The following is a 121896-nucleotide window of genomic DNA, read 5'->3' as shown; positions in this document are numbered from 1 at the left end:
CACCATGGCGACCGACTGTGCCGATGTTGACGTCGCATCACCCCACCACCCGGAGCGCCCGGCGATTGGCCGGCCGGCGTCTCGTGTTCGCGTCCAAGACCAACGGCCGCCGCTCGCGCCACCGCTCGAGCAACACGCGCGCAGGAATGGGCGGGGCCAGAGGCACCTGGGAGGGCAGGGCCGGGAAGTGAGGGGCGGGGCTAAAGCGCCTGACAACATGGGGGCCAAGATGGCGGCGGCGTGGGTGAGGAAATGACAGTGAAAGCAACAAATGCTGGGTTAAAGGAACAGGATCGTTAACTGAAATAGGGGAAAGCACGACTACCTTATTATAATCTCCCTGTTATAGCAATTCCAATCCATGGACTTTTTAAGCAATGGAGAGCGAGGATATATCGTTTGAGAACATGGACCCCTCACTGAGTGATTTCAGTGAGGGTCTCAATTTTGGGGATATTGACGGTGAGTTAATGTCTTTCCTCCAAAAATGTACATTAAGATAATTAAAACCAATCTAAACCACTAAGTTAAGCATTCAGAATGTGGAATATGGATCTTTGGGGGTGGGTGGGACGGAAATATGTGTATAATTGTTTCCTTTGTCTACTGTCAGTAACCAGCTCACTACTGATCTGATGTTTAGATTGTCAACCTTTCAATTCTATACTGATAGTAAAATGTGGTACTGAGTGTAATTTTACAGATTAGGTGGTCTGAGTGTAAAATCTTCTGAAAGCCACAGTTCGGTAATATGTTGATTTGCAAAATATTGCAGCATTTTCAATTTTTTTTTTTGCAACTGTGCATTTTATATAGTACCTTTAACCTAATAAAATGCCCCCTGGTGCTTCACAGGAACGTTATCCGCCAATATTTGCCATGTTGCTTTCCCAACATCCGGCATTGTATGAACAGCAATCTCCTCCAATTAAATATTACGAACACCGAAGCCATTGTCATTAGATCCTGCTACAAATTCCAATCTCTAGTCATCGACTTCCTCTCCCACCGCATCAACTCTCTGACATTTCACCAGACTGTCCTCAGCCTTAATATCTTATTTGACCTCAAGATCAGCTTCCGACCACAAATCGGGCATCACCAAGTCCGCATACTTCCTCCTCCACCACATCGCCTGACTCCGAACTTGCCTCAACTTAGCTGCTGTTGAAACCCTCATCCACACTTTCGTTACGTCTATATTTGACTATTCCAGAGAACTCCTGGCCAGTCTCCCATCTTCTGCTCTCCATATACTTAAACTCATTTGAAACTCTGCTACCCATGTCCTAACTTGCACCAAATCCGGTTCACCCATCACACCTGTATTTGCTAGTGTACATTGGTTCCTGGTCCGGCAATGACATGATTTTAAAATTGCCTTGCTTGTTTTCAAATTCCTGCATGACCTTGTCCCTCCCTCTCTCTGTAACATCCTCCAGGTCTCCCAATTCTGGCCTCTTGTCCAATCCCGCTTCCTTCACCCCATCGTTGGTGGCTGTGGCTTCAATAGACCTTAAGCTCTGGAATTTCTTCCTTACCACTGTCCCCTTTTCCGATCCTCCTTAAAACCTACATTTTTCACCAAGCTTTTGTCCTAATATCTGCTTCTTTGACTTGGTGTCAATATTTTGTCTGAAAATGCTCTTGTGGAATGTGTAACTATGTTAAAGGTACTATATAAATGCAAATTGTTGCTGTTGACACTGTTGATGGCTCAGGAGTAATTTAAGCAGTTAAATTGTTATCATCTTGCCAGGTGCTGATTGAAAGAATGGATTTTGGCGAATGTGCAACATTTCAAAGCAATTGATATTGTGTTTATCAAAGGCAATATAAATGATTAAGCAACTGGCATTTAACAAATGACTTCCACCCTCAGTGATTACATTTTTGATATCTTTATTTTGTTAAGTTCATACTTCTCCTTGCGTCAGATAAATTGTACAACTCAATATTAAACAATGTTTTGATATAATAAAACTCTTATGTTATGACTTTTGCCCATTTTTGGGATGCCTCATGGATGTGAAAGGCACTATATAAATGCAAGTTTTTATGGAGAGAAGTCTTTCTTCACTTTAGAAGAATATGCTGAGGGGGTGAGTTGAATTAGAGTGCGAGGAGGCTCCTGTAGACACTGTCACAGACCAAGGGGCAAACATCTGTGAGGGATCTCTGTCTTTGAATCAGAGCACTCGACCCATTTACTTTTGGGCAATGCTTGTAATACAGCCATCAAGGATTGCGATCCCTGGTTAACTATTTATTCTAGACAAAAGCAAAGTACTGTGGGTACTGAAAATCTGAGGTAGAAACAGAAAACGTCGGAAATATTCAGCAGGCCAGGCAGCATATGTGGGGAGAGAAACAGAGTTAATGTTTCAAGTTGCTCACCTTTCATCAGATCAGAGGTCACAGATCTGAAATGTTAGCCCTGTTTCTTTCTCCACAGATGCTGCCAGGCCGGCTAAATATTTCCAGCATTTCCTGTATTTATTCTTGACTCAAGCCTTGGATGCTAAACATGATTGGATGTGTTTTCTGTCCCAGTTGGGACTAGCTAACGCAGAACAAGGCACAAATTGAACCTGGGACTTTTTGATCTGTATGACTTGCTACTAACTGGCAAGGTGTTTACCAACTGGGCATCCAGGAAGCTGGATTGTCTGTTGTTATTCTTTCTGATGAATGTTAACAAACCCAGGGGTACTACCTGTGCTAAACTGCAATGAGAGAATCCATTCAGTTCAAATAACAATTGTTGAACATTAGCAACAATCACTTAAACTTCTGACAACGAAACTTTAGGCCACAGTGCGTGCTTGGTGCAAGGGTTAATACACAGTTGACTGCTTTCTTGGACTTGTAATTTTTCTGGCTAAGATTCTGTGTGGTAATGGGACGTGTTGCCACCTGGAGCAGTGCTGAATCCATGTCCGTGTTTTTTGGTGACTCGGGAATCTCTTGCCGCAGGATAAGATGAAACCTGGAGTTTGTGAGAAAAAGGTTAGCTGCTCTGCAGTGTTTGGTGAACTAGTTCATGCTTTAAGTCAACCTCATTCCATGGCTTTTGTACATTAGCACGTCCAGATGTGTTATTCCATCTAACACCATCATGTTCAGTTATCCACACGGGCACAAGTGAGCCTGTGTCAGCATAGTTCGGTTTCCAGACTGGAGTTTATAAGCAAACATACAGCTTGTCATCCTCTCAGCCTTTGCTGAGTGATAGCAGTGGCATTTGTGAGTCAGAGGGTTTTGGGTTCAAGTCCCATTCCACAGATTGAAGCTCAGAGTCTGGGCTGGTGCTGCAGTGCAGGACTGAGGGAGGACTGCACTGTCAGATGCCATCTTCTGGTTGAGCTGATAAAACTAGCTCCGGTCCTCCCTACTCAAGTGGAGGTAAAAGATCCCAGGGCTGGAACAAGAGAGGAAGATATCTCTCTGGTGCCCTGGCCAATGTTTATTCCTCCATCAAAAGATGGAGGAATTAGCTGGTGGGAGTTAGCTGTTCTCAAATTAGCTGTGTTTTCTATGTTATCAGACATTACAATTATAAAATACTTTATTAGCTGGGATGTCCTGAAGTGCTTTTTTATTTATTAATTTTCAGGATGTGGGGGCGCCGTTGGCTAGGCCAGCATATGTTGCCCAACCCTAATTGCCCTTGAGAAGGTGGGGGTGAGCTGCCGCCTTGAACCGCTGCAGTCCATGTGGTGTAGGTACACCCACAGTGCTGTTAGGGAGGGAGTTCCAGGATTTTGACCCAGCGACAGTGAAGGAACAGCTATATATTTCTAAGTCAGGATGGTGAAAAGCTTGGAGGGGAACTTCCAGGTGGTAGTGTTCCCATCTGTCTGCTGCCCTTATCCTTCTAGATGGTAGTGGTTGTGGAAGGTGCTACCTAAGGAACCTTGGTGAGTTTGTGCAGTGCATCTTGTAGATGGTACGCACTGTTGCCACTGTTTGTTGGCAGAGGAGGGAGTGAATGTCTGTGGAAGGGGTGCCAATCAATTGGGCTGCTTTATCCTGGATTGTGTCAAGCTTCTTGAGTGCTGTTAGAGCAGCACTCATCCATCCAGGCAAGTGGAGAGTATTTCATCAAACTCCTGACTTGTGCCTTGTAGATGGTGGAAGACTTTGGGGAGTCAGGAGGTGAGTTACTCGCTGCAGGATTCCTAGTCTCTGACCTGCTTTTGTAGCCACAGTATTTATATGGCTAGTCCAGTTCAGTTTGTGGTCAATGGTAACCCCAAGGATGTTGACAGTGGGGGATTCAGCGATGGTAATGCCATTGAATGCCTAGGGGCAATGGTTAGATTCTCTCTTGTTGGAGATGGTCTTTGCCTGGCACTTGTGTGGCACGAATGTTACTTGCCACTTGTCAGCCCAAGCCTGGATATTGTCCAGGTCTTGTTGCATTTGGAAATGGACTGCTTCAGTATCTGAGGAGTTGCGAATGCTGCTGAAGATTGTGCAATCATCAGCGAACATCTCCACTTCTATCCTATGATGGAAGGAAGATCATTGATGAAGTAGCTGAAGATGGTTGGGCTGAGGAACTCCTGCAGTGATGTCCTGGAACTGAGATGATTGGCTTCCTACAACCACAACCATCTTCCTTTTGTGCCAGGTATAACTCCAATTGACTCCAGTTTTGCTAGGGCTCCTTGATGCCACACTCGATCAAATGCTGCTTTGGTGTCAAGGGCAGTCACTCTCACTTCACTCCTGGAGTTCAGCTCTTTTGTCCATGTTTGAGTCAAGGATGTAATGAGGTCAGAAGGTGAATGACCCTGGTGGAACCCAAACTGAGCATCTGAGCAGGTTATTGCTAAGCAAGTGCCGCTTGATAGCACTGTTGATGACCCCATCCATCGCTTTACTGTTGATGGAGAGTAGACTGATGGGGCGGTAATTAGCCGGATTCGATTTGTCCTGCTTTTATGTACAGGATATACCTGGGCAATTTTCCACATTGCCAGATAGATGCCAGTGTTGTAGCTGTACTGGAGCAGCTTGGCTAGGGGTGCAGCAAGTTCTGGAGCACAAGTCTTTAGTACTGTTGCCGGAATTTTATCAGGGCCCATAGCCTTTGCAGTATCCAGTGCCTTCAGCCGTTTCTTGATATCACGTGGAGTAAATCGAATTGGCCGAAGTCTGGCATCTATGATGTTGGGGACCTCCATAGGAGTCTGAGATGGATCGTCTACTTGGCATCTCTGTTGCGAATGCTTCAGCCTTATCTTTTGCACTGATGTGCTGGGCTCCCCTGTCATTGAGGATGGGGATATTTGTGGAGCATCATCCTCCGTTGAGTTGTTTAATCGCCCACCACCATTCACGACTGGATGTGGCAGGACTGCAGAGGTTAGATCTGATCCGTTGGTTGTGGAATTGTTTAGCTCTGTCTATCACTTGCTGCTTATGCTGTTTGGCATGCAAGTAATCCTGTGTTGTAGCTTCACCAGGTTGACACCTCATTTTTAGGTATGCCTGATGCTGCTCCTGGCATGCCCTCCTGCACTCTTCATTGAACCAGGGTTGATTCCTGGCTTGATGGTAATGGTAGAGTGGGGACATGCCGGGCCATGAGGTTAAAGATTGTGGATGAGTACAATTCTGCTGCTGCTGATGGCCCACAGCGCCTCATGGATGCCCAGCCTTGAGTTGCTAGATCTGTTCGAAATCTACCCCATTTAGCACAGTGGTGGTACCACACAACATAATAGAGGGTATCCTCAACCTGAAGACGGACTTCGTCTCCACAACGACTATGCGGTGGTCACTCCTACCGATACTGTCATGGACAGGTGCATCTGCAGCAGGCAGGCTGGTGAGGATGAGATCAAGTATGCTTTTCCTTCATGTTGGTTCTCTTGCCACCTGCTGCAGACACAGTCTAGCAGCTATGTCCTTTAGGACTCAGCCAGCCCGGTCTGTGGTGGTACGACCGAGCCATTCTTGGTGATGGACACTGAAGTCCTTCACCCAGACTACACTCTATACCCTTGCCATCCTCAGTGTTTCCTCTGAGTTGTGTTCAACAAGGAAGAGCACTGATTCAACAACTGGGCGGGGGGTGCAGTACGTGGTAATCGGTAGGAGGGTTCCTTGCCCATGTTTGACCTGATGCCATGAGACTTCATGGGGCCCGGAATCAATGGTGAAGACTCCCAGGGCAACTCCCTGCTGACTACAACACTGCCACCTCTGGTGGACCTGTCCTGCGGGTGATACAGGACGTACCCAGGGATGATGATCATGATATGATGAGACATGATCTGTAAGGTACGATTCCGTGAGTGTTACAATGTCAGGCTGTTGCTTGACTAGCCTGTGAGACAGCTCTTTTGGCACAATCCCCCAGATGTTAGTAAGCAGGACTTTGCAGGATCGACAGGGCTGGATTTGCCGTTGTCATTTCCGGTGCCTAGGTCGATGTCGGGTGGTCCATCGAGTTTCATTCCTTTTTTGCTGACTTTTTAGCGGTTTGATACAACTGAGTGGCTTGCTCGGGCATTTAGGAGTCGACCATGTTACTGCACACCTGGAGTCACATGTAGACCAGACCAGGAAAGGATGCCAGATTTCCTTCCCTAAAGGACATTAGAGGACCAGATGGGTTTTTGTGACAATTGACAGTGGTTTCATGATGATTGTAAGACTTTTAATTCCAGATTTTCATTGAATTCAAATTCTACCATCTGCTGTGGGTCCCCAGAGCATTACCCTGGGTCTCTGGATCACTAGTCCAGTGACAATTCCACTACGCCACCCTTGTGAAAGGTATATTAATGCCGTTCTTTCTTGTGTTTTTCCATGCTTGGTATGCTATCCCCCCCTTGTTAAATTGAAGAAAGTATTCATTTCTCTGTCATTTTTTTCTAAGAATTGTTTTAAATTAATCCATAACCCTTAGCCCAACAATAATGATAGAACCCTGCTCCAAGAACACCACACGTTTTGGCTGAAAGTTGTAATTATAGTATTTAGATTGTGTAATCTGGGCAATTTTGCCTAGAAACAACTGAAATAGGAGCATAAGTAGGCCATTCGGCCCCTCGAGCCTACTCTGTCATTCAATAAGATCATGGCTGATCTGTTTGTGTTTCGAATTTCCATATAACCCTGATAACCTTTGATTCCCTTTCCTAACAAGAATCTACCTACCTCCGCCTTAAAAATATTCAGTGACCCCACCTCCACTGCCTTCTGAGACAGAGAGTTCCAAAGTTGCATGATCCTCTGGGAGAAAGAATTTCTCCTCATCTCTTCTAAAAGGGCGACCCCTAATTTTAAAACAGTGCCCACTACTTCTGGGCTCACCCACAAGAGGAAATATCCTTCTATGTCAACCTTGTCTTGATCGTTCAGGATCTTATAAACCAAGTCACCCCTCCCTCTTCTAAACTCCAGTGGAAACAAGCCCAGTCTGTTCAGCCTTTCCTCATAGACATCCTGCTCATTCCAGATACCAATCTAGTAAATCACCTCTGAACTGCTTCCAATGCATTTACATCCTTCCTTAAATAAGGAGACCAAAACGGGTCATAGTTTTCAAGTTATGGTCTCACCATGCTCTGTCTAATTGCACAACATGCTTACTTTTAAGTTCAATTCCTCTCCGTAATAAAGGTATGTATTCCATTAGCTTTCTTGATTACATGCTGTACCTGCATATTAACTTTTTGTAACTTATGAACGAGAACACCTAGATCCCCCTGCACCTCAGAATTCTGCAGTTGTTCTCCGTTTAAGTAACATTCTGTTTTTTTTAATCCTTCCTGCCAAAGTGAACAACTTCACATTTTCTCACATTATATTCCATCTGCCAGATATTTGCCAACTTACTCAACCTATCTACATCCGTCTGCAACCTCCTTATGTCCTCTTCACAACCTACTTTCCTACCTATCTGTGTATCAGCTGTAAATTTAGCTACCAGGCCTTTGCTCCCCTTATCTATGTCATTGATATAAATTATAAAAAGTTGAGGCCCCAGCCCAGACCCCTGCAGGACTCCACTTGTCACATCCTGCTAATCCGGAAAAGACCCATTTATGCCAGCCAATCAATCTTCTAGCCATGCTAATATGTTACCCCCTACACCATGAGCTTTTATTTTGCACAATAACCTTTGATGTGGCATCTTATCAAATGCCTTCTGGAAATCCAAGTAGTACGCCTACAGGCGTGTTATCCACAGTGCATGTTACTCCTTCGAAGAGCTCCAGTAAATTGGTTAAACATCATTTCCCTTTCATAAAATCATGCTGACTCTTCCCGACTACTTTGAATTTTTCGCAGTGCTCAGCCATAATGTCCTTAATGATCGATTCTAACACCCCCCCCCCACAACAGTCGTCAAGCCAACTGGCCTATACACTGGTCCCAGCCTGGTTCATGTGTAGACCGTCCCAACAGTACAGCCCCACTTTCCCCAGTACTGATGTCAGTGCTCCACAATTTTCACAAAGCATTTTTTTCCACTTTGCTGCTGAATACAAGCTACAGCTAACGTTACTTCATTGAGAACGGATAAACAAAATAAATAACAATAGCTACTGTATCTGTACAGCGCCTTTAATGTAGGGGAGCATCTCCAGGCACTTCACAGGAACATGACCCAAATTGACATTGGGCTGGGACCAATGTTATGGCGAGCCGCATAACTAGGGAAGTAGAGAGGGCTTTAAACTAAACAAGGTGGGATGAGGGATCAAGCTTGGGTAGATATAGCAAATCAAGGGGTAGAGCTAAGGTGAGAGAGCAAAATAGTAATATGGGAAATGAGGGTCAGAGAATAGCAGGAAAGGACTGACAAACAGTGGCAGCAGTGTGTGCCATCTATAAGATACAGTGCAGAAACTCACCAAGCCACCTTAGCACCTTCCAAACCCACTACCATTTAGAAGGACAAGAGTAGCAGACAATGGGAACACTACCACCTGCAAGTTTCCCTCCAAGCCACTCACCATCCTGACTTGGAACTACATCGCTGTTCCTTCACTGTCACTTACTCAAAATCCTGGAAGTCCCTTCCAAACAGCACTGTGGGTGTACCTACACCACGTGGACTGCAGCGGTTCAAGAAGGTAGCTCACCACCACCTTCTCTAGGGCAATTAGGGATGGGCAATATATGCCGGCCTAGCTAGCGAAGCCCACATCCCATGAATTAATTTTTAAAAAGGGACTTGTTGCGAGTTAGGATACGGTCAGCAGAGTTTTGGATGAGATTAGGATATTGTATGGAAGGTGGGAGGCTGCCCTAGACAGCATTGGAATAGGTGGATCTGGAGGAAATAAAAGCCTTGTCGTGGATTTCAGCAGCAGGTAGTTACCATGTTTTGGTGTTGAAATAAGAAAAGGGAATGTTTCAGTATCTCGAGGTTCTTGAAACTAAACCAAATTCTTCAATCAGTATTGCTAAAGACATAATACCTGGTTAACTGTAAAGTTTGATAGCCACAGCAATGAATCTATTACAGGCTAATTGTTTAACAATCTATTCTCAGAAACCTTTCATAAGGATGCAGTTGACTGATAGAAGCAACATAATCAGCTGTAGCTCAGTTGGTAGCACTCTTGCCTGTGAGTCACAACGTTCCAGGTTCAAGCCCCAATTCAGGGCTTGAGCACAAAAATCCAGGCTGGTGTTCGGAGGTGCCACCTCTTGGGTGAAATGTCAAACCAAGGCCCTGTCTGTCCTTCCAGGTGGATGTAAAAGATTGCAAGGCACTATTTTGAAGAAGAGCTGTTATTTATTTTGTGTCCTAGCCAATATTTTCCCCCAGTCAGCATCATAAAAATTATTACAGTACTCCCTCACTTGACTTTGTCATTGTGTTCCTGAAACAACATTAAGCGAATCAGATTTTCCCATTACAACTAATGTAAAAGCGGTAGTTAGGTTCTATAGGACCATTCATTTCAGAAAAAAAAAAATTAAAACATTATACCCCATATGTTGGAAAAACTACATTCCTAAATTCCTATATTCATATATGAAATAACTTTTAAAATAAAAATTAAAAAATACAAAAGAAATATGCTCACTCTTTCTACTTACCTCCCGTTGGCTGGCACTCTCCCGCTGGCTGGCACTCTCCCTCTGGCTGACACTCTCCCGGTTGCTGCTTCCTTGTCCCGAACCTTCGCTGTGAGCACAGGGCGGTGAGAGGGAAGAAGTGAGTGAGTGAATGAGAGGAGTTGCAAGTGGGAGGGTCTTGTGATCAGGAAAGGGTCGGCGATTGGGTAAGAGTCCACAGGCAGGCGAGGCTGCCCCAGAATGGCACTGATTGGGTCTTGCGCTGCTTCACCGGTCCCGGCACGAACGATGTTAAAATGAAATTCCTGATGCTAAGTGTGCGTACCGACCCCGTTATATCTGCGATGTTAAAGTGGAATGAGGCAGCTTAAAACAGGGACTTATTGTATCTGGCCATTAGCACATTGTTATTTGTGGAAGCTTGCAATGTCCAATTTGGCTGTCATGTTTCCTAAATTCAGTAGCTACAGTGCGCTATATAAATGCAAGTCTTTTTTTTATCCATGCAAGTAGCATTGTGAAGGAATTTGGTTAATAGAATGAAACCGTGCGTGAAACTTTTTAAAGGTTATGAGAGCATCTTACCACGTTGAAGAAAAAGAAACACATTCCAAAAGACTGAAATATTATCACTGTCATTTCATGGTTAATGATGTTCATAAGGAGGCTCATCAAGACTAAAAAAATAAACGTGAAAAGATCTGACTGTATATTCCTTCAGAGCTGTGGCAATACAGTAAATCCTTGACTGGCCAGTGCAAATCCCCTATAGGCTAGATATGCTCTGAAATCTAAGTGTTCATAAACCTTTTTATCATATAAAACTTATTTCATACCAGTGAAATTATATGATTATTGGTCTTTGTTTCTGTTTGTTAGAGTTTTGAACTTACTGTTATGTTATGTTATGCCCTAGAGTCCATTCTCTAATCACCAACTCCATCACTCTCCTGTGAACATTCTGAGATTAAACCTGAGTCTGTTTGCAATCTTGGTGTCACATTCAATCCTGAGGTGACCACCCAACCTCATAATCATGGCATCACAAAGACCCCCAATTTCCATCTCTGTAACTTTGCCCCTGTCTAAGCTCATCTGCTAAACCCCTTTCATGCCTTTGTTACCTCTAGACTGGACTATTCCAATGCACTCCTGGCTGGCCTCTCTCATTCTACCCCTCGTAAACTTGAGGTCACCCAAAGCTTTGCTATCTGCATCTTGACTCGCAGCAAGTCCCATTCCCCTGTCACGCTGACCTACATTGGCTTCCGGCCAAGGAAGTTCTTGATTTTAAAATTCTCGCCCTTGTTTTCAAATTCCCCCATGGCCTCACCCCTCCCTATCACTATAATCGTTTCCAACCCCACAACCCTTTGAGATATCTGCACTCCTTCAGTTCTGACCTTTTTGTGCATCCCCAATTTTAATTGCTCCACCATTGGTGGTTGTGCCTTCAGTTGTCTCAATCCCAAGCTCTAGACTATTCCCTCTCCAAACCTCTCCTTTTCTCTACCTCACTTTCCTCCTTTAAGACACACCTTAAAATCTAACTCTTTGACCAAGCTTTTGGCCAACTGACTTAATATCGCTTTATGTGCCTTGGTGTCATACTTTATCCTATAATGCTCCTGTGAAGTACCTTGTGACCTTTCATGAAGTTAAAGGTACTATATAAATATATTTTGTTATGGCAGTTATTGTTGAAAAGTGTGGCTCATAAGTAAGGTGTTCTCATAAACCCTGGATGTACTTTTACCTGCTTGATACTAATTACTGCATTCTTTTACAGAAATGCTGCAGTTTGTCAATGGCCAAGTTGGAGATTTTCCTGACCTATTTGATGAACAATTCAGCAGTGGGCTGACAGGGTGTGACAAGCTTGATCAACCTCCCGTCACCCTGCAGCAACAGCAGCAGCAACTGGTGCAGCAACAAGTCCAACTGCAGCAGCAACAACTACTGCAACAACAGGTTCAGCCCTCCACGTCACCAGCACTGCCCCAGACTCCATCATCTGCTTCCCAAAGGACCACCCCTGCACTTCAGCCTCGTCCGCCGGCACAGACACAACCACCACAGCAAACATTCATGATAACTTCAAATTTTACCTCAACCCCAACACAGACCCGCTTCATCCAGCAACCACTACTAACCTATCAGAACCAAGGTGGATTTTCAGGTATCCCCTAATTAGAGCTTGGGTATTTTTTGCATAGGTAATGTGTCTGTGGTTCTGGGTTGTACCAACACAGGATGCAACAAAAAAAAATTGTGGAAGGCTGTTTTGTACCTAGTATGTAGCATATTCTTTACAGCACAGAAATGGACCATGCGGCCCAACAGGCCTATACCAATTTTGTTTTTTGTATATGCTCCACATGAGCCTCCTTCCATATCTGCGTAAACATCTGTTCCTTTCTCCCTCACGTTTACTAGCTTCTGCTTAAATGTACCTATACTATTTGCCTCAATTATGTCAATGTCTTGTCAGTTACTTTGTTAATGTCAATTACATTTTTAAGGTTAAGAGAAGCAGGTGATGGGTATTAACTTGACTCTTTGAGCACATATAAATAGGTGGGACAGTGGATTGTGTGGGAGGAGAGCTGTGAGACTAAACAAGTCAATAATCTCTCCCAATAAAGAAAAGCTTTGTGCCTTGGTTTTGGCTTCACCAATCAGCTTGGATCCTAATATCAAATCACTCCCCCATGTAGTAGCAAGTTCTACATTCTAACCACACTCTGGGTAATGAAGTTTCTCCTGAATTCCTTATTAGATTTATTTGTAACTATCTTATATTTATGGCCCCTAGCATTCATCCTACCAATCCCCATCATAATTTTAAAGACGTCTATCAGTTCATCTTCAGTTTTCTCTTTTCTAGAGAAAGAAACTGCAGCCTGTTCGGCATCCCTGATGGTTGTAACTGACAGGTATTATTGCCAGGAAGATATCATAATTTTCATAATGTTATTGGAATTTATTGTAAAGTCGGGTAATAGTTGTGTGTGTGACTTGAATTAAAGGCAGCTGGTCTGAAGGCTTTGATGTATCAGAAGATAAGCTAGGTTTGAAATGTTAAATAGGTAAACATGATGAACATTTGCATTTTTAAATAAACTAGACTGGCTTGAATTCAAATGTTTCACCTAGCCTGGGGAAGTTAAGAAACAGTGTGTTTATTTTTCCCAAAGATTACTGGTAATATTGGTACTATGATAGATTTTTATTAATAGAGAGGTAAAGTCCAAAAAGTCAGTGAAACAATGGGAATTTGCATTCAAAGGGAAAATCTGTATAAAGGAGATGAAGTTGTGTGTAGGAAAGAAGGTATTCTAAGATCTAACAAGTGTGAAAGCCTCTAAGCCTCAAACTGCTGTCTGCAAGAACTGAAGTTAAGAAAACTCACTTTGAATTCGAGTATTCAGGGTATCGTGTTACTTTGCCTGGGTCTTTTAAAATATGTGTTTTCACTGTTGCCTTAATGGAGATGTAACTGGGAGTTAGATTAATCAGGGGAGCTAGAAGTTATTATAGTAATAACTTGTAAACCTATGTATGTACTTAAAATCTTTTTTTTTATTTAATAAAGGTTTAATTTAGTTTTTTAAGAAAGCCAAAAGAATTGGTGGCTGCCTTTTTACTGAATTCAAAGCCTGCATCTCGAAATAAGTACAAATTGCAAATTTGTGGCAGCTGCTTCAAATTCAAATCCCTTTGGGATTTGGGCAGCTCGGCATTTACCATCTGCCTAACATTATAAAGAGCACCATTTAAAATTGCCTTTCAGCTCTGGATTGTTGGTCTTTTTATTTAAGACATTTAGCTTAATTTTAAGCTTGTTGATTGAAATATAATCATTTTGGATGTTAGGTTCTCTTTTTTTTCAGTCACCAGAATAAAATTAGCAAGCGGGGGGATGATAAGCTACTGAGCAGGCTCAAGGGCCCGCACAGTCTGTTCCTGTTCCTATTTCTTGTTTTCTTGTGCTGTTATGTGTCTTGAAGCTAATGACAGAGCAGAAATAACAGACCTGAAAATGAGCCACTCACTTGTAATTTAATTTGGAGAATAGTGTCATGATTAAGAGGCGAGGGAATAGCTTTGTGGCTTCACAAATGTAGAACACATTTCCCCATCCAATTTCACCCCTTCTTCCCTGAAAGTATTTGTGTTGGAATAGAGTTATACAGGGAGGAGGGGCACTTCTGTCCGTTGCCCCACACAGTGGCTGTTCTCTTCGCATGCTAGTCCAGAGAAAGAATCCTTGACCAAAGGGAGCATTCCTTCATATATCCAACTGTGCTCACTTTCCAGTGGGACCATGGCTTGGTGAGCTTCCCAGAAGCTGCTTGTGACATTGCTAATGCCACTCCTTCTGAATTCAGCTGATTCTGTACAAACCAGGATCTTTTCTGGTCCATGCCTCAGTTCCATACATCACTGTCGCTGGGACATGGGGAACTGTGGTCTTGACTTCTAAACAAATTTTAACCCTTAACACACATGCAGGATTTTTCAGGGTGGCTGGCTACTTTGCTTATCCATCAGCAGCTCCTTCCAGTTTCACATGGAAAGGCAATTTACTGAGCCATCAAGATGACACGAAACTAATTGGATTCTTTAAACTAACCACTGTGACATGATTCAGGAGTGAGGAGAAACTGTTAACTTTTTTTTTACATAAACTGATCAGCACAGAATTAGGCCATTTGGCCCAACTGGTCGACGCTATGTTTTCCCCATGAGCCTCCGATCAGCATATCCTTCTATTCCTTTCTCCCTCCTGTTTATCTAGCTTCCCCTAAATGCATCTCTGCCATTTATCTCAACTAGTCCCTGTAGTGAGTTCCGCCTTCCCATCACTCTCTGAGAAAGCGATTCCTCTTGAATTCCCTATTTGATTTAATAGTTTTGTATCTTATATTCATTATAGTTATACATCTTTTATTTATGGCCCCTAGTTTTGGTTTCTTCTCTCCGCTGGCCTCATCCTATGGTTGGAAACATCTCTGTATGTCCCCAATTGAAGCCTTTCATCATCTGAAAGTTCTTGATTGTTTCTTTTCTCAGCCTTTTCTTTGCTAGAGAAAAGAGCCCCAGCCTGTTCAGTCTTTCCTGATGGATGTAACCATTCCATTCTGGTATCATCCTTGTAAATCTTCTTTGTACCTTCTGGTGGCTCCATATTCTTTCTATAATATGGAGACCAGAATTTTGCACAGTATTTTAATTGTGGCCTCATCAACGTTCTGTACTTTTAACATATCTTCTTTGCTTTACAATTCTATCCCTACAGAAATGAATCCCCGTGCTTTGGTTCCTTTCTTTAATGGCCTTACTAACCTGCGCTTTTCAATTGCTGCACTTGAGGCACACATTGTGGCAGTGCAGCATTTACTGCCTCGGACGAGAGAGTGGAAGTAGCTCTGCACAAACCTCACCCACTCAAATATGCTCAATGTGCTGGTTGTTCAGCAAACACCAGCTAACATATTAGACATACAAGGTCCTGTGACCTTTTTTTTTTAAGGTTCAGTGCTGCCCTTGCCATTCTGGGGAAGGGGAAGACAAGGAACCCTAAACACAGCCTGCCCTCCCTGCACTTGCCAGTTCACCGCTCCTGGCTGGTCACCAATCACTGCGGTCAAAATATAAAGAAAACTGAAATTCAAATTGCAGTCGAACCTGCAAATCAAGATTTGGCTTAACATCGCGTATGAGACGACACCAGCCCAGATAGTGAGCAGCTGGTCTTCTTGCTGAACACTTATCCGTTGAAGTGACAGGAGAATCCATCATCATTAACCTGTGTTGCTACTTTTAGTGATTTATTCATCTGTACCTCCTTTTGCTCCACTACCACATTTAAACTCTCATTTTCTAAAGGGCATGTGACCTCCTCATTTCCCCCTACCAAAATTCTTCATCATCATCACCTATATTGAATTAATCTGCCCACTAAGCACCCATTTTACAAGTTTATTAAAGTCTGTGTATAGGATAGAGTTTATTTCGAGTACATATGAGTAACATGGAGTGCTGTGATTACTGCTGTTCGTAGCCCAGGTTCACTTATTTTAACCTTGTATTTTACAGTTCTTCAGCCTCAGATACAGAACCTGGTCACTTCCCCGCAGGTCCAGCCAATTACCTTCCAGCAGCAGGTGCAAGGCCTGTCCACTCACAGGATGCTCACTTCAGCCACCACCGTGGGCACCATTCAGACCCTGACCCCAGGCACTACCACTACTGTTCAAACCCTCTCGCCACAGGTACAGCAGGTACCTGTAAGTATACATTTTCTTTAAATCAGCCTCTTAACTTATTTTTTTCACATACTTTGACAAATTAAAATTATTTTATCTCCTATCACTTAAGATGGATGAATTGGAAATACTCTTGTCGAAAGGGTGGAGATAACTGAATGCTATGTGGAGCATGACGGTTTCTGAGCTGATGCAACTGTGGAAATACAGTGTCAAGGAAGGCAACTGGCCTAGGATGTTTGATCTAAATTTACACAGGTCCAGTGGCTTCAGAGATGAGACATTGGCTTCTGGAGCCAACGTAATGGTCCCACCTGGAATAAACTAGGCTATAAGCAAGTTTAATTCTGAAAACACCAAGTCTTTGTCTTCAGTGTCAAAAAGTGCCTTTTATGGAATGGGAATCAGCAATTGAATGGCGACCAGCAGCCAAACATCATGCTTTGGAAATAATTGTAACTTGTTGCAATTGTGCAGAAGTAAAACAGGCTAGTTTGCTTTTCACAAGCAATGAAGTCTTTTGGTAGGAGGTAGCCAAGATCATGTAGCAGATACCAATGTACATAAATGACTTGGAGGTGGATTCGGAAGCAAAATTGTCACAATTTTGCAAGTGATACCACACTTGGATGGACTGCAAACAATGAGGTTGTGGGGTGGGGAACAGATTCATTAAATTGGGCAATTGGGTTGACGAGTGATAGCTGACATTTAACATGGACAAATGCCAAATCATGAGATTGAGAAAAGGCAATAAAATGGGCTATACAAGTTAAACGGTAATACGAGGACATAACACAGCAGAGGGATTAAGGGGGACTGGTGGATAGATCTTGGATTTATCAGCATAATGATGGCTGAACAAGAGCAAAAAGGATTTTGGATGTACAGCTGGAGGAACAGAGCATAGTTCTTCGTAACTGATTCTGTGTTTGTGATGAAAACTGATCCAGCCCCTCCTGGGGCTGAGGTAGAATTATTTTTAAAATTTATCTTGGATTGGCATTTTACCTACGTGCATAGAACGTATAGCACAGGCCAGTTGGCCGAACCAGTCCATGCTGATGTTTATGCTCTACACGAGCCTCCACCCACCTTACTCCATCTAATCTTTTTTTTCATTCATTCATGGGATAAGGGTGTCGCTGGCAAGGCTAGTATTTATTGTTCATCCCTAATTGCCCTTGAGAAGGTGGTGGTGAGCTGCCTTCTTGAACTGCTGTGGCCCATGTGGTGTAGGTACACCCACAGTGCTGTTAGGGAGGGAGTTCCAGGATTTTGATCCAGTGACAGTGAAAAATGGCGATATGGTTCCAAGTCAAGTTGGTGCGTGACTTGGAGGGGAACTTGCAGGTGGTGGTGTTCCCAGGCATCTGCTGCCCTTGTCCTGCTAGGTGGTAGAGGTCACAGGTTTGGAAGGTGCTGTCGAAGGAGCCTTGGCGAGTTGCTGCAATGCATCTTGTAGATTGTACACACTGCTGCCACTGTGCGCCAGTGATGGAAATGTCACAATAAAGGAGGGGGGGACAGTTTGAAAAATTGTTTAGGGTAAAAATAAATAGAGGAAGTATTTCAGAAGTTAGCAGAATTAAAAAGTAGAAAAGTCACTTAGCCTGGATTGGATAATTCTAGATCGCTGAGGTGGAACTTTAGCCAATTGACCTAACGATGGTCGAACCATAATCCAAATTAATTTTCACATGGGAAAATATGGGTTAATTAATGACAACACCAATTTGTCAGTGGCAAATAGAGCCTGACAAACATGATTGTGTCCCTCGAAAGAATAAAGGGCCTTAGTGAGACTGCATCTAGAATACTGTGTACAGTTTTGGTCCCTTACTGAAGAAAGGATATAATTGCATTAGAAGCAGTTCAGGGAAGGTTCACTCGACTTATTTGAGGAAAGGTTGAGCAGTTTGGGCCTGTACCCATTGGAGTTTACAAGAATGAGAGGTGATCTTATTGAAATATAGAAGATCCTGAGGGGACTAGATAGGGTGGATGCTGAGAAGATGTTTCCCCTTCTGGGGGAGTCTAGAATGAGGGGACACAATTTAAAAATTAGGGCCCTCCCATTTAAAACTGAGATGAGAATTTTTTTCTGTCAAAGAGTAGTTAATCTGTGGAATTCTCTACCCAGGGAGCAGCGGAGGCTGGGTCATTGAATATATTCAAGGCTGAGTTAGATAGATTTTTGATCAAAAAGGGAATCAAAGGTTATGGGGGGGCAGTCAGATAAGAAAGTGGAATTGAGGCCACAGTCAGATCTTATTGAATGGCAAAGCAGGCTTGAGGGGCCGAATGGCCTGCTCCTGCTCCTAATTCTTGTGTTCTCGTCTGGGTAGTGCAGCTGATGTAGCGTATATGGACATTCAAAAGGCGTTTGTTGAAATGATTGGTTTGCAAAATTGAAACCAATGAGGCTAAAAGGTCGATGGCTGCTTGAACAGAGGTCCTGGAGTGGAACTTAAACCCAAGACTGTTTGACTTGAATGTGAGATTGCTGCTAACTGAAACAAATGAACTTTTATTTGTTGCTTTTATCTGCTGCTTTATTATGCCATCGAGAACTTGACACAAGAAACTATATTGAAAGTGCTGCTACACCTTTCCATTTATCACAATGTAAAGTTTTTTTTTTAAATGCTGTTTTTGTACTGTACTGCATGGAAATGTTGAGCTTTTCTTCCAATAAAATTCAACTTTTGGTGCAAAGTTCTTCTCTCCCCTTTTCCAGCAACAACACCACCCCCCTCCCCTGCCACATTGAGTTAGCGACGGCAAGATTCCCGACTTGGAAGAAAATTTTATTTATAAACCACATCCATCTCCTGTAGAATCACTGCTTTGAGCCTCAATTTGCCAAAGCTGAATGTGTTTTTGTTGCTGAATTTGGAATCCAACAAAATTGTGTGTGTGTGTAGTGGTAAGATTCAGAATCTCCCAGAAGTTAGGAGATTTCATAAATAGCTTTTTGTCTAACCAAATAGGTAGCAATTTTTACACTGTAATTCTGCTAACCTCTAGAATTTTTCTAATTTGACAAGATTACTTTTTGGTGTCTTATCATTAATCAGTTGCAGCTTAACATTTTGCTTTTGTATTTTAGATCAAACATTAGACCCTGTTCCCATTTGTGAAATCAGCTCTATTTCCCAATGCTTCTGAAACTAGTATTGCCATCAGTCAATTACCAGGAACGCCATTAGCAGCTTTTCTATGTTACATCTGGTGCTTTTTATTCTATTCCAGGTACTGGTGCAGCCTCAGCTCATAAAGACAGACTCCTTGGTCCTCACAACTTTGAAAGCCGATCGCAGTCCAGTCCTTGCAGCGATGCAGAATCCAACCATTACCACACTGGCCACCCCAGTGCAGACAACAGCTTTACAAGTCCCAGTATGTTCAATTCAAAGAGAAATTTGCGTCGTTAATGCCAGTTCAAGTTGAAGGATTGCTTTTTTTTTAATACGTTGTTTGTTCTGTTATTAAATATATACACTTTCTGACAGGCTTAGGATCTCAATTAAATGTTAAAGGAATTCTACTGAGACAATTCACTTGTTAGAGAAAAGCAATTTGCTACTGGAGCTCACCCAGTGGCTTAGTTAGTTCAAAAGGCAGCCTGTGACTGAACTGATCTGATTTAAAGAGTCAGTCCCCCAATGGAGTAATCTAGCCTCCAACAAACATCTGTTATTATGCAAAGAGCATTTATTAATTTATTTTTAAACACATACATTTAAAAATGGATGTGAGGCTTGGAGCATCAGGAAGAAAAGAAAATCAACAGCTTGGAAATGTGTTTAACAAGGATCCTAAGGATCAAAAGAAGTTTGAGTTAAATGGTCTCAGTTGGGTTAGCAAGGGTACTACAGTTAGTTTAGTAACCATAATCTCTAACAAGGGAAAAATGAACTCATTTCTAATCCCTGTTGCGTGACTGTCGTTTGAGGGCAAGTTGAGGCTTGATTGTGATGCACGCTGGGTTTGAAAAACCAGCTAGTGTTGATTGTCTACACTCAAACACAAAGCCAAAATACCATTTAGAGGGATAGGAAGTGGGGGAAATGTCCATATATCGTCGTTGTCACCATCTAATTGCCACGTCGAGTGTATTAGGTGACCATGGTCTCCCCACTTTCTGATCATAGCAACAGTGGATGACCTTGTTGTTGGAGTTTTGGTTAAACTGATCTTTAATGTTGTCTAGCAGCTCCCTTCATTGTTGGCCTCTCGCTCTTCTTCTGTTAATCCTTCCAGTGGTGTTTAGGCACTCCAACCCTTCTGCACAGATAACATGTCAGAAGAACTCCATTTGGCTTCTTTTTATATTATTTAAGGGTTCCCTTATTCCTCATTCAGTACTTCATTAGTTCTTTTTCCAACCAGCTTACCCTTAGGAACCTTGCTAAGCAGCACATTCCTAAACTGTTGATTTTCTTTTCTTCCACATTCCTGATGCTGCAAGCCTTACATCCATATATAATGTACGTGTTTAAAAAAATAATAAATACTCTTTGCTGTTCTTTGTATAATAACGGATGTTTGTTGGAGGCTACTTGTAGATTACTCCATTAGGATAATCATTTTTTATTCATTCTTGGGATGTGAGTATCGCTGGCAAAACCAGTATCTATTCTCCATCCCTAATTACCTTTGAATAGGTGGTGATGACTAGGTAAAGACAACAGATTTCTTTCCCTAAAAGATATTAGTGAACCACATGGGTTTTTAGACAACTGGGTAGTTTTATGATCACTATTAATGAGACTAGCGTTTCATTCCAGATTTATTAATTAATTGAATTCAAATTCCTCCAGCTGGTGGGATTTGAACCCGTGTCTCCAGAGCATTAATCCTTTGCACTACTAGTCTAACATTGCCGCTACGCTGCTGCCTCCAATCATGTATTAAAGAATGTTAATGTTTACTAGCCCATCAAAATAATGAAATTGGCGTTCTTACTAGTTTGATTTAAGTGTTAACTTCAAATGCATTTTGCCTTGGAAGGAGATAGTGGCGTAGTGGTGTTATCACTGGGCTAGTAACCCAGAGGGTCAGGCTAATGCTCTGGGGTCATGGGTTCAAATCCAACCAAGGCAACTAGTGGGATTTAAATTCAATTAATAAATCTGGAATATAAAGCTAGTCTTGGTAATGGTAATCATGACAAGTATAATCCATTGCTGTAAAAATCCATCTGGTTCACTAATGTCCTTTAGAACCTACATTTGATTTCAGATCCCCAGTAATGTGGTTGACTCTTAACTGCCCTCTGAAATGGCCTAGCAATTGGCCACTCAGTTGAAGGGCAAAGGATTAAAAATAAAGAACCATAGGTGACTGCAGAAGTTATTTTGACAGCTATGCTTGTGGCATAATTTATGAGTTATTAGCTAATGTCTGCCGCATCATGGGCTCAAATTTCAGCCCTCCTGCCTGATGGTAAAATCTTACCAGTCTGTTGCTGTCATCAGCATTTTGCTGGGATCCTCCAAGTAGGCAGTTAATAATACAATTTGACCATTGTGGTGGCCATTTTAATTTTTAAATACAATTAGCTGCAAGCAGTAACAAGGGTGATTGAAGGGGAATTAATAAATAACTTTCAAGAGGGAATTGAGTAAATACTTTGAAGGGAAAATTTGTCGGACTGTGGGGAAAGAGCAGGGGAGTGGAACTAATTGGATAGTTGTTTCAAACAGCTAGCACAGACTCTTCTTGTATTGCATCATTCTATGATTCCAGGGCAATGAGTGCAAAAGATGGATAGTAGTCTGATTTTATGGAGAGCTGATGACTATATCTAATATGTAATATATACCAATCATACAATCTAGTTCTCAGGGTGCGCAGTTCTCTGCTGCTCTCCTCCCTCCACTTTGGAGAACCCTGTTGTACCTCAACCCCACACAGAGTGCATGTGACCATAAAGTTGTCCACCCATTGTTTATCTTGGACTGTAACTTGCGAACTCCAGAGCAATGTAATTGGGGGTGTACCCCAAAGATGCGCTTGGGTACACCCCACCCTTCCCCTCAGAAGTTCTCAGGTAAGGTTTGCATGGCACTTGTCTGGGAAGTGCAAACTTGCCTTGGGCAAGTGCCCTGCACTGGGAACCATCTGAAAACATGATTTAAGTTGCAAACTTTGGATGGGCCTGACTGTGTTACATCAACAACAACCACCACCACCCCCCCACCCCCTCCCCGAAACGCAACAGGACTCCCCCCATACCCCCGAACCCCCACGGGATTCCCCCACCTCCCCAATTACCCTAGTCTCCTCCCCCCTCCATGAAGCCTCATATGAACATACAAATTAGGAGCAGGAGTAGGCCACTTGGCCCCTCAAGCCTGCTCCACCATTCAATAAGATCATGGCTGATCTAATTTTAACCCCAACTTCACATTCCTTCCTACCCCTGTTAACCTTTCAACCCCTTGCTTATCAAGAATCTATCTACTTCTACCTTAAATATATTCAAAGACTCTGCCTCAGCTTCCTTTAGAGGAGAAGAATTCCCAAGTCTCTCAACACTGAGAGAAATTTTTTTTCCTCATCTCTGTCTTAAATGGCAAAACCTTAATTTTGAACAGTGGCCCCTAGTTCTAGATCCTCCCACAAGAGGAAACATCCTTTCCACATCCACCCTGTCAAGTCCCCTCAGGATCTTATATGTTTCAATCAAGTCTTCCTCTTCTAAACTCCAGCGGATACAAGTCAAGCTTGTCCAGTCTTTCCTCATAAGACAACCTGTCCATTCCAGATGTCATCTAGCAAACCTTCTCCGAGCTGCTTTCAATGCATTTATATCTTTCCTTAAATAAGGAGACCAATACTGTACACAGTACTCTAGATGTGGTCTCACCAATGCACTGAATAACTGAAGCATAACCTCCCTACTCTTGTATTCAATTCCCTTGCAGTAAGCGATAGAATGTTATCAACTCTGCAAATTACTTGCTGTACCTACATACTAACCTTTTGCAATTCACGCATCAGGACACTCTGATCCCGCTGTATCTCAGCTCTACAATCTCTCACCATTTAGATAATATGCTGCTTTTTTATTCATCCTGCCAAAATGGACAACTTCACATTTTCCTACATTATACTCCATTTGCCAGGTCTTTGCCCACTCATCTAACCTATCTATATCCTTTTGTAGCCTTCTTATGTTCTTCTCACAACTTACTTTCCTTCCTATCTTTGTGTCATCAGCAAATTTAGCAACCATACCATCGGTCCCTTCATCCAAATTATTTATATAAATTGAGTTGAGGCCCCAGCACTAATCCCTGTGGCACACCACTTGTCATATCCTGCCAACTAGAAAATGACCCATTTATGCCTACTCTGTTTCCTTTTAGATAGCCAACCTTCTATCCATGCCAATATGTTATCCCTTACACCATGAGCTTTTATTTCTCGCAATAACATCTGATGAGGCACCTTATCAAATGCCTTCTCAAAATCTAAGTACAGTACATCCACAGGTTTCCCTTTATCCAGCACCAGGTAGTTCTTCAAAGAACTCCAATAAATTGGTTAAGCATGATTTCCTTTTCACAAAACCATGTTGACTCTGCCTGATTACCTTGGATTTATCTAAGGGCTCTGTTACAACATCTTTAATAATAGCTTCTAACATTTTCCCTATGACAGATGTTAAGCTAACTGGCCTATAATTTCCTGCTTTCTGTTTCCCTCCCTTTTTGAATAAAGGAGTTACATTAGCTATTTTTCAATCCAATGGAACCTTCCCCAAATCTAGTGACTTTTGGAAAATTAAAACCAACACATCAACTATCTCACTAGCCGCTTCTTTTAAGACTCTAGGATGAAATCCATCACGTCCTGTGGACTTGTGAACTTGGGGTTCCAACAATTTGCTAAGTACCACTTCCCTGGTGATTGTAATTTTCTAGAGTTCCTCCCTCCCTCTAATTCCTGACTTACAGCCATTTCTGGGATGTTACTTGTATCCTCTATATTGAAGACTGATGCAAAATACCCGTTCAATTCATCTGCCATCTCCATATTTTCATTATTAACTCCCCAGTCTTACTTTCTATCGGACTAACCCTCACTTAGTTAGCTCTTTTCTTTTTAAAATATCGATAGAAACTCTTATCATCTGTGTTTTATATTTTTAGCTATCTTTCTTTCGTACTCTAATTTTTCCTTCCTTATCAATCTTTTGGACGTTCTTCACTTTTTTATATTCTGTCCAATCTTCTGGCCTGCCACCCATCTTTGTGCAATTATATGCTTTTTCTTTAAGTTTGATGTTATCTTTAACTTTTTTTTAGTTAACCACGAATGGTGGGTCCTCCCCTTGGAATTTTTCTTTCTTGTTGGAATGTATCTATTCTGGGTATTCTGAAATATTCCCTTGAATGCCTGCCACTGCATCTCTATTGACCTATCCCTTAACCTATATTGCCAGTTCACTTTCGCTAGCTCTGCTTTCATGTCCTTATAATTGCCCTTATTCAAATTTAAAATACTAGCCTTAGACCCACTCTTCTCTCTCTCAAACTGAATGTAAAATTCAATCATATTGTGAACACTGCTACCTGGGGGCACCCTCACTATGAGGTCATTAATTAATCCTATCTCATTGCACAATACCAGGTCTACTATAGCCTGCTCCCAGCTTGGCTCCAGAATGCGTTGATCTAAGAAATTATCCCAAAAGCATTCTATGAATTCGTCATCTATGCTACCTTTGCCCATCTGATTATTTCAGTCTCTCTATGGATTAAAATTCCCCATGATAATCACCGTACTTTTCTGACAAACTCAATTTCTTCTTTGACACCCCTTCTCACCGTGTGATTACCATTAGGGGGCCTGTAAACCACTCCCATGAGTGACTTGCCTTTATTATTGCTCATCTCTACCCAACTGCTTCTGTATCATGGTTTCTTGAACTTGGGTCATCCCTTTCCCCCAGGGGATTCCCCACACTCCTTCTCCCTCACCCCCCACACACCCCACCACAGGATTTCCCACCTCCCCATATGGGATTCACCCCCCCCTCCACAGTGCTGTAAAAAGGGGTGTGGCCTCCTTACATCCAACCGAACTGCCTTCGACACTAGGCCCTGGGGACACGTTGCACTGTCTGGATCTCACCCGGCCTGAGTCGGAAGGTCAGGCAAGATAGGATCGAAAAAAATTTCAGGTCAGAGAGTAGGAGCAGAGTGGCAATCCGACTCTGATTGCTACTCCGCGGAAGTTCAGGCTCCTTGTTTGTCCACCCAGACTCTGCTGCACCTTGTTAGGTTCCTCCCTGATTTCCTTCCCCCGCCTCACCAGTAATATCACCAGGCAATCTGGTTGTGCCTTGATCCAAGAATACAGCCCAAAGAGGGTGATAGGCTGACTGCAATTGAGGTCTGAACATATCAATAGGACCCTAAGCCATTTTGTGCTCAATTAACCTGGGCATGGGCACGATCTAATGACTCAGACTTTAGAAGGACAAGCTCCGCTGGTCCGCCAGCATCTGTGGAGAGAGAAACAGAGTTAACGTTTCAAGTCTCAAGGAGAGTCATAGGGACTCGAAACGTTAACTCGGTTTCTCTCTCCACAGATGCTGCCAGACCAGCGGAGCTTTTCCAGCATTTTCTGTTTTTATTTCAGATTTCCAGCATGTGCAGTATTTTGCTTTTATCTTCGGGGAGCTGAATGGACCTAATTTCCATTCCTATCACATTTTTTGAGTTTGGAGTTGAAAATGTGTCATAGGTTTGTTAAATCCTTGATAATGTATTATTTCTGTTTTATTTATTCATGCGCTGTGGATGCCAATGGCAAGGCCAGCATTTATTGCCCCATTGCTAATTGGCTTTGAGTAGGTGAGTCAGCTTCTTGAACTACTATAGTTTGTGCAGTGTGGGTGCACCCACAGTGCTGTCAGGGAGGGAGTTCCACAAATTCTGACCTAGTGGCAATGAACAAATGGGCTATATATGTTCAAGTCCGAATGATGTATGACATGGAGGAGAACTTGGAGGTGATGGTGTTCAGATTCACCCGCTGCCTTTGCCCTTCTAGAGCTTGTGTGTTTGAAGGTGCTGTTGAAGAAGTCCTAGTGTGTTACTGCAGTGCATCTTGTGGATAGTATACACTGCAAGCACTGTATGCTGGTGGTGGAGGTAAACTTTGCTTTCCAGTTTCTCAAATCACTAGAAGAAGGAATCTCACTCCAGTTATCATTTTATTATTTTTTTAATTGTGAAGTTTCAGAGACTACCCAAGTTGAAAAGAGAAGATGGCAAGCTCAGGAGGTAGTGATTACATGATTACACGCTTGGGTTTCTAAGGCTTGAAGGTTCTAGGGATTAGGGAAGATTGAGAGGTAAGGGGTGAGGAATTCCACATTGTTGAGGACCTGGAATGAATGAGTCGCTGTAGGAAACTAAAGACGCAGAATTTCAGCACCAGAAGGAGAAAGGATGCAAACAATGGCGTATTAGGTTAGAAGGAATTAAAGATACTTACAGTAGTATTGATGATTTACAGACAAGAAAGGTCTGAGGAATTGTTAGGCTATTTTAAATGACCACTTAAAATAAATGGCTTAGTTTATAGTTTCAACCCTAGTGGTAGATGGAGTATTGTCCAGAATGCCTTTCTGGCTCAACACAGTTGTGCTCCAAAATCCTTTGTTACAATTTCCCAAAGGTACACTATCTTGGACATGCTGGCAGCAGAGATGCCAGACTGCACCTAGGAAGAAGTTCCAGTTGGGGAGCATATTTCCCCAAGCCACCCCTTTTTCTGTTCTGGCTGTGGTCTGAAGGAAGAGGATTGGGAACAAGTTGCTTGCCCGTCCATTAGGTGGAATGGCATGTCATGTGGGAGGGACCTAAAATGAAGGCCAAAAGTACATCAGTAGTGGTTCTAGGGAAAAAGTAAAAACTGGAAAATGTATTAAACCTTGTATATATGGGTCGGTAGATAATCACTTTCATGTTCTTCATCTCAGACATTGGTCAGCAGTAATGGAACTATTTTGACCACCGTGCCAATGATGGTTGGATCTGACAAGGTTCCAATCAAGCAGATTGTTGGGAATGGAAAAGCCCCAGTAGAGGGGCTGAAGGAAGGTGAGAAGAGAACAACACACAATATCATTGAGAAGCGCTATCGGTCATCCATCAATGATAAAATCATAGAGCTCAAGGATCTTGTGATGGGGACAGAAGCTAAGGTAAGTTACTTATATGAATAATTTTTGTTAATAGAATGTTGCATTGTAATGGTGTGTTATGTTCATGTATGTCACAGCTCATAAGGGTTAAAGGGAGAAAATAGTATACTGTAAGTGGCATCACTACATATGTTCCATGCAATAGTTTGCATTTCATTCATTGTTCAAACTAACTGCATTTATTAAATTATGCTATTTAAGCTATCTTATAGCCTTAGTAGATATGTGTATCACACGATGCTGTATTGATTTATTTGAGATCGGAAGATCTGCGGTTTAATCTCTGACTTTTGGATTTGGATTTAGATTGCTCGGTGTGTTGAAGCAGAAGTAGTATTGTAATTCTTCTCGGCTCCCTCAGGGGAAATGCTGAACCATGATTCAGAACATTATCAAAGTTTATGTGTAAGGGCATTCAGCAAGGACAGTGTCAGTGTTAGCTGTGAAATGTACCTTTTTTAAAATTCGTTTATGGGATATGGGTATCGCTGACTAAGCCAGCATTTACTGTCCATCCCTAATTGCTCTTGAGAAGGTGGAGGTGAGCCACCTTCTTAAACCGCTGCAGTCCATGTGGTGTAGGTACACCCACAGTGCTGTTAGAGAGGGAGTTCCAGGATTTTGACCTGGCGATTATAGTTCCAAGTCAGGATGGTGGGTAGGTTGGAGGGGAACTTTCAGGCATGCATCTGATTTCCCATGCATCTGCTGCCCTTGTCCTTCTAGGTCGTAGATCGTAGATTTGGAAGGTACTGTCGAAGGACTATGGTGAGTTGCTGCAGTGCATCTTGTAAATGGTACACACTGCTGCCACTGTGCATTGGCGGTGGAGGAAGTGAATGTTTAAGGTGGTGCCAATGCATATCTAGAGACAGCAACTTCAGAGCAGGAGGCAAACATTGAAAAAATATTTTTAACGCCCAATTACCGGGCTTGCTCACAGCTTTTCTTGATCTATAATAATGATCTTGATTTGGGTGTACAGAGCACAATTTCAAAATTTGCAGATGACACAAAACTTGGAAGCATTGTGAATTGTGAGGAGAATTTTGAGAGACTTCAAGTGGACATAGATAGCCTGGTGGGATTGGCGGATACATGACAGATGAAATTTAATGCAGAGATGTGTGAAGTGGTTTGTTTTGATAGGAAGGAGAAGCAATATAAACTAAAGATGTAATGCTGGGTGTGACGTGGGGTCGTGTGACCTGATGGCGCCATTTTGGGATAGCCTCTTCTGCTCCCCAACCCTCCCACTTGCGGATTACCTCTGAAACCCTGCAACTCGAAGCTGCTCTCAGTTTGTAGTTTCCAGCCTCTTGCTGTCCATCTCCTGAGCCCTCACTCACAGCGAGAGTTCAGGAGAGGAGAGCAGCAAGCAGGGTGGATCAGGCACGAGAGGGTTGGCAGCGACCGGGAGCAGGAGGGATGGCCAGAGGGAGGGAGGGTCGGGGAGCAGGAGCGGCGAAGAGCAGAAGAGGTTGTGAGCAGGAGGTAAGTAGAAAGAATTAGCATATTTCTTTTATAAATCTAAAAATATTTTATTTTAAAAGTTATTTTTTGTTTACAAATATAGTAATTTAGAAATATAAAGCATCTAAACTTGGGGGATATAATGTTTTAATGGTTTTTTTCTGGTGAGAGGTCACACAGAATCTAACTCAAAGCTTTTGGGCAGAATTTTTAGCTTGGCATGTGGACGTGCGCCTGACCCGCTCGAGCATAAAATAGCGCATGATGACTTCGGGTGAGCATCCTGATGTCATCTCGTGCAAGATTTCGGTCAGCGGGCATGCGCAAAAGTCAGAAGCACGCCCGCTGACAATTGGGAGGGCAATTAATCCCACTAAAGTTCCAGTTGTTTCCTATTTTTCGTGGTCCGTCCAACCTTACGGTTGGCAGACGGGTGAATCTGCCAGGCGGACTTTACATTTTTGATGAAACCTTATCCAAAGGTGGGATGAGGTTTCAGCTGTTAAATTTAGAAAAAATATATATGCAGAATTTTCATCATGTATATGTTCAGGTGACTGATTCTGATGTGTGGATGCTTTTTTCTGGATTTTGAAATCTTTATTTATTGCTTTTAAATTCTTCAGCTCCCTGAGGCAGCTCTCTGCCTTCAGGGAGCCTTCTTTCTGCGCTCCCCTGCACCTGCGCTTATGTCAGTGCCCGCTCTCCTCCCGCCCCCACCCCGGCAGCGCTGTGTGAAATTGTGGTCGGGGGACGATCGTGGGTGGTGTCCGTTCTCCGGCTGCTCCCGGGCCCATTGATCACGCCCACAAGTCAACCTAAAGGGAAAACCTGATTTGCTTAATGTTGTTTCATTTCAAGTTCCTCTTTTCAGGAATGCCAATACTCAGTTAAGCAAGGAATTACTGTAATACTGGTTCAGCCTCAACTGCAGTATTGTGTCCACTTCTGGGCACCATACTTCAGGAAGGATTTACGAGATTGGTTCCAGGGATGACTGGATTCAATCACTTGGATAAATTGAAAAAACTGGGGTTGTTCTCCTTAGAGAAGAGAAAGTTGAGAGATTTGACAGAGGCGTTTAAAATTATGAAGGGTCTAGACAGAGTAAATAAAGAGTAGCTGTTCCCATTGGCGGAAGGATTGAGAACCAAAGGACACCAATTTAAGGTGAATGGCAAAAGAACTAATAGTGACATGAGGAAAAACCTTTATGCAGCATGTGGGTTAGTATCTGGAATGTGTTGCCTGAGGGTGCAATGGAGGCAGATTAACTTGTGGCTTTCAAAAGGTAATTGGATAATTATCTGATGAGAAAAGAATAGGACTGTGGAGAAATTGCAGGGGAGGGGGCCTGGCTGACTTTCTCTTGTAGAGAGCCAGCACTGAAATGGCAGGCTGAATGGCCTCCTGTGCTGTAGCCATTCTACAATTCTAGATTTACAGTTACCAATTTGAGAATTGGAAACTGTAGAATGACAGGGCCTATGAACTGAAAATAAGTTCAGCATCATTGCTGTTCATGGAATCTAGCCTTTTTTAAATTCATTCTTCGGATCTGGGTGTTGCTGTCAAGGCTGGTATTGTCCTTTACTTGAGAAGGTGGTGGCGAGCACCCACCTTGAACTGCTGCAGTGTGTGTACACCAAAAATGCTATTATGGGGTGAGTTCCGAGATTTTGACCCAGTGATGATGAAGGAATGCGGACATATTTTCAAGCCAGGATAATTTGGAGATGATGTTCTTTAACATTTCTCTTTCCTGCGTCCCACATCCCATCTGTATTTGAGCATCAATACAAACTACGTGATCAAGTATTTTAAATTTATTAATATCGCAGTAACATGAAGAGAGAGAGTGCAAATTTCATTGTTAGAAACAAACTGCCAATGAAATGAATGGTCACGGCAACTACACCAGTCTGCAGGGAGGACTCGCAACATGGCAGCTGCATTCTTAGCCTTGAATAAATTCAATATAAAGATTTTAACAAAAGGATTGAGTTTGATAGATCTTTGGTAGACGGGGGAGTTGGGGTTGTGGAGGGCGGACAGAAGGGTGCAGTTGAGATCACAGTCAGTTTGGCCATGATCTTATAGAATGGTGGAGCAGGCTCGAAGGGCCAAATGGCTTACTCCTGATCCTAAGTCACATGCTCCTAAGTTCCTAAATGGAAAAAATACATTTTGGTGCTCTTACTTTTTAATAAATTAGTTTGAGCAGCCACAACTCATGTTTATATAATGACTTTAAAGTAGTAAATTGTCCCGAGGCATTTCACAGGAATGTAATCAAACAAAATTTGATGCTCAGCCATGTGAAGAAATATTTAAATTCAAAATAACCTATCATTTATCGTGTTTGGCCTGCGTGACCTCGCTGTTGATAAATCGATTATCACATTTGTCTGCATAATTACACTTCTTTAAAAAAAAAAGCTGAAAGTATGTGGTCAGCGGTGAAGCTAAGGCACTTACCACTGACCTTGAAGAAAGCTGCCCACAAAGATCCAGCAATCTCTGTAGGGCGTATTTTTCATTCCCAGAGGGCAGTTTAACTCTGGTGTCAGGTCAGGAGGATGTGTTGGAATGCAGCAGCAATGATCAACAAGCAGATAGGCCAACAATTAAATTGAAGTATTCACATAGAGCAGATCAGGAAGTTAAAAACATTTAAAATTCTTCACTTTTAATTTCAGTTTTTGGAAAGCAAAATAAATGTATGACTGTTAAGATAGAGGCTAAAATGAAAACTAGGCATTTCTAAAAAAAAAAAAGGTTCTTAAAAATACATGATATTTATTATCATTGTGGAAAAATTTGACATCCCAGAAATATGCATAATTAACTTTGCAGGGCCAGAAGGGTATTTAGCAGTAATTATGTAGTTAGTACACTGTTAAAACACAGTCGCACTAACTTTAACAATGTACAACGTTTTTACAGTGAGACTAACTTGAATTGATGAGCAGAATTAGGGGAGACGGTGACCTAGCGGTAATGTCACTGGGCTAGTAATCCAGAGTCTCAGGCCAATGCCCTGAATTCAAATCCCACCACGGCAGATGATGGAATTTAACTTCAATTAATAAAATCTGGAATTGAAAGTTGGTCTCCGTAATGGTGACCATGAAATTATCGCTGATTGTTGCTAAAAATGTCCTTCAGTGTCCTTTAGGGAAGAAATTCTGCCTCCTTACCCAGTCTAGACCCACAGCAATGTGGTTGTCTCTTAACTGCTCTCAAGGGCACTTAGAGATGGGCAACAAATGCTGGCCCTGCCAGTGACACCCACATCCCATGAGTGAATTAAAAAAGTAAATTATAGTTTGTGGCAACCACTACCAGGCACCCTATGGAAGGATGTGGTTTCATTAGCAACAACTTCTGAGTTTCCATAACAAAAACAGAATTACCTGGAAAAACTCAGCAGGTCTGGCAGCATCGGTGGAGAAGAAATCAGTCAACGTTTCGAGTCTTCATGACCCTTCGGCAGAATCATGAAGACTCGAAATCGGAATCAGGGTCATGAAGACTCGAAACGTTGACTGATTTCTTCTCCACCGATGCTGCCAGACCTGCTGAGTTTTTCCAGGTAATTCTGTTTTTGTTTTGGATTTCCAGCATCCGCAGTAGCTTTTAGCTTTTTGTTTTTATCTCTGAGTTTCCATGTTGTTCAGCACACATCCAGTCTCATGAAGTTGCTGTCAATTTCAGTGGAGCAATAACAGAGAAAGCTGACCATTTTGCCATCATTACCACAGTAAAACCTGGGCCAATGTACATCATTGGATTTGAAGTTTGGATGTCCTGACAACATGAAAGGCGATATATTTATGTAAATCTTTCTTTCTAAAGAAAATAAGTTCCAGTGTTCCATGTACTGTTAAATTTGAATGAAAATCTAGGCAAACGCTAACATGCTATATTTTGTAGATGAATAAATCTGGAGTGCTGAGGAAAGCCATCGATTACATTAAATACCTGCAACAGACCAACCACAAACTACGACAGGAGAACATGACATTGAAAATAGCCAATCAGAAGAACAGTAAGTAGTGCCAATTTTGCATCACAGGGAGATTCCCACTCTCTACAGTCTTTACCAGTAACTAACATACAAGTAATAGTGCCAAACCTTCAATGCCATCCATTTATATTTAGATTCCTTCCTAACACACATGTAAATTGAATACTGCCAAAGCTTATTCAGAATGATGTTTTCAAGTGTATTCATGAGTACGGACGTTAAGATGCAAAAATTAAGGATAAGTTGATTTCTCTTTTCCCTTTACATAATTGCAGAGGGTCTAAAGGCGACCGAGATTTCCAGCCTTCTGGACGTTGATGTTGACTTGAAGACTGATGACTTCAAATCGCATTTGTTGATAATGTCGCCACCACCTTCAGATTCTGGCTCCCCAGGCACTTTCTCGCCATGTTCCATTGATTCAGAACCAGGAAGCCCTCTCCTTGATGAAGCCATGGTAGTAGCAGTTTAAATTGCTTTCATTTCCATGTGTTTTTACTTCATTAATATCCTGTTGGCAATAATGCTAAATTATGCTAAATTATTGGAGATGGTATATATTACTTCAAAAAAAAATTGTGCAAAAAAAAAAGCCTTAGAACTCCAAAGATTTATGATCTACATTTGCTGTTTGTTTTATTTAAAACGTTCATTAAGAGTCTTGTACACTTGGCTGTCACAATCTTCAGAATCACAGAATTTTAACAGCACAGAAGGAGGCCATTCGGCCCATCGTGTTTGCACCAGCTCTCCAAATGAGCATTATGACCTAGTGCCACGGCCCTGCCTTTTCCCCGTACCCCTGCACATTGTTTCTATTCAAATAATCATCCAATGCCCTTTTGAAAGCCTCGATTGAACCTGCCCACACCACATTTCCAGACAGTGCATTCCAGACCCGAACCACTCGGGTGGGTGAAAAAGTTTTTTCTCAAGTCACATTTGCTTCTTTTGCAAATCACTTTAAATCTGTGCCCTCTCATTCTTGATCCTTTTATGAGTGGGAACAGCTTCTCCCTATCTACTCTGTCCAGCCCCCTCATGATTTTGAACATCTCAATAAAATCTCCTGTTAGCCGCCTTCTCTCCAAGGAGAACAGACCCAACCTCGCCTATTGATCTTCGTCACTGAAGTTTCTCATCCCTGGAACCATTCTTGTAAATTCTCTTCTGCACTCTCTCCAATGTGTTCACATCCTTCCTATAATGTGCCAGAATTGTACACAACACTTCAACTGAGGTCTAATGAGCGTCTTATATAAATTCAGCATAACCTCCTTGCCCTTGTAATCTCTGCCCCTATTAATAAAGCCCAGGGTACTATATACTTTATTAACTGCTCTCTCCACCTGTCCTGTCACTTTCAATGATCTATGCACATATACACCAAAGTCTTTCTGCTCTTGCACCCCCTTCAAAATTTCACCCCTTACTTTATATTGCCTGTCCATGTTCTTCCTACCAAAATGCATCACCTCATACTGCTCCACATTGAACTTCATCTGCCACCTATCTGCCCACTCCACCAACTTGTCTGTGTCCTTTTGAAGTTCTACACTGTTCTCCTTGTAGATTACAACACTCCCAAGCTTCGTATCATCTACAAACTTTGAAATTGTCCCCTGCACACCAAGATCTAGATCATTAATATATATCAGGAAAAGCAAGGGCCCCAATACTGACCCCTGGGGAACTCCACTACAAAACTTCCTCCAGCCCAAAAAGTATCCATTGACCATTGCTCTCTGCTTTCTCTTTTTCAGATAATTTTGTGTCCACGTTGCTGCTGTCCCTTTTATTCCATGAGCAATAACTTTTCTCACAAGTCTGTTGTGAGGCACTGTGTCAAATGCCTTTTGAAAGTCCATGTACACCACATCAACAGCATTGCCCTCATCAATCTTGTCTGTTACCTCTTCAAAAAAACTCCAGCAAGTTAGTCTTGCTCCCCTTCCATTTCTTATTTGAATAATCCAAATGGACATTTTTAAAAACGTGTTATGCTAATAATGTGGTGTGTGTGTTAGTGACGGTAGAGGCTCCAATGTTCTTTCCATCACATGGCTGACTAGGAATCTCTCCCACTCTTACTGCCTACCATTGGCTTGTTTTGGAAGATTTGCAGATTGATATTCAAGCTGTTTGGCTGTGTTATGACCGCACCTTCTTTGCACAACAAGTCCTCGGGTGGGTCTCGAACCCAGAGCTTGTGGCTCAAAGGCAGGGACGCCACCCACTGCACCACGAGAGCTCCGATCAATAATATAGTCCCTTGGCCCCAAAGGCTGTGGATGCTGGGGGGCAATTGGAGCTTTTGAGAAAAAGATTGATTTTGGAATCAGGAATCCTTTGATTCCATGATTTTTGTAACAAGGGTATCAAAGGATATGGAGTTAAGACACAGATCAGCCATGGTCTAACTAAATGATGGAGCAGGCCTGAAGGACTTTATAGGCTCCTCTTGTTTCTAATATTCCTAAATGTAGTGTTTATTTTAACAAAGTTTCTCTGTACAGGTAAAGGAGGAGCCATTGTCACCCCCTACCCTCGGTATGCTGGATAGCTCTCGGATTCTACTGTGTACCATTACCTTTCTCTGTCTCTCCTTCAACCCACTTACATTGCTCTTTGAGCGTCGAGCTCACTCAGCAACAGTTGAAGATTCTGGACACTATGGTAGAAGTATGCTTGGAATTGAGTCTGGTAAGTGTTAATAGACTTCTTGTAGCAGAATGATTGCTGATCCATACTCTAGTGATGGCTTCCTATTTACCTACCATAATTTTCACTTGAAAAAGCTTTATATGTAGAAACACATTGAAATTGCAATACAGAAAGAGGCCATTTGGCTCAACCTGTCTTTGTCCCTCCATATAAACAAATAGTTCCAATCATATTTGTCAGCCTTGTTCCAATATCCCTCCAACCCCCTTTTTCTTTCATCCACCTATTCAATCTAATCTTGAATGTTGATATAGCTTCTGCATCAACCACTGGAAGTGCATACCACAGCCTTCTGGATGTAGAGAGGTTTCTCCTGCTCTTTTTGTGAATTTAGGATCTATAGTCCTTTTGTTCTTGACTTTCAACCATGAGAAAGAGCCTGCTTTCATTTGCCCTGCTGCATCTCTGCATAATTTTTAAACATTTCTATAGTGTTGCCGCATAATCTTCTTACGATAAAAGATCCAGTTTTTCAAGCCTTTGTATTTCCTTGTACCAGGCAGCATTCTACTAAATCTGCATTATACCCTTTCTAATGCCTCAATATGCATCCTATAGTGAGGAGACCAATACTGTACACTGTGCCCTAACTGAGGTCTCTGTAAAGTTTTGTATAGGTTTATCATTACCTCTTCGCTTTTCTAGTCTGTAAAACTTCTTACTATAAAACAGATTTTTATTTGTATTTTTATGACTTTGAAGTGCTGCCTCTGATGTTCTGTGAACCCCTAATCTCAACAATTTCTCAACAAGCTTCCTTTGATCTTTTAAAGAATTAACTACACCTATTTTTTTTTTCGTTCATGGAATGTGGGGGTCGCTGGCTGGGCCAGTATTTATTACCCATCCCTAATTGCCCTTGAGAACTGAGTGGCTTGCTAGGCCATTTCAGAGGGCATTTAAGAGTCAACCACATTGTTGTAGGTCTGGAGTCACATGTAGGGCAGACCAGGTAAGGACGGCAGGTTTCCTTTCCTAAAGAACGTTAGTGAACCAGATGAGTTTTTATAGCAATCTACAATGGTTTCATGGTCATCATTAGACTTTTAATTCCAGATTTTTTATTGAATTCAAATAACACCTCCTACCATGACGGCATTCGAACCCGGGTCCCCAGAGCATTACTCTGAGTATCTGGAGCGCTAGTCCAGTGACAATACCACTATGTCACAGCCTCCCCCTATCATCTGCAAATTTTGGCATCCCTCTAGGCCTACATCCAAATCATTGATGTAGGCAGTGAACACAACATATCCCAGAATGGAACCTTTTGCATACATAAAAACATAAGAGTCAGGAGCAGGAGTAGACCATATGTCCCATCAAGCCTGCACGACCATTCAATACGATCAAGGTTGATCTTCTGTCTCAACTCCACCTTTCTGCCTGTTCCACATATCCCTTGATTTCCTGAGGGAGCAAAAACCTGCATATCCCAGCCTTAAATATAATCAGTGATGGAGCATCCGTAATTCTCTGGGGTAGAGAATTCCAAAGATTCACAACCTTCTGAATGAAGAAACTTCTTCTCCTCCTCAGTCGGAAATGATCAACCCCTTATTTTAAGACTGTGTCCCTATGTTCCAGAATCTCCAGCCAGGGGAAACAACCTCTTAGTGTCTACCCTGCAAAGCGCCTTCAGAATCTTGTATGTTTCAATGAGATCATCTTTCATTCTTCTAAACTCCAGTGAGCATAGGTCCAATTCACTCAGCTTCTCATCATAGGACAAGCCTCACATCCCAGGAGTCAGTCTAGTGAATCTTGGCTGTAACGCCTCCAATGCAAGTATGCTTTCTTAAATATGGAGGTGAAAACTGTACAGTACTCCTCATGATCTCACCAAAACTCTATTATTATAGCAAGACTTCCTTATTTTTGTTTTTTTTTTGCGGAGGGCGGGGAGACTTCATTTAAAAAAGGACGGGGAGACTTCATTTAAAAAAGGACGGGGAGACTTCATTTAAAAAAGGGCGGGGAGACTTCATTTAAAAAAGGGCGGGGAGACTTCATTTAAAAAAGGGCGGGGAGACTTCATTTAAAAAAGGGCGGGGAGACTTCATTTAAAAAAGGGCGGGGAGACTTCATTTAAAAAAGGGCGGGGAGACTTCATTTAAAAAAGGGCGGGGAGACTTCATTTAAAAAAGGGCGGGGAGACTTCATTTAAAAAAGGGCGGGGAGACTTCATTTAAAAAAGGGCGGGGAGACTTCATTTAAAAAAGGGCGGGGAGACTTCATTTAAAAAAGGGCGGGGAGACTTCATTTAAAAAAGGGCGGGGAGACTTCATTTAAAAAAGGGCGGGGAGACTTCATTTAAAAAAGGGCGGGGAGACTTCATTTAAAAAAGGGCGGGGAGACTTCATTTAAAAAAGGGCGGGGAGACTTCATTTAAAAAAGGGCGGGGAGACTTCATGTGAGGCTAGTGGCGGAGTGGCTTCATGAACCACGACTTCACGATGCAAGTGCAGGGAAAGCAGCTAATTGGTGAGTAGGATTGATGAGTGCTTCTAGTTTTTAAAGTAATAGTAAGGTCTTTAGTTTGTGTTTAGGTCTCTAGTTTATTTTTTCTCTTTTTCTTAAAAATAGCTTGTTAAATATCAGATCGACACTGGTGTGTAAAAAAAAAAATGACAATAAAGTATAAAGAGCAGGGGATTCTTCAAGTGTAAAGAGCAGGGATACTAGAGTAATTCATTAATAAATTAAATAAAATACGATAGTGATGGCAGGATGGGTGATGTACCGCTGCTGCAGCATGTGAGAGCTGCTGGATACCAAGGTGATCCAGAGCGAGCACCTCTGTACCAGGTGTTTGCAGCTTGAGAAACTTTGGATCCGAGTTGAGGAACTGGAGTCCAACCTACAGACATTGCGCCACATCAGGGAGGGGAAATGTTACCTGGACAATTTGCTCCAGGAGGTGGTCACACCCCCCCAGATTAGGTCATTCAAATTTGGCCTGTGATCAGAAACAGGAGATTGTGACTGCAGGTGAGGCAGGTATGGGGACCCAAAGGGTAGCATTCGAGGAACCTCGGTCCCTGCAATTGTCCAACAGTTACAAGGTTCTTGCAAACTGTGTGGACGAGAGCAGGCACTGCAGGGAGGCTGAGCGAACTGACCACGGCACCTTGGTACAGTGAGCCATTTAAGTGAGGGGAGAAAATAGGAACATAGTAGTGGTAGGGGACAGCATAATTAGGGGGATAGATGTACTGTTCTTTGAGCCGTGAGTGTGAGTCCCGAAGCTGTGTTGCCTGCCAGGGTTAAGGACATCTCCTCAAGGCTGGAGAGGAACTTGCTGAGTGGGAGGGGAGGGATCCAGTTTTCGTCGCCCACGTTGGTACCAACAATATTGTTAGGACTAGAAAGGAGGTTCTGCTGAAAGAATTTGAACAGTTAGGAGCTAAATTAAAAAGCAGAGCCTCCAAGGTAATAATCTCAGGATTACTACCTGATCCACTTGCAAACTGGCATAGGGTAAATAAAATCAAGGGGCGGAATTTACACGTAAAATGACATGCGGTGATGTCGGGGGGATCTCCTGACGTCACCGCGCCCCATTTAAATTTTCAGGAAGGTGGGAGCTCAGCAAAATCAGCTGCGAGCCCGCTGACCTGTCAATGGCCAATTGAAGCCATTAACAGGGTCAATTAAGTAATTAAAGGACCTGCCCGTCCAAATTTATGGTTGGCGGGCAGGCCAAGAGCTCCAGCGGGAACTAGAAAAAACATGAAACCTCATCCACGGGCGGGATGAGGTTTCATGTAGGTTTTTAAAAGTTTAAATAAAGTTTTTGTGAAAATTCTAGACATGTTCCAACTCATGTTATATGAGGGGACATGTAAGGGAAATTTTATTTTTCTATTTTTGTCTTTTTTGCATTTAGAGCCGATCTCCCTGAGGCAGCACTTAGCCTCAGGGAGATGAGTGCACTCTTTCATGCGCATGCGCGAAAGGGTGCACTCTCGATTTTGGGATTCCTTGCCCACACAGGGCGCAGCGCTTCCGTGCGGACGTCACACTGGGCGGGCCTTAATTGGCCCACCCACGTAAAATGGCAGTGCACCTCTGATCGGGCATGCCGATTGGAAGTGCGCCCGTACACGCCCACCCATCAACCCCCCCTCCCCCCCCCCCATTGACAGGGGGGAGAGTTAAATGCATAGCTCAAAGATTGGTGTGGGAGGAATGGGTTTCAGTTCATGGGGCAGTGGCACCAGTACTGGGGTAGAAGGGAGCTGTTCCAGGATGGGCTTCACTTGAACCGTGCTGGGACCAGTGTCCTGGCGAATCGAATAACTAGGGTTGTAGAGAGGGCTTTAAACTAAATAGAGGTGGGGAGGGTTCTGGGGAGGGGATACGTAGGCTTACAAAGCAAAGGGATATGGCAGCCTTGCAGGACAGCTATTTAGGTAATGATACCCAGAGTGTGACAGGAAGGGACAGAGTGTACAAACATAAAATAACAGCAGCAAATAGGGTCAAAGGTTGAAAAATGGTAAAAAGGCAAAATTAATGGCTCTTTATTTAAATGCATGTAGTACTCGGAACAAAATAAATAAATGAATACAAATAGAGGTTAATGGGTATGATCTTATAGTCATTATGGAGACGTGGTTACTAGGAGATCAAAGCTGGGAACTAAATATTCAGGGGTGTGTGACTTTTCGAAAGGACAGACAGAAAGGAAAGTGTAATGGGGTAGTTTTGTCAGTACGAGATGGAATAAGTACAATAGTAAGAAATGATCTTGGATTTGAAGATGTAGAATCCATATGGGTGTAGGTACGAAATAGCAAGGGGAAGAAGACACTGGTGAGAGTTGTCTATCAGCCCCCTAACAGTAGATATACTGTAGGACCGAGAATAAATCAGGGAATAATGAGGGCATGTAAAAAAAGGCAGTATGTTAATCGTGGGTGACTTTAATCTTCATGTAGATTGGGAAAATCAAATTGGCAGAGGTAGCCACTAGCAAGAATTTATAGTGTGTATTAGGGTCAGTTTCCTAGAACAATATGTTGTGGATCCAACCAGTGATCAGGCTGTTTTGGATCTAGTAATGTGTAATGAGGCAGGTTTAATAAATGATCAGAGTAAAAGATCCCTTAGAAAACAGTGACCATAACATGGTAGAATTTAGCATTCAGTTTGAGAGTGAGAAACTTGGGTTGGAAACAACTGTGCTAAACTTAAATAAGGGTAATTACAAAGGAATGAGGGTAGAGTTGGCTGGAGTGGACTAGGAGAGGAGTTTAGCAGAAAAGATGGTTGATGAACAATGGCAGATGTTTAAGAAAATAGTTCATGACTCATAACAAAGAAAAATCCCACTGAGGAAGAAGGACTCGAGGAAGGGGATAAACCAACCATGGTTAACCACGGAAGTTAAGGACAGTATCAAATTGAAAGAAAAAACATACAATGTGGCAAAGATTAGTGGTAAGCCAGAGGATTGGGAAAATTTAAAAAACTAACAGAAGATGACCCAAAAAATAATAAAGAAGGAGAAAATAAACTTTGTTTTTATAAAAAGGAAGTGAAAGGCCAAAGTGAGCATAGGACTCTTAGAGAATGAGGCTGGGGAAATAATAATGGAGAACCAGGAAATAGCAGAGGAGTTGAATAAATACTTTGCATCAGTCTTCACGGTAGAAGGCACTATTAGCATTCCAAAAATTCTAAATAATCAAGGGGCAAAAGGGGGATGGGGAGGAGGAAATAAATACAATAACTATCACTAGAGAAAGAGTACTAGGGAAACTAATGGTGCGAAAGGCTGATAAGTCCCCTGGATCTGATGGGTTGCATCCTAGGATATTAAAGGAAGTTGTAACAGAGATAGTGGATGCACTGGCAGTAACCTTCCAAGAATCCTTAGATCCTGGAAAAGTCCCAGAGGATTGGAAAACTGCCAATGTAACACCTTTATTCAAAAAGGGACAGAGACAAAAAACGGTGAACTATAGGCTGATTAACTTAACATTTGTCATTGGGAAACTGTTAGAGCCTATTATAAAGGATGTGTTAGCAGAACATTTAGAAATCCATAATATAATCAAGCAGAACCAGCATTGGCTTCATGGAGGGGAAATCATGCCTGACACGTTTATTAGAATTTTTGAGGAGTTATCAAGCAGGAAAGATAAAGGGGAACAAGTAGATGTAGTATATTTGGATTTCCAAAAGGCGTTCGATAAGGCTACTTAATAACATAAGAGCCCATGGTGTTGGGGTAGTACATTAGCATGGATAAAGGATTGGCTAACTAATAGAAGACAGAGAGTTGGGATAAAGGGGGTGTTTTCAGGGTGGCAACCTGTAACTAGTGATGTGCCACAGGGATCAGTGCTGGGGCCACAATTATTTACAATATATACATTAATGACTTGGATGAGGGAGGTGAATGTACTATCACCAATTTTGTGGACGACACAAAAATAGGTGGGAAGGCAAGCAGTGAGGATGACGCAGAGCCTACAAAGGGATATAGACAGATAAGTGAATGGGCAAAAACTTGGCAGATAGAATGTAATGTGGGAGAATGTGAGGTTATGCACTTTGAAGGAAGAATAGAGAAACTGAATATTACTTAAATGGAGAAAGACCACAGAAAGCTACACCACAGAGGGATTTGTTTCCCCTTGTGGGAGAGTCTTGGACCAGAGGGCATAATCAAGGGGTTACCCATTTAAAACAGAGATGAGGAGGGATTTCTTCTCTCAGGGTAGTGAATCTGTGAAATTCTTTACTGCAGAGGGCTATAGAGGCTGATTAACTATATTCAAGGCTGAGATAGAGATTTTTAATCAGTAAGGGAATCAAGGGTTATGGAGAAAAGGCAGAAAAGTGGAATTGAGGATTCAGATCAGCCATGATCTCATTGAACGGCGATGCAGACTCGATGAGCCAAATGGCCTATTTCTGCTCCTACGTCTTATGGTCATTGTATTCCAACCCCCTTGCAACAAAGGCCAGCATGCCTTTACCAGTACCACTCCTCCACCTTTAACTGCTTTGAAGAATCCTATTCTCTTTCTTCCTTCTAATCAATTTTTAAACCTCTTCCAATTCCAAACCCTTTGATCTTCTCTAGAATCTCCCGCGGGTTGCCTGGTTAAAGGCTTTCTTAAAGCCTATGTGCAATATAATCACAGCATTTCCTCAATCTACTTGCCTGCTACCTCATCAAATAATATTTGAAGTTTGTTGTGCATGACCATCTTTTGAAATTGATGCTGGCTACTTTTATTCTCTCTCTCTCCAGTAATTTGGTAACTTTGTCCATAATTAAAGACTCTAAAATTTTCCCCACTACAGACGTTAAGCTAACTGTCTTGTAATTACTTGAATTTACTTAGTCTCCCATTTTAAAAATGGATTCTACATTGATCATTCTCCAGTCCTCCAGCTCATGGCCACACTCATTTGAACCCTGAAATCTCATTTAAACTCTGCAATTTATACCCTCATTTTCCGGAATATACCCTGTTGCCCAAGTACTTTGTCTCCTTTGGCTTAACTAATCTATCTGAAATATTCCTTTAATCCATCACTTTATTGGTCATCTTGGTCTGAACCACTTCAGAGTCCGCACCCCCCCCCACAACTTAATACTTTTCTTATTAGATATAAAAGATCTAATGATGTTTTTTCAAAGAGCAGAGAGTGCTCCCAGTGTCTTGTCCAAATTCATCCCTCAAACAGTGTCACCAAAAACAGATTGGCCCAGATCTTCCGGTCCCAATAGTGGCGAGTGCTGAGGTGTTACCCTGTCCTTATCCATAATTTACACTTGATTTATTTAGCTGCTAGCAGGTATAGAGCGTGCTCAGACACACAGCCCTTGAAATCAGGAGGAATGTTAAAGCACTCCTTTGCCTCCTCACCGTGCATTCCCCTAGCACGCCCGGCACCCATGGCGCACTTTTAAATGTGGCCAGCAGCATATGGCTCCACTTCACTGCCGACCAGAAGATCCGGACCATTAACTCACCATTTCATCTCATCGCTATTGGCAAGAGCTTGCTGTGAACAAGTTGCTGACATATCGACAGTAAGGCCACTTTAAAAGTAAGCCAAAGCCACCGGCTCTGAAGCACTTTGGGACTTCTGGAAAATGGGAAGGAGTTATATAAATGCAAGTTCTTTACTCTGGATTACTTTTAAAAGTTGATGGAAAACTGGAAATATATCTGACAGGAATCTGCAGTGTGTACCTGAGTACAATCTTGGTAATGCTGTAACGTTCCGCTGCATTGAAATCAATGGGTAATACTCCAATGGTAACAGTTTCCTTTTACTTGCACTAGGCGTGGCACTGTAAGCATTTTGGAACCGAGTGAAGCAATACAACACCGCTATAAAGCTGTACCATTCCCTTTGACTAATTGGGCAATGCCATGAGAGATTCAATAGTATATAAACGAATAATAATATCCTAATGGCTCCTCGATATAAAAATACACATTAGCATCAATGTGTTTACATATTCTAACAGGAGTGTTCTAATTTTATAGACCCTTCTGATTATATATTTGTGCAATTGATATAATATAATGCCATGGGGCAATTTTCTCTTGGGTTTTTTAATGTCCCCTTTTTCTTCCGTTCCAGCAGATTCGAAAGGCTGGTTTGATTGGATGCTGCCCACCTTAATCCTCTGGCTGGTGAAAGGAGTCATCGTGCTGAGTGTATTTATTAAACTCTTCATTTATGGCGAGCCCATCACACGCCTCCACTCTCAGTCCTCTGTTACATTCTGGAGACATCGCAAGCAAGCAGATCTTGATCTGTCCAGGGTGCGAATTTCATTTGGTTGGAAATGATGAAAGAGTGTGTAATGATAACCCTGTTGTTCCATGTGTTGCCTTGCAATGATCTTGAGCACCCTTGAGATCAGCGGGTAATTTAAGTTGGTAAAACAATGAACATATTTTTATATTCTATAATAATTAACCAGAGTTTTTAGAAGAATTATGCCAAAACCTCGAAGAGTTGTAGAGATACTTGTATGTGTTTATTTGCTCTATTTCCGCCACTAATTTAGATAGTTGGGGAAGTTTTGTGTTCTGTAATCGTACCTGAGGAACCAGATGGAGTTAGCAGAGGTCAATTATTTGATTCTTGTACTTGTAGTCATTAGTATTACGCAGTATGTGTTGGTCAACAATGAAAGGGCAATGTTCTCAGTCACAGTCCCATGTTCAAAGAGAAGACTGCTAAAAGTCTGGTATATCTCAATATGACATTCTAGTCCTAATATATTTTAGATTAGTTGCTGGAAATAAACATAAAAGCTGATGGATAATCAAAATTATTGGAACCTGGGCAGTGGGTAGCCTCATAACTGGGAGCAGGAATTCTTCTCATTTGACTCTAGATAGCTGTGTAGGTTTATTCTGCTACCCACCACTCCCCCAGCTGAGAGTAGGCAAGTTGTTGAGCCACAAATCGATTGCCGCACTTGGCTGTGTGATTGCCTGCATGGCCGGCTTGGCCCACGGCTGTTTAATGGCCGTTGGGCATTTAATTGGCTTGAGGCAAGACTTCCGCACCCCCTTATGAGAGAAAGTCTTGCCAGTCAAATGGCCAGCAGCTCTCTGGTCCCAGGAGTGCCATTGGGAACGGTTGCCACTGCTGGAACTACAGCGAGTCCCAGAGGAAAGTGTGAGGAGGAAACCTACATGAGATTGGTTTGTGGAGTCTCAAATCAGCTCTCAGCATAAAGCTGCTCCTAAATTGCCAATCTCACTTGGAGCCACTGGGAAAGTGGGTGCTGGAAGTGGAAAACATTTTAATACAAAAGATACGCACCAGAGTTGCGGACACAATGTTTGGCAGAGTAGTTATTTTGCTGTGGATCATGGTGAGCAAAATGGAACCCTGTTTATGGGATTGCAACACCGGACCCTGTACTAACACAAAAACATAAGAAATAGGAGCAGGAGTAGACCACATAGCCTGTCAAGCCTGTCCCATTCAATAGAATCATGACTGATCCTGGGTTCAACTCCATTTTGCTGCCCACTCCTCCTATCCCTTAATTCCCTGAGAGACCAAAAATTTGTCTATCCCAGCCTTAAATGTTTTCAACAATGGAGCACCCACAACCCTCTGGGTTAGAGAATTCCAAAGATTCACAACCCTTTGAGTGAAGTCATTTCTCTTCACCTCAGTCCTACTCCTAATCCTGAACGGCCCCTTATCTTGAGAATGCGCCCCCGTATTTTAGATTCCCCAATCAATGGAAACAATCTCTCAGCATCTACCCTGGCAAGCTACTTCAGAATCTTGTTGGTTTGAATGTGATTGCCCCTCATTCTTCTAAGCTCCAGAGAATATAGACCCAATTTACTCAGCTCCTCATCATGGGACAACCCCCCCCACCCCCATCCCAGGGTCCAATTTAGTGAATCTTTGCTGTACCGATTCCAGTGCAAGTATACCCTTTTACTGAAGCAAATCAGCTGCTTATATTGTTAACATGGGATAAAGGAGCTTTACATATAGTACCAAGGTATCTGTTTTTTGATTTGTTAGAATGTATTTGTTGTTGTAAGGCTTGTTCTTGACCATATTTTGATAAAGTAACCATGGAGACAAAGAATGATCACATCATATGATATGACTGAGATTTCATAATTAAGTCAGGAATTTGTTCTTCGTCATAGGGTGCCTTTACTGCTGCTGCAGGAAACTTGCAGACTTGTTTGTTGGCGCTGGGACGGGCACTACCTGCCTCTCGGTTAGACTTGGCCTGTAGCCTCTGCTGGAATATCATTCGGCACAGCGTCCAGAAGCTCATGTTTACGCGCTGGCTACTGAAGTGGACAAGAGGGTTTCAGCAGGAGGCACAGCTTCAAGAAGAAGCCAAAATGAGTGCACGTGATGCTGCACTAGTTTATCATAAACTACATCAGCTGCAGTTGACAGGTAATATAATATATTTCATCATAGAGCCTTACAGCACAGGAGGAGCCCATTTCGCCATTGCACTTGTTCTGTCTCTTTTAAGGAGCTATCCAATTAAATGCAGCTCTCCTGCTCTTTCCCCGTCACCATAAATTTTTCCCTTTCAAGTATTAATCTAATTTCCTTTTGAAAGTTGCTATTTAATCTGCTTCTACCACCCTTTCAGGCCAAACATTGCAGATCACCACAGCCCATTGCGTTTATACATTGAAAAAAATTCTCTTCATCTGACCTGTGACTTTTTGGCAATTACCTTGCATCTTACAAGTCCCATTATGCATGCTTGGCTGAGAGCCCAGACTCTCATAATAGGATTAACTCTGTTTACACAACTGGAGAGAAGTGTTGTCTTTGCTGGATTGACAGCTTTGAGGTTATAATCTATTTTTTCTGTAATCTCTTGTCAATGGCTCAATGTTTATTTGCTCAAGGTTAAGAGGTGTCAAGAGTTTAAAACTTCTGTTCTTGATACTTCAATGGTCTGGTTGATTGACATTTTTATTGGGTTGTAGGAACACAAGTTTTTTTTTCAAAAAATTATGGACTTTTTTTAGGCAGTTTCAAACATACCATTGTTAGGGTCAGCATAAGGTTCATTGGTTCTGTACAGTGTGTATACTGGGGGATGGGCAAGGAAGGGCCATGAGTTGGCATGTAGGGTATGAGGATCCATTGTGGGGTGGTTTGGGGAGCATGAGTTGGCATTGAGTTGGCATGGGGGCAAAAGGGGCCATGGGGTTGGGTACTGGGCTTGACTTAGCACTGAGTTGGAATGGAAGGGGACCTTTCAAAAGGTCCCTAAATCCAGGCTATGGTTCGTGACCACTCTAAAGGGTCTCAGGCCTGACTCTGTAAAAATTGTGGGGAGCTAGGAGATGCCCACTCCCGAAAATGTAGCCTGCCTGTTTAGGAGTGCAGGGTGTGGGCCCGCACCCTTAGCCAACGCCAGGGAAAATTGGGGGTGCCAGGAATGGGAGCAAGAATCCAGTATCACCTGCCACTTTTAAATGCCGCCGGAGGCTTTCCAACTCCGCGCAAATCCAGCCCACTAAGTTTGTTCTTTTGCCTGACCTTTGCCTGGAAGCTACTGATCACTTAACACTTTGCAGCTGAACTTGTTTTTCTCTTGTTCAGAAGTTCTAAGCGCACAGCGTTAAGTGGATGGAAATGACCTCTCTTTTCTCCCTTTTCATGTAGATAAACTGGTGCAGAGTCCAGTGCGTGCCATAAGCCTGGCTTTGTCTGCAGTTAACCTGGCAGAGTGTGCAGAGGAGAAAATACCCCAAAGCCTCATGGCGGAAATCTATGTTACAGCAGCCATCTGCCTTAAAACCAACTTTGGTGGCAGACTGACCTTCTTAGCGGTGAGTAGACACTGGGCACTGTGTTGGGTTATTACAGGCTGGCTGTTAAATGCAAATATTAATCAGTATCTGGTAGTACTGTTCATGCAGTTCTGATGTTTTAACTTCAGGGCAGGAGATCAATGGGGGTCTGTGTGCAGTTGTCCAGCAGGATTTTAGTTGCCTTTTCAAGGCTACCTTATTTTTTAAAATGTAAAATGCTTCTGTGTGTGTGGGGTATATGGTTAGGTAATCAAAGGAGACCAATCAGAAGTTGAAGCCTTGTTCTGTGTGACATAAGACATGGCTTTTCTTATGCTGGATAGTGCAATAGTGCACATTGTGGTGTTGGCACTAGAAAGAGCAGAAGGCTGCACATTCATTGCCTGGCATATTTTGATTTGGCTTACCTTAGCCAGGGTAACTGTCAAGGTACTAATTTTCCGCCCTTCCCCTGTCCAAGTTTGGGTACAGTAGAGAAAAGTTCTCACGGTTGCTATTCTTGATTGCAGAAATGTGCACACATGGACATTGATGCAGACAACACTGGGCTTGACTTTGATGTTCATGACAGTCAAACGGCCTGCTGACACTTTGGGTCTCGGACGGTACCATAGCACGCCTGAGCATCTTCAGGTCGAGATGACAATATGGGAACCAAAATAAAAAGTTATAACTTAATTTAGGTTTACAAATAATCATTTAGTAGTTCAGAACTTGAGTATGCTGAAAAAAGAAACAAGAAGCTTTTCGTCTTGCACTCACCAGCGCAACTCGCAAGAAATTACCAACAGTAACAGGGAACAACAATTTATACTGCATGAGAAGAGAGTGCTGATTGGTTGGCAAGTGGACTCTGGTGGAGGCGTTGCCATGGAGAATGCAGCATGGAATAGTTAGTTGCCCAACTTTGTTCAAATTAAAACCGGACAGGTGGACTCTGGTCAAGACATTGTCCTGGGGAATGAACCAGGGAATGACTGTTCCCAAAGCTTTTGTTTAGATGAAAAAGGTGCAAAGTATGCACATGTTCCTTCTGTCTGCAAAGGACAGGGCCTGTGTGTGAATATATGTGGCTTCTAGCATGCGTAAGTGAGCCACACTGTGAGCCCTACTGACAATCTTAAATTGGTTTTCAGTATAAATCTTCACCATTACAGTTTGGTAATTTCTTGTGAGCTATCCCTTTGAGTGCAAGACGAAAAGTTTAGATAGCATGTCTCTTTTTGTCAGCAATACTTGTTTAGATTTTCAAACTATGGGCTGGATTCCCCTCCTCACTGCTGCCCGAAAGCTGTGACGATTGAAGGGAAATGCTGGTGGTGAGTCCCGTCACTGCCTCCCTGTTCTGCACTGGCTGTAGATTCCCCACCCACCACCTGCAAATTGCAGCAGGAGCCTGGGTCCCCAGGGGATTTTCCTCTTATTTGCCTGTGTCACTTCTTGGGGCTGCAAAGGTGCCTGTCGTACCCCAAGAAGCAACGATAAAGGCTTTGAAATGCCCCCACATGCTTGGTCCAGGCCTTCAGTGAGACATCTTATTGGATCTTTTACAGGGAAATATCTTTCACTTCAAAGCTCCGTCTAGGTTCTTCGAAGGATGTAGGATAAGCTCCCTGCTGCTAATGAGCAGCCTAGTAGCAGTGGTAGTGGTAGGCCACCTCTAAGTTGCAGAGAGTCCAACCCACATTCTTAATAAGCCACAACCGAGCAAACAGAGTCAGGTCTCCAACTGATGTCAGTGAGGCAAGCGAGAGTGTCAGTCGGCCAGGGCATGGAAACTGAGAGGTGAATTCCAGCATGTAAACAGAGGAGGCTCTGTGAGGAGCATAAATACCTGCACAGACACGTTGGGCCGAACGGCCTGTTTTTTTGTCCTCTAAATACTCTCTGAAACTCCCTACATAGAGGAACACGATGCGAAACAGCCTCCTCCCATTTTGTGCAGCATCATGTGTCAGTGCACAATGTAGACAGATAGGAGGAAAGTCCCCTGGGGACTAAGCAAAGCCTCATTTGTGTACACAGGATACTGTGATCTCACACTGCTGTTATGTTTCAGAAGGTAGGCTGTCAGCACTTTAGGGAGATAAGGCCAATTGAAGCCAACATGCTAGTTTATTTTACATGTAATCTATAAAGGAATATTATTTTCCATTGTTCCTTATTGCATCGAAAATGACTGTGCAAACTTACCCCTCGATTGTCAGCTTTGACTCTTTGCCTCTTGAGTCAGAAGATCCTGTGGACTGAAGAGAGTTGAGCACATAATCTAGGATGATACTTCATTATTTTGAGGGAGTGCTACATTCCTGGGGGTGCATTTTTTTTTGGAAAGAGATGTTAAGCTAAGGACCCTTAATTGCCTGTTTGGCAGGGTGTAAAAGATCCCAAGGAACTCCTCAGAGAGTATGGGAATTTCCCAGTATCTTGGGCTGTTTTTCAAATAGTTGGGTATTTGTGTTGTGGCCACACTAATAGCTAGTTCAGGTGTGCAGGTCTTGGGCATTACTGCTGAGGTATTGTCAGCCAGGGGTGACCAACCGATCTGGACTTTCCAGCGCTGTCCCGGAATTCGACTTTCGTAGGAACATATGAGCAGGAATAGGCCATTCAGCCCATCGAGCCTGCTCTGCCATTCAATATGATTATGGCTGATCATCCACTTCAGTGCATTTTTTCCCACACTATCTCCATATCCCTTTATGTCATTGGTATTTAGAAATCTGTCAATCCCTGCATTAAATGTGTTCAGTGACTGAGCTTCCACAGCCCTCTGGGGTAGAGAATTCCAAAGATTCACAATTCCACGAGTAAAAATATTTCTCCTCACCTCAGTCCTAAGTGGCTCCCCGCTTAATTCTCCAAGCAGGGGAAACATCTTGCCTGCATCAACCCTGTCTATTCCTTTAAGTATTTTGTAGGTTTCAATGAGATCACCTCTGATTTTTCGAAACTCTAGAGAAAACAGGCCAAGTTTTCCCAGTCTCTCTTCTTAGGGCAGTGCCGCCAGCCCAGGAACAAGTCTGGTAAACCTTTGTTGCACTCCCCCTATGACAATAATATCTTTCCTAAGGTAAGGGGACCAAAACTGCACACACTACTCCAGGTTCTATACAATTGAAGCAAGACTTTGTTACTCCTGTACTCAAATCCTTTTGCGATAAAGGCTAACATACCATTAACTTTCCTACTTGCGTGTTGCACCTGCATGATAGCTTTCAGTGACTGATGACACCAAGGTCTCTTTGTACATCTACACTTTCTAATCTCTTACCATTTAAGAAATACCTGCACATCTGTTGCTCCTACCAAAGTGGATAACCTCACATTTTTCCACTTTATATTCTATCTGCCATGTTCTTGCCCACTCACTAAGTCTGACCAAACCCCCTTGAAGCCGCTTGGCATCTTCCTCACAACACACATTCCCGCCTAGCTTTGTGTCATCCACAAACTTGGAAATATTACATTTGGTCCCAACATCCAAATCATTGATATATGTTATGAACAGCTGGGGCCCGAGTACTGATCCTTGTTGGTACCCCACTAGTCACAGCCTGCCAACACAAGAATGACCTGTTTACTCCTACTCTGTTTTCTGTCTGTTAACCAATTTTTAATTCATGCCAGTATATTACCTCCTATCTCATGGGCTTTAATTTTGCTAATCAACCTTCTGTGGGGGACCTAATCAAAAGCCTTCTGAAAATCCAAATATACTACATCCACAAACTCCCCTTTATCAATTCTGTTAGCAGCATCCTCAAAAAACTCCCAACACCTTCATCAAATATGATTTCCCATTCATAAATCCATGTTGACTATGCCAAATCAGATAATTATTATCCAAGTGTCCATTTATCACATCCTTTAGAATAGATTCTAGCATTTTCCCTATTGAACTAAGGCTAACAGGTCTGTAATTCCCTGTTTTCTCTCTCCCTCCCTCCCTTAAAAAATGGGATGACATTTGCTTTCTTCCAATCTGCAGGAACCATTCTTGAATCTATAGAATTTTGGAAGACGATCACCAAGGCATCCACTATCTCCATAGCTACCTCTTTCAACAACCTGGGATGTAGGATATCAGGTCGCAGGGACTTATCAACCTTCAGTCCCATTAATTTCTCCAATACAACCTTCTTACTAATTCTAATTCCCTTTAATTCCTCATTCTCCCTAATCACTTGGATCTCTAATTCTGGGAAATTTCTTGTATCTTCAGTGAAGACAGGCACAAAGTAATCATTTAGCTGCTCTGCCATTTCTCTATTCCCCACTATAAATTCTCCTGATTATGTCTGTAATGGACCCATATTTGTCTTAGTTTCCTTTTCACGTACCTATTGAAACTTTTACAGTCCATTTTTATGTTTTTTTGCTAGTTTACATTATTCTGTTCTCCCTTTATCAATTTCTTGGTCCTCCTTTGCTATATTTTAAAACCCTCCCAGTCCTCAGGTTTACTACTATTTCTGGCAGCTTTATAGGCCTTTTAATCTTATACAATCCTTAACTTTCTTTGTTAGCCACAATTGACTGACTTTTCTTTTTGGGTTTTTATATGCTTTGAAGGAATGTACAGTTGCTGTAAACTATGTAATAATTTTTTAAAGACTATTCATTACATATGCACTGTCACACCTTTTAATGTATTTTCCCAATCCACCTCAGCCAATTTGCCCCTCATACCTTCATAATTTCCTTCATTCAAATTTAACAACCTGCCTTCAGATTGAACTAACTCATTTTCAAGCATAAAATAAAATTCTATCATATTATGGTCACTCATCCCTAAAGGTTCTTTTACAACAAGATTACTAATTAGCCCTTTCTCATTACATAATCCAGGGTCTGAGCTTCCTGGGAGGCCATTTGTCCCAGATTTTTCTTGTGCCTGAATCTTTTGTCTGTGCTCCTCTGCATGCGTAGAGCTGAACCCACACAGCCACGAAAGAGCAGAGGGAGCACTGACTGGCGAATGGCTTGGGTTGGGGCTGTCCAGTGGATGTCAGGGTGGTGAGGTCCCAGCCGACGGCAGCAGTGTCAGGCCCGATCCGGAGCAGTGGGGGTTGGGTGGTGTGGTCCTGAAGTCAGGTCAGGTGGCGGAGGCAGTGTCAGAAACAAATGCAAGCTCGTAACTGAACCCTCCCCCAGCAGTACTGACAGAACCACCCTTCCCCGTGACACTTAAGGCCCCAACCCCCCTCCCCCCGTCCCATCCAACACTCACGTTAGCAATCCCTTCCAGCCCCCTCCACCCCTACTCCTTTGGTGTCCCAGGGTTAAGTGTCCCTTTTTTCCCCCCCTGCCCCGAGTTGGTCACCCTGTTGTCAAGGTCCTTGGCCTTTACTATGTCCAGTGCACTCAGCTGCTTTTCAATGTGACTTGGACTAAACTGCATTGGATGTACACTGGCATCCATGACAGTGCAGACCCCTGGTGAAGGTCTGTGTAAACAGTAACTGACTCCAGATCTTTTCAAATAAAAAGTAGGAACCACTGAGGTTGACTGTTGAGAGGTAAACTGCAGGTTCCACTGCCAGTTCGGAGCCTCAAGTGACAAAGATAACAGTTGCAGTACTAAAGCCCTGATTCTTCGACTCGCGCTCATTGCTAGTGAGACCCTGCCAACAAAATGGTGTTGTAAAATTATCCCTTTACCAGCTCTGTAATTATTTCAACACTTTCCAACATCTTTCAAACTGAACTACTTTGTTTTTTTTAAACTGGGGCTAAATAGCACATGATTTCTCCAGACATTGTTCCTCAGATTGTAACCTATTTATTTCCTTCCCATTTCTAGCGCTATTTCCTGCGTCGTGCCCAGCACGTTTGCCAGTCCCCTGGTGGCTCTGATCCAGGCACCCAGCACTGGCTTTTCCATCCCTTGGGATGCCAGTTCTTTGTGGAATGTGATTGGTCTCTTAAATCTGCTCCGAGAGAGAGTCTCTTCAGCTCCCTTAGGAATCCAGGTAAGGGATGCTGAGCAAGATCCCATTACAGTGCCAACCTCGGCAAACTGACCGCCTCTCAGTAGAACAAACTCTCCTCCCCTAAATGAAAAAAAAATCTGCAGCTTTTCCAAAACCTTTTAATGGTTTACCATTGTTCTGTTGAGATGATGGACCATGACCCATAGTCCAGGCAATAGATTTTTTTTGATTTTAAAAAAAAAGCAAAATAAATCAGGAGGTAGCCATTATGTGAAACCATGCTTGGATTAAAGGTACGAGAAGATGTGTAGAAGTAAGGAGATATATGGCAGCATTTTCGTGCCCATATGGAGGGTGAATACAAACATTCTGCACATTCGTGCCACCTGGTTTGGGTGTTGCTGACAATGCCAGCATTTGTTGCCCTTCCCTAGTTACCCTTGAATGAGTGGCTTGTTAGGCCATTTCAGAGGATAGTTAAGAGCCAACTGGCACTCTCCTCTAAGAGTTGCTTGGCTTTGGCAGGCGAATGGCTTGGGTTGGGGCTGTCCAGTGGATGTCAGGGTGGTGAGGTCCCAGCCGACGGCAGCAGTGTCAGGCCCGATCCGGAGCAGTGGGGGTTGCGTGGTGTGGTCCTGAAGTCAGGTCAGGTGGCGGAGGCAGTGTCAGAAACAAATGCAAGCTCGTAATGCAAGGCTGACCAACTCTTTGAGAGTGAAATAAAGGGATAACCTGTCATGGGTGGTGTCGTACGAGCGGGGTGGGGGGGTGGTGTTGCCAGAGCTGTTAGAGCAGCTAACGTAAGGAGAGCAGGTACTATGCATGTACGGAATTTAAAGGTCTGAATTACGGGATAAACAGCATCCCAGCACCATGCAGCCCAGGGCAGTGGACTCGCGTTACGATTGTCCCGTATCTAAGGGACAATTGGTCACCCTGATCTGGAGTCACATGTAGGCTAGACCGGGTAAGCATGCCAGATTTCCTTCCCTAAAGGAGATTTGTGTACCAGACAATTGACAATTTACGACGATTGATGCAATGTTCAAAGCAGAGGTCGATAAATTTCTAGATACCATTGGCATTAAGGGATACGGGGATAGTGCAGGAAGATGGCGTTGAAATAGAAGAACCGGTTAAACGGCGGAGTAGGCTCGGGCTGAATGGCCTACTCCTGCTCCTATGTTTCATGGCCACCATTACCAAAATTAGCTTTGAATTCCAGATTTTATTAATTGAATTTAAATTCTACCAGCTGCTGTGGCGGGATTTGAGCCCATATCCTCTGAGCATTAGCCTGAGCATCTGGATTACTAGTCCAGTGACATTACCACTACACCACCATCTCCACTGTAACCTATATTATCCGTAGTAGTCCCTTCCATCCATTTCCAACTGGAAATGGCCACTTGTGATACAGTATTACTTACTTACTTTTTCTCTTTCAGTGGATCCAGTAGCCCAGGTGAACCAAGCATTTTGTGAAAATCTGCTTGAAAGAGCTGTATACTCGCTACTCAAGCCAGAGACCGAGGAAACTGGGTATGTTCAATAGCCTCGCTGTCCTAATGTGCATGTTTGGGGCGGGGTGAGGTTAAAAGAGGTAGGTGATTATGAGTTTAGTGTATAGTGGAGAATTTAGTAAACCATTTCCCGCACTTTCTCAGTGGTAATTAGTTTTGTGGAAGATTCCATAATCCCTTCAAACCCGTTACTTTTTAGGAGGGAGAAGAGTTTTGTAACAAGTTATGGTGTGACCAAGGAATGTAGCACAACTATAATATTTATTGAGATGATCTGCATTTTTTAACTTCTAAGTATGAAATACCTGAAGTCAGACTTGCCTTTATTTTTAAATAAGTGATGCATGCTTGAAGTTATGATTCATTGTTCAGTCCTGACGTGAACCTGTCACCATAACAAAATGTCTATCAGGGACCTGTAATGCTGTAGCTTTATCTTTCTACCCTGAATAGCTCTGTTGGCACAAACTGAATACATTATAATATGGGGAAGTATGTGCTTATTCACTTTAGTTGTAAAAATAGAAAAGTAGATTCTTCTTTAAAAGACGTGAAGTTTGTAAATGTTGATGTACAGAAGAGCATGAGTGTGCTTGTAAGAGGAACGCAAAGTTAGCCTGTAGATGCTGTAAGCAATTAGCAAGTTGGCCTTTATTGCTAGGGTATACGAGTACAGGAATAAAGAAGTCTTGCTACAAAATGGCAGGATTTTCGTGAGACCACATCTGGAATACTGTGTGCAGTTTTGGTCTCCATATTTAAGGAAGGATATACTTGCATTGGAGGCAGTGTAGTGAAGGTTCACTAGATTGGTCCCTGGGATGAGAGGATTGTCTTAGTGTGAGAGGCTGAGTAAATTGGGCCTATACTTTGAGTTTAGAGGAATGAATGGTGATGTTATTGAAACATCAAGATTCTGAAGGAGCTTGACAGGGTAGACACTGAAATGGTGTTTCCTTTGGCTGGGGAATCTAGAACACCAGGACACAGTCTCAGGATAATGGGTAGATAATTTAGGACTGAGATGAGAAGAATTTTTTCACTCAAAGGGTTGTGAATCTTTGCAAATCTCTACTCCAGAGGGTTTTGGATGCTCCGTTGTTGGCTACATTTAAGTCTGGAATAAACAGATTTTTGGTCTTCCAGGGATTCAAGGGATGTGGGGAGTGGGCAGGAAAGTGGAGTTGAAGCCCAAAATCAGCCATGATCATATTAAATGACAGAACAGACTCGCTGGGCCATATGGTCTACTCCTGCTCCTATATCTTGTGTACGTGTGTCCCTTTGAACAAAGGCTGCACATCTGAAACGATGCTGCCTGATCTTTAAGTGTTTGCAGCATTTCTTATTTTTTTTCTATAGAAATGTAAGCTGCTGTTGAGTAAACTTACATTTTTATTAAGGTTTTTTTTTGTGTTAGCAGGATCATTAAGTTCCTAATTTAATAATTATAGTATATTAACCAAGATATATCATCTATTGCAGGGAGTTCTGTAATGCCTTTGAGTACTTGCAGTTACTTAACACTTGTGCTGACACAGCCAGGAGTTTGACCCAGGCATTTGCCACAGATGCCAGTCTGAGAACAACCACAGGTGAGAATATAGCCTGTGAACGATCGGGCTTTGAGATAACTCGGTTTCAATAAGTTTAAGTGAGCTGAAGTGCAGTATTTTTTTAACAACAGTATTAGATGACCATTCTAGCTATCAAGTCCACTCCCTCCACAGGCTATGTACATTCCTCATGAATGAATAACTTAGCAGTTAGGTTCTAGTAGCAATTAATTTTCGGAATCTGTTTCAATTTCTATTCACCCCGCACGCCATCTTCCATGTGTTTGAACAACTGAAACTGCTAAAGTAAGATCAGAGTCTGCAACAAAGCCACTTGAAATAATTGGAGGATGATCTTCAATCTCCAATGAACAGAAAGAATGCTTTGTGTGAAAACCTAAAAACATATTTTATATTTATACGAGCAGCTTATGATCAAATAGTCATTTGGTAGTATAGAACTTGAGTATTGCTGAAAAAAGACATTTTGCTGAGGCTTTTCGTCTTGCATGCATCAGGACAATTGCAAGAATACCAATGTCGGGAAGCAGTAACTTTACACTGTATGAGAAGCGATTGCTGATTGGCTGGCAAGTGGACTCTCCTTCAACAAAATGCCTTTTTTCAGCAATACTCAGCTTATGATCATTAGAATACAGTAATTGCATGTGCCTGTAAATTCACCCTCTGTTACATCGTCAGGTCCGGACCCTGTCAGTAAGTGGTGGACAGCGGTTGTTACGTTTGCTGTATACTGGCTTCAGGGTGACGATTCAAAGGCTAAAGGATTGTCTACTAAAGTGGAACGAATCCCCAAGTCCCTCCAGATGTCTGAGTAAGTTGGTTCTTCTCGTCTTTACAAATCGTGTCCGGCTGAAGGACGATGCTTTTACGCAATGGTGAACTGTTTTGGCTGTTTTGAAATAATTCTCTTCCATCAGTAGAGTTTCACTATCAGAATGTTTCACTTTAAAGGAAAGTCCTTTGCCAAAGGAGTTATTGGTTTCTTAAACGTGGGAACGGAAGAGGCCTTTCAGCCCCTCGAGCCTGCTCTGCCATTCACTTAGATCAAGGCTGATCTGAATCCCATCTCCAATTACCCCACCTTGGTTTCCTAACTCTTAATACTCTTGTCTAATAAAAATCTATCAATATTAGTTTTAAAATTGGCTCTTGTCCTCAACAGATTGTTGGGGGAGAGAGTTCCAGATTTCCACTACTCCTCTGTGAAGAATCGCTCACTGACATCACCCACCCCACTCCCCACAATGGCTTAGTTCTAATTCTAAAGTTTGCCCTCTTATTCTAATTTCTCCCACCAGAGGAAATAGTTTCTGTCTGACAACCTCATCAACTCATTTAATTATCTGAAACGCCACAATTAGATTACCGCTTAATCTTCTATTCTCAAGGGAATACAAGCCTAGTCTATGCAACCTGTCCTCATAACTTAGCCCTGGTATCTGTAACTAAATTCAATTCCATAATTTTATACCATTGCTTCCCCAAAAACCTAAATCACAGCTTGAGAGTTTTGTGGTGATTCATGGTCATATTTGCATTACGCGCTTTCACTTGCCACATTGGGAAACTTGCCAGTTTTGGGAAATGATAGCCCTGAAGGCAAAAACATTGGTCTCTTTCTGTGCCAAAGTTCCATTCAGTGTGTAAAGCCATGGGGAGCTTCAATTAGTATTGTTTCATTTTGCAGCCTGCCCTCCAGTTCCAGTAAAAACCAACTGATCCAACTCTCTCAAAGGACGTACCATTTTTATGGTACGCCCGCTATTAGCTAACTGGTTTCCTCATTGTGCCCAACAACTCTCTTTCTAGAAGCCCGCTGCCAAAGGCAATTCTTCACGTTTATAAGGCTATGCAAGCAAGCCTGTTGGGGAAACGAGATGCTCATCAGACAACATTTATGCACTGTGAGAGGGCCAGTGGATATCTATGGAATACCTTGACTGTCTCCAGCCCACACCAGGATACCAACCTGCATAAGGTACGGTATTGGTTCCTTGATTTCATCCCACTTCAGGATGTTGTTTGTGTGTTGAAGCAGCAGGTTTGCTTTGCTGCACCTGCAGTTCCATAACCCTGCAAATCTGCTTCTGCAGCAGTAGAAATTCTGCTTTTGGGAGGGAAGTGAGTATATGCAGGTCCAGGGAAGAAGTTTGCTCAGGTCTTTCAGAAAGGAGACAGATGGTGGCCTCTGTGGTGCATTGTAGTTGCATTGCATGTGCCAGCGATGTTGTGCAATGTGTCTGCAGTGCAATACAAAGGTATACCCTGCGCATCGAGATATGAACATATTTTACAATTATTGAGGTTTTCAATTTGTGGCCAGCGATATCCCTTCAACAAAAGGCACAAAATGCATGATTTTTAGCACAGCGCTTCTGGGAATTTCTCGGCGATCTCCACACTCCTAACATGTTTGTGAAAGTTAAATTAAGTCTACAGCACTAAACCAGGCCATTTAGCCAAACTGGTCATTGCATGTGTTTATGCTCCACACAAGTCTCTTCCCACTCTTCCTCTTCTAACCTTATCTGCGTGTCCTTCTATTCCTTTCTCCCTCATGTGTTTATCTAATTTTCCCTTAAATGCATCTATACTATTTGCCTCAGCCACCCTTTGTGGTAGTAAATTTCACAGTCTAACCACTCTCTGAAGTGATGAGGTTTCTCCTGAATTTCGTTATAGATTTATTGTTGGCTTTATGTTTATGACCCATATTTTTAGTCTCCTTCACAAGTGGAAATACCTTCTCTACATCTATAAATGGAACACCTTCATAATACTGTTTCGGGTCAACCCTCAGACCTGTCTGAGCGCCAGCCTGTTCAGCCTCTCCTGTCAGTTTTGGTACTTCTTTGTGAATCGTTTTTGCATTTCTTGCAGTGTGTCTCTGTTCTTTTTTATGATATAGAGTCCAGAACTGTGCACAGTACTTCAAAGTTCATTACAGGTTTAATTTCTCTGTTTTTCAATTCAATCCCTCTAGAAATGAACTCCATTGCTTGGTTTGCTTATTTTTAATGGCCTCATTAACCTGTGTTGCTATTTTTAGTGTTTCTGCATTGAAAAGTCTTGCCTTGCCTTTGGCGATCACTAATTTACAGGGAATGCTATAAAACTGTACTATCACCCTCTTTCACCTCTGTGCCTCTACAAGGTACAATTTCAGCAATTAAATTTGCCTTACATGGATAAAATTAAAAATTATCAAGAGATAAGTTTCAATACCTATAAGGTAATTTCCCCCAATTACCTTATATCCGTGTCCTCTGGTTACCAACCAACCTCCCAGTGGAAACTGTTTCTCCCTATTCATTCAATCAGAACCATTCATTATTTTGAACATATCTATTATTATTTTTTCGTTATCCTTCTCTGCTCTAAGGAGAACAATCCCAGCATCTCTAATCTCTCCACGCAATTGAAATCCCTTATCCTTGATGATATGCTAGTAAATCTCCTCTGCACCCTCTCCAAGGCCTTGATATCTTTGCTCTATTGTGATGCCCAGAATTAGATACACTACTCCTGCTGAGGCTAAACTGGTGATTGAGAAAGGTTGAGCATAACTTCTTTGCTCTGCACTCTATGCCTCTATTTATAAAGCCATGGGTCCTGTATGCTTTTCTTTGTGAGCAGGCTTATCAACTTGTCCTTCTGTCTACAAAATTTTGTATCTCTCTGTTCATGCACCCCATTTAAAATTTTAGCTGATATCGCTTCCCCTCATTCTTTCTTCCAAAATGTATCACCACACTTCTCTACATTAAATTTCATTTGCCATGTGTCTGTCCATTTCACCAGTCTATGTCCTCCTGAAGTCTACTGCTACCCTCCTTGCTGTTTACTGTATTTCCGAGTTGCGCGCCATTTGCACGTTTTAAATTATGCCCCGTATACCCTAGTCCAGGTCATTAATATATCAAAATGTGCAGTGAACCTAATACTGACCTCTGAGGGACATCATTGTATACTTCCCTCCAGGCTGAAAAACAACTGCTCATCACTACTCTCTCCTTTCTGTACCTGAGCCAGTTTCGTACTCACACCTCTAATCCCATGGGCTTCCAAATTACCAACATGTCTAATATGTGGTACTTTATAAAACAACTTTTGAAAGTCTTTGGGTAAAAAAAAACCTGAAAATGCTGGAAAAACACAACAGGTGTGTCAACAGATGTTTCTGCAAAGATAACCTTGTCTCAACACTTTTCTCCAATCTGCAGAAAAGTTATTTTGAAATGCTGACAGTCATACGATGTATTTCTAGCATTCTCTGCATTTATTTTCGATTTCTAGCATTTGTGGTTTTTTGTTTTCATCTCTCCTTTGATTTAAAGATATGGCACCACTAATCTACTAGTGTTTAGAACACAAAAACCTTACATCCTTTAATGGAAGCTTGGTGTTGTTCACAGCCTGAGTTCTGATCAGCTCTTCTGCCACTGAAACCCTTATCCACGCCTCTTAATTTCAGACTGGACTATTTCAATGCCCTCTAGGTGGGCTTCCTAACCTCCATCTTCCATAAAATTAAGTTTGTCCAAAACTCTGTCCGTATCCTGACTCTTGCAAGACCCATTCACCCATCATCCTGTGCTCACTGATCTACTGATTGACTCCCAGTCCACCAACATTGCAAGTTGTAAAATACTTATCCTTGTGTTTACATCCCACCATGGCCTTGACCCTCCCCCATCACTGCAGCCTCCTCCAGCTCTACAGTTTTGGTCCCTTGTGCATCGTTTTTTTTTTTTGGTGGCCATGCTTTTGGCTAAGTGGGCCCTAAGCTTTGGAATTCCATCGCTAAACCTCTCCACCTCTCACTTCTCCTTTAAATTGCTCCTTAAAACCTACCTCTTTTGACCAAGCTTTTAGTCATCTACCCTAAAATCTCCTTGTGTTGCTTGGTGTCAAATTTTGTCCTGACAACATTCCTTGTGAAGCACCTTGGGGGTGTTTTGCTTTGTTAAAGTTGCAATATAAATGCGAGCTATTGTAGATGATTTTCCTCTTCAGCATCTGAACGTGGAGGAGATTCAGGGAAAGGTGCTTCCAGCTTGTAACAAAAGCAAGCTGTTAAAAACAATGCAGCGTACTGCCTATTATATATTCAATGAGATCTCTGCTCATCAGCACTTTCAGAACATTAAATCTGGACAGGAGTATGGTACATGTTTAAAGTGCTAGATAGCTTTATTGAAATACTACTCCGGGATTAGAGGAGGTGGAACAGCACGTCACAGTCCTGAATGCAATTAGTTGGTTATTAGCAAATGCCTAAATCAGTCCTTATAACCAAAAGTTTGCCATAGTTCTGAATATTGTACCTTATTAGAGCTACTGAATTTTAGAGTGCAGAAGGAAAATCTCTGAAAGATCTTGTTCTGTTTTATTGGCTATTTTCATGCCCTTTATCAATTTCTCTTTTTACAAGCTGGGTTATGATTCTACAGCTCTCCGAGTCCAAACAACCCTAAATTACCTTTTGTCATCTTCAATTTCCTGTTAATCCTGCACACAGTTAACTAGCTATGGCAAAGACAGACCATAAGACAAAGGAGCAGAAGTAGACCATTTGGTCCATCAAGTCTGCTCTGTCATTCAATGAGATCATGGCTGATCTGTTAATCCTCAACTTCACTTTCCTGCCTTTTCCCTATAACCCTTGATTCCCTTACTGATTAAAAATCTGTCTGTCTCAGCCTTGAATATACTTCATGACCCAGCCTCTAACAGCCCTCTGCAGTAAAGAATTCCACAGATTCAGTACCCTCTGAGAGAAGAAATTCCTCATCATCTCTGTCTTAAATGGGTGACCCCTTACTCTGAGATTATGCCCTCTGGTCCTAGACTCTCCCACAAGGGGAAACAACCTCTCAGCATCTACCCTGTCAAGCCCCATAACAATCTTATATGTTTCAATAAGGCCGCCTCTCATTCTTCTAAACTCCAATGAGTACAGACCCAACCTACCCAACCTCTCCTCATAAGAAAATCCCTCCATACCCGGGATCAGCCTAGTGAACCTCCTCTGGACTGCCTCCAATGCCAGTATATCTTTCCTTAGATAAGGGGACCGAAACTGTTCATAGTATTCCAGGTGTGTTCTAACTAGTGCCTTGTATAGTTTTAGCAAGAGTATTTTTATACTCCATTCCCTTTGAAATAAAGGCCAACATTCCATTTGCCTTCCCTATTGCCTGATGAATTTGTATGCTAGCTTTTTGTGATTCATGCACAAGGAGCCCCAAATCCCTCTGTGCTGCAGCTTTCTGCAGTCTTTCTCCATTTAAATAATATTCAGCTCCTCTCTATTCTTCCTGCCAAAGTGCATAACCTCACATTTTCCCACATTATATCCCATCTGCCAAGTTTTTGCCCACCCACTTAACCTGTCTATATCCTTCTGTAGACTGTGTCATCATCACCTCTTGCCTTCCCACCTATTTTTGTGTCATCTGCAAACTTGGCGATAGTACATTCTCTTCCCTCGTCCAAGTCATAATTGTGGCCCCAGCACTGATCTCTGTGGCACTTCACTAGTTACAGGTTGCCATCCTGAAAATGCGCCCCCCTCCTTATCCCAGCTGCCTTCTATTAGTTAGTCAATCCTCTACCCATGCTAATATACTACCCCCAACACTATGGGCTCTTATTTTATTAAGTAGCCTTATGTGCGGGACCTTATCAAACACCTTTTGGAAATACAAATATATTACATCTACTAGTTCCCTTTTATCTACCCTGCTTTTTACCTCCTCAAAGAATTCTAATAAATTTGTCAGGCATGATTTCCCCTTCATGAAGCCATGCTGACTCTGCTTGATTATATTATGTATTTCTAAATGCTCTGCTGTTACATCCTTTATAATACTCTCACATTTTCCCATTGACAGATGTCAGGCTTTCCCAAAGGAAAACCCCAAGCCATTTTCCTCCTCTGCTTTTGAGATGCTGCGTTTGTTGCTAACAATATGCATGCACAGTCCTAATGTTTTACTCCATTACTTCATTGCAAGCGACAGAGCAGGCAGTGGCCAGGAGCAAAGATGGCATTGCTCAAATCATCACGGCTGTGTTTTAGGTGGTGTAGTTTTCAGCATGCTATGTTTGGCTGGCTAAGTTTGAATGCGTTTTTAAAAATACCCTTTTGGTGTTTTAGAGAAAACAGAGGGGAACTTACGAAGGAATTGGGAGTTTTAAGACCCAGATCCCTATCTCGTAATTTAATTAGTGCTGGGTACCAGATGTGGGGGAGAATTCTGTGTATGAACTCTTAAGTTGTTTGGAGCTGGGAGTTAGTGTTTCAGTGATATCCTGTGACTGGGTTAAACACTCTTTTGTCACAAAGGAAACTCCAGCAGGTTTTGGTGACAGGCTGGGTGCAGTGGAGTGACATCATTGGATTTCTGCACATTTGCGGACCAGTCGGATATTGGCGGGCATTTTGCATTGACAGGAGACAGTGCTTTTGAGAAGGTGCCTGACTCCTGCATGAATTTTAACTTCCATCCTGATTGTGTGACATCAAACATTAATGTTCCAATACTGTGCGCTACTCACTATCCCAATTATAATTTAAATGAATGTTATTGAAATCGATGGTTTCTCATTAACTCTTGTTAATGGCTACTGACTAAGCAGTTAAGCAGGCTGTCTGTAAAATATCTTGTAATTACCCATTGTTCACAGTTGCATATCCAGTAACATTTGGCTTTTTGAACCGATGCTGAATTTTACTACCCAGAGTTCTGTAACTTTGTTAAAACAAGTCAATTGTGGTCAGTTGGTAGCATTCTCACCTCGGAGACAGAAGGTTGTGTTCAAGAATAAAAACTGAAAATGCTGGAAATACTCAGCGGCAGCTGTGGAGAGAGAAACATTGTTAATGTTTTATGTCTGTGTTCAAACCCTACTCTGGAGACTTGAACACAAAACTAGGTTGGTACTTACCTGCAGTACTGAGGGAGTGCTGCACTGCCAGAAGTGCCATTATGAAACTGTTTAGACGGAATGAAAGATTCCATGGCACACTTTTTTGCAGAGCAGCATTCATCCCTCAATACAATTAGACTGTTTAACAGATAATTCATGTCATTACTATTTGTTGTATTTTACTAAGCGCGAATTGTGTGCGACTTCTTCCTGCAAGATAGCAATAATCACGCTTGAAGATGAGTTTATTAGCATGCAGTGCCTTGGGAGGACATAAATACATGGGTTTAAAATTGAATGCAAATATCCTTTTTATATGCAAGTCTAGTGTTGAATCAATGTATCAGTAAAACTTATAACCATAAGCTGCAATTTATGCAAAAATATGTAAAACAAATAAGGAAGTGGATAAAATTCCAGCTTTTGAACATCCGAGACGATTTCTCATTGTAATACCCCTTTAACATGAATGAAAATAGGATTTATTTTGAGCAGTGAAGTAAATATATCAAATCACTAGTCTGTTGTAAAAGTTTTTTTTGTGTCCAGTCCAATTTTTGTAAGCTGAATGGTTGGTACAAATTCTTTTTTTTAAAAACAATAATGTTGAGACAAGCTATTGAACAAGTCGGGGGGGAGGGGAAATCCCATCTCTCTGTCCTGTCCGAAGATAACATGCTGTTTCTTTCTTCTTGGCAGGCCGTGCAGCTGTTGGTCTGTGACATTTTGCTTTCAATTCGTACAACGTTGTGGCAGAAGCAGGCGAACTCCAGCCAGGCTGTGGGTGAGACTTACCAAGCTTCAAGTCTAGAACTGAAAGGATTCCAACGGGACTTGAGCAGTCTCCGGAAGCTTGGCCAGACATTTAAGCCTGCACATCGTAAGGTAAGCAAACAAAGCCACGGGCCTTGGTTAACTTACGGAGTAACTTGCCCCAAGGTGGAAGATTATGGGCACACTGCCCCAAATATTTTTTCTAATAAAATCGTACCGCTGTTCATAAGCTAAAGTACAACTGGCCCAAGTAAATTTTATGCTAATAGAGCCAGTTTATTCCAAGCCATCGTGTGTTTTTACTGCAAGTAGCACTTCTCAAATACTTACTTGCAGTGCTTCCCAAATCTTTTTCTGCTGTGACCCCATTTTAATGCTTCACACTTTGTGTGACCCCAGGGTGAAAATTAGGGTGGGGAGGGTGGGTAAGGGGGAGAATTGTTGAGCAGGGTAGGGCTCAAACAGTAGGGATACAGACACTACCATTTTGCAGGCTTTCCAATATAGTACTGAGGGAATGCTACATTGTCACAGATGTTAGATGTATATAAACTGTATGCAGGTGGTGGGCATTAACAGGAGAGTCACTTGTGCTCCTGTAACAAGGTACAACTGAAATTGTGGTCGTTGGATTAGGAGGTGCATATTTGTAATGTGTAACTCTTCCAAATAATTGCTTATAAAAGTGTGTAAAGATTGGCTTCAGTTCACCACTTGGTTTTCTGGTGTAGAACAGGAGACGCTTTCTTTCACTTGAAATATTAAACCACAAGAGCAGGAGTAGGCCATTTGGCCACTCAAGCCTGCTCTGCCATTCAATAAGATCATGACTGATCTGATTGTGGCCATAACTCCACTTTCCTGCTTGACTCTGTAACTCTTCACTCCCTTGGCAATCAAAAATCTGTCTAACTCAGCCTTGAATATATTCAATGATCCTGCCTCCACTGCTCTTTGGGGAAGAGAATTCCAAAGACTTCGGAGAGAAGAAATTTCTCTTCGTCCCAGTTTTAAATGGGAGACCCCTTATTTTTAAGCTATGTTCCCTAGTTCTAAACTCCCCCATAAGGAGAAACATTCTCACAGCATCCACCATGTCAAGTTCCCTCAGGATTTTAAGTGTTTCAATACAATCACCTCTCATTTTTCTAGACTCCAATGGGCATAGACCCAACCTGCTCAGCCTTTCCTCGTAAGGACTCCCAGGAATCAGTCAAGTGAACCTTCTCTGAACTGCTTCCAATGAAATTATATCCGTTAAGTAAGGAGACCAAAACTGTACATAGTACTCCAGATGTAGCTCCCCCACAAGGCCCTGTACAGTGGTAGCAACTCTTCCCTGCTTGTACACTTGATTCCTCTTATAAAAAATTAAATGCCAACATCCCATTTGCCTTCCACTTGCAGTACCTGGTGCGAGGTGTAGCCTGCGCTCTTAGGTGTATGCAAAACATCCCACTGCACTATTCTTTTTGAAGAAGAGCAGGGGTGTTCGCCTTGATGTTCTGGCCAATGTTAATTCCTCATTCAGCATCACTGAAAAACGATTATGTAGTCATTCAAACATTGATGTTTGCGGGAGCTTGCTGTGTGCAAATTGGCTGCTGCCTTTCCTACATTACAGCCGTGATTACGCTTCGGAAGTACTTCACCAGCTGTAAAGTACAACAGCGTATTACGAAGCCGTGAAATGCTCAATAGAAATGCAAGCCTGTTATTTTTTTTATACCACTAAATGCTGCCAAACTTGCATTGATGGTGAGTTGTTTCAACGACAGTATTGCAGAAACGATTTTTAATGAGTACATATAGCAATGAATACAGGCTTCCTCCAGTAGAATTTCATTTACATTTTTTTCAATTAAATGCAATAAGCAGAAATGGGTCAGATAAAATAAAGGGATATTGATTTTTAACAGCTGCTATCTTCAGGACAGCTCAAGAATGATCAGCTGTAACGTTCGCACATTCGTGTTTGAGTTCCTTAGCATGTCCTCACTTCATAAAACTGCCCCTCGTTAAGCAGAAACTTGGCAGACTAACTCCGAACCTTAAAGGTGTCCAGTGTGGAAAAGATAAATGTTATATTACTGTAGTAGAGGTGCTCTTCTGTACTCATGCTACCTTTTTTTTTTAAGAAAAGCATTTTATTCATTAACACAAACCTATCTCATTAAGGTGACCAGTGGTATTGAGAAGTGTTTTCATTAGTGAGGAAAAATTGGACTTGTCACATGTACCTCTTCCACAACCCTCAGAACTCGGGTCTGAACTGACATCACAATCCTAAAGGTAGCATAACCTAAAGCATATGGTGAGAAAGTACTCTAAAAGGAGGGTATCTCGTCCTCTGAAGGACATGTAGCTGCTTTAATGTATGCCCTTCCCTTGCTCATATACAATTATGAGGAGAGACTTAAGGTAGCCAGACTATTTCTACTGGTGCAGAGGCAGCTAAGATGCTATTTAATCAATTTTTACAAAAATTATTCAAGGCTTTGGTAAAGAGAGGTTATTTCTCCTGGGTGGGGAGTCAATGATGATGGTTGAGGTTGAATTTATTTGGTCAAAGGTCATGAAAAGCAGCGTGCGATTGAGGCAGAGACCCTTGCACCTTTGAAAGGAAAATTGAATAGATGTTTGAAACAGAGGAAGGTACAGAGCGGAGAGAGCACAGAGCTGGAATTAGTTTCGGATTGTTGTAGCAAAGAACCAACTTGGAAAAGAATATTGCCACATACTGTGCTGTAAATTTCTATGATTTTTCGAAATAACTAATTCAGAAACAACTTACATTTGTATAGCGCCTTTAATGCTGCAAAATATCCTAAGGTGGCTTCACCAGAGCGTTATCCAACAAGGTCTAAAGTGGAGCCACATCAGGAGATTTTAGAACATGTGGCCAAAAACTTGGCTGAGGAAGTAGGTTTTAAAGAGCGTCTTAAAGGAGGAGAGAGAGATAGCGAGGTGCAGCAGTTTAGAAAGGGAATTCCTCAGGAGTGCCTCAGGCAGCTAAAGGCAAAGTGTCAATGGTGGAGTGATGAAAATTGGGATACGTAACAGGCCAAAATTGGAGGAAAGCGGAGAGTTTTTTTTAAAGCCCAGTATTTGTTGCCTATCCCTAATTGCCCTTGAGCTGAGTGACCTGCTAGGCCATTTCAGAGGGCAGTTCAGAGTCAACCCCATTGCTGTGGGTCTAGAGCCACATGTAGGCCAGACCAGGTAAGGACGGCAGATTTCCTTCCCTAAGGACATTAGTGAACTAGACAACAATCTCACCATTACTAGGACTAGTTTACAATTCCAGATTTTTATTAATTGAATTTAAATTCCCTCAGCTGCCATGGTGGGATTTGAACCTGTGTTCCCAGAGGCCTGAGATTATTAGTCCAGTAACATTACCACTATGCCATCATCTCCCTTTATCTTGAAAGGCTGTGGGGATGGAGGAGATTAGAGATAGGGAGGGGCAAATACATGGAGCAATTTTAAAACAAAAGGATGCAAATTTTAAAATCAAAGTGTTGCTGGGCTGGGAGCCAATGGGGAGATGGGTGTCAAGTGTAACATTCTGTCAGATTATACAATTATTGTGTGCTTAATAGTTTTGTTTTGTTTCACACTCCTACTGTGTTTTTTTAGATGTTTTTGCATGAAGCGACTGTACGATTGATGGCAGGTGCAAGCCCAACTCGAACCCACCAGCTTTTGGAGCACAGTCTGAGGAGGCGAACATCACACCCCATCCAACAAGGTGAACACATTTTCTCCCAGTAGGCCAGATGCCACTGCTAGAGGTTCTTGTGTACAGTCCAGTAGGTCCTCCTGACAAGAGGTCGTATTATTGCAGATAGAAACATCGGCCAGGGCTTTCTGGCCCCGTTCGTGGTGGAACCCGCCGCGGGAAACTTGGCTGCTCAGCCAAAAGCCCATTGACTTTTGTCAGGACCGCACGATCCCAGCGGCAGGCGGAAAATCCTGCCCATCATCTCGCTTTTCAACAGTTTGAAGACTTTTTACAATCTATACGTAGCCTTGTATCTTTTGTTTTGCCTTTTCAGCTGTGCTTTGGTCACCTTCCTTAAGTCTTCCGTCTCCTGTTTAGAGTTCCTTTGTAAAGTGCCTTAGGGCTATCAATTGTGTAAGTTACTAAATAAGTAGTACAGTAACATTTTCGAGCAGAAAAAGACCTTTGGTCCATCTAGCTCACCGACCTACAGTAGTCCCTTGGTGCATTTCTAATAATCCTGAATCCCATTTATTGAAGTTCCTTCTTGAAATCCATTTAAAGTTTCTTGTTCCACCACCCCTGCCAGTGATCTGTTCCACATACTTACAACAACAACATTGCATTCATACAGCACCTTTTTAACATCATAAAAATGTCCCCTAGAGCTTCACAGGAGCATTTTCAGACAAAATCTTACACCTAATATCTCCTTGGAGGTCATCTCGTCCTCTGCTGAACATGTAGCTGCTTTAATGTACTGCACTTGCTCATTTATAACTATGTGGAGAGGCTTGAATCAAAATACGAACATACGAATTAGGAGTAGGAGTCGGCCCCTCGAGCCTGCTCTGCCATTCAATAAGATCATGGCTAATCTGAATGTAACCTCCCCAACCATTACATCTTCTTTTATACTCTGTACTACTGTGTAGTTACAATCAGGGGGCCTGTACACCACTCCCACAAGTGACTTCTTGCCTTTATCATTTCTCATCTCAACCTAAACCGTCTCTACGTCCTGGTTTCTTGAACTTAGGTCAACTTTCTCTAATGTGCTAATACCATCATTAAATAACAGAGCCACCCCTCCACCTTTTCCTAACTCCCTGTCCTTCCTAAAAGTCACATACCCTTCAATATTCAGATCCCAATCTATGTCATCTTGTAGCCTTGTCTCTGAAATGGCTATCAGATCGCACTTATTTGTTTCTATTTGCGATATCAGTTCAATGTTTTAAATTATTAAAGGTTCTGGTAGGGAGAGGCTATTTCTCCTGGATGATGGTTGAGGTTGAATTTATTTGGTCAAAGATCATGAAAAGCAGTGAGTGGTTGAGGCAGAGACCCTTGCATCTTTGAAAGGAAAATTGAATAGATATTTGAAACAGAGGAAGGTGCAGAGCGGAGAGAACATGGAGCCGGAATTAGTTTTAGATCATTACAGTAAAGAACCAGCCTGGAAAAGAAGTTTGTTGCATAAGGAGGTATTAGGACTGGCGACCAAAACTTGGTCAAAGAGATTGATCTTCAGGTGCATCTTAAAGGAGGCAGAGAGCTTTGGGAGGGAATTCCAGAGCTTGGGGTCCAGGCTGTTGAAGGCACAGCTGCCAACAGTGAACCAGTGAAAATTGAGGATGCGCAAGAGCCCAGAATTGGAGGAGTAAAGTGATCTCAGAAGGTTGTAAAGCTGAAAGAGATTAGAAATAGGGAAGGTGAGGAAATAGTTTCTTTCGACCTACCCTGTCAGTTTTTGATTTTAAAACCAAAGTATTGCAGGGCCAGGAGCCAGTGAGCACATAGGAGATGGTTGAACAGGACTCGTTCTTTAATAATTTGTTCTTCAAACACCTCAATTAGACCCCCCACTGTGGCTTCTATACTCTAGAGAGTGCAAGTCCAGTCAATGTGTCGACTATGCCTTATTATTTAACCCTTTAAACCCTGTTGTCATTCTGGTGAATCTGTGCTGTACCTCTTCCAATGTCAGTAATATCCTCCCTGTGGTGTGGTGCCCAGAACTGAACACGGTACTAAAATTGTACCTTCAAAATTAAGGTCTGGACATTAAGGTCTGGAAAGCACTGCCTGAGAGTGTGGTGGAGGAAATAATCAGCCTTAGTGTTTTCTGGACTTGGAGCCCTAAATCTCTTGGCTCCTCCATAGTTTTTGGCTTCCCATCATTTAGAAAATACTCTGATCAATCTTTCTTATGTCTAAAGTGAATGATCTTGCACTTCACACTGCGCTCCATCTGCCACAATTTTGACCCTCACTTAATGTATCGCTGACCCTTTATAACTTTCTTCTTCCATCTACACCATTGATGCTATCAGCAAATTTGAATATATGGCTTTCTGTTCCTTCATCTAAATCACTGATAAATGTAGTGAAAAGCTGAGGCTCCGGTACAAATCCCCGCTGGATACCACTAATCATCTTAATAACAAATCCCAGTAACTTCTCACAATAGAATTTCGTAGTTTACTTCTCCAATCCTCCTTAAATAATGGAGTGGCATTGGCAATTTTCTAATCCAAGAAGAAAATCAAGAGAGTTTTGCAAGATCCTGGAAAGAAACAGAAATACTTAGGGTGGTATCAGTAAATAGACAAATAACCTCTCTAAAAAGTTTAAGATTATCATGGAGCAAATTTGTGAGCTGTAATTAATAATGAGCAAATTGGGGACCTGATAGCCACAGATGTGTTTAAAAAGGCGCAGGGCCTCAACAATTTGTGTTTGTTTTTCCTCTGTGCCACACGTCAGGACAACAGGCACACGATTTCTGTCACAACTTTTGTTTAGGTGCCAGCCATGTTTCAGTTGGTAACACGCTTACTTCTGTATCACAGGGCTTCGGGCTCAACCCTGTGATACACTCCGCAGCCGACACTCCAGTGCAGTACTAAGGAAACGTTGCGCTGTTGAAGGTGCTGTCTTGCAGCTCAGACCTTAAACCAAGGCCCCCATCTGCCTGCTCAGCTGGATGTGAAAGATCCCATGCCACTATTTTCACAGAATCAGAATCAGAATTGTTACACCGCAGTGGAGACCATTTGGCCCATCACGTCTGCACTGGCTCTCCGAATGAGCAGTTCGCCTCATACCATTCCCCTGCCTTCTCCCCCTGACCCTGCGAGTTCTTCCTTTTCACATAACAATCTAATTACCTTTTGAATGCTTTGATTGAACCTGCCTGCACCACACTCTCAGGCAGTGCGTTCCAGACCTTAACATCCAGACCTTAATTTTGAAGAAGAGCAGGGAAATTATCCCCAGTGTCCTGGCCAGTATTTATCCCTCCATCAACATCACTAAAACAATAATCAGGTCATTATTACATTGCTGTTTGTGGGAGCTTGCTTGCTGAGTGCAAATGAGCTTCCGCATTTCCTACATTATAACAGTGACTACACTTAAAAAGTACCTCATTTTCTCTAAAGTGCTTGGAGACCTCTGGTGGTTGTGAAAGGCACTATATAAATGCAGGTCTTTTTTTCTTTCTCTTGACTGCATTTCATATTTGGTTAGGAGACCTGTGTCAGGTGAGGTGCTGATTACACCTTCCCTGAGGCAACTTTAGAAGCTTCCGGCTTCCTTTCAGCTATGTGGCATTTTCGATTGTCCTAAGACTGTTTGACTGTTGTCCAGCGCGAAAGTGTTTGAGTACAGTACAAGTTAAGGATGAAATTTAAGCTGGAGGAAGAGGATCAAAATTTAAAACCAACTTTTAATCACAAACCTAGTATTCCTTCCCGAAACAGTGGCCTTTTAAAATGACAAATTTTAAGCATATGTATTCTTGAATATTACTGAAAAGAGAAACAGGTCTTTGAAGTTTTTCATCTTGCACTGATCAGAACAAACACAAGAATGCCAAATTTCAGACGATCACAACAATTTATACTACAAGAGAAAAGGGTGCTGCTTGGTTGGCAAATTGACTCTGGTTGGCCGAGGTGTTGTCATGGAAAAAGCAACGGGGAACTACAGGCCCCCCCACCCTCAAGCACCATGTTCAAATCTTGCACCATTTTTGAATTTCCCAAGAGCTTGGGGAGCCTATAGTTCCCCTTGTTGCTTTCTGCACGGCGGCGTCTCGGCCAATCACAGTTGACTTGCCAACTAATCAGTACCCTTTTCTCCTGTAGTATAAATTGTTGTGATTGTTTGAAATTTGGCATTCTTGTGTTAGTCCTGATGAGTGCAAGTCGAGAAGCTTCGAAAACATGTCTCTCTTTTCGGCAATATTCAAGTTCTGTATTGTCAAGTGACTGTTCATATGCATTCTAAGAAATTCAATGCACGCCCTTTGTATTTTATTGTAATGAAGGTATTGGTTTATTTTAAGCAATGAAGCAGCTCTGTTACAATAGCAAACAATAGAATCACAGCGTGGTTTAGCACTTGCTGATATTCACAAAGCAAAATTTTGAGGTCAGTTTTTTTTTAGAAAATTTGGAGTACCAGACACAGCACCACAGAAGGCAGGTTCACAACAATCTGTACGTGTTTGGAACTCCAGTAAATTAACCTATATTTAGTGAAAACGGTTGAAAAATATTTTATGCTTCATTTTTTTTTTATTTACAGGTGAATTGGACGCTCTTCCAGGCCAGAGAGAGAGAGCGACAGCCATACTCCTGGCATGCCGACACCTTCCCCTCTCGTTCCTCTCTTCTCCGGGTCAGAGGGCAGTCATGCTGGCTGAGGCTGCACGTACACTGGAGAAACTCGGAGACAAGCGGTCTGTCAGTGACTGCCAGCAGGTGATCATGAAACTGGGCAGTGGCACCACAATCGCAGCAAGCTGATAAACGCAATGCTACTCTCCAGTCTGCAGTAAATGTCTTCTACCCCCTGACTGGATCGTACTGTCATGCCCTTAAACAATGAGCGAAGGCACCAGCAGGTGTTTTAGAGCCTACATGATTTCCCTCTGGTAAAATGCAGTTTGGCAAATTCACTGGAAAAGATATTTTCGCAATCTTTCTTACCGCTAAGATCACTGTTTGAGCGTGAAGGTTGCTTTTCACGGAATGCTAATGATGGTAATCGAGTAGTTCACTCCTGCGTGATCCAGAATCATCATTAATTTGCACCCTCCCTCCTATTTTCCCCACTGATCTATCTAATACTTGTACACTATCGAAGAGGACTATCAGCAATTTGTTGCCTTATTTGTTCCTCACAGTCCTATTCTCTCAAAGCTGCAGTTCTCAATCAGAGGGTACAGTCGGCTGGTATCAAAATCCCCATTTGCCTGATATTTTAAATAATTTATTAAATTGTTACAGTCTCATACTTTACTCTTGAATGGTGTTAAAGTCTTGGGAAAGTATTTTATCATGTGGACAGACATTTTTATATGTAGGTTTCAAGAATTTTTTTTTAAAAAATCAACGCTCATAAAAGCCAAACGAGTTTGTCCATTTTTAGATCAGCTCTGTCTAACTGCTTTCTCACCGTGTAATCTTAATACCTTAATAATCTTAATGTTCACAGAGGCATCGGATTTACCTTTCAGCCCACTTTTGCACCCTGCTTCTATGGCCTACCCTGGTAACTTGTTCCACAACTTTGTTACCGTTTAGGTAAAAATTGCAGGATGTGTTTATTGCTGCTGCATTTTAATGAGACTGTGTTTATTTTTTACTGTTTCAAGTTCCCAGGATCAGTTTTAGTCCTGGCTGATTCATAGTTTAAATGCTTGAGCAGCTCCTCCCCTGGAAATATCCAAGAGATGTACAATACCAATCTTTATGGAAATAGCTAAGTTTTTAAAAGTCTTGCTTTGTAATTCCCTGGCACTGATGCGCACCAGTAAATGTGGGCTGATGCTTGTCTCAAATGGGCGACTCCACTTAGCCCTGGTCAAAAAAACTCTCTAAGTCACATTAAGCTTCAGTCTAAAAGGTAACGTAAGGCAGATAGATTTGGCGTAGTGTAAGTGTAGGATTGATTGGACATCATAGAAACAGTCCTTGCATGTTGACACCAAACACACGGTGGTCAATGCTTCTAACTTACATGTGCAAATCCAGTTGGCACTAACACTTATGTTGACGGACTCATGCACTTTGAAGTGATAAAGCCACAATTGCTGATTTTAATGGTATGAAGCACAGGACAGGAGGATAAAAGGTGATTTTATATCTTTGTGGTTTTTTTTTACAACTTTTAAATATCAATAATTGTATAAGCAAAGCCAAAAAAAAAGTGCCATAGAAATGAATGGTGGGAAGTCCTAGAGGTGACTTGTGAGAGTGACCCAGTCGACCTAGCCAGCAACAAAGGGGTTACAGATGCAAATCCACTGCACAATTTCGCAGTTCAATAAATGGAAAAGTAGACCCATATTACCCAGTAATCATATCAAAACAGAAAGGTACATGTAGACAAGACATGACTGCAGTTTTCTGTACAAGGAACAATGCAAAGACTACATAAGAGGCGGGCTGCCCGGTTAAATAGTTCAGATTTCCAGCATCCGCAGTGTTTAACTTTTAAATAGTTCTGACTATGACTTTCCTCTGCATCATTCTTGCTGTAAATATTTAGAAAGTGCAAGTAGCTTGTAGTTTCTTTCCTTGGTTGGACACGTGGAAACATTTTTCTAATTATGGCTGGTATTTTATTTAGTGGATAAATATCATGAATGTGTAGAATGATTTTAAGGCATTTTTTCCATGGAATAAAATACTTCAGTACCGAATGGTCTGTTTAGAATTGCTTATTTTGTGACAGGGACATGATCCATATCTTTGTTTTCTTTTACTTGCCCTGTTTACCTCCATTGTGCCTTTCTCCTACCCCATTCCAAATGATTCCTTTCCCACATGTCTGGTCTCCAGTGTTTTCCCCCCTCTCCGGGATTGAGGAGTCAACGTTGTGCTGATCCATAAGCAGAATGTGCTGTTTCCTTTAGTTGACTGGGAGGACCCGCATGGCTATAAGCAATAGGAGAAATAATGGGGGCTTGTAAGAAAGGTACTGCAATAATAGTGGGTGATTTTAATCTTCATAAAATTGGATGCATCAAATTGGTAAAGATAGCGTGGAGGATGAGTTCATAGAATATATTCAGGACAGTTTCTGAGAACAATTTGTTCTGGAACCAACCAGGGAGCAGGCTATATTAGACTTGGTAATGTGTAATGAGACAGGATTAATGAATTATCTCATAGTCAAGCATCCTTTAAGTAAAAGTGATCATTAGCTGATAAAACTTCATATTCAGTTTGAGTTGAGAAAGGTGGGTCTAAAATGAGTGTCTTAAACTTAAAAGAAAGCAGTTACAAGGGTATGAAGACAGAGTTGGCTGAAGTGGAATGGAAAAATGGGTTAGATGGTAGACAAGCAATGGCAGAAATTTAAGAGATATTTCATAACTCTCCACAAAGATATATTCCATTGACAAAGAAAAACTCTGAGAAGGATACAGCAACTGTGGCTAACGAAGGCAGTTAAGGATGGTATCAAATTGAAAGAAAAGACGTACGATGCTGTGAAGATGAGTGGTAGTGCAGAAGATTGGGAAATTTTTAGAAACCAGCAGAAGACAACTAAAATAAAAAGGAGGGAGAAATTGGAATATGAGAGAAAACTAGCAAGAAAACTAAAAACAAAGTAAAAGCTTATGCAAATATATAAAAAGGAGTAGCTAAGTTGGTCCCTTAGAGGATGAGACTGGGGAATTAATAACGAGAACAGGGAAATGTCAGAAACTGAACATATTTTGTATCTGCCTTCAAACTAGATGACATAAAAAGCGTCCCAAGAACAGTAGAAAATCAGCAGGCAAAAGGGAGGGAGGAACTTAAAACAATCACAATCACTAAGGAAAAAGTACCAGGAAAACTAAAAACTGATTAGCCTGCATCCTAAGGTCTTAGAGATAGTGGTAGTAATCTTCCAAAGTTCCCTAGATTCTGGAAAGGCGTGTGGATTGGAAAACCACTAATGTAACACCTCTATTCAAGAAAGAAGGGAGACAAAGCAGGAAACTATAGGTCAGTTAGCCCAAAACCTGTCATTGGGAAAATGCTAGAAGCCATTATTAAGGAAGTACCCTGTAGTGGCAGGACATTTAGAAAATTATAATATAGTCAGGCAGTCAGTATGGTTTTGTGAAAGGGAAATCATGTTTGATAAATTTATTAGAGTTTTTTGAGGATGTAATAAGCAAGGTGGATAAAGGGGAACAAGTAGATGAGTTTTTGAATTTCCAAAAACCATTTGATAAGATGCCACATAAAAGGTTACTGAACAAGATCCTGTGGTGTTGGAGGTGATATGTCAACATGGATAGAAGATTGGCTAACTAACAGGAAATAGAGTTGAGATAAATGGGTCACTTTTAGCTTGGCAACTGTAACTAGTGGAGTACCACAGGGATCAGTGCTGGGGCCTCAATTAGTTATAATCAATATTAATGACTTGATCAAGGGACTGACTGTATTGTAGCCAAATTTGCTGACAATACAAAAATAGGTAGAAAAGCAAATTGTGTGGAGCAAACAAAGAATCTGCAAGGGGATATTGATAGGTTATGTGAGTGGGCAAAAGTTTGGCAGTTGGAGTATAATGTGGCCATGATCTTGTTGAATAGTAGAGTAGGCTCAAGGGGCTGAATGGCCTACTCCTGCTCCTATTTATGTTCTTGTGAGTCAAAAGTGCCATTTAAGATTGGGTAATTACAGTCTAGCACAGCACCAAACTGCTCTTAAATGAGCACTAATGGCACAGGACATGAAAAATACTGCATAGAATTTACAGCACAGAAACAAGCCAATAACGCAACTAGTCCGTGATGGTTTTTATGTTCCACAAAAAGCCTCCTCCCACCCCTTTTCATCTAACCCAATCAGTATAACTCCTATTCTTTTCATCCTCTTGTTTACCTAACCTCCTGCAATAATGCACCCTGCAGGAATGCCTCAGCAATGCTATGGGGTAGCGAGTTCCACATTCTCACCATTCTCTGGATAAAAAAAGTTTCTCCTGAATTCCTTATTGGATTTATTAATGACTATCTTATATTGATGGTCACATCCACATCGAAAATATCTTTACATTTATCCTATCAAACGCTTCCAAAATTTAAAGACCTCTATCAAGTCACTCTGATCAATATTGATTAATAATCAGTTTTAACCTAAAACTGTTCCACTCAATCAGGGCACGCTATTTATTTACTAACTAATTCAATGGACCATTTAGTCTCAAAAACCTGTCTTATATAAATATACCCAATATCCTATTTGGCAACCAGCTCTCATAAAACCATCTGACGTCTATAAAAAGGGTATCATCTTTATGATGTCATGAATATTGCCATTTTGATGTCACAATGATGTGTCACTTTACAAAGTTGTTGCCCATTAAGTATTTTCACATTAATGACCAGCTGTTGGTGAGACATCAAGGAGAGGTGTGTTTGAAACCAATCTGCGATCCAAGGGCAGGATGTCTGACTGGAAGAATTACATCAACATGATACTGAAGGATAAGAACGTGGAAGATGCCGCCATTGTCGGCCACGCTGACAACAAGTCCGTCTGGGCGTCCAAACCCGGTGGAGTGCTGGCCGCCATCTCCCCGCAGGAGGTTAGCCTGTTAGTGGGGCAGGACCGCAAGGCTTTCCTACAAACTGGCATCACCATCGGGGGGAAGAAATGTTCCATCATCCGGGACAACCTCATGGTCAACAATGACGGAGTGATGGACGTGAGGATGAAGGGCGGTCAAGGCAAGAGCATCTGCATCGGCAAAACCATCAAGACCATGGTGTTTGTGATGGGTAAAAAGGGGGTTCATGGCGGAGCGCTCAACAAGAAGGTTCACGAGGTGGCCAACTACCTGAAACAGAGGGGAATCTAAAAAGCTGCACGTCAGGATTCTTTGAGCATAGGGATTTTTAAACTGATAATAAAATATACTTGAATACAATCTTTTATTTTCATAGTGCCTGATTTTCAGCTAGAGTGAACCCACACCACTCCCAGGCAGCAAGAGTAACCACACCCATACCCACTCCAAAAAGGAAATGACATCTCCAGATAGTAAGAACGACCCTCCCAAGCAGAAAATAAATGTGACCCCCGCCCAGACAGAAAGATTGAGCCACCCTCCCAGACAGTGAGTGATCAATCATCCCCAGTGAGAGTAAATCCTCCTCCTAAGAATAACCCTCTCCCAGATAGTTAGTGACCTCCAGACATTGAGAGTGACACCTCCACAGTGACCCTAGACAGTTAGGTGAGCCCCCCGAGAGCGATGTGACCCACCCTGTCAGAGTGACCATGCAGACTGAGTGACCCCAGAGTAAATACCAGACTGTGACCCCCCCAAGATAGTGAGAATGACCACCCAGATAGAGATCTTCAGATGGTGAATGACCCTCATTCAGAGTGACCCCCAGATAGAGGGAAGCCAAGACAGTGAGTGACCCCCAGACAGAATGAGTTACCTGAGACAGAGAGTGATTGCCAGAGAGAGTGTGACCACCCAGACTGACCCCCCAGAGTAAATACCAGACAGAGTGGCCCTTAGAGGGACCGCCAGAGAGTGACCACCCAGACTGAGTGACCCCAGAGTAAATACCAGTGAGTGATCCTCAGACAGTGAGTCACTGCCAGACAGTGAGTCACTGCCCGACAGTGAGTGACTGCCAGGGAGTGACCCTCAGACAGAGTGTGACCAACCAGCCTGAGTGACCCCCAGAGTAAATACCAGACGGTAAGTGACCCCCCAGACAATGAGCAGCTGGAAGTGAGTGAACTGCAGAGTGGCCCTCAGACTGAATGTGACTCTCAGAAAGTGTGTGACTGCCGGACAGTGTGACCGCCAGAAAGAGAGTGACCTTCAGATTGAGTGGCCCTTAGAGAGTGACCCTCAGTGATTGACCCTCAGACAGTGAATGACCATCAGACAGAGTGAGTGAGCCTCAGACAAGGGAGTCAGTGACTACCAGATATGAGAGTGATCGCAAGACAGTAAGTGATTGCCAAACAGTGTGTGACTGGCATAAAAAGTGACCCTCAAACAGTGTGACCACCACAGTGAGTGACCCTCAGACAGTGAGAGACAGTGAGTGAGTGACCTCCAGACAGTGACCCACAGACAGAATGAGTTACCCTCAGAGAAAGAGTGTGACCCTCAGACAGGGAGTGAGTGACCCTAAGACAGAGTGTGACCCTCAGGCAATGTGAGTGACCCTCAGACAGAGTAAGTGAACCTCAAACAGAGAGTTAGTGACCCTCAGATAGTGACTGACCCTCAGACATAGAATGAGTGACCCTCAGACAAGGAGTGAGTGACCCTCAGGCAGAGTGAGTGACCATCAGAGTGAGTGACCCTCAGACGGAGGATGAGTGACCCTCAGATGGACAGTGAGTGACCCTCAGATTGTGACCCTCAGACTGATTGAGTGACCCTCAGACAGTAAGTGAGTGAGTGACCCTCAGGCTGAGATGGAGTGACCCTCAGACAGAGTGAGTGACCCTCAGACAGTTAGTGACCCTCAGACAGTTAGTGACCCTCGGACAGTGAAACTCAGAAAGAGTATGACCCTGAGACAAAGTGAGTGACAGTCAGAGAGAGTGTGACCCTCAGACTGGTTAAGTGACCATCAGAGTGAGTGAGTGAGTGCCCCTCAGACAGTAAGTGACCATCAGACAGTGAGTGACCCTCAGGCAGAGAGTGTGACTCTCAGACAGAGAGAGTGACCCTCAGACAGAGTGAGTGACCCTCAGACTGTGAACCTCAGTCAAAGAATGACGCTCAGACAGTGAGTGAGTGACCCTCAGACAGAGAGTGAGTGACACTCAGACAATGAGTGAGTGACCCTCAGGCAGAGAGAGTGACCCTCAGACACTGAGTGACCCACAGACAGAATGACCCTCAGACAGTGGCCCTTGGACAGTGAGTGAATGGCCCTCAGACAGAGAGAGAATGACCCTCAGACAGTGAGTGACCATCGGACAGAGTGTGACCCTCAGACAGAAAGTGAGTGACCCTCAGACAGATGGTGACCCTCAGGCAGTGAGAGAGTGCCCCTTGGACAGTGAGTGACCAGAGAGTGTGACCCTCAGACAGAGAGTGAGTGACCCTCAGACGGAGTGACCCTCGGACAGAGACAGAGTGACCCTCAGACAGTGAGTGAACCTCAGGCAGAGAGTGAACTTAGACAGTGACCCTCAGACTGAGACTGAGTGACCCTCAGACAGTGAATGACTGACCCTCAGACAGTGAGTGAGTGACCCTCAGAGAGTGAGAGAGAGACACACAGATAGAGAGTGTTACCCTCAGACATTGAGTGAATGGCCCTCAGACAGAGAGAGTGACCCTCAGACAGTGAGTGAACCTCAGACAGTGGCCATCGGACAGTGAGTGAATGGACCTCAGACAGAGAGAGAGTGACCCTCAGACAGAGTGAGTGACCCTCAGACAGAGAGTGTGACCCTCAGACAAAAAGTGAGTGACACTCAGACAGTGAGTGACCCTCAGACAGAAGGTGACCATCAGGCAGTGAGTGACCCTCAGACAGTGAGAGGGTGACCCTCAGACAGTGAGTGATCCTCCGTCAGTGAGTGACCCTCAGACAGAGTAAACCTCAGACAGAGAGTGAGTGACCCTCAGACAGACAGACAGTTATCCTCAGACAGTGAGAGAATGACCATCGGACAGTGAGTGACCCTCAGACAGTGAGTGACCCTCAGACAGTGAGTGACCCTCAGACAGAGTAAACCTCAGACAGAGTAAACCTCAGACAGTGAGAGAGTGACCCTCAGGCAGACAGTGAGTGACCCTCTGACAGAGAGTGAGTGACCCTCAGACAGAGAGAGTGACCCTCAGACAGAGTGCATCACCCTCAGACAGAGAGTGAGTATGCCTCAGACACAGAGAGAGTGACCATCAGACAGAGGGTGACCCTCAGACAGAAGGTGACCCTAAGGCAGAGGGTGACCCTCAGGCAGAGGGTGACCCTCAGACAGTGAGAGAGTGACGCTCTGACAGTGAGAGAGTGACCCTCAGGCAGACAGTGAGTGACCCTCTGACAGAGTGAGTGACCTTCAGACAGAGAGTGACGCTCAGTGAGTGACTGACCCTCAGACAGTGAGTGAGTGACCCTCAGACAGACAGTCAGTGACCCTTTAAAAGACATTGAACGACCCTCAGACAGAGACTCAGTGATCCTCAGAGACTGAGTGTCCCTCAGACAGAGACTGAGTGACCCTCAGGCTGACAGTGAGTGACCCTCAGGCAGAGAATGAGTGAACCTCAGACAGAGAGTGAGTGACCCTCAGAGACTGAGTGAGCCTCAGACAGAGACTGAATGACCCTCAGACAGAGACAGAGTGACCCTCAGGCAGAGACTGGGTGACCCTCAGGCAGAGACAGAGTGACCCTCAGGTAGAGACTGAGTGACCCTCAGGCAGAGTCTGAGTGAACTTCAAAGAGTGAGAGAGTGACCCACAGACAGAGAGTGAGTGACACACAGACAGAGCGTGTGACCCTCAGACAGAGAGTGAGTGACCCTCAGACAGTGAGTGAATGGCCCTCAGACAGAGAGAGTGAATCACAGACAGAGTGACCCTCAGACAGTGAGTGACCCTCAGACAGTAGTGACCCTCAGACAGTGAGTGACCCTCAGACAGTGAGTGACCCTCAGACTGTGTGTGACCCTCAGACAGAGATGTTGATGCTCAGAAAGTGAGTGACCCTGCGACAGAGTGACCCTCAGACAGAGTGTGACCCTCAGACAGTGAATGACCCACAGACAGTGAGAGAGTGACCCTCAGACAGTGAGAGTGACCCTCAGACAGTGAGTGAATGACCCTCAGAAAGAGAGTGACACTCAGACAGAAAGTGTGACCCTCAGACAGAGAGTGAGTGACCCTCAGACTGAGTGACCCTCAGACGGAGTGACCCTCAGACGGAGTGACCCTCGGACAGAGAGAGAGTCACCCTCAGACAGAGAGGGAGTGACCATCAGACAGTGAGTGAATGACCCTCAGACAGGGAGAGAGTGACCCTGGGACAGTAAGTGAACCTCAGACAGGAGTGACCCTCAGACAGTGGCCATCGGACAGTGAGTGAATGGACCTCAGACAGAGAGAGTGTGACCCTCAGACAGAGTGAGTGACCCTCAGACAGAGTGAGTATCCCTCAGACACAGAGAGAGTTACCCTCAGACAGAAAGAGTGACCTCAGACAGAGAGTGTGAGCCTCAGACAAAAAATGAGTGACCCTCAGACAGAAGGTGACCCTCAGACAGTGAGAGGGTGACCCTCAGACAGTGAGTGAACCTCCATCAGAGAGTGATCCTCAGACAGAGTAAACCTCAGACAGAGAGTGAGTGACCCTCAGTCAGACAGACAGTTATCCTCAGACAGTGAGAGAATGACCGTCGGACAGTGAGTGACCCTCAGACAGTGAGTGAACCTCAGACAATGAGTGACCCTCAGAGTAAACCTCAGACAGAGTAAACCTCAGACAGTGAGAGAATGACCCTCAGGCAGACAGTGAGTGACGCTCTGACAGAGAGTGAGTGACCCTCAGACAGAGAGTGCCCCTCAGACAGTGAGTGACACTCAGACAGTGAGTAACCCTCAGACAGAGGGTGACCATCCGACAGAGGGTGACCCTCAGACAGTGAGAGGGTGACCCTCAGACAGTGAGTGAACCTCCGTCAGTGAGTGACCATCAGACAGAGTAAACCTCAGACAGTGAGTGACCCTCAGGTAGAGACTGAGTGACCCTCAGGCAGAGTCTGAGTGAACTTCAAAGAGTGAGAGAGTGACCCACAGACAGAGAGTGAGTGACACACAGACAGAGCGTGTGACCCTCAGACAGAGAGTGAGTGACCCTCAGACAGTGATGAATGGCCCTCAGACAGAGAGAGTGAATCACAGACAGAGAGAGTGACCCTCAGACAGTGAGTGACCCTCAGACTGTGTGTGACCCTCAGACAGAGAGATTGATGCTCAGAAAGTGAGTGACCCTGCGACAGAGTGACCCTCAGACAGAGAGTGACCCTCAGACAGTGAATGACTCACAGACAGTGAGTGACCCTCAGATAGAGTAAACCTCAGATAGAGAGTGTGACCCTCAGACAGTGAGTGACTCTCAGACAGTGAGAGTGTGACCCTCAGACAGTGAGAGTGACCCTCAGACAGTGAGTGACCCTCAGACAGTGAGTGAATGACCCTTAGAAAGAGAGTGACCCTCAGACAGAGAGTGTGACCTTCAGACAGAGAGTGAGTGACTCTCAGACTGAGTGACCCTCAGATGGAGTGACCCTCAGACGGAGTGACACTTGGACAGAGAGAGAGTGACCCTCAGACAGAGAGGGAGTGACCATCAGACAGTGAGTGAATGACCCTCAGACAGAGAGAGAGTGACCATGGGACAGTGAGTGAACCTCAGACAGGAGTGACCCTCAGACAGTGGCCATCGGACAGTGAGTGAATGGACCTCAGACAGAGAGAGAGTGACCCTCAGACAGAGTGAGTGACCCTCAGACAGAGAGTGAGTATCCCTCAGACACAGAGAGAGTTACCCTCAGACAGAAAGAGTGACCTCAGACAGAGAGTGTGAGCCTCAGACAAAAAGTGAGTGACCCTCAGACAGAAGGTGACCATCAGACAGAGAGTGACCCTCAGACAGTGAGAGGGTGACCCTCAGACAGTGAGTGAACCTCCATCAGAGAGTGACCCTCAGACAGAGTAAACCTCAGACAGAGAGTGAGTGACCCTCAGTCAGACAGACAGTTATCCTCAGACAGTGAGAGAATGACCGTCGGACAGTGAGTGACCCTCAGACAGAGAGAGTGACCCTCAGACAGAGAGAGTGACCCTCAGACAGAGTGCATCACCCTCAGACAGAGAGTGAGTATGCCTCAGACACAGAGAGAGTGACCATCAGACAGAGTGTGACCCTCAGACAGAAGGTGACCCTAAGACAGAGGGTGTCCCTCAGGCAGAGGGTGACCCTCAGACAGTGAAAGAGTGACGCTCTGACAGTGAGAGAGTGACCCTCAGGCAGACAGTGAGTGACCCTCTGACAGAGTGAGTGACCTTCAGACAGAAAGTGACGCTCAGACAGTGAGTGACCCTCAGACAGTGAGTGACCCTCAGACTGAGAGTGTGACCCTCAGACTGAGACTGAGAGACCCTCAGACAGTGAGTGACTGACCCTCAGACAGTGAGTGAGTGACCCTCAGACAGACAGTCAGTGACCCTTTAAAAGACATTGAACGACCCTCAGACAGAGACTCAGTGATCCTCAGAGACTGAGTGTCCTTCAGGCAGAGACTGAGTGACCCTCAGGCTGACAGTGAGTGACCCTCAGGCAGAGAATGAGTGACCCTCAGACAGAGACTGAGTGACCCTCAGACAGGGACTGGGTGACGCTCAGACAGAGACTGAGTGACCCACAGGCAGAGAGTGAGTGAACCTCAGACAGAGAGTGAGTGACCCTCAGAGACTGAGTGAGCCTCAGACAGAGACTGAATGACCCTCAGACAGAGACAGAGTGACCCTCAGACAGAGACTGGGTGACCCTCAGGCAGAGACAGAGTGACCCTCAGGTAGAGACTGAGTGACCCTCAGGCAGAGTCTGAGTGAACTTCAAAGAGTGAGAGAGTGACCCACAGACAGAGAGTGAGTGACACACAGACAGAGTGTGTGACCCTCAGACAGAGAGTGAGTGACCCTCAGACAGTGAGTGAATGGCCCTCAGACAGAGAGAGTGAATCACAGACAGAGTGAGTGACCCTCAGACAGTGAGTGACCCTCAGACAGTGAGTGACCTCAGACAGTGAGTGAACCACCATCAGTGAGTGACCATCAGACAGAGTAAACCTATGACAGAGAGTGAGTGACCCTCAGGCAGAGACTGAGTGACCCTCAGGCAGAGAGTGACCCTCAGACAGTTGCCCACAGACAGTGAGTGTGTGACCCTCAGACAGGGAGAGTGACCCTCAGACAGTGAGTGACCCTCAGACAGTGAGTGACACTCAGACAGTGAGTGAACCTCAGACAGTGAGTGAACCTCAGAGTAAACCTCAGACAGAGTAAACCTCAGACAGTGAGAGAGTGACCCTCAGGCAGACAGTGAGTGACCCTCTTACAGAGAGTGAGTGACCCTCAGACAGAGAGTGACCCTCAGACAGTGAGTGACCCTCAGACAGAGGGTGACCATCAGACAGAGGGTGACCCTCAGACAGTGAGAGAGTGACCGTCAGACAGCGAGTGACCCTTAGACAGTGAGTGACCCTCAGACAGAGTAAACCTCAGAAAGTGAGAGAGTGACCCTCAGGCAGACAGTGAGTGACCCTCTGACAGAGAGTGAGTGACCCTCAGACAGAGAGTGACCCTCAGAGGGTGAGAGAGTGACCCTCAGACAGTGAGTGACCCTCAGACAGTGAGTGAATGACCATCAGAAAGAGAGATGACCCTCAGACTGAGAGTGTGTCCCTCAGACAGGGAGTGACGCTCAAACAAAGTGATTGACCCTCAGACAGAGGGTGAGTGACCGACAGACAGAGCGACCCTCAGACAGTGAGAGAGTGACCCTCAGATAGTGAGTGACCCTCAGACAGAGCAAACCTCAGACACACATAGAGTGACCCTCAGACAGAGAGTGAGTGACCCTCAGAGAGTGACCATCAGACAGAGAATGAGTGACCCGCAGACAGTGAGTGACTCTCAGACACAGTAAGCATCAGACACACATACATTGACCCTCAGACAGTGAGTGATTGACCCTCAGACAGACAGTGAACAACCCTCAGACAGACAGTGAACGACCTCAGACAGAGAATGAGTGATCCTCAGAGACTGAGTGACCCTCAGGCAGAAAGTGACTGACCCTCAGGCTGAAAGTGAGTGACGCTCAGGCCGAAAGCGAGTGACCCTCAGACAGAGATTGAGTGACCCTCAGGCAGAGAGTGAGTGACCCTCAGGCAGAGAGTGAGTGACCCTCAGGCAGAGAGTGAGTGACCATCAGGCAGAGAGTGAGTGACCCTCAGGCAGAGTGACCCTCACAGTGAGAGAGTGACCCTCAGACAGTGAGTAACCCTCAGACAGAGTAAAGCTCAGACACACATTGAGTGACCATCAGACAGAGAGCGAGTGACCCTCAGACTGAGAGTGAGTGACCCTCAGACTGAGAGTGAGTGACCCTCAGACTGAGACTGAGTGACCCTCAGACAGTGAGTGACTGACACTCAGACACTGAGTGAGTGATCCTCAGACAGACAGTCAGTGACCCTCAAAAAGCCAGTGAACGACCCTCAGACAGAGACTCAGTGATCCTCAGAGACTGAGTGACTTTCAGGCAGAGACTGAGTGACCCTCAGGCAGAGAGTGAGTGACCCTCAGGCAGAGAATGAGTGACCCTCTGACAGAGAGTGAGTGACCCTCAGACAGAGAGTGACCCTCAGAGAGTGAGACCCTCAGAGAGTGAGTGACCCTCAGAGCGTGAGTGACCCTCAGACAGTGAGAGTGACCCTCAGACAGTGAGTGACCTTCAGACAGTGAGTGAATGACCCTCAGAAAGAGAGATGACTCTCAGACAGAGAGTGTGACCCTCAGACAGAGAGTGAGTGACCCTCAGACTGAGTGACCCTCAGACAGAGCGGGTGACCCTCAGACAGTGAGTGAATGACCTTCAGACAGTGAGTGAGTGACCCTCAGACAGTGAGTGAGTGACCCTCAGAAAGACAGTCAATGACCCTCAGAAAGACATTGAATGAACCTCCGACAGAGACTCAGTGATCCTCATAGACTGTGACCCTCAGACAGAGACTGTGTGACCCTCAGGCAGAGAGTGAGTGACCCTCAGGCAGCGAGTAAATGACCCTCAGGCAGAGAGTGAGCGACCCTCAGACAGTGAGTGAGTGACCCTCAGGCAGAGAGTGTGTGACCCTTGGCCAGGGAATGAGTGACCCTCAGTGAGAGAGTGACTCACAGACAGAGAATGAATGACCCTCAGACAATCAATGATCCTCAGACAGAGAAAGAGTGACCCGGAGACAGTCAGTGATTCAGACAGAGAGTGTGACCCTCTGCCAGTCAGCGAGTGACTATCAGACAGTGAGTGACTTCAGACAGTGGGTGAGTGACCTCAGGCAGCTTGAGTGGCCCTCAGACAGATGGAGTGACCCTCATGCAGACGGGGAAACCTACAGACAGAGTGACCCTCAAACAGAGAGTGAGTGATCCTCAGACAGTTAGTGACTCTCAGACAGAGTGAACCTTAGACAGAGTGACCCTCAGACAGAGTGACTTTCAGACAGTGAGTGAATGACCCCCAGACAGAGAGTGACGCCAAGACAGTGAGTAACCCTCAGACAGTGACCCTCAGACAGTGGCCCTCGGACAGTGGGTGAATGACCCTCAGAGAGAGAGAGTGTGTGACCCTCAGACAATGAGTGTGTGACCCTCAGAGAGTGAGTGACCCTCAGAGAGTGAGTGAGTGATCCTCAGACAGTTAGTGACTCTCAGACAGAGTGAACCTTAGACAGAGTGACCCTCAGACAGAGTGACCCTCAGACAGTGAGTGAGTGACCCTCAGACAGAGTGACCCTCAGACAGAGTGACCCTCAGACAGAGAGACGGTGAGCCTCAGACAGAGAGTGACTCTCAGATAGAGTGACCCTCATACAGTGAGTGAGAGTGACCCACAGACAGAGTGACCCTCAGACAGAGTGACCCTCAGACAGTGAGTGAATGACCCCCAGACAGAGAGTGACGCCAAGACAGTGAGTGACCCTCAGACAGTGACCCTCAGACAGTGGCCCTCGGACGGTGAGTGAATGGCCCTCAGACAGAGAGAAAGTGGCCCTCAGACAGAGTGAGTGACCCTCAGACAGAGTGAGTGACCCTCATACAGAGAGAGTGACACTCAGGTAGAGTGACCCTCAGACAGAGAATGAGTGACCCTCAGACATAGAGTGCGTGACCGTCAGACAGAGTGTGTGTGACCCTCAGACAGAGAGTGAGTGACCCTCAGACAGTGAGTGAGTGACCCTCAGACAGAGAGTGAGTGACCCTCACGGAGAGTGAGTGAACCTCAGACAGTGAGTGAGTGACCCTCAGACAGTGAGTGAGTGACCCTCAGTCAGAGAGTGAGTGACCCTCAGACAGAGAGTCAGTGGCCCTCAGACACAGAGTCAGTGGCCCTCAGATGGAGAGAGTGACTCTCAGTCAGCGAATGACCCTCAGACAGAGAGTGAGTGACCCTCCGACAGAGAGTCAGTGGCCCTCAGACAGAGAGTCAGTGGCCCTCAGACGGAGAGAGTGACTCTCAGTCAGAGAGTGACCCTCAGAAAGAGAGTGAGTGACCCTCAGAGAGAGAGAGAGATAGTGATGCTCAGACAGTGAGTGAATGACCCTCAGAGAGAGAGTGTGTGACCCTCAGACAATGAGTGTGTGACCCTCAGAGAGTGTGACCCTCAGAGAGTGAGTGACCCTCAGACAATGAGTGAGTGACCCTCAGATAGTGACCCTCAGACAGAGTGACCCTCAGACAGAGAGAGGGTAAGCCTCAGACAGAGAGTGACTCTCAGATAGAGTGACCCTCATACAGTGAGTGAATGACCCCCAGACAGAGAGTGACGCCGACACAGTGAGTGACCCTCAGACAGTGACCCTCAGACAGTGGCCCTCGGACGGTGAGTGAATGGCCCTCAGACAGAGAGAAAGTGGCCCTCAGACAGAGTGAGTGACCCTCAGACAGAGTGAGTGACCCTCATACAGAGAGAGTGACACTCAGGTAGAGTGACCCTCAGACAGAGAATGAGTGACCCTCAGACATAGAGTGCGTGACCGTCAGACAGAGTGTGTGTGACCCTCAGACAGAGAGTGAGTGACCCTCAGACAGTGAGTGAGTGACCCTCAGACAGAGAGTGAGTGACCCTCACGGAGAGTGAGTGAACCTCAGACAGTGAGTGAGTGACCCTCAGACAGTGAGTGAGTGACCCTCAGTCAGAGAGTGAGTGACCCTCAGACAGAGAGTCAGTGGCCCTCAGACACAGAGTCAGTGGCCCTCAGATGGAGAGAGTGACTCTCAGTCAGCGAATGACCCTCAGACAGAGAGTGAGTGACCCTCCGACAGAGAGTCAGTGGCCCTCAGACAGAGAGTCAGTGGCCCTCAGACGGAGAGAGTGACTCTCAGTCAGAGAGTGACCCTCAGAAAGAGAGTGAGTGACCCTCAGAGAGAGAGAGAGATAGTGATGCTCAGACAGTGAGTGAATGACCCTCAGAGAGAGAGTGTGTGACCCTCAGACAATGAGTGTGTGACCCTCAGAGAGTGTGACCCTCAGAGAGTGAGTGACCCTCAGACAATGAGTGAGTGACCCTCAGATAGTGACCCTCAGACAGAGTGACCCTCAGACAGAGAGAGGGTAAGCCTCAGACAGAGAGTGACTCTCAGATAGAGTGACCCTCATACAGTGAGTGAATGACCCCCAGACAGAGTGACGCCGACACAGTGAGTGACCCTCAGACAGAGAATGAGTGACCCTCAGACAGAGTGACCCTCAGACAGAGAGTGAGAGTGACCCACAGACAGAGAGTGACCCTCAGACAGAGTGACTCTCAGACAGTTAGTGAATTACCCCCAGACAGTGGCCCTCGGACGGTGAGTGAATGGCCCTCAGACAGAGAGAAAGTGACCCTCAGACAGTGAGTGACACTCAGACAGTGAGTGACCCTCAGACAGAGAGTTTGACCCTCAGACAGACAGTGATCCTAAGACAGTGAGAGAATGACACCTGGACAGTGAGTGACCCTCAGACAGTGAGTGACCCTCAGACATGGAGTGACCCTCAGACAGAGTAAACCTCAGACAGTGAGAGACTGACCCTCAGGCCGAGAATGAGTGACCCTGAGACAGTGAGTGACCCTCTGACAGAGAATGAGTGACCCTCAGACAGTGAATGAGTGACCGTCAGACAGAGAGTGAGTGACCCTCACACAGAATGAGTGACCCTCAGACAGCGATTGAGTGACCCTCCGACAGCGAGTGAGTGACCCTCAGTCAGAGAGTGAGTGACCCTCAGACAGAGTGAATGACCCTCAGACAGAGATGGAGTGACTCTCAGGCAGAGACTGATCCTCAGACAGCGAGTGACCCTCAGACAGAGAGTGACCCTCAGAGAGAGAGTGAGTGACCCTCAGACAGAGAGTGAGTGACCCTCAGAGACTGAGTGACCCTCAGACAGAGAGTCAGTGACCCTCAGACAGAGGCTGACTGACCCTCTGGCAGAGACAGATTGACTTTCAGGCAGAGACTGAGTGACCCTCAGGCAGAGACTGAGTGACCCTCAGGCAGAGACTGAGTGACCCTCAGACAGAGACTGAGTGACCCTCAGACAGAGCAGACCTCAGATTGAGACTGAGTGACCCTCAGACTGTGAGTAACCCTCAGACAGTGAGTGACCCTCAGACAGTCAATGAGTGACCCTCAGGCAGATGCTGAGTGACCCTTATGCAGAAGCTGAGTAATCCTCTGCAAGAGGTTGAGTAACCCTCCGACAGTGAGAGAGTGACCCTCAGACAGTTAGAGAGTGACCCTCAGAAAGTGAAAGAGTGACCCTCAGACAGAGAGTGAGTGAACCTCAGACATTCAGTGAGTGGCCCTCAGACAGAGAGTGAATGAACCTCGCAAAGAGAGTGAGTGGCCCTAAGACAGAAAGTGAGTGGCCCTAAGACAGAGAGTGAGCGGCCCTAAGACAGAGAGTAAGTGGCCCTCAGATGGAGAGAGTGACCCTCAGACAGAGTGACCCTCAGACAGTGAGTGACCCTAAGACAGAAAGTGAGTGACCCTCAGACAGACAGTGAGTGACACTCAGACAGACAGTGATTGACCCTCAGACAGACAGTGAGTGACTCTCAGACAGTGAGTGACCCTCAGACAGAAAGTGAGTGATCCTCAGACAGAGGCTGAGTAACCATTGACAGAGACTGAGTGACCCTCAGACAGAGACTGAGTGACCCTCAGACAGAGGATGAGTGACCCTCAGGCAGATCCAGAGTGACCCTCAGGCAGATCCAGAGTGACCCTCAGGCAGAGACAGAGTGACCCTCAGGCAGAGACTGGGTGACTCTCTGGCAGAGTAAACCTCAGATTGAGACTGAGTGACCCTCAGACAGTGAGTGAGTAACCCTCAGAGAGTGTGTGACCCTCAGACAGAGACTGAGTGACCCTCAGGCCGAGGCTGAGTGACCCTCAGGCCGAGGCTGAGTGACCCTCAGGCAGAGGCTGAGTGACCCTCAGGCAGAGACAGAGTGACTCTCTGGAAGAGACTGTGACCCTCAGACAGAGACTGAGTGACCCTCAGGCAGAGGCTGAGTGACTCTCTGGAAGAGACAGTGATCCTCAGGCAGAGGCTGAGTGACCCTCAGGCAGAGACTGAGTGACCCTCAGACAGAGCAGACCTCAGATTGAGACTGAGTGACCCTCAGACAGTGAGTGAGTAACCCTCAGACAGTGAGTGACCCTCAGACAGACAGTGCGTGACCCTGAGGCAGATGCTGAGTGATCCTTATGCAGAAGCTGAGTAACCCTCAGCAAGAGGTTGAGTGACCCTCAGACAGTTAGAGAGTGACCCTCCGACAGTGAAAGAGTGATCCTCAGACAGAGAGTGAGTGAACCTCAGACATTGAGTGAGTGGCCCTCAGACAGAGAGTGAATGACCCTCGCAAAGAGAGTGAGTGGCCCTAAGACAGAGAGTGAGTGGCCCTAAGACAGAGAGTGAGTGGCCCTAAGACAGAGAGTGAGCGGCCCTAAGACGGAGAGTAAGCGGCCCTAAGACGGAGAGTAAGTGGCCCTCAGATGGAGAGAGTGACCCTCAGACAGAGTGACCCTCAGACAGAGAGTGACTCTCAGACAGAGAGTGAGTGACCCTCAGGCAGAGACTGAGTGACCCTCAGACAGAGACTGAGTGACCCTCAGACAGAGACTGAGTGACCCTCAGACAGAGAGTGAGTGACCCTCAGGCAGTGAGTGAGTGACCCTCAGGCAGAGAGTGAGTGACCCTCAGATAGATAGTGAGTGACCCTCAGACAGTGAGTGACCCTCAGACAGTGAGTGACCGTCAGAGAGTGAGTGGCGTTCAGACAGACAGTGACCCTCAGACAGACAGTGAATGACCCTCAGACAGACAGTGAGTGAACCTCAGAAATAGAGAGAATGACGCTCAGACAGACAGTGAGTAACCCTCAGACAGAGTAAACCTCAGACAGAGTAAACCACAGACAGAGAGTGAGTGACCCTCAGAGAGAGAGTGAGTGTCCCTCAGACAGTGAATGACCCTCAGAGGGAGAATGACCCTCAGACGGAGAGTGACCCTCAGACGGAGAATGACCCTCAGAAAAAATAAACCTCAGAAAGAGTAAACCTCAGACAGAGTAAACCTCAGAGAATGAGTAACCATCAGACAGTGACACTCAGACAGTGAGAGAGTGACCCTCGGACAGTGAGTGACCCTTAGACCGTGAGTGACCCTCAGACAGAGAGTGAGTGATGCTCAGACAGACAGTGAGTAACCCACAGACAGTGAGATAGTGACCCTCAGACAGAGAGTGACCCTTAGACAGAGAGTGACCCTCAGACAGTGAGAGAGTGACCTTTAGACAATGAGTGACCCTCAGACAGAGTAAACCTCAGGCAGAGAGAGACAGTGACCCTCAGACAGTGAGTGACCCTCAGACAGTGAGTGACCCTCAGACAGAGAGTGAGTGATGCTCAGACAGTGAGTAACCCACAGACAGTGAGATAGTGACCCTCAGACAGAGAGTGACCCTTAGACAGAGAGTGACCCTCAGACAGTGAGAGAGTGATCTTTAGACAATGAGTGACCCTCAGACAAAATAAACCTCAAACAGGGAGTGTGACCCTCAGACAGAGTAAACCTCAGGCAGTGAGTGAGTGACCCTTAGGCAGAGAGTGAGTGACCCTGAGACAGTGAGCCTCAGACAGAGAGTGAGTGACACTCAGGCAGATAGTGAATGACCCTCAGGCAGAGGCTGAGTGACCCTCAGACAGTGAGAGAGGGAGTCTCCCTCAGACAGACAGTGAGTGTCCCCTCAGACAGAGAGTGAGTGACCCTCAGACAGTGAGTGTGTGACCCTCAGACAGTGAGTGACCCTCAGATTGTGAGTGACCCTCAGACAGTGAGTGACCCTCAGACAGTGAGCGACCATCAGACGGAGAGAGACCCTCAGACGGAGAGTGACCTTCGGACGGAGAATGACCCTCAGACAGAGAGTGACCCTCAGACAGAGAGTGACCCTCAGACAGAGAGTGACCCTCAGACAGAGAGAGAGTGACCTTTAGACAGTGAGTGAACCTGAGATAAAATGAACCTCAGACAGATTAAACCTCAGACAGAGAGTGAGTGACCCTCAGACAGTAACCCTCAGACATTGAGAGAGTGATCCTTGGACAGTGAGTGACGCTTAGACCGTGAGTGACCCTCAGACAGTGAGTGACCCACAGACAGTGAGTGACCCACAGAGTAAACCTCAGTCAGAGTGAGTAACCCTCAGACAGAGTGAGTAACCCTCAGGCAGTGAGTGACCCTCAGACAGAGAGGGACCCTCAGACAGAGAGTGACCCTATGACAGAGAGTGAGTGACCCACAGACAGAGAGTGAACCTCGGACAAAGAGAGTGATCCTCGGACAAAGAGAGTGACCATCAGACAAAGAGAGTGACCCTCAGGCGAAGAGAGTGATCCTCAGACAAAGAGAGTGACCCCCAGACAAAGAGAGTGACCCCCAGACAAAGAGAGTGACCCTCAGACAGAGAGTGACCCTCAGACAGAGAGTGAACCTCGGACAAAGAGAGTGATCCTCAGACAAAGAGAGTGACCCCCAGACAAAGAGAGTGACCCCCAGACAAAGAGAGTGACCCTCAGACAGAGAGTGACCCTCAGACAGAGAGTGACTCTCAGGCAGTGAGTGACCCTCAGGCAGAGAGTGAGTGACTCTCAGACAGACAGTGAGTGACCCTCAGACAGAGCATGAGTGACCCTCAGACAGAGCGTGAGTGACCCTCAGACAGAGCGTGTGACCCTCAGACAGTGAGTGACCCTCAGAGTGTGAGTGACCCTCAGACAGTGAGTGACCCTCAGACGGAGAGTGATTGACCCTCAGGCAGTGAGTGACCCTCAGAGTGTGAGTGACCCTCAGACAGAGAGTGATTGACCCTCAGGCAGTGAGTGACTCTCAGACTGAGAGTGACCAGCGGCCGCGCGACAGTCGGGTCTCTGTCTCGGTCTCCGTCTCCGCGGTGAGGGGGCGGGACCGGAAGTTGGGAAGGGGCGGGACCGGAAGTTGTAAGTTGCCGATAGCAACGCGCGCGTGGCCGCCGGGAGAAAAATGAAGAAAAAACATGTCGCGGGGAAGCGAGGGGGAAAGTCCGGCCGCCGGGGGAGCTCCGGCCGGGAGCGGGCCGTCCTGGTCTTCAGCGAGGAGGATCGGAGGTAAAGACCCGGGGGGGGGACCTCAATCCGGGCATCAGTAACCGGGGAGCGGGGCGGGGGGAGATTGGGGATAGGGGGAGATTTGAGGGGAGATTGGGGGGGGTGATTTGGGGGGGGGAAGATTGGGGGGGGTGATTTGGGGGGGTGGTGGGGGAGAGTGGGGGTGGGGGGTGGGGGAGAGTGGGGGTGGGGGGTGGGGGAGAGTGGGGGTGGGGGGTGGGGGAGAGTGGGGGTGGGGGGTGGGGGAGAGTGGGGGTGGGGGGTGGGGGAGAGTGGGGGTGGGGGGTGGGGGAGAGTGGGGGTGGGGGGTGGGGGAGAGTGGGGGTGGGGGGTGGGGGAGAGTGGGGGTGGGGGGTGGGGGAGAGTGGGGGTGGGGGAGAGTGGGGGAGAGTGGGGGTGGGGGAGAGTGGGGGTGGGGGGTGGGGGAGAGTGGGGGTGGGGGGTGGGGGAGAGTGGGGGTGGGGGGTGGGGGAGAGTGGGGGTGGGGGGTGGGGGAGAGTGGGGGTGGGGGGTGGGGGAGAGTGGGGGTGGGGGGTGGGGGAGAGTGGGGGTGGGGGTTGGGGGAGATTGGGGGGGGAGATTGGGGGGGTGGGGGAGATTGGGGGGGTGGGGGGTGATTGGGGGGAGTGGGGGGTGATTGGGGGGGGTGGTGGGGGACATTGGGGGGGTGGGGGAGATTGGAGGGGGGAGATTGGGGGAGGTGGGGGAGATTGGGGGGGGTGGGGGAGGGGGAGATTGGGGATGGGGGGAGATTTGAGGGGAGATGGGGGGGTGGGGTGGGGGAGATTGGGGGTGGTGGGGGAGATTGTGGGGGTGTGTGGGGGAGATTGGGGGGGTGTGTGGGGGAGATTGGGGGGGGTGTGTGGGGGAGATTGGGGGGGGTGTGTGGGGGAGATTGGGGGGGGTGTGTGGGGGAGATTGGGGGGGGTGTGTGGGGGAGATTGGGGGGGGTGTGTGGGGGAGATTGGGGGGGGTGTGTGGGGGAGATTGGGGGGGTGTGTGGGGGAGATTGGGGGGGTGTGTGGGGGAGATTGGGGGGGAATGGGGGGAGATTGGGGGGGTGTGGGGGCGATGGGGGGGTGTGGGGGCGATGGGGGGGTGTGGGGGCGATGGGGGGGTGTGGTGAGGGATATGGGAGATGGGGGGATGGGGGCGTGGGAATGGGGGGGAGATGGGGCGCTGTGTGTATGGAGGGAGAGTGGGATGGGGTGTGTGGGGGCAGTGGTGTGATGTGGGGGTGGGAAAGTTGGGGGTCTGGGGAGATGTGTACGTTGGGGGTGGAACATAGGGAAGGGATGTCTGCTGCACTCATTGCAAGGCGCGGGGGTGGCTGGGGAGCGGGTAGGTGGTGGTGTTTGGGGGCTGTGAGTGGAGCTGGGGTCAGATTTAGGGGCAGTGAATGCAGGAGGGGGAGTTTAGAGGGATCGAGTGAGGAATGTTTATGAGAAAGTTCTTTACCAAAGATCAGCGAGAATGTGGAACTCACTATCACAAGGACTATTCACCTAGATGCATTGAAGGGGAAACTAGATAAACACATGATGGAGAAAGGAACTGAGGGACATATTGATAGGGTTCCATGCACAGGATTGATGGGCTGAATGGCCTCCTTGTGAACTGTATCATCGCATGATTTTATAAAAAGATCTTGCAGTTATTTTGTTTATTTCTTTTGAAGGGAATTTCTGACTGGTTTTCACAAGCGAAAGGTGGAGAGGAGGAAAAAGGCTTTGGAAGAAATTAAAGTGAAACTGAAGGAGGAACAAAGGCGAGTGAAAGAGCAGGTGAGAATGGTGATTGAAAAGGATCTGTTGGCAGGCATGTTTGCTCTAAAAGAGGAAATAACAACAAATTGTATTTATCTGGCACTTTAACATACTAAAACATCCCAAGACACTTCTCAGAAGCAAAATTTGATACCGTACCACACAAAGAGACAATGGGGTCGATGACCAAAAGCTTGCTCCAAGGTTGTTCTTCCATTAGAAATTACAGATTCAACAGTAGCATCCTCCCCCAAAACAACTTGGCCAGCATCGTGGTGCTAATCACTGAAAACCACCTCTGCTGGGAGGGCACATCGGTCATATGCCTGACACCAGACTACCGAAGCAACTGCTCTACTCGGAACTGTGTCGCGGCAGTAGACTCCCAGGGGGACTGCCTTAGGGATGTCCTCAAAGCATCCCTGAAGAGATCAAACACACCCGCCCATTCGTGGGAGTCCCTCGCTCGTGACCGAACACATTGGGAGACTTCGTCAGGAACGCCCAGAGGCGAAGTTGAGGCAGCGGAGGGAGTGCGCAAACCTCCAAATATCCCGTCTACCCAAATGTGCAGGCACCACTTGCCGCATATGTGGCAGGGTCTCCAGATCGCGCACTGGACTTATCAACCATCTCGGGGGGCCCCATCGAACCGGAGAGGAAGTAAGACATCCTCAAACCCGAGGGACTGCCCAAGAAGACAGATTCAACAGCTATGGGAATGAAAAACAAATGGTGTCACATTTATATTGCATGTCACTTTGGAAGTGATTATTCTTCACTGTGGCATAAAGATAGGGTAGAATTTAATTTTATAAAACTTAATTATTAATGAAGGCTTCCTGACAATATGAATGATGCCACACCTAACCACTGACTCCCTAATGAAGAAAATTAGCAGAATGGCCATTAAAACAGAATAATCTTTAGAATGTGGACGATACATATTTAACGCGCATGAATAATTTAAGTTTGGCTTCCCTTTAGATAGGATGTGATGTGTAATAGGTTTCTAAGGCCCTGGTGTGAATTATTGGCAGCAGAATAGTGCTGTTGCTGCCAATAGAAATATATTTTTGTGCTCATTTCGCAGCTGTTAGTAAATTAACTCCGACCATGACAGAGCTAGGTTCAGTCCCTGCTCTGTGCTGAGTTAGTCCGTCTGCACTGTAGCAGAGTAGGGAAGTTGAATCAGGGCAAGTTGAGCCTTATCTGGTACATTTGGGTTTGCTTTAGGGGTTGGGAGAGAACATCCATAACGACCACTTCCTTATCCCCACTGGGAAAGTGCACTCGTGGACACCACATGATCGCATCAAAAGTAAAATACTGTGAATGCTGGAGATCTGAAGTGGAAACAGAACATGCTGGAAATACTCAGCATCTGTGGAGACAGGAACAAAGTTAATGTTTCAGTCTGATGACCTGTCAGAAAGAAACCTTGCATTTTGTTCACTAAACAGACACAAAAGGATGCAGCAGTTTCACGGACAAATGTTGCATTTACACAAGATGCAAATATATTTCTCTGTGCCACAGTTAAAAGACTTGACAAATGATAACCTGGAAAGATTCTGCAGCCAGCATTACAAAATGGACCCTTTTGCTGCAATATTGGATAACTTGCAACGATCTTGGGCCTCCTAAACACTCTTTACACCAGAGAAGTGTAATCACTGTTGTCATGTAGAACTGCAAGAAGTTAGAGATTTAGTAGAGCCAAGGAAATAGAATGGTGAGGGGGTTCTCGGGGCTGGGAGGATAACAAAGGGAAAGGACTGGAGGACAGGACCAAAGAGGAGATGATGTAAGGCAAAAGGAGTGGTGATGGGGCACACAAAGAAAGGACAGATTAGCCCCAGGGTATATCAAGCTTTGTCGTAATCCACTCTACAGCCTCCATACACGCTCAGTCGAGAATTCCAATGTGGGCAAGGAAATGAAGGACTGCCACAGCCCATAAGCTCCTGCCTTCATGTGAAGATGTCTTTATTATCAACAGAAATTAATAGCATTTAAACTTTCTTTTGCCCAATTTTCTCCTCCTCTTGCCTGAAGATGAGCCTTTTCTTTAGTGATCATTCTTCATTGCATACACCCTGAATGTGAGGGTCAATGAACTATTTGACTACAGGGTTGATCCTAGCCAGCCCTGTCTCCAGTCAGCATCAACATACAGGCATTTTCCATTAGGGATCATTGGAAAGGGATTGGGAGCAGCAACCCTAGCTGCTTTATCGCCCCTTCTTACCCTAGGGATACTGAGTCCAGTTGCCATGTACCCAGGTAAGTAAACCCAGACTGGGTTTTAATGTGGAACATTCCTGGTGTGCATTACATTGTCACCCTAAAGCACTGAGCTAGCTTTTCCTGTATCTTTTTGACATTCATTATAAAGATATTTAGCTAACAAAGATGTTCTGCAATCGGAACTAGTACCTTTAACCCAGTAAAACGTCATGAGGTGTTTGACAGGAGTGGTTGTTTAAATAAAGTTTTTCACTGAGCCACATATGGATATATATAATGACAGCTGTCCAACAGTTTGGTCACTGAGGTAGGTTTTAAAGAGTGTCTTGAGGAGGAGGAGGAGAGAGAGGCAGAGAAGTCAAACACGTTTACAGTGCAGAAACAGGCTATTCGGCTCAAGAGGTCCACACCCTGATGCTTAGGCTCCACATGAGCCTCCTCCCACCTATCATCTAACTCCATCCTTCTATTCCTTCCTCCTTGTGTCGCCTCACCTCCTCCTTGGAGTAGTGGTAGTGAGTTCCACGTTCTAGCCACATTCCGGGTAAAAGAGTTCTTTCTGAATTTCCTATTAGATTTATTAATGACAATCTTTATGATCCTGAGTTCTGGTCTCCCATTCAGCAAGAATGGCAGCATGGACAAGAAATTGTGCTGGGGGGGAAGGAGTTCTAGAGCATGCTGACTTGGTCGCTGAAGGCATGGCCTCCAATGGTGAAATGCTGAAAATTGGGGGTGCACAATGCAACTATGCAGTAATATTTCATAACCTGTACTCTTTCCTCACTTGCAGAGACATAAAGAATATGTGAAGATGTTCAAGGAAAGACAAGAAGCTTTAGGTAACTTTTATCTTCTAGTGTGACTGAGCTGGCTGCAAGTTTCAACTTCTCATTTCTTGTTGAGTTGCGCAGTCAAGGGACAATTTTTCCTCAGGTTTTGGTTTTAAAAAGCTCTCAATACCAGCAATCCTTTAACCACAGTTATGCGACTCCAACATCCACATGCTGTGGCCTGACCATTATGGCTCATCACTGGAGCATGGATCAGACTGGAACAATGAAAGCCTCCTCAAAAGCTTCTCTATTTTTCTCCTGAGTCTTGATGGGAGTATGGTTCTACAAGCCCTGCTTTCCTTCCAATATTATGCCTGTTGGGTCTGTAAATGCACCTCCTGTCCCCTGATTTCTCTATCTCCATAACGTTTTGGAAGGAGATCTTGATCCGTCTCCTTTGGAAAGAGAGTTAAAGCTCCCCCTGCTCCCCCCTCCCAACACCACTACCACCCCCACCACCAATTTCCTCTCAGCCTCTGGAGTCAGTGCCTCTCACTGGATTGCTCCATCCATGGCAGTGCCTTCAATATCTGCTCCAATCTAGCTGGATGAGCCTGGAAAATGTCAATGGGTATTCTGATGTAACGGTCATCTTAGTGGAGTTCAATTCTGCCCTCAACTGACCCAGATCCATGCTGACATATGTACCACACAGGCGCACACACACACACATACCCCCCACCCCCTGCAAATGCTGGCATTGGAGCAGAGTGTAGCTGATTTACTCCTCCATAGTTTGGACACTCAGGCCAACTGCAGCTCCCAATTTGCCACTCTGACTGAGATCAGCTGACGTGAAAGACTTGCATTTATATATCTTTCACGTCCTGTGGACAGTCGAAACACTTTACAGCCAATTTAAGCATTTTTGAAGCACAGCCACTTTTATGATGTAGGAAACAGAGCAGCCCATTTGTGCACAGCAAGATTCCACACATTGCAAAGTAATAATAGCCAGATAATCTGTTTTAGTGATGTTGATTATGGGATAAATATTGGCCAGGTCACCTAGGAGAACTTTGTTACTCTTCTCCGAATAGTGCCAAGGGATCTATAATTATCCAACTGAGAGGGGTGATGGCACCTCCGATGGTTCAGCACTCCCTCAGTACTGCACAGGATAGCAGCCTAGATTTTGTGATAAAGCCTCTGGACTGGGACTTGAAGCAGCAACCCTCTGACCCAAAGGCGAGAGCGCTTCTATTGACGCATGGCTGGCATCTTACTAACACAGACAGGGGCTCAAACCTGGGGCCTCCTGGTCAGCGCCACTCACATTGACATTGGAAGCATAGCCATTCCACGCTGTGAATTTTGGTTTCATTGGGAAATGAATCAGGAGTATTACGCTTTGTGTCTCTGACACCCATCGGAGAGAGAAATACAGCCTCTGATATTTGTACAAGAAAGAAAAGAACTTGCATTTATATCTGCGTTCAGCTCTAGAATTTCCTCCCGAAACCTCTGAACCTATTTACATCTCTCGCCTCTTTTAAAATGCCCTTTAAAATCTCCTGCATGTCACCTGTTCTAATATCTCGTGTCTCGGTCTTAAATTGTGTTTGATTACACTGCTGTGAAGCCTTTTGGGTCATTTTACTACGTTAAGGGCGCTAAGTAAATATAAGTTATCACCATTATAGTGCCTTTTCACGACCTTAGGATTTACAGCCAGTTAAGTACCTTTGTACAGCTCAGCTGCCTATCTTGAATCTAGCTGATATGAGCCTGCCTCTGGCTTGGAATGTGCATGCTTCAGGATGATTGCATTGTTTCCTGTTCACTTACAGAGGAAGCTGATGAGTTGGATCAACTGGCAACATCCAAGATGGAGTCCATTCAGTATGACCATCCAAACCACACCGTTACCGTGACCACGGTCAGCAGTTTAGATTTGACTGCTGCCAATTTGTTCAACCTTGGTGCAAACCAGGTGAGTAAATGGTTGAAGCTGAAGGATAGAACCACGTACATAGGATTGATTACATAGGATACATGACACAGAAACAGCTCAGTTCATACCAATGTTTATGCTCCACTCAAGCCTTCTCCCATCTCTCCTCATCTAAATCTACCATCTTAATCATCTATTCCCTTCTCCCTTATATGTTTATCTAGCTTCCCCTTAAATGCATCGATACTATTTGCTTCATCCATTCCCTGTGGCAGTGAGTTCCACATTCTCGTCACTCTTTGGCTAAAGAAGCTTCTTCTGAATTCCTTATTAGGCTTCTTAGTGACTATCTTATATTGGTGTCCTCTAGTTATGCTCTTCCCCACAAGAGGAAACATTCTCTGCATCCATTCTTATCAAAGTTATTCGTTATTTTAAAGACCTCTATTCAGTCACCCCCCCACCTTTTTTATTCTCAGGTGAGAGGAGACCCAGCCTGTCAGTCCTTTCCTGATACGTGCACCCACCTGTTTCTGGTATCATCCTTGTAAATCTTCTCTGCACCCTCCCCAGTGCCTCTATATTCTTTTTTATAATATGGTGACCAGAACTGCACAAAGTACTCTATAAGCGTGGTCTAACAAAAGTTTAATGCAGGTTGAGCATAACTTCCCTACTTTTCAAATCTATCCCTCTCGACATAAAGCCTAGAGCATGGTTTGCTTTTTTATGGCCTTGCTAACCTGTAACACAACTTTTAGTAATTGATGTAGTTGTATTAGATAGGTGTAGGCAAAAATGTCACTAAGCTGTGGAGTATGTCACCTAAAAGAAATTGCTAACTATTTAAAAATAGTGCCAAAATTATATTCAGTTTGTTGAAGAGCACTTGGCCGAAACATCATAACCTGTCTTTACAGGTGCTGACTGAACTGCATTATTTCCGACTGCAGTCCTGTTTTAATTCTTCCACTACGGGCCATCCATTGAGTGCCTCCACAGGCAGAAGCTTGGTAGGCCATTGTTCCATTCCGCTGTTGCACTAGTTTGAGGGGGTTGGGTGGCATGTGCTAATAGGATCCAAACCAATGAAGCTGAGATCAAGACACGAGAGGTTTTCTTTATTGAGAGAGTTTATTGACCTGTTCAGTCTCAGCTCTCCTCCCGCTGAACCCAGTGTCCCCGTTATCCTCTATTTATAAGTGCTCAAAGACAATTAATACCCATCACCTGTTTCTCTTCACCTTAACAATGTAATTGAAAATACATTATGGGGTGGGGGGAGTGCTTTCTATTTAGACTGCTCTGACAAATTATTCAGAGTAATCAGGAAATATAAGCAGGGCACCCAGTCAGTACAACAATTTATATTACAGGAGAGAAGAGTGCTGATTGGTTGGCAAGCCAACTCTGATTGGCGAAGGTGTTGCCCTGAAGAAGGGGGAAACTAGGTTCCCCATGATCCTGGGGATCAAAGTTCCGACTGTATATTCAATTACACATGCAGAAAATTTCTCCTTTGCATTTATGCAGCACTTTTCATGGCACTCCAAAGTGTCCTGCAGCCACTTCTGAAGTGTTGTCACTGTTGTAATATAGGGAATGACCAATTTGTGCACAGTAAGATCCCACAAGAAGCAATGAGATAAATAGATAATCGATTTCAGTGATATTGGTTGAGAGGCAAGTGCTGGTGGGCAGGACCCTGGGAAGAACTAATCTGCTGTTCTTCAAAATAGTTCTGTCAGTGTTTTTTAATCCATCTGAGAGGGAAACCAGTTCGCTGGTATTCAGCCAGTTTGAATGCTTGGCTTTTGTTCACCCCTGGATGGAAGTTGCAACTCCCAGTTCAAAAACCTGCAGTTGTTTGGGACATCTCGCTGTCAATGATGCCACCAGAATAAGATCTTACTTAGTGGTGACCCGCTGGAGACAAAGACTTCACTCTTGTATTTTAAATTTTAAGCTTCAGCGTGGTGCAAAGAAGCACTGTGGGTGCTGCCTTTTCGGACGTTAAATCCAAGGCAATGGTTTCCCTCTTAGATGGATTATAAAAATTGCCATGGCACTATTTTGGAAAAGAGTAGATGAGTTCTCCCCAGTGTCCTGGCCACCAGCACTTACCTCTCGGCCAATTTCACTGAAATCGATTGTCCGTTTATCTCATTACTTTTTTGCGGGATCTTACTGTGCACAAATTGGTCATTGCGTTTCCCTATATTACAACAGTGACAACACTTCAAAGTGCTGCGTAAGCACAGGCTCTTTTTTTCTTTCAGATGTGAAGGAGAAATATACTGAATGTATAATTGAATATACGGTAGGAACTTTGATTTAACTACTCTGCTTTTACAGCAACATCGTGCATTCACGTAGTGCCTTAAACATGGTAAAATGACCCAAAGCACTTCACAGGAACATTATCAAACGACATTTGACACCGAAAATCTGACACCAAGGTGTGTAAGGAGTTAATAGGGCAGGTGGTCAAAAGAGGTAGGTTTTAAGAAGTGTCTTAAAAGAGCAGAGTGAGGTGGAAACACTGAGAGGTTTAGGGACGGGATTCCAGAGCTTAGGACTTGCCTCTCCTCCTTTAAGACGCTGCTCTTTGAGTCAGCTTTTGGTCGCCTGTCCTACATCTCCTAATGGAGCTGCACTTTATCCTGCTTCAGTTATCTTCTGAAATGGAGCTGATGTAGAAAGCAGTTTGGCTCCTGTGCTCCTAAAGCATCAAAATTGAAGACTTTAAACTGGATGTTGGAGATTACGATTCAACTCTTACTGCGACCAGCAACTGAGTGTTAAAGTTGGCGCCTGCAAGTGTGATTTTGTCCTCATGTCACCAAGTAGGGATAAGTGGATTTTTTTGTTGTTTACTTTTGAAGCCCGAAGACATTGAGGAAGAGCAGACTGTGAAGAAGGAAAATGTGGACGAGGAGTTGCCCGTGAAAAGAGACAACCCTGTACCAAGGAAAGCAGCTGAACCCATAATGTCTGCAAGGTAGGCGAAATATTTGAGGATGTGACCAGGCGGGAAACCTTTTAGCGGAGGAGAGATGTGGCCAGACTGAGTCACAGTTGAGGATGCTAAAGTGGGAAAAAAAAGGCACAGTTCAACCAGATTAGATGAGACCTGGCCCAAGTTAGCCCATCAGAAAAGGTAGCAAACAACCAACTTGGCAAACGCAAATCTTCAAATATCAGAGAGTACAAACTCAATATGCCCCTCCCCGTAGAGATAGGAAAGGTGAAAACAGAATTGAAACTTTAAAGGGGGAACACGTTAAAAAATATTGAGAATTATTGAAAGCTTCATTGGGTCAGTGAGAAAGGCGATGAGAAGGGCAAAAAAGAGAGATGCAAAAAGACTTTAGATAATATAAAAGTGTTAGTGCTTTAATAAGCAAATAAAAAAGAAAATTTAGAAAGGTAAACTACTTTGGGAAGAGGAGGGAGTCTAATTATAGAGGGTCAAGGTTTGACAATCAATATTTCATTCTCTTCATCCCCCCGCCCCATAAATGCTGGTGGATGTGTGAACATAGTTGTCCCAGTGGAGGATATGGAGCAACTGATAGGGTAACTCTTTAGAACCCTGTAGAAGAAAAGTTGGTACTCCAAAGATTATCAGAAGCGCAGGATGATGAACTGGGGGAGATGGGAATTGCTACCATTTTGGAAAAATGCAGCATTGTATAAAAAGACATTCAAAAACTTGCAGACTGGGCAGTTAGGTGGCAAATGAAATTCATCAGATGTTGAGGCAATGAACTTCAGTAGTAAACATAGAAACATCTGCTGAACTGAGTGGATAGGAGAGTAAAGAACCTAGGAGTAAAGGTGAATTATTAATTAACAGCAGTATTGCAGGCCAGCAAAAATGCCAAGAAAACAAGAACAGGTGTTTATTTCCGGAAGTGGTGCGTTAAATTTCACTTGTGTTGCTGTGGTAACCTGCACTTTTCCATGCATGTTGTAGTCTGGAGCTATGGAATAGTGATGGTGGAGGCTCCAACTCATGGCTGACCGGGAATCTCTCCCGTTCTTACCACCTACCATATGCTGGACGGATTTGCAGGTTGATACTCAACCTGTTTGGCTGCGTTATGAACACACCTTCCTTGGCCACCAAGTCCTGGGGTGGGACTTGAACCTGGAGCCACTGCGCCACAAGAACTCCTGGTTCATTTCTGGAGGTGTAGAATTCAAAAGTCATTAAATTACGTTAGATAGGATGATGCTAAGGGATTGGGAAGCTTTTAGATAGGATGGGAAATCAGTGATGGAGAGTCATCAATTTAAAATGATTGTGGAAAGAGTTTAGGAGAAATGTATTTACTTGTTAGGTTGTTGGAGCTTGGTAAACAAATCTTAGAATGATAGACTGGTTCCAGCACAGAAGGATGCCATTTGGCCTGTCAAGACCATGCTGGCTCCCTACAAGAACAACTTGTATAGTCCCAAGGCACCTCCCTTTGTCTGTAATCCTGCAATTTTTTTTATGCTGCTCCAATTCCCTTTTGAAAGCCGTGATTGAATCTGCCTCCACCACGTTCTCAGGCAGTTATTCCAAATCTTAACCGCTCGCTCTGTAAAAAAAAAATGTTTTCTCATGTCACCTTTGGTCACCTTAAATCTATGTTTTCAGGCTACCCACCCTCCTGCCAATGGGAACTGTTTCTCCTTATTTACTCCATCAAAACCCTTCATGATTTTGGCCACCTCTAATAAATCTCCCCTTAAGCCATTAACAATGAGTAAAGTTAATAATTTGAGTGAGAAGGTATCTCCTGTTTCAAAAGCAAAATACTGCGAGCGCTGAAAATCTGAAACGAGCAAAGCAGAAAATTCTGCAACTACTCAGCTGAGTTCTGACAAACGATCATCGGCCGGATGTTTCACTCTGCAGACGCTGCCTGATCTGAGTGTTTCTAGCATTTTCTGCTTTTATTGTCCTTTGCTTCCCCTTTTAGGATTTCAGTGCAGAAATATATTACCATATGATCCCCTATACTTTATTGTGTTTTTTTTTAAAAAAGTTACTTTATTTTGCAATTTGAATTAAGCAAAGTGCATAACAGGCAAGTGGCAATTGAATTGTCAGACAATTGGAACTAGTTGATTTTTATAGGGTTGGTGAGCTCAGACGGTTGAAAGTGGTGAATAGCACTGGCATTGCCGGTTTCTGTATTGGCTGAGGTAGTTCTTGGGGCTTGCCTCTTCTCCTTGCCCCATAATGATATCATGACACCATTGAGCCTTAATTAGCAAGCCTTGGACACTGAGGACATCACATAGAGAGAGTTGATGTTTTGAATTACAATCAGCAGAGTGTATTTCAAGCTCCCAATTAATAGATTGAGGCCTCCCGACCACATCTTGGACTCTGAAGCTTCTGTCCCTCTTTGTTTTCCAGAATCTCTTCGCTGACCTCTGCCCTGCACTCATCAAGTGTGAAAAACCAGAAGGGAAAGAAGTGGAAAGGTTCTCACGATCAGGTCAAAAAACCCCTGAAAGGCAAGACCTCAAAATCACAGAGAAGAAAAAGGACGGGAAAACCAGGGGGGGAGCGGTGAATCACAGAAAGCCTGGTCTCCAGGCCTTCATTACCCGCTGAATAATGTGGCCTTATTGTTGGAACTGAATGACCAATAACCCTAGATCTCTTTACAAACAGGGATGCAATGTTGATGGAAGCTGATTGTGATATTCCATGCTCGGATATCACCAGATTACCCTACTTAAGAGGACGGTGCTTCAGTCACACTAGCTTCTTTTAGGAAGATACTGGGACTAGTGAGTAATGCTGAGGCGCCTTGAGAGATCTTTTGGTTAGGGACCTTTTGCTTCTATGGCATCTAATGTTTTGCTAAGCTCGATTGTTCTTCAAACTGCAGAATTCTTCAATGCATTGCACCACTCTTCATTTTCTACTCTATATGTCTGGGTATTGTGGTATGTGTGAAATCTTTTACTACAATTCATGTACCTCATACAGGAGCTTGAACAGTTACACAAAAACAGAAAGTCAAGTGAGGAAGGCCATGTGGCCCACCTCGGCTTACCGTTCCTGAATGATGGATGTTCCGATGTGAGCTCCACCTTAACCTTACCACCACCTGTAGATAAATGCACATTTATTTTCCCGAAATCCTCCTGAAATATTGAGCAGTATCGTTAATGATACCTCTAACTTTCAATTCCCTTTCTCAACACACGTTAATCCAGCCACTTTTTTAAAGGCACGAATTAAACCTGAATCTAGGAATCCATTATTGTGTTGGTGTGGAGATGATACCTATTCTCTTATTCTAATTGCAAGCTTGAGAATTTAGTATTGGCATCCTTAGCCTACTGTTCATCATGCAAGCTGCATTGCTTACTTTGACCTGATCTGTACTTTCCATTATTTCAAGCTATTGGGCAAACTTTGTACCTGCTCTCTGTAAACATGGTTATTGCCCTGACGGAAGTGAAATAAGCTTCTCCTTTGTGACCGTCACATCTTGTTGTGCTTGCCTCACATCTGACCCTGCTGATACCTCCATGTCAGCCGCAAGGCTTTGAAACTGAACAACTGAACAGCAGTAAGTCATTGATTCTCTGTTGATTAGCTGCATTGTTGAATAATAAAAGCAAGATGTATGAGAGTGTCTTGAAATTGGAGTTTTGCAAAGTAGTCCTCTTATTTAATATCCTGACATACCTAGAGCCTTGCTATGATTACTACAAATTTCTCATTAATGAAAAACTACATGTAATGCTCTCTTGCTGTTTGCTATGGGTCAGGTTATATAGAATTACACGCAAAAAAAATTCAGCTATGCCAGCGTGATACTAATCCATTAAACCCTGACGTTTTGTTTGAGTATTGAGCTTCCTTTGGGATGAGGGAAGTCGCATGTTTCATAATGAATCATTTCCTCACTATTTCCGCCTAGTAACAGCACTAAATCTTTCCCAAGTTGCGTATAGCTAGTACTCAAGGTTAAATAAATACCTGAGTGCCTGTTTTAACTGCAAGAATTGGTGTTGGATAGTTGTCACTTTTTTAAAAAATTGGTCTCCTCTCACAGTCAAGAGACTTTAGCATTTAATCCAGGTACACTCCAGTGCAGTACTGAGGGACTGCTGCACATTTGAAGATGTTCCTTTCTGGATGAGACATTAAGCGAGACCCTATCTTGCGTTTCAGATAGAGGTAAAAGATGCCATGGCACTATTTGAAGGAGAGTTTGCCTTGGTGCCTTAGTCAATATTTATCCTTCAATCAACATCATAAAAAAGAAAATCTGGTTATCTATGGGGAGATGGTGGCGAAGTGATAATGTCACTGGGCTAGTAATCCAGAGGCCCAGGCTAATGCTCTGGGGGCACGGGTTCAAATCCCACCACAGCAGCTGGTGGAATTTGAATCGGTAACGGTGACCATGATGATTATCATCAATTGTTCTGGGAACTCATCTGGCAGAGAGGTGATGGTGCTTGGTATCAATATGAAACTCTGGATAAACATTTGATAGATAACTCACAGAAGACAAACCCAAGATTATTAGGTGGGCAAAGGTTGCTGGAGAATGCTAACTACCATACAAAGGATGTGTGGAAAAAGCTGTTTAATAAATCATATCATGTCAATGTTTGCATCAATATTCTTTTGACAAAGTTTCATTCTAGTTGAAAAAAAAAATGCCCTTTACCTGGCCTAGTCTAAATATGACTCTAGACCCACAGCAATGTAGTCGACTCCTAAATGAGTCAGCAAGCCACTCAGTTCAAAGGCAATTAGGGATGGGCAACAAATGCTGGCCTTGCCAGTGACACCCGCATACTATGAAAGAATAAAGAAAAAAAAAACCTTGTTGCTGTGCCATGGCATCTTTTACCTCTATTGCATGTTGGCTGCTGTATTTCCTGCACTACAGCAGTGAATACACTGCAAAAACACCTAATTGACTACACTTCAAAAACACCTAATAGACTATAGTGCACTTTGGGATGTTCTGAGGTTGTGGAAGGCAATCTTTATAGCATTAGGTGTGCCTCTACAACACCAAATGGGCTGTGGGTCTATATACCCTTATAGCAGGCAGATTTGAACCTGGGATTTGATTTAGCTGAAGAAAATACTTCATCATTTGCGTTCCATTTGCATTTAAGCATTGGGCTCTTTTGGCTCTGAAAAGCTGAAAGACCAGTGAACTCTTTGGGCTGCCCCCAGACCTCGATCAAAGGACTGTCCTTAGGGTACATGTTTTACATCAACACGGTTTAAACATAGGCAGGGAAGGTGCACCAGAGGAGGCTGTGTATGGATGGCTTTGATGTCTAAATTGCCTATTCCACATTTTGTGCACGCTAGCTCCCTGTCATTCATTTGGACATATCAATGCAGAAATGATGATGCACATCATCCGGAATTAGATATTGTGAAGGAAAAGGGGGAGAGAGAAACATTCCTGTAATTTGGAACGTTGGAAATATAAAGTGATGTTAAAGAGCCAACATAAAAGTAAAATACTGCACATGCTGGAACTCAAATAAAAACAGAAAGTGCTGGAAATATTCAGCAGCAGCATCTGTGGAGAGAGAAACTGAGTTAACGTTTTAAGTCGAATATGACTCATTTTGAAGAAATCATGTCCAACCCAGTGCTAATGCTGTTTCTCTCTCCACCGATGCTGCCAGACCTGCTGAGTATTTCCAGCACTTTCTATTTTTATTAAACAACCAACACACTGGATTTGGTATAAAAGTTATAACTTCACCTCACTGACTGGCGTTTTGTGTGAAATACTCTCTGGTTGACGTTGCAATTTACAACGCCGTGGACCTGGGTGCCGTTTAATGTGGAGATCAAGTGCAAAAATGGATGGGGAAGAGTTCTCCAGTTGTTTCATGTTATGTTTCGGTAACACTGCTCACCGAGCTTCAGCCTGGTGTAATGTTTAATAGCGCGTCAAGAGCAACATTGATTCTTACCAGAAAAGATTTTTTTTATAAGGTAAAGCCGTGATGATAGATCAGGAAACGCAGGCAGTGGGATAGCACCAAGTTTGAGTGAATGGGAGAAGCTGACAAACCGCAAAGCCATTTTTTCTGTTTTACTCCCCCCCACTTGGAGTCCAAACACTGGTTGACTTTGTTCCTATCTCCAGCATCTTTATAACTGCTTAATATATTTTATGCCCCAATGATTTTTTTTTTTGCAGTGTGCCTTGTAGCAGTTTCCTAGAGATTAATGTTTAGTTTTTTTTGGAGGATTGGCTACCCTGCAGTGGCTCGCCGGGGTAGCACCCTTACCTCTGAGACAGAAGGTTGTGTGTGGGCTTGAGCCCCATTCCAGAGACTGAAAAGCACAAGATGCAGGCTGACACTCCAGTGCAATACTGAGGGCTTACTGCACTGTCGCAGGTGCCCTCTTATGGATGTGATGTTAAACTGAAGCCCCAAAGTAAAAAAAATCAGTTTGAAAAGAGAGAGGGGGCGATCATCTCAGCTCATAGCACCCTTGCCTTTGAATCAGAGGGTTGTGGGTTCATGTCCCACTCCCGGAAACCAAGAACTGTGATTGTACTCGAACGAGTTGCAATCTGCGACTGTTGGTAACTCGAAAGAGTTTCCAGGTATCTGGGACAATATCAGTATAAACTGACCTCACATTACCTTTGTGGGAGCTTGCTGTGCACAATCTTGTGGTTTTCTGCATTGCAACGGTGACAGCACTTCACTGGCTGCAAAGTGCTTTGGGGGCGTTCTGAAGCCGCGAGAGACGCTAAACAAATGCAGGTTCCTGTCTATTACTGCCCCTTTAACATGTGTACCACCCGAGACTGGAACTCTTTCGAGTTATCAACAGTCACAGATTGCAACTCTTTCGAGTACAATCACAGTTCTTGGTTTTCCTGGAGTGGGACATGAACCCACAACCCTCTGATTCAAAGGCGAGGGTGCTATGAACTGAGCCACAGCTGACACCTCTAGCAGTAAGATTTGCTTATTTTGCCCATCATAACCTGTAGGAAACTCTTTCGAGTTATCAACAGTCACAGATTGCAACTCTTTCGAGTACAATCACAGTTCTTACTTACACGGCTCAGCACCAGACTGCTTCGTGGCTGGCGGGGGCGGCTCCCCGTTCTCTACTTGACAGCGCAGGCGGCCAATGGGGACGCCGCTGGAGAGCGCGCTGCTCCAATCGCGGGCCAGCGGCAGGGTGATTGACAGCTCCTGCTGGAGCCGCACCGCCAGGTACCGTGGGGCTGTGTCCGGGCAGCTGGAAGTTGTGTGTCAGATCAGAACTTCTGAAAACGTGTCCAGAAAGCGAAACTTTCTTTGCAGAAGGAGCCGGGGCGGGGGGCAACTTTAATTCAATGCAGTTTACTGGCAAGCTGTTAACCTTAAGACCATGTCGGCGAGCTTCAGGAACGCTGCAGTTAATTTGGCGACAAAATCCCATTTCTACCATGGACAAAGTGTCACAATGTAGGGAATAAAATATGCCTTAAATATCCGCATTTTTACACCACTGGGGATTTCTTTTGCAAGACTTTCGTGGGCAGAATGTTGGCTGCTTCTGATCTGGTGCAGGAACCTTCTCGGGATATACAGTTTCCACATGGACAATTGCAGATTTACTGCATTTCTTGGCAAATGATGCAGAACCTCAGTCTAGGATTCAAACCTTGCGCTGATATTTGTGTAACTAACCTCTTGTGTGGACGGCAGGAGTTTTCTCTTATGGGTCCTTGGTTGGAGTGACATGAGGACAAGATCACCAAAAAAACAAAGTACAAACTTGTGGTTAATTTTGTTTTTTCTTTAAATAGAAAAAAAATCAATTTCGACTCCTTTTGATGGCTCCAAGTGAGTATTGGGGGATAATGCCTGTGGTCAACCCAGTGGCTTGTTTGAAGTTCGAAGCGAATATTTTTGACAGGAGCAGGTGCCAGAATTGTTTCAAAGCCTTTAATCTCCATCGGAAAGACGACTGTCGCGGTGACAACCAGGTGAAACCAAGAACCAAGCTTTTAATAATTCATGTTTTTTTTTGTATATTCTCTGAAAGCACCTGGTGGGCATTCAGAGAGGTTCAAAGGGCCGCGCGTTTCCCCCAGTTTGGCCAGCGAAATTTCAGTTTCAACGAAATCTAATGCTTGGGGTTTAAAACTTGTTTCATTCAATTAATGCGTTTAAAACACTGGCTGTTCCTCAAAGGGATTGGGAACACGGGGGTGGTAAAGATTTGTTGAAGGGTGCAGTATTGTCACAAATTTCTAACAAAGATTGAAATGACTGAGAGTTACATAGAGGACAGCAGAAAACAGGCCATTCGGCTCAACTAGTGAATGCTGGTGTTTATGCTCCTCCCACCCCTCCCCATTTCACCCTATTCTATTCTCCCCTCATGGACTTATCTAGCTTTCCTTTAAATGCATCTGTGATATTCACTCCAACTATTCCATGTGTTAGCACATTCTCACCATTCTCTGGGTAAAGGAGTTTCTCCTGAATTCCCTACTGGATTTATTGCTGACTATCTTATATTTGTGGCCGTCGGTTTTGGATGTCCCACAAGTGGAAACACTTTCTGTATCTATCCTATCGAGCCCCTTTCTAATCTTAAAGACCTCCATCAGGTCACCCCTTAGTCTTCTCTTTTCTAGGGAGAAGTGCCCAGTCTGTTCAGTCATTCTTTATAGGCATAACCTCTCAGGTCACCCTTATAAATCTTTGTTTGCATCTTCTCCAGTGCCTCTGTATCCTTTTTGCAGTGTGGAGACCAGAACCGCGTACAGTCCTCTGTAGTGTGGTCCAATCTAGATTGTATACAAGTTGAACATAACTTCTCTTGTCATGTTTATACAGAACCCCTATTTAAAGGGGTAATGAATAAAGCAAGGCATTTTTGTCCTGTTTTCCCACATAGGTGTGATGCAATTAAGGAAAGGGCATGAAAATGATCAATAAAAATGACACATTTGGTAAATTTTCTGCGAAAAGAGCAGTTGAGGCACTTTCATGTGAAGCTAATACATTTATAACTGGTGTGGGTCATAGGAGCACAGGAAATTCACAGTGTGGAAGAAAGTCTTTTGTGTCTGTACCCCGCCCGTGAAAGAGCTGTCTGGCCAAATCCCGCTTTCCAGTTCTTGGGTCCATACATAGCCTTGTAGGTTACGGCACTTCAAGTGTGCATCTAAGTCTTTTTTTTTAAACGAAATGGGTCAGTTCAAGGCCCACCGATTAAATACTTGAAATGCGGCAACCCATTTGTGCCTAGCAAGCTCCCACAAACAGCAATGTGATAACGCACTGGAGTGTCATGGACTGGAGTGTCTGGAGTGGGACTTGAAGCCACAACCTTCTAACTTCAGTGAGAATGTTAACACTGAGCCTCGGTTGACAGCTGTGACTACACGGGGGTGTTTTCATCAGTGTACATCACCCACTGTAGTTACCCCTGTCCTAAAGGTATGATACAGGAAATCAGTGCATATCACTCATGGTACTCCCTCTTGCAGACTGAGGTAGCCTTCGCAATTAAGTAGGTAATGAACCGTTTTGTTGCTCAGATATCACATTAGCTTTGGTGCAGAGTGACTGTTCTATAAGGAGTTAGAACCCTAATATAATTGTTTTTTAATTCTGTCTTTCAGTGGAGAAGTATCAGTTGGTAACTGTCACAGAGTGAATTGTAGGTTCAGACCTGCATCTTATTTCTCTCTTCGTTAAGAGGTGGCCTCATTGAAATGTTTAAGATGATTAGAGGAATTGATAGGGTAGATAGAGACTACTTCCTCTGGTGGGATGCGTCCAGAACAAGGGGACATGACCTTTAAGTTAGGGGTGATGTCAGGAAGCAGTTCTCACAAAGAGTAATGGAACTCCCCAAAAAAGCTGTTGAGGCTGAGGGTTGATTAAAACTTTCATAGTGAAAGGATCACATGTCCTGTGTCTCGCATGCCCTCAAAAGAACCAGAGAATGGTTACAGTACAGAAGGAGGCCATTCAGCATGTACTGTCCATGCCAGCTCTCTGCAAGGGCAACTCAGCTAGTCCCACACTCCCAGCCATTCCCCACAGCACTGCACATGTTTATTCCTCATGTTATTATTCCTCATATTATCTCATCCCCCTTTCAAAGCCCCAGTTGTACCTGCCTCCACCACACTCCCAGGTGGTGCATTCCAGATCCTAACCACTGGCTGTGTCAAAAGGTTTTCCCTCATGTTGACATTGATTTTTTTTTTGCCAATTAGCTTAAATTGGTGTCCTCTGGTCTTGACCCTTCCACCAATTGGAACAGTTTCTCTCTGTCTAGACCCATCATGATTTTGAAGACTTCTATCAAATCTTCGCACTTGCCTGGATGAATGTGGCTCTAACAACACTCAAGAGGGTTGAAACCATTCAGGACAAAGCAGCCCGCTTGGTTGGCACTCCATCCACCACCTTAATGACTCCCTGGAGCACTGGTACACAGTGTTAGCAGTGTGTACTATTTGGAAGATGCATTGCAGCAACCCACCAAGGCTCCGATGTCAGAATCACAGAATTGTTACAGCACAGAAGGAGGCCATTCAGCCACTGTGCCTGTGCTGGCTCCTTGAAGGAGCAATTTACCTAATGCCACTCCCCTGCCTTCTCCCTGTAGCCCTGCACATTTTTCCTTTTCAGATAATAATCCAATTCCCTCTTGAATGCCTCGATTGAACCTGCCTCCAACACTCCGGCAATGCATTCCAGATCCCAACCACTCGCTGGGTGAAAAAGTTTTTCCTGATGTCTCCATTGCTTCTTTTGACAATTATCTTAAATCTGTGCCCTCTTGTTTTTGATCCTTCCATCAATGGGAACACTTATCCCCTATCTACTCTGTCCAGACTCCTCATGATTTTGAACACCTCCATCAAACCTCTGAGCTTTCTCTTTCCCAAGGAAAACAGTTCCAACATCTCCAGTCTATCTATCTATCTTATCCCCAGAACCATTTTTGTGAATCATTTTTGTACTCTCCCTAATGACAGCACCTTTCAACCCCACGACCTCTACCACCTAGAGGGACAAGGTGCATGGGAACACTGCCGCCTGCAAAGTTACCTATCATTCTGACTTGGAAATGTATCACTACCGTTCCTTCACTGTCGTCGGGTCAAAATCTTGGAACTCTCTCCCTGACAGCACTGTGGGTGTACCTACGCCACATGGTTCAAGAAGGCAGCTCACCACTACCTTCTCAAAGGCCATTAGGGATGGGCAATAAATGCTGGTCTTGTCAGTGATGCCCACATGCCATGAACGAATAAAGAAAAAGTAGCCAGGGCAATGGGCACAAGGAGGCAACTGTAGCCATGGCAACGGGCATGAATTGATAACACAATCTCACTTTTTCTTTTATGAAAAGTGCGAACGACATGGAACACTGTACGTTGTATAGGGTTTTTTTAAACACCATAAAATGATGTTCAATTCAGATTGGCCATTCCTTCATTTTCCCGATGCAGCAAATTGCTAAACCCTTCTGCCGGTCCCTGAAGAGCTCATTGTAATGACATTCGACCTCCCCCTTTGCCCTGTAACATTTTCCATTATGGACCAAGGTCCAACACTGTTTTCTTTTTTAAAAAATCCTTCCAGTGTGTGACAAGACAGTGCCAAATAAATAATTGTAACGGAGTGAAGAGTACAGCCTGGTGAATGTTTGCACGGAGCTCTGTTTCTACTCACTCAAAAGAATTGCGCAACCTAATAAGAGTTCCTCGCCAGGCAGATCCCCCAAGAAAATCTCCTAGTGTGAGCTGGCATACTGTGCTGCAAATGTGCCAGCTCAAGGGGTTTAAAGTTCTTATGTAAAAGGAATAAAATACTAATTACTTTTGCTAAACAGGAAGTGGCACTTGGATAGGAGATTGAAATCTTAAAAAGCAAAGAGCGCAGTGGTGGGATCCAAGTTTGGTCAGAAATTACATAAGAGCCGATTAACTGGAAACTTATTGACCTAAATCTTGCTCGAAAAATAATGGTGATGCATGTTGTTATTAATGTGCAAATTGGCCTGCAAGGTCAGGGTACTAAGAGATACACCATGAGTTATGAATCTCCAGAACTTGCTGATCGTTTGCTCCTGTTCTTTGTGAGAACTTGCTGCATTTGCATAATGTTAATTCCCTATTAATCTGCCACAGGAAATTAAGACTCGTATTTAAACATCCTCTTAACAGTATGATAACTGTTAATGCTAATCAAACTCTCTGGCCCAGAAAGGGAACAGTTTAAACCGTGGAATCTCGTTCCTGCACTTAGGAAGTTCTTAGACATTTAAAACATCTCAAATTTTGAATTTCGTTTTCTGTTCCTTACTTTTCCTTTCTGCCTCTTTATTTTTTTTTCTGTCTTAATCCAATCTTTCCTTCCCTCTCTCTGTTTCTTTCTGTACCTGACTTGACTCTAATTTACCCCATTTCCAATCTCAGACATTCCCCTGCTTCTTGCTTAATCCTCGGGTGGTCTCTGATTCAGGTGATACCCTGCTGAACCCACTATGGTCCCAGATGCCCCATTGCCTTTTCATTCCTCATTATCAGATTTCCAGCAAGTTACAGGGCAAAAGATTTCTGAGCTCCACGAAAGTGTCTGACTAACGAGCGATGCTGAGCTCCAATTAAGCCAAAATTTAAGACTTAAAGATTAAGATTTAAGCCAATGTTTTCTAGTTATTACCACAGCTATTCTTGTATTAAGCTACTGATATCAAATGAAAATGGAGTACTTGCCTATTGCAGGCAGATTGGACACATACGCAGAAAACCTTCACCTATTCTGTCCCAATAATATAATCCTGGCCCCCAGTCTTTGAAAGGCATCCTTTGTTTTACCTGTCTAAGTTGTTCTACTTCCCAAACCAATGATCACAGTAGCCATTTTGGAGATTGCTAAACTAACACTTTAAAATGAAGACAGCCCAAGAACAGCGGCCTCTCTGAAGCCAACTTGCCCAGCATCGAGGCGCTAATCACTCAGAACCAACTTCACTGGGTGGGACACGTACTTTGTGTGCCTGACACCAGACTCCCGAAATAATTGCTCTACTTTGAACTCAGTCGTGGCAGGAGACTCCTGGGAGGACAGTGGAAATTCTTTAAGGATGTCCTCAAAAGCATCCCTGAAGGATGTCTTATGAACTCATAGGAGATCCCGGCTTGTGACTGACCAAAATGGAGAAGGCTCATTCGGGAACACTCCAAATACATCGGGAAATTTCATTGAGAATGTGCGGAGGTGAAGTTGAGTGTAAAAACTTCCGAATGACCAATCTACCCGACCTTTCAAGCACCACCTGCCCCGCATGTGACAGAACCTGCATGTCGTTCATTGGATTTATCAGCCACACACCTCAGAACCCATCGAACCGGGATGGAAGCAAATCACCCTCGATCTCGAGGGACTGCCTAAGAAGAAGAAATTAATACTCTAGATTCATACCCTCCAGAACTGGATTCAAGTTCCTCATAATGTATTTCATACAGTGCCCTTAGAGTCAGTAGTGGGCGAGTCTTGCATCCCATTAACCAGGCTGCTTTTGATCTCAGATCCCAGAAGAGCAGTGTCCAAATAACGACAGTACAAGTTTTATATTTGTAAGAATGTAAAGAAAACAAAGCCTTTCACAACTGCAGGACATGCCAAAGCACGTTACAATACTCTGGAAGCCTAGTCACTGTTGTAATGTAAGAAACACAGTAGTCAATTTGTGCACATAAACTCCCACAAACAGCAAAGTGATAATGCACTGGAATGCAGCCTAGTTTATGGACTCGACTGTCTGGAGTGTGTACCATATACAAGATGTAATGTAGTAACTTACCAAGGCTCCTTCGACAGCACCTTCCAAATCTGCAACCTCTGCCATCTAGAAGGACAAGAGCAGCAGGTACATGGGAACACCACCGCCTGCAAGTTCCCTCCAAGCCACTCACTATCCTGATTTGGAAATATATTGCCGTTCCTTCACTGTCGCTTGGTCAAAATCCTGGAACTCCCTCCCTAACAGCACTGTGGGTGTACCTACACCACATGGACTGCAGCGGTTCATGAAGGCAGCTCACCACCACCTTCTCAAGGGCAATTAGGGATGGGCAATAAATGCTGGCCCAGCCAGCGAAGCCCACATCCCATGAATGATGAATTTTTAAAAAGTGTCTCCTGTGACGGTTTAGCCTCAGCTCCACTGAGGAATTCTTGTCCTCTCTGGGCAAGGGCTGTTGTTCTTCATATCATGGCCCTGGAGGAGAAGGGACGGGTCACATTTAGACAATGGGACTGCAAAATAGGACATGATAGATCACATTTGATAAGATGACCTTGTCTTGAAAGGAATGTGGACCCGAGAGATTAGCGCTGTCACCTTGCACCGACGCAATGCCAATCTGATCAGTTCAGATGCTCGGGGAGGGGGCAGAGATGTTGCTAATCTCCAAAACCTCTCTCTCTGCCAGGTAAAGCTGCACGCTTTGTAAACATCCACATCCAATCCCCACCTTCTACCTGGCTTTCTTCTCCAGCACGAGTGGCCTGGCAGACCTAGGAGTAGCTCCAAGGCATGTGTGAGTTCCATTGATGCAGTGCATTTGGTGAGGGGGGCAGTCAGACACATGCATCATGTCGAGCACTGGCAAACATTTGAAGAGCGCGTTGTCACTACCGCTTGAGAACCAGGGGAGCTGACTGAGATATCAGTTCCGTGAAGATTGGGGATAAGTGGGAGCGGTGAATGGAGGGAGGGGGAAGGTGAGGATATGAGGGGACTGAGGATTAAAGGATGCACGTGTTGACGGATGGATGGATGCCGATGATAGTGAAGTGGGAGCAAGCAGTGCTATGAATGGAGTACACTTGACCAGGCAGAGTGAGAGGAGGTGCTCTGCAGGATGTGGATACTTCTGTAATTTTGCTCACCTTTCCTGACCTAGTCAGATCATTGAAACTTTTTCTGCACTGGATCCAGGTCCTTAAGGTGGTACCCCAGCTGTTCACTTCCTGTGCCATCTCCAGCTGTTCACGTCCTGAGCCACCTCCAGCCGTGCCTTCTCGGTGTTGACAGTAGGATTTTTTTCCACTTATTGGTGAAGAACTGAACCTCCCTCCCAGCAGCACATCCAGGGCGACTCCTTGAATCTTAGAACCATAGAACCATAGAACACTACTGCACAGAAAACAGGCCATTCGGCCCTTCTAGTCTGTGCCGAAATATTATTCCGCTAGTCCCATTGACCTGCACCTAGTCCATAACCCTCCAGACCTCTCCCATCCATGTATCTATCTAATTTATTCTTAAAACTTAAGAGTGAGCCCACATTTACCACGTCAGATGGTAGCTCGTTCCACACTCTCACCACTCTCTGAGTGAAGAAGTTCCCCCTAATGTTCGCCCTAAACCTTTCCCCTTTCACCCTAAAGCCATGTCCTCTCGTGTTTATTTCTCCTAATCTAAGTGGAAAGAGCCTACTCGCATTTACTCTGTCTATACCCCTCACAATCTTGGTACAGCCTTTGATATTTTTTATGTTTTTCTCTCATTTTCCTCCTTCAAACACCACACTTATCTTCAATCCTCCTCTTCTGTTGAATCTTTGAACTGTGCCTTTAAATAGTTGAGGTGAAACCAAGTCATGAACCACGAACGCTCAATCGACTGATTCCTGAAATGAGGGGTTATCTTATGAGGAAAGGTTGGGCAGGTTGGGCCTGTGTCCATTGGAGTTTCGAAGAATAAGAGGTGATCTTATGGAAACATATAAGACCCTGAGGGGCATTGTCAGGGTGGATGCTGAAAGGATGTGTCCCCTTGTTGGGGAGACTAGAGCTAGGGGATACAGTTTAAAAAAAGGGGTCTCCCATTGAAGATGGAGATGAGGAGAACTTTTTTCTCTCAGAGGGTCATGTGGAACTCTCTTCCCCAGAGAGTGGTGGAGGCGGGGTCATCGAATATTTTTTAAGGCAGAGGTAGGTAGATTCTTGAATAGCCAGGGAATCAAAGGTTATCAGAGGGAGGCAGAATGT

The 121896-nt window shown here is 44.3% G+C and overlaps 4 protein-coding genes across 6 annotated transcripts in view; all 4 read left to right on the top strand.

Moving 5' to 3' along the window:
* The first annotated feature begins 207 nt into the window (after positions 1-207).
* On the top strand, positions 208-76304 carry srebf2 (sterol regulatory element binding transcription factor 2). Of its 3 annotated transcripts, none has more exons than XM_078532053.1 (19): positions 208-462; positions 11846-12235; positions 16159-16349; positions 19584-19730; positions 27337-27561; positions 32971-33085; positions 33340-33521; positions 35581-35767; positions 44408-44592; positions 46465-46726; positions 47963-48129; positions 53918-54086; positions 55499-55589; positions 57056-57165; positions 57829-57961; positions 58960-59128; positions 65785-65970; positions 69502-69613; positions 74183-76304. In XM_078532053.1, exons 1-19 carry the CDS (start codon positions 378-380, stop codon positions 74401-74403), a joined length of 3327 nt encoding a protein of 1108 aa, XP_078388179.1. In that variant the 5' UTR covers positions 208-377; the 3' UTR covers positions 74404-76304. The 3 variants fall into 3 exon arrangements, with proteins under 3 accessions (XP_078388179.1, XP_078388178.1, XP_078388180.1); XM_078532052.1 differs by having other exon boundaries at positions 55496-55589; XM_078532054.1 differs by having other exon boundaries at positions 241-462; positions 11846-12223; positions 55496-55589.
* A 2753-nt stretch (positions 76305-79057) lies between these two features.
* LOC144669492 (profilin-3-like) lies at positions 79058-79471 on the top strand. The gene has a single exon (XM_078531961.1). The coding sequence runs from the start codon at positions 79058-79060 to the stop codon at positions 79469-79471; it is 414 nt and encodes a 137-aa protein (XP_078388087.1).
* A 16501-nt stretch (positions 79472-95972) lies between these two features.
* On the top strand, positions 95973-109482 carry nol12 (nucleolar protein 12). The gene is made up of 6 exons (XM_078532051.1): positions 95973-96088; positions 97767-97872; positions 100898-100946; positions 102731-102873; positions 105720-105835; positions 108251-109482. Exons 1-6 carry the CDS (start codon positions 95985-95987, stop codon positions 108408-108410), a joined length of 678 nt encoding a protein of 225 aa, XP_078388177.1. The 5' UTR covers positions 95973-95984; the 3' UTR covers positions 108411-109482.
* A 4173-nt stretch (positions 109483-113655) lies between these two features.
* LOC144669321 (uncharacterized) overlaps positions 113656-121896 on the top strand; it is a 140331-nt gene continuing 132090 nt past the window's right edge. Inside the window, exon 1 of the mRNA XM_078531681.1 lies at positions 113656-113843. Coding sequence (XP_078387807.1) covers positions 113691-113843 — 153 coding nt within the window. The 5' untranslated portion in view covers positions 113656-113690. The remainder of the gene's footprint in view (positions 113844-121896) is intronic.

This window comes from Cetorhinus maximus, chromosome 29, assembly GCF_964194155.1.
Source record: "Cetorhinus maximus chromosome 29, sCetMax3.hap1.1, whole genome shotgun sequence".
Lineage (NCBI taxonomy): Eukaryota > Metazoa > Chordata > Chondrichthyes > Lamniformes > Cetorhinidae > Cetorhinus > Cetorhinus maximus.
This window is presented reverse-complemented; position numbering and strand designations above follow the sequence as displayed.

Coding starts and splice junctions, on each gene's coding strand:
- nol12 (XM_078532051.1), top strand. CDS start 95,985: ATGAAGAAAAAACATGTCGCGGGGAAGCGAGGGGGAAAGTCCGGCCGC. Junction 96,089..97,766: donor TTCAGCGAGGAGGATCGGAG/GTAAAGACCCGG, acceptor TTTCTTTTGAAG/GGAATTTCTGACTGGTTTTC. Junction 100,947..102,730: donor GGAAAGACAAGAAGCTTTAG/GTAACTTTTATC, acceptor GTTCACTTACAG/AGGAAGCTGATGAGTTGGAT.
- LOC144669492 (XM_078531961.1), top strand. CDS start 79,058: ATGTCTGACTGGAAGAATTACATCAACATGATACTGAAGGATAAGAAC.
- srebf2 (XM_078532052.1), top strand. CDS start 378: ATGGAGAGCGAGGATATATCGTTTGAGAACATGGACCCCTCACTGAGT. Junction 12,236..16,158: donor GAACCAAGGTGGATTTTCAG/GTATCCCCTAAT, acceptor TGTATTTTACAG/TTCTTCAGCCTCAGATACAG. Junction 57,166..57,828: donor CAGTCTGAGAACAACCACAG/GTGAGAATATAG, acceptor TTACATCGTCAG/GTCCGGACCCTGTCAGTAAG.